Source organism: Ovis aries, chromosome 24 (assembly GCF_016772045.2).
Source record: "Ovis aries strain OAR_USU_Benz2616 breed Rambouillet chromosome 24, ARS-UI_Ramb_v3.0, whole genome shotgun sequence".
Lineage (NCBI taxonomy): Eukaryota > Metazoa > Chordata > Mammalia > Artiodactyla > Bovidae > Ovis > Ovis aries.
The window spans coordinates 26,725,954-26,856,686 of NC_056077.1; the positions used below are offsets into that span (position 1 = coordinate 26,725,954).

General features: G+C 49.0%; 9 protein-coding genes, 3 long non-coding RNA genes and 1 pseudogene across 34 annotated transcripts; 5 read left to right on the forward strand and 8 right to left on the reverse strand.

Moving 5' to 3' along the window:
* Nucleotides 1–1,207: 1,207 nt before the first annotated feature.
* Nucleotides 1,208–6,787, reverse strand: ALDOA (aldolase, fructose-bisphosphate A). 5 transcript variants are annotated; one of them, XM_012104361.3, is made up of 10 exons: nucleotides 6,740–6,787; nucleotides 5,298–5,359; nucleotides 4,167–4,293; nucleotides 3,868–4,079; nucleotides 2,965–3,019; nucleotides 2,674–2,834; nucleotides 2,256–2,339; nucleotides 1,964–2,138; nucleotides 1,600–1,799; nucleotides 1,208–1,510 (listed from the first exon to the last, which is right to left on the reverse strand). In XM_012104361.3, exons 3-10 carry the CDS (start codon nucleotides 4,276–4,278, stop codon nucleotides 1,415–1,417), a joined length of 1,095 nt encoding a protein of 364 aa, XP_011959751.1. In that variant the 5' UTR covers nucleotides 4,279–4,293; nucleotides 5,298–5,359; nucleotides 6,740–6,787; the 3' UTR covers nucleotides 1,208–1,414. The 5 variants fall into 5 exon arrangements, with proteins under 5 accessions (XP_011959751.1, XP_042095998.1, XP_027817850.1 ...); XM_042240064.1 differs by lacking the exons at nucleotides 5,298–5,359; nucleotides 6,740–6,787 and adding exons at nucleotides 4,491–4,646; nucleotides 5,648–5,753; XM_027962049.2 differs by lacking the exon at nucleotides 6,740–6,787 and adding an exon at nucleotides 5,648–5,753.
* Nucleotides 6,788–6,910: 123 nt separating this feature from the next.
* On the reverse strand, nucleotides 6,911–14,434 carry LOC105604728 (keratin-associated protein 10-2). Of its 4 annotated transcripts, none has more exons than XM_042240073.2 (6): nucleotides 14,319–14,434; nucleotides 14,053–14,088; nucleotides 12,955–13,098; nucleotides 12,548–12,703; nucleotides 7,359–7,768; nucleotides 6,911–7,106 (listed from the first exon to the last, which is right to left on the reverse strand). In XM_042240073.2, the coding sequence occupies exons 2-5, from the start codon at nucleotides 14,056–14,058 to the stop codon at nucleotides 7,655–7,657; spliced, it is 420 nt and encodes a 139-aa protein (XP_042096007.1). In that variant the 5' UTR covers nucleotides 14,059–14,088; nucleotides 14,319–14,434; the 3' UTR covers nucleotides 6,911–7,106; nucleotides 7,359–7,654. The 4 variants fall into 4 exon arrangements, with proteins under 4 accessions (XP_042096007.1, XP_027817860.1, XP_042096009.1 ...); XM_027962059.3 differs by having other exon boundaries at nucleotides 14,306–14,434; XM_042240075.2 differs by lacking the exon at nucleotides 12,955–13,098 and having other exon boundaries at nucleotides 14,306–14,434.
* A 4,464-nt stretch (nucleotides 14,435–18,898) lies between these two features.
* LOC121817834 (uncharacterized) lies at nucleotides 18,899–23,708 on the forward strand. Its single transcript, XR_006057891.2, has 2 exons — nucleotides 18,899–19,012; nucleotides 21,432–23,708. It is a non-coding gene; the product is annotated as an uncharacterized LOC121817834 (long non-coding RNA).
* A 3,768-nt stretch (nucleotides 23,709–27,476) lies between these two features.
* Nucleotides 27,477–35,214, forward strand: TLCD3B (TLC domain containing 3B). The gene is made up of 5 exons (XM_015103898.3): nucleotides 27,477–28,345; nucleotides 29,180–29,263; nucleotides 32,189–32,423; nucleotides 33,512–33,607; nucleotides 34,142–35,214. Exons 1-5 carry the CDS (start codon nucleotides 28,221–28,223, stop codon nucleotides 34,427–34,429), a joined length of 828 nt encoding a protein of 275 aa, XP_014959384.2. The 5' UTR covers nucleotides 27,477–28,220; the 3' UTR covers nucleotides 34,430–35,214.
* On the reverse strand, nucleotides 28,955–34,406 carry LOC132658603 (uncharacterized). Its single transcript, XR_009598462.1, has 4 exons — nucleotides 34,232–34,406; nucleotides 32,355–33,633; nucleotides 31,088–31,252; nucleotides 28,955–29,239 (listed from the first exon to the last, which is right to left on the reverse strand). It is a non-coding gene; the product is annotated as an uncharacterized LOC132658603 (long non-coding RNA).
* Nucleotides 35,215–35,558: 344 nt separating the features above from the next.
* On the reverse strand, nucleotides 35,559–39,788 carry C24H16orf92 (chromosome 24 C16orf92 homolog). Its single transcript, XM_042240683.1, has 3 exons — nucleotides 39,734–39,788; nucleotides 35,769–35,927; nucleotides 35,559–35,650 (listed from the first exon to the last, which is right to left on the reverse strand). The coding sequence occupies exons 1-3, from the start codon at nucleotides 39,786–39,788 to the stop codon at nucleotides 35,559–35,561; spliced, it is 306 nt and encodes a 101-aa protein (XP_042096617.1).
* A 2,962-nt stretch (nucleotides 39,789–42,750) lies between these two features.
* On the forward strand, nucleotides 42,751–48,268 carry DOC2A (double C2 domain alpha). 4 transcript variants are annotated; one of them, XM_027962061.3, is made up of 10 exons: nucleotides 42,751–43,862; nucleotides 44,221–44,300; nucleotides 44,596–44,670; nucleotides 44,786–44,895; nucleotides 46,394–46,520; nucleotides 46,602–46,661; nucleotides 46,734–46,897; nucleotides 47,041–47,122; nucleotides 47,209–47,305; nucleotides 47,396–48,268. In XM_027962061.3, exons 1-10 carry the CDS (start codon nucleotides 43,598–43,600, stop codon nucleotides 47,539–47,541), a joined length of 1,206 nt encoding a protein of 401 aa, XP_027817862.1. In that variant the 5' UTR covers nucleotides 42,751–43,597; the 3' UTR covers nucleotides 47,542–48,268. The 4 variants fall into 4 exon arrangements, with proteins under 4 accessions (XP_027817862.1, XP_042095997.1, XP_060262220.1 ...); XM_060406238.1 differs by having other exon boundaries at nucleotides 43,595–43,862; nucleotides 46,394–46,514; XM_042240063.2 differs by having other exon boundaries at nucleotides 47,209–48,268.
* INO80E (INO80 complex subunit E) lies at nucleotides 47,926–55,748 on the reverse strand. Of its 5 annotated transcripts, XM_015104157.4 has the most exons (8): nucleotides 55,572–55,748; nucleotides 55,345–55,415; nucleotides 55,113–55,165; nucleotides 52,604–52,682; nucleotides 52,398–52,509; nucleotides 51,903–52,019; nucleotides 49,111–49,203; nucleotides 48,456–48,545 (listed from the first exon to the last, which is right to left on the reverse strand). In XM_015104157.4, exons 1-7 carry the CDS (start codon nucleotides 55,650–55,652, stop codon nucleotides 49,132–49,134), a joined length of 585 nt encoding a protein of 194 aa, XP_014959643.1. In that variant the 5' UTR covers nucleotides 55,653–55,748; the 3' UTR covers nucleotides 48,456–48,545; nucleotides 49,111–49,131. The 5 variants fall into 5 exon arrangements, with proteins under 5 accessions (XP_004020934.1, XP_004020935.1, XP_014959643.1 ...); XM_004020885.5 differs by lacking the exon at nucleotides 49,111–49,203 and having other exon boundaries at nucleotides 47,926–48,545; XM_042240070.1 differs by lacking the exon at nucleotides 48,456–48,545 and having other exon boundaries at nucleotides 48,552–49,203.
* Nucleotides 55,749–56,359: 611 nt separating this feature from the next.
* HIRIP3 (HIRA interacting protein 3) lies at nucleotides 56,360–59,235 on the forward strand. The gene is made up of 7 exons (XM_012104364.5): nucleotides 56,360–56,436; nucleotides 56,514–56,634; nucleotides 56,757–56,871; nucleotides 57,324–58,294; nucleotides 58,396–58,564; nucleotides 58,648–58,746; nucleotides 58,833–59,235. Exons 1-7 carry the CDS (start codon nucleotides 56,372–56,374, stop codon nucleotides 58,994–58,996), a joined length of 1,704 nt encoding a protein of 567 aa, XP_011959754.3. The 5' UTR covers nucleotides 56,360–56,371; the 3' UTR covers nucleotides 58,997–59,235.
* A 725-nt stretch (nucleotides 59,236–59,960) lies between these two features.
* Nucleotides 59,961–77,885, reverse strand: TAOK2 (TAO kinase 2). Of its 5 annotated transcripts, none has more exons than XM_027962038.2 (19): nucleotides 77,115–77,885; nucleotides 73,977–74,143; nucleotides 73,723–73,794; nucleotides 73,524–73,625; nucleotides 72,980–73,025; nucleotides 72,753–72,849; nucleotides 72,494–72,607; nucleotides 72,296–72,387; nucleotides 70,200–70,293; nucleotides 70,018–70,099; nucleotides 69,077–69,244; nucleotides 68,641–68,901; nucleotides 68,346–68,507; nucleotides 66,544–66,909; nucleotides 66,255–66,458; nucleotides 65,693–65,932; nucleotides 62,403–62,615; nucleotides 61,283–61,465; nucleotides 59,961–61,199 (listed from the first exon to the last, which is right to left on the reverse strand). In XM_027962038.2, exons 2-19 carry the CDS (start codon nucleotides 74,106–74,108, stop codon nucleotides 60,678–60,680), a joined length of 3,150 nt encoding a protein of 1,049 aa, XP_027817839.1. In that variant the 5' UTR covers nucleotides 74,109–74,143; nucleotides 77,115–77,885; the 3' UTR covers nucleotides 59,961–60,677. The 5 variants fall into 5 exon arrangements, with proteins under 5 accessions (XP_027817839.1, XP_042095992.1, XP_027817840.1 ...); XM_042240058.2 differs by lacking the exon at nucleotides 59,961–61,199 and adding an exon at nucleotides 61,602–61,709 and having other exon boundaries at nucleotides 61,352–61,465; XM_027962039.3 differs by lacking the exons at nucleotides 59,961–61,199; nucleotides 61,283–61,465 and adding an exon at nucleotides 61,487–61,709.
* A 717-nt stretch (nucleotides 77,886–78,602) lies between these two features.
* Nucleotides 78,603–95,097, reverse strand: TMEM219 (transmembrane protein 219). 5 transcript variants are annotated; one of them, XM_004020888.6, is made up of 6 exons: nucleotides 95,046–95,097; nucleotides 93,810–94,008; nucleotides 93,527–93,716; nucleotides 81,603–81,832; nucleotides 79,718–79,884; nucleotides 78,603–78,704 (listed from the first exon to the last, which is right to left on the reverse strand). In XM_004020888.6, exons 2-5 carry the CDS (start codon nucleotides 93,972–93,974, stop codon nucleotides 79,750–79,752), a joined length of 720 nt encoding a protein of 239 aa, XP_004020937.1. In that variant the 5' UTR covers nucleotides 93,975–94,008; nucleotides 95,046–95,097; the 3' UTR covers nucleotides 78,603–78,704; nucleotides 79,718–79,749. The 5 variants fall into 5 exon arrangements, with proteins under 5 accessions (XP_004020937.1, XP_011959759.1, XP_011959763.1 ...); XM_012104369.5 differs by having other exon boundaries at nucleotides 93,810–94,011; XM_012104373.5 differs by having other exon boundaries at nucleotides 94,556–95,097.
* LOC114110649 (glutaredoxin-related protein 5, mitochondrial-like) lies at nucleotides 86,936–87,435 on the forward strand (annotated as a pseudogene).
* LOC121817835 (uncharacterized) lies at nucleotides 88,198–93,521 on the reverse strand. The gene is made up of 3 exons (XR_006057892.2): nucleotides 89,544–93,521; nucleotides 88,880–88,962; nucleotides 88,198–88,789 (listed from the first exon to the last, which is right to left on the reverse strand). It is a non-coding gene; the product is annotated as an uncharacterized LOC121817835 (long non-coding RNA).
* Nucleotides 95,098–130,733: the final 35,636 nt, after the last annotated feature.

A 130,733-nucleotide genomic window follows, 5' to 3' on the forward strand; every position in this document is an offset into this window, starting at 1 on the left:
GAGTTCACATCAGGAAATTTGGGCAGTGGCAGGACTAATGCAGTCCCTGGCTATGACTAGAATCTTTAATACCTGAAAAGATCTGGTGTCGTTAGTATACTCCACAGCCTGGGTGAATGGGGAAGGGTTCCAGGCATGACATAGGGTAAGTGCAGGACCCTCATTCTGGCTGCATTGAGTGCAGAAGCCACAGAGGTTCAATTCTTAACCTGGAACCTGAGCGCCACAGTTCTGTTGGTACATATTTGTCTGTCTGTTGTTGATGTGGGTGTTAGGATCCCAGGTTCTTCAAGGGGTTCCACAGCTCAGAAGTCAGCCCTTCTCCTTTTAAAGATGGGAAGACTGATGAGCTCAACCGTATTAAGGATATGCATTCATAATCTTGTTTCAATCAATACATTTCCCAGCAAGATGTCTTAAGGACGAATTGGTAATAGCATACTCCTATAGAATACTTTGGAGAAGGCAATGGCACCCCACTCCAGTACTCTTGTCTGGAAAATCCCATGGACCAAGGAGCCTGGTAGGCTGCAGTCCATGGGGTCGCTAAGAGTCGGATACAACTTAGCGACTTCCCTTCCACTTTTCACTTTCATGCATCGGAGAAGGAAATGGCAACCCACTCCAGTGTTCTTGCCTGGAGAATCCCAGGGACGGGGGAGCCTGGTGGGCTGCCATCTATGGGGTCGCACAGAGTCGGACACGACTGAAGCGACTTAGCAGCAACAGTAATCGCATTCATCTCTTCAAGAAACACTCATCTTTGGGTCCTTGACTGAAGTGACTTAGCATAGCATAGCATAGAATACTTATGTTGCCCAGTTTACAGATTCAGGACAGCTTACTTTTTGTCAGTGGCTATTTTTTGTATGTATGTCACAGGGGCCTTCTATACCTGTGAGTTCTGGGCCTAAAACTGAGGCTGAGGCTGCAGCCTCCTAAGGAGGCTGCACACACACTTCCTAACTGTAAAGGCCTTATCAGATGCTGCTGGTAGAAGGAGCAGAGCACTGGCTGGTTGGAAGAAAATCCACAAGCTTTTCTCATGAAGCCCCGGGTAAGCATCAAACAGAGTACTAAAGGAGTCCATCTCCTTCACCTACTTTTCTGCTTCAGAAAGAAATAAAGCAAGGGCTCTTTCTTCTCTGGGCTCTGCCACCTCCCCCAGGCCTCCCCTGCCCTAGAGATCACAGACATGCACACCAGATTCCCCCTTAAATAGCTGTTTATTGGCAGTAGGCTGGAAACAGTGGAGTTAGCGTACACAGACAACACCAGGCACCAATGTCACAAGGAGGCAAGAGTGACGGGAAAGAGCAGCCTGGAGCCCCAGATGAAGCCCCTCTCTTCAAGAGTGAGTGTGGGAGGGGACGGGGCCTGGAGTGTTGAGGGGGCAGCCTTAGAACACGTTGGCTTAGTAGGCGTGGTTAGAGATGAAGAGGGATTCGCTGGCTGCAGCCCCTGCCTTACCACTTGGGGTGTACTTTCCTTGGCAGGCAAGGCTGTTGGCCTAAGAAGGGAGAGGAGCCAGAGTGAGAAGGTCCCTTCTTAGAATCCGGTCCACCCCAGCACCCTGCCCGCCTCCTGCTCCATCCTTACCAAGGCTCGCTTGACGTATTCTTCCTGGGCAGCCTTCAGGTTCTCCTTCTTTCCACCCCAGGCCTTCAGGGCAGAGGCCTGCAGGGCTCGGCCATAAGAGAAGGTCAGGGCCCACGGCTTCAGCAGGGGGCACTTGTTGATGGCGTTGAGGTTGATGGATGCCTCCTCCTCACTCTGGCCTCCGGATAGGAAGGTGATACCTGTAGAATGAGGGGGTGACATGGGGGGAGGGGTTGTAGTCAAGCAACCCAGGGGACTGGAAGAAGGCCCTAGAAGCTGACCTGGAAATCAAGACCATATGGGCACAAGGATCACGGGTAAGTCCATCTACCTCCCAGAGGTCAAGATGAGGAATGGGTCTCACCAGGGACAGCGGGGGGCACTGTGCGGCGCAGTGCCGTGACAGTTGCCATGGCAATCTCCTCGTGAGAATATTTCTGGGTGCAGGCGTGGCCTGGGGTTACCATATTGGGCTTCAGCAAGGTGCCTTCCAGGTAGATGTGGTGGTCACTCAGAGCCTTGTAGACAGCAGCCAGCACCTACAGCAGGGTGGGACCGAAGTGGGGTGAGGTGGAGTTGGGGGGACGAGGGTCACCCCAGGGGCCCCGGCCCACCTCCCTAGCCCACCTCACTGCCCAGGCTGGCAGGCCACCTACCTTCTCGGTTACATACTGACAGCGTTTCAAGTCATGGTCCCCATCAGGGAGGATCTCGGGCTCCACAATGGGTACAATCCCATTCTGTGGGGTGAGGAACAGGGTAGCAGTGAGGCCTCCTAACCCAGAGCCCCACCTCCAGCCCTCCACAGCTATTCACCAAGATCTTATCTCCAGGACTCCTGGCTACACAGCCCTCCCCAATTCAAAACAGATTGGAGGAGATTAGCTGTCTCCTCAGATCCACCCACATAATCCCTATTCTGCCCTTCTGCCTGCAGAGCCCTTCATGGACCCAAGCCTGGAGCTTGGTGAGGATTCGGAGCCTTGGGATAAGCTGGCAGATGGGTGGCAGGCCAGCTGACACACTGGAATGGAATCAGGTGGGTCGTGGCCTGCTGGGGACCTACAGGCCCACCTGCTGGCAGATGCTGGCATAACGGGCCAGGACATTGGCGTTTTCCATGATGGCGAGGGAAGAAGGGGTGTGTTCCCCGATCTTCAGCACGCAACGCCACTTGGCAAAGTCAGCTCCGTCCTTCTTATACTGGGCACAGCGCTCCGAAAGCCCATCCAGCCCTGAAGAGGGGACAGAGGGGTCAGAGCTGGCCAGCGGAGGGGGCAGGTGGCTCCCACCTGGCCTGGGCACCCAGTGGGGTACCGACCAGGGTGGGCTGGTTGGTAGGGCCAGGAACTAAGCGGTTCTCACCTTGGGTGGTTGTCTCGCCATTTGTTCCTGCCAGGGGTACCACACCTTTGTCTACCTGTTGGGGTGGAGGGCAACAAGATAGGATGGGAAGTGGTCTCTGGTGCCCTTTTTTCAATCTTTGATCAGGGAACTAGATCTCACACACCGCAACTAAAGAACCCGTGTTCTGCAACGAGGATCAAAGATTCTGGGTGTTGCAACGAAGACCAAGCACAGCAGATAAATAGTATTTAAAAAACAACAACAAAAACTCTTGCTCTACAGCCTTTTTCTCCTCTGTAGCCCCACCCTGTCCCAGCTTTACTTCATCTCTCAAGTATCCTTCTGGTTTGCCAGTGTTTCACTTAGCCATGGTATCTGGTCCCAAGAGGCACACACAGAGAGCTTGAATTCTACCATTTACTAAGTGTGAGCAAAACACTTCATGGCCTTGAGCTTCTGGTTTTTCAATGATATAAACATAACCTGTGGCTTTTAAAATCACAAGGATTAAAATGCCAAGCAAGTCCCATAAGTTACTGGCTTCTTACACACAATTTGGAGGTGATCGGGGCAGACTCCACCCAAGTCTCCCCACCCAGTTCATCCCCACCCCAACCCCTGCCTGTTATCCTGGATTTCCTTGCCCCTCATCCATCTCACTGGGCTTCCCAGGTGGTGCTAGTGGTAAGAACCCGCCTGCCAATGCAGGAGACATAAGAGACAGCAGGTTCGATCCCTGGGTGGGAAAGATTACCTGGAGGACATGATAACCCACTCCAATATTCTCGCCTGGAGAATCCCATGGACAAAGGAAGCTGTGGGCTATGGTCCATAGGACTGCAAAGAGTCGGATATGACTGAAGCGACTTAGCACACGCGCATTCATCTCACATCTCCCACCCCAAGGCCTAGCCCCCTCACCTTGATGCCCACGACGCCGCCCTTGGCTTTGATAACTTGGGGGAAGGGACGCCCATCATCAGCCTTCTGGTAGAGCGTCTCGTGGAAGAGGATGACGCCCCCGATGCAGGGATTCACGCGGTCGTCGGCGGTCAGCAGCAGTTGGCGGTAGAAGCGCCGGTTCTCCTCAGTGTTCTCAGTGCCAATGGACTGCAGTCGCTTGGCAATGCTCCCTGGAGGAAAGCATCACATGGGAATTAAAGGGGTCAGCCGCTCAACCCCACCCCCTGGGCCCTCCTCCCCCTGTGCCCTGCCCGCACCGGTGGACTCATCTGCAGCCAGGATGCCCTTGCCCGGAGCCACAATCCGGTGAGCGATGTCACAGAGCTCCTTCTTCTGCTCCGGGGTGAGTGCTGGGTATTGGTGGGGCATGGTGCCTGTCAGTTCCTGGGCGAGGAGACACATGGGGGAGGGCTAGTTAGTGGAGTCTTCCCCTGGTCTCCCAACCAGCAGGGCCCCTTGCCTGGAGGTCAGGGGAAAGGTTTCCTACCTCCCCTGCCCCACTCCCGGCAGGTCTCGGGGCACTTCCTGCCCCAGGCTCTCCCTTACACCCAACTTCCCTATAGTAGGCCTGCCTCCTGTACCTTTCCTAACTCTGTTTGTTTCTGGGTGTTACCCAGCTGAGGGTGGGGCTGTATATTGGCATCTGGCCTAAAGGAATAGGCCAGAGCCATGGACAGGCAGGTCATGTGGAAGCCGGACCCTTCTGGCTTGCGCTGTGCCATGGGGGTCACCTTGCCCTGAAGCAAAACCAAACCGGAGTATTTTGGAATTAGAAGTTGTGCGGAAGGCAGCAGGCCCAACCTTCTCATCTGAAAGAAGCCAGAGAAGGGAAAAAAGCTGTGTATCAAGCCACACAGCAACCCAAGGGCCTGATCTGAGATTAGAACTCAGATCTCTGGCTGTGATACGAGTGTTCCTTCCAGTCCACCTGAGATCCCAGGGCTGGCCCAGGTTCCATTGCCTCAAGGACACCCCAAGGTCAGGCTGCTCCCCCAAGGCGGGGGGGAGGGTGTTAGGAAAAAGGTGGCGGTGTGGGGTGGTCCTCGGAAGCCCAGAAAAGGGCGGCGAAGGAAACCTAGCCCGGGGGGGCGGGGGGCGCGTAGGAAAGGAGTGAGGGTTGGCCTCACTGCTCATGCAGGGTAAGACAACGTGGAGGAGAGGCAAGCGCCCCACCCCTTCCCCTGAAAATGCTCCTGTCTGCTCCGCGGCTGCAGCTGTTCCAGGCTCAGAATCAAGGTCACCCGATAAGGAAAGATAGGGAAAGTGTTAATGGGGCTTCATGCGCTGCCAAGAGGTTTCCCCTCCTGGCCAGGAGCACCGGTCTCCCAGGATAGGGACCAACCACCCGCTTTTGGGAACCCTGAGGCAGTAAATGAGCTGGCTCCCACCTCTCGATGCCTCCTAGGATCCCTGCAGAGGCAAAGGGGCCGTCATTTTTGCACCCGGAGTCCTAACAAGAAAAGGGGAGCGGGGAACGGCCCTTCATCTCGCCTGGCTTCCTTCCTCCCCGCTGTGACTCAGCGCGCGGAGCGGTTGCTGCGTTGCGCAGCAAACCCAGGGAGCTCAGGCTGGAAGAGTCGGGGAGGCCGGGCTAGGAGCAAACGTGTGGGTGGTGGCGGAGGAGGAAGATGCTGGGGCCGGGTTGGGGGGCTCCGTGCGGACCCCCGACCGCGTCTGCCCCCGGGATCCTTCGCCACGACCCCCTCCCTGACCTTCGCACGTGGCGGGGAGCGCTCACCTGGCACAGGAGAGGGGCAGGCTGGCGGGGCGCAGCGGTGGAGGGCTGGCGGAGTGGACTGAGGGAGGGAACGCGGCACTCGTCACCAGGACTCCGGTTCGGCGGCGCGTTCCAAGAGGAACGCAGCCTATTCTACTCCTGAGGCGGGGCGCGGGGGCGGGCGGGCAGGAGGTGGTGCCGGGCCTTATAAAGGCACCGCTCCGCCCCGCGCCGGGTTTTTCCCTTTGCAGGGGGCCGGAGGCGCCCCGGCGTCCAATGGCAGGCGAGGAAATGTGCGAAAGGCCGCCCCCGAAGGGCGAAGCCGGGAGGCGGCGCTTGGGCGGGGACTGTCCGGCGAGAACCGGAGCCCTTCCCCCTCGTTACCCCTCGGACGTGACTCGGGCCACATCCCGCGGGTCGCCGGGGCCCTCCCCAACTCCTCTCCTCCCCCGACCCCCCTCCCCTCCGCCTGGCGTGCTTCGGGGCGCCGTGACTCAGCCGAATTTGGGGCCCCAGAGGAGATGGGAATGGGGTGGGTTCGGAGGAAAAGCGGGTGGCAGAGCCCGAAAACAGCGAGGCTCAGCTTCCCTCCCGCAGGCCCATCGGGCGGTCTGGGGCAGCCCCAGCTTCCGGAGGCACTGAGGCAGCGAGTGTCACATTGTAACCGAATCTAGGGGCCCGGGGACTGCCCGCCCGGGCGCAGGAGAGGGCAGCGCGGGCAGGCTCCCGGAGCGCGAGCCGGCAGCGGTTCCGGGTATCCCGCCCGGCGGGTATCCCCGCCGCGTCCGCGCTCCATCCCGGCAGGTCCGGCTCCCGGGACCGGGAGAGCCAACGTGGCCCGCGAGTGCGCACGCGCCCGCCGCGGGAAGCCGGACCCGGCGGGAACCCGCTCGGGCCGCCACTCGGCCCGAGCAAGTCTGGGGATATGGGGCCAGAGTGCTTGCAAAACTTCTCCCTGGCGCCGACTTCCCTCTCCAAAATCAAATCCGCCCCCTGGCTGTCTGGCTCCCACATTCTTTCCGAGCCTCCCCATCCTACCGGCCGGGTCTCCCCCTCCTAAATCTCGGAGCCTTCAGCCCAACCCCAACCCCGCTCCGTCCGACTGGCGCCCACCTGTGAGGAGGAAGCCAAAGGCGCTGGCGAGCCTGGTCAGCAGCGAGTGAGCCAGGCCCCGCCCGGACTGGGTTATAAGGCAGCTCCCGCCCTCCCCCCAACCGACCTTCTCCGGTGACCCCTGCCCTTTGCTCACCACAGATCCCCTGGCAGGGACCTATATTTAGGGAAACCTGAAGCCCCTGACATTCACGCCAGCGTGGGGCCTAAAGTGAAGGATGGGGAAGAAGCTTGTGGGCCTGCCTATTTTGGGGGTAGCGGGGAGGGCCCCCTGCCCACTCACCGGTACTTCAGAGATTTCTTCCTTGGACATCCAGACTGAGGCCCTCAACAGGCTGTCAAGAGAAGTAAATCTCTGGACAGCAATCTGTGAGGAAGGAAGGACGGGTAAGGGGATGCAGACCTGTGGCCTTCCCTGCCTCCTCCTCAGACCCCCCATCCCCTGACTCTGGGCCTCACAGGGCTGTCCTGATTCTTCAGAGGCAGAGCACACAGGCAGGCACTACAGTCACACCTCAAAATAACCAAGAGTCCATGGACAGGGTGTGCCTGGGGTAACCCTACAGATAGTCAAGTTTGTCCCATGCTCTGGACGGTGAGCAGTGTCCCCCAACCTCACCTTCAAATATGATCAGTTACTTGGGGAGGGGGAGTCAAGGGCAGGGGGACCTGCTGGAGCACCAGCCCCTCTCTCTTCTGGCCCTGCCAAGGGGCTGCCGTCCTGTTGGCCAAGGGCTCTGTGAGTCCCGCTCTTCAGGGAGCCAGGCTCTCCACTGCTGGTTCCCAGGTCGGTGAGCTGGGCAGGCCATTTGTGGTTCCAATGGCCTGGAGAAAGGTGTCCTGAGTCCCCTCAGGGAACAGGGCCTGTGGCCCCTGGGGGCTGGCCGCTCCCCAAAGAGCAGGGACCCTGGATCGTCATCGGAGCTTGATCTCAAAGCAGAGGCAGTTGAGGCTCTGGCAGTCAGGAAGTTGGCACGCACAGGCACAGTCGCAGAGCGGGCAGCAGCGAGGGCAGCGAGGGGCCCAGTCCTGCGGGAGAGGAGTTGGGGTGAGGGAGGTGGGCGAGGGAAGGGCACCAAAGCCTGGAGCTGTTTCCTTTTCAAGGGAGAAGGGAACAGAGAGGCCTGGAAAGTCCCACTTGCCCAGTGGATCAGAGGGTACCATCCACCACTCCTGGGAAGAAATCAGCTCCTTGTGATGTTGAGAAATCAGCCAGGAGGCAATGTTCCTAACAACTGGAAGGAGCTGGAAGAAGTCATTTGGGGGGGAGGTCATTTCTTTTAGGCTTCCCGGTTGGCACTAGTGGTAAAGAATCCGCCTCCCAGTGCAGGAGACTCCAGAGACTTGAGTTCGATCCCTGGGTTGAGAAGAGCCCCTAGAGGGGGGCATGGCAACCCACTCCAGTATTCTTGCCTGGAGAATCCCATGGACAGAGGAGCCTGGCAGGCTATAGTCCATGGGGAAGCAGAGAGTCAGACCCGACTAAAGCAACTTAGCATGCATGCACATCCCTTCTTTCTTCCCATTTTATAGATGAGGAGACTGAGGGCCAGAGATCAGTTAGCCCTGGCCCCACACTTACGCCCCAGTGTTCAGCTCAGAGATGGTTCCACTATACGCTTACGACCCCATACAATTGCAAGTCATTAAGACAGGGAAAGCACACACACTCTATGATGAAAACCACCTGCTGGTTTTGTGGATTTCTTTCTTGGCCTGAGACCAAGCTGGCTGTCATTCACCTTCCATTTCTGAGCACCTACTCTGTGCCAGGCACAGACTGTGTCCATGAATGATTTTAAAAAGTCTTTTTAGTTTTCCTTAAAAATGGTAATTTTCCTATTTAATTTTTTTTTTTTTTTTTACTATTTAAAAGGAGTCACATTTCTTTATCAGAACCTTGAGTAGAGGGCCTCCTTACAAAAGAGGAAATGAAGGTTCAGAGAGGGAGTGATCATGCAAAGGAATACAACTAGGGAAGGGGGCTGGGATGAGGCCAGGCCTGCCTGCTTCCAGCCCTGCGATCCTGCTTTGATCCCACTGCTTCCCAGGGCCGTGAATACTAACTTCTTTCAAGATTGCTAAGGCAGGGACAGTTCACCTCCTATCTCCACTGAGCTACCAGGGGACTCAGGCTCAGCAGGTGCCTGAGATACAAATGAACGTTGAATGGGTGATTCAATCAAAGCAAATAAATTTTCTCTCTAGGCAGAGAAGAAGAGGGGAGGCAGAAAGTCTGCCTCTCATGGGATAGGAACAGCATGTCCTTAGAGACAGGAAGGGAGAACCGGTCTGCTCCAATCCACTCTGCTCCTGCCGTGGGACACAGATGATCTGCCACTGCTCCAGGCATGGACTGGAGTCCAGCCAAATGGCTGGAGTGGGTCACACCCAGGATGGGTGACAGAAGATTGGCTCCTTGAGGCCTGAGGCAGAGCTAGTGACAGTCACAGTTGCACAGCTCAATCAGACTCCAGGCCAAGCCAGGAATAGGGGAATGACCTTTAGAAGAGCTGAGGTTTTGGGGTGCGGTGTCGGATGACTGGTGAGATCAGATATCACTAGGGGCTCCGGTGAGGGGAGGGTGCATTGGTCCCTGCCAAAAGAATTCTCTAGGAGGAAGCAAAAGTATATCATGGCGGAGGGGAGAGAGCAAAGCGGCTTCCTTGTGTGTGATGGGGGTGTGGTTTGGGGGCATCTCTGGGGAGTTCTGCTCTAGGCTGAAGTCAGCTCTATGGGTTTTTGGAGGACTGCACCATCATTCTGTGTGCAGAACTGGGGGCTGAGAGAGGCCACACTGCCCTCACCTCAGAAAAGAGGGTATTAAAAGCATTTCTTGGCTCTGCTCCCCTGGCAGGGTTTGGCTCTAGTCATTAAGAACTAGCTAATGGATATTTTGACTCTCGCTGGCAGCCCTGTGGCTTCTGTAAGGAACCTGCTTTTCAAGGCCTTTTTAAACAAGGGCTCTGCATGACCGTTAACCCTCGTATTTATCTCGTCTTTCACTCTGATTTCTTTCACTCTGAGGTTGTAAGGGCCAGTCATCATTACTGTTTGGAGCTCGGGGTTTGAATCTAATTCAGCCCCACGCTTGGCCGATTGGTGATTTGAGCCTCATTTTTCTCATCTCTTGGAGAAGGGAATGGCAACCCACTCCAGTATTCTTGTCTGGAGAATTCCATGGACAGAAGAACCTGGCAGGCTACAGTCCATGGGGTCACAAAGAGTCAGACACTCTGAGCAATTCTCACACACACACACACTTTTCTCATCTCTGAAATGGATTTAGGAAGTAGAACACCTCCTTCACAGGGTCACTTGGGGAATTAGTGGAAGGCCTGAAGCATGGTGCCTGGCACACAGTGAGTTCTCACCAAGGGGAGCTCTTCGGGTCACAGCTCTCACCCTTGAGCAGTATGATGAGTACATATGTTGCACTCTAACCCTGCACTTTAACCCTGGTGTATTTGTCTGCCATCTAAGAACTTGCTAAAGATTCGCAAATTCCAACTCATTCCAAATCTACTGGGCATGGGGCCCAGATGCCTGGCTTTCTGTTTAAGCCTCACCCCTGCTTCTGATCACACCCGGCGCTTAAGAACCAGAGCTGTCCCAGATTGCATCATTTCTCACACTCGAATGTTAACTGCCTACATATTTCTCCCTGTCCTTTGCAGGAACGTAAGCCCCATGACGTTTGGGGCACATCTACCTTGTTTCCACCACACCCCCAGGGCCCAGCACAGTTCCTCAACAGTAACTTCGAAGTCTTTGGTAGTGTGAAGTGTCAGTCTCTCAGTTATGTCCGACTCTTTGTGACCCGGTGGACTGTAGCCTGCCAGGCTCCTCTGCCTATGGAATTCTCCAGGCAAGAATACTGAAGTGGGTAGCCATTCCCTTTCTCCAGGGGATCTTCCCAACCCAGAGATTGAACCTGGGTCTCCTTCATTGCAGGTGGATTCTTTATTGTCTGAGCCACTAGGGAAGCCTCAACTCTGGTAAGTGGATAAATAAATGAATGAATGAATTAGGCCCTCATGACACACCTGTGAAAGATGTAGCACAGGTGAGTTTCTCCCAGAGAGAGAAAGAGAAACCTGGGTTTGTGTCTTGGCCCAGGCTTGAGGCCTGTGTGTGCCCCAATATCTACAGCTGTGGAAGAGGCAAGGGCTTTGGAATATTTGCAGTTGCTTTTGTTCCTATAAGGAAACTGAAGAATACAGAGGCCTTACTGTGCTTTGTGGAAAGACAGCCCAAGGATGGAATGACCCCACCCCACCATTCACCATTCTAGAGCCTGTCCTGGCTCTGGCAGAAGCTGGGTAGGATCAGGCCCTGCAGGTCTCCTGGCTTGGATGCCCTGCAGCCCTGGAGAGGGCAATGGGAGGAGTCAGTCCCTCCTGACAGCACACCTCATTCTCAGGGAGGAGGAGAAGCCCCTGACCACTCCCTTCCTACAGACAGAAGGTGAAGGGAGTGGGGTCCCCAGGGCAGAGAACAAGAAATCATTTTGAATTTCCTATAAAATAGGAGGTTGGAGGACCTAGGGTCTTCTCCTTTTTCCCCTTAATCCCTGGAGCCCAAGCCCTGGGCCTCATCTCTGCGCTGCTCCTGAGAAATCAGCAGATTATATCTGAAAGAGGAGAACTCCTTGCCCTGCAATTGATTTTGAAACTCAAAACTTCTTGCAGGGATTTGCAACTGCAGTCTGCCCAAGTTCTGCTTGGTCTTTTCCCCTCACTCTTACCTCCCTAGGGAAGGTCCCCATTTCAAGGGCAGGAGCTTTGCTGTCTAAATCTCTGAGCCCAAAATAAGCATGGCCTAGGAAGGTGGTCAATGACACTTAACATCTTTAAAGCCACAAATGCAAAAACAGCCTGTCCACTGTGACCCAGGCTTCTCCCTGAAGGTTCTGTTTCTACACACGATGGAGCAATTTGCTCTGCAAGACTGTACTGTGGAACACTGGAGAAGCAACTAAATGTCCTGCGCCAAGTTATGCCCCCTGCAAAAGGAGGATAAAAGCGTGGACGGGTAGCCAAGGTGTGATGTCAGGTTAAAAAGGGAAAGTGGCAGCTGGGAGGAAATAGTAGGTGTGGCATACATTTTGTAAAAAATATTTATTTGGTTGCACCAGGTCTTAGCTGTGGCATGTGAGATCTAGTTCTCTGACCAGGGATCGAACCCGGGCCCCCTGCATTGGGAGTGCAGTCTTAGCCACTGGACCACCAAGGAAGTCCCTGTGGCATACATTTTTACCAACAGTGAAATGCAACAGTGATAACACTGTATGTGTATTACTATATCAGGGACATACACCAAACATAGTAACCTTGGTTACAGGGCTGGCTTATAAAGTAACTTGTACTTTCTGTGTATTCCTACATGTATACTTTGTAGTCAAAAAACATATGTACATAGGGTTTTAAAAATACCCAGCTCTGGAGGTTGTTAATGAAGTCGCACAGTGTCTAGAACATTGTACTCACTCCAAGAACAGAAGGAGCTCTGTCTGCTTTAACTACCATTTTCAGAGGTCGAAGTATGCCCTGCATGGTATAGGTCACCTTTCTCCAGCTACTGCCCTCCTCTTCTTTCTCCAAGAAGCTTTCATTACCAGAAAATATCTGATATGTTGTTGATGTTGTTTTCGCCTGTCTCCACCTGACCCAGAACCTGGAACTAGGCCTGGCCTAGAATAGTTGCTCCGTAATAAATTTTGTTGAACCGAAAAAAAAAGTGAATGCATTGAGAATACCGGGATCAGGACTCAGGGGCCAGGGGCCAGGAGCCAGGACGAGAACTCACAGCTTCGGCGGGCTGGGGGCAGCAGGCATCCAAGTAGCGGGCTGGGCTGGGCAGGGGGAAGTCACAGGCTTCGGCGCAGGTCTGGCAACAGTCTTGGGGCCTGGAGGCGCCTTGCTTCCTACAGGGGGAGCTGCAGTCTGTGCAGCAGCCCTGGGCCTAGGAGAGGGCAGCGCTCAGGATCCGGGCCAGGTGGCAGGTTGGGAGGGACAGCTGAGTCTCGGTTTTGGAGAGAAGGGCCGGAGAAGTTTCAGCTGGGGACAGGAGAAGAGGGTCTCCTGGCCCAGGTGAGGGGCCGATATGGAGTATAAATGGCAAAGGTGTCTCAGGGTAAGGGCCTGCAAATAGGGGGACAAGCTGACCTCTTCCCCTGTCAGGGCCCAAACTCCAGCCCCCACCAGGCCCCTCACCAGCAGGCAGTGCCTGGTCAGCAGCACAAGACCCAACAGCAACAGATAGATGCCCACGGAGAGCACGACGATGGCCGGGATGGGGAGCAGCAGGGAGGGGCCGCTGACGGGAGCCGGGGTTGGATTCCACAGGCTAGAGGAGGCCTGGACAGCACAGGAAGAAAGGGTGACGTGGAGATGTGGAGGGGCTGCGGGGACACAGAAACACCAGGGGGGACACAGGAGGTAGCTGGGAAGCGGGAAGGAACAGCCACCATGTGGTGGGGAGAGAGTAATAGGGCTACACTGTCTGGGTCGGGAAGAGCCCCTGGAGAAGGACATAGCAACCCGCTCCAATATTCTTGCCTGGGAAATCCTATGGACAGAGGGGCCTGGCGGGCTACAATTCATGGGGTCGCAAAGAGTCAGACACGATAGCAACTAACATCTTCATCTTCGTCTTGTCCCCAATCCTGCCTTGTCTCTTGTCATCCCCATTTCAGCACTATCAGAGACCTGTTGGTCATTCTAGACTTTTCCAAGACTTATCGCTCTTCCTTTCAGAATGCCTCTCCAAACAGACCTCTTGTCTCTGTTTCCCTTGGACTACTCTACCACCCCTCAGCCCACAGTACTGGCCTCTGTCTTGCACTCTGAAGTTGTGCCCCTTTCCATATCAGCTGTCCTTGAGTATCCCTCCCTCCCTGACAGTCCATCAGTGGCTCCCACTGACTCGGTCCAAACTTCTTATCTCCGCGACAAAGGCTCTAGTCTAGCCTTGCCTGCCTCTCCCTCTGTCCCCCATTATACTCCAGCCATACTGCAGTCCTGACAATTCCCTGGCCTCTCTTTCACATCCACGTCTCTGCCCATGCTGTTCCTTCTTCCTGGGATGCTTTTCCTCCTTGATTTCCTAACTCATCTTGTCAGAGTGCGGCGTGCCCTGCCTTGGCAAGGCCACCCCTGCACTCTCTTTCTGTCTCACAGCTCTTGTCCTGAGCTGGAAGGGTCTATGTTGGGTAAAGAGCTCCAATCCTGGCGCCAAGGAAGGCAAAGTCAAGGTAAGTTAGGGGTGCCGAGGGGGCCGCGCCAGAGAGGGGTACGGGGCCTAAGACTCACGTCCATGGGGCAGGACACCGCCGGTCAGTCCAGCAGCTGCAGAGGAGAGAAAGTCTTGGGCCTCAGTGACTGAGAGGGGCCATTGGGCTCGGGTGCCCTTTCTCCTCCTCCCATTTCCCGTTTGGGGAAACTGAGGCCCAACGATGGTCTCTGGCCCAAACAGTGAGGATCGGGGGGTACGGGGCAGCGCCTTCTTCGAAGGCCCCAGCCCGACCCTCCGTTTTTCCCTAAACTCCGGGCTCCCTCCACCGACCTAACCCCATCACCTGCGCCCTTGGGGCCACAGGCAGTTCACGGATTCCGCGTTTTTCCCGCTCCAATCCGCCGCGGCAGCTGCACCGCCCAGAGGCCTCCCGCCGCTTCTCGCTGTTGCCATGGAGATGAGAGCACCGCTCCTACGGCGGCCGCCCAGACCCAACATTCCTTCTCCGCGCCTCGCTTCCCTCTTCCTGTCTGTGGGCACCAGTTCTTTTTAGTAGCGATCCGCTGGGCTTTCCCGCACTTACTGAGTAGAAGGGGCGAGTTCCCGCCGCTACCCGCCTGGCTCAGATCCACATCCTGTGCTGGGTCCTGCGGCGCCACAAAGGCCAGACTAAACCCCCGGGCTATGCCGCCAACTGGCTGTGTGACTTCGGCCAAGTCACCGCGCCTCGCTGAGTCCATTTTCTTCTCTGTATAACGAGGAAACGCCTGCCTCCCAGGGGTATTGTTAAAATCATAGCTACTTCTTAATGGCATAGAATTATCCTCAATATTTTTTCAACCCGACCCCCGATCTTTATTGACAGTGCCCAAATTTAAGATTCATCATCTGATCTCTTCACCCTTCATATCACCATCAGGGTGATTTCCTCCCATCCAGGTCAGATCTTGTGCCTTTTGAATTTTTAACCCCCCAAAGGGTTTCCCACTGACTCCAGGGTAAAGCCCAAACGCTTTAGCCCACTGTCCACACCATCCACTCTAGGTACCGCCTATCTTCGGTTTATTTACTTATTTATTTGGTTCCACGAGGTCTTAGTTGGACAGCTGCATGTGAGATCTAGTTCCCTGACCAGGGATGGAACCTGGGCCCCCTGTATTGGGAGTACGGGAGTCTTAGCCACCAGACCGCCAGAGAAGGCCCCTGTTGTTATTGTCTAGTCCCTAAGTTGTAGCCAACTCTTTTGCCACCCCATGGACTGTAGCTCACCAGGCTCCTCTCCATGGGATTTTCTAGACAAGAATACTGGAGTGCATCGCCATTTCCTTCTCTAGGGGATCTTCCTGACTCAGGGATCTAACCAGCCTCTCCTGCTTGGCAGGTGGATTCTTTACCACTGAGCCACCTTGGTTTATTCATTCATGATGTATCCAACAGGGTCCCAAGCACTGCTCTAGGCTTTGGGACCCTAGCAGAGACTAAGGCAGACAAATTTCCAGCCCTGGTGTTGCTTATTTCCACTGATCAGATCATTTGTAAACAAAATTGTTTTGTGCCCCATCAGCTCATTCATGTTTCCATCATAAGGCCTGCTCAAGGTTCCTGAACCGGTGTATAGGGTTTCACAGCCGCTATTCCCTCTGCATAGAACACCCTTCCCTTGTCTCCCCCACCCCATTCCCCTATCACCAACTACTAACACCCTCATCCTTTGAACCCCTGCTCAGTTTTGCCTCAGGGTGGGCTTCCTGCCTGCCTTAGGCAAAGGTGACTGCTTTGGGTACCATATACAGACACGGCTGTTCTAGCACTTATCACAAGGTATTGAAATTCATTTTACTGCCTGGATCCTCAGTTAAGACTGCAAGTGCCTGGGTCTGATTCACCTTCATATCCCAAGCCTAGCATTTAGTTTGGCTCTGGGGGGGGGGGCCCACTGAGTACTTACTGATTCTGTGAATGAATAGGATCCAACCAATCAGGTAATGTTTTCCAGATGCCCTGTTCCCTTGGCTCTTCAGGCACTTTGACCTCCCACTTTCTTGCTGACCTTTTTGATTCTCCACACATATGCTGTGCATATGCACACACACACGCACACTCATGTAAGCACACCTCCCTCAAAGAGGCCTCAGAGCTCACCTTTGGTTACTACATCCTGGCACGTTCCCCTGAAAGCAACACAGTACGCCTACTTCTGCACACAGTCTCTGCCCCGGTATACCTCATCGTGACTGCTGCCTGAGGAGCTCCCTGCACCAGGAGGCAGCCACAGAAATGGCCAGGGCCGGGACTTCCCTAGTGGTCCAATGGCTAAGACTCTGAGCTCCCAATGCAGGGAGTCTGGGTTTGATCCCTGGTCAGGGAACTAGATCCCACATGCAGCAAGGAAGAGTTCATATATCACAACTAAAGATCCTGAATGCTGCAACTAAGATTGAAGATCCCACATGCCACATCTGAGACCTGGTGCAGCCAAATAAATAAATATAGTTTTTAAAGGAACTTCCCTGGCAGTCCAGCGATTGGGACTTTGCCTTCCAATGCAGAGTACACAGGTTCAATGCTTAGTTAGGGCACTAAGATCCCACCTGCCTGTTGGTCAAAGTGCCAAAACATAAGACAGAAACAATATTGCAACATATTCAATAATGACTTTTTAAAAAATGACCCACATCCAAAAATTTTGAAAAAAAAAAAGAAAGAAAGAAAAGGAAATTGCCAGGGTAGAGACCTCCCTGGTGGCCTAGTGGCTAAGACTCCAAGCTCCCAATGCAGGGGGCTGGGTTTGATCCCAGCTCAGGGAACTAGATTCCACATGCTATAAACTAAAGATCTCTCATGCCACAACTAAGACCCAGCAGCCAAATAAATAAATATTTTAAAAAGAGAGAGGCTTCCCTGGCAGTCCAGCGGCTGGGACTTTGCCTTCCAATACAGGGTGTGTGTGAAATCACCAGGGTCTGCATCCCTGGTTTCCAGGCCTCCCCTTACCCCTCGACCACACTGAGAAGGTCCCACTGGCTCTGCCACCCCAGCCCACTCAGAGGGAGCTTCAAGCCCGGAAAACCCGAGTCTAGCTGTTCCCAGTGTCACTTCTGTTGAATCTAAGTCTGGGTCAGACTGCCTGCTTAGGGCTGTCTTCTCGTCTGCCCCTATCTTTGCAGAATCCTGAGACCCAAGATGAAACCAGGTCCCACCTCAGACCAGGAAAGGGCTTCAGGTGACACAGGGCCCTGCCCTCCCTTCACTCCTGCCAACAGAGAGACGTCAGCCTTGGCAAGACCTCTGGACGCATCCATGGACTGCAGTGGCCAAACTCGCCATGGATGGTATTCTGTTCCTACCACGGGCGCATACATGATGCAGGAGGGTGCACAGGGCACCAGATCTGCTCTTTGCAAGGCAAGCCAGGAGGAGGAGGATGAATGCACCCCTTTGCCAGGGCCCCACTTCTACCCACATCACACCATTCACTGGAGGCAGGGAGAAACTGACTTCACAATAGCCAAATAGCCATAAGGCCTCCCTTTACCTAAAGCTCAAAGCTGGCAATGTCAGATAGTCTCACCTGTAGTTTTACATGGGCCCTGGGAAAGAGTAAAAGATTGTGTCCTTCCATTCACCATAGGGTGGGTGGGGGACCCCGAGATGCAGAGAAAACCCAGACGAAGAAAGACACCTCTGCAGACCTGGGCTTGGATGTGGGAAGGGAACCTGGCAGTTCCGATTTTTATCTAATACTTTCAACTCCCTCCTCTGGACATCAGATAATATTGCTTCCCAGAGATGAATAAGGGGTTCATCAACCTTCTCATTACGAAAATGAAAGATCTATGCTTAATTACTTCTTATCACTGAGGGAATAAGAAGCTGAGCTGAATTAGAACATCAATAGAGGCCTCTTCACAGACTTGGTCTTCTTTCATCCTAACAGTAAAATGAAAGTGGAAGAAACTATCATTTCCAAAGTTTCTAATGTTACAGATAGAAACAAATTAGGACTCACTTGAAAAGAAATTTTAGAACCAGGCAAGATATAGGTTTGAATTCTAGTTATGCCTCCATGTGTCTGTGTGACCTTGGGAGAGTTAAAGTTGACTTCCCCAAACCTCAGTCTTCCCCTGGCAAATAGGGATTATGTAAGAAACTGACAGGGTTCATTGTGATGATTAGAAGACAAGTATGTAGAGCAACTGCTACAGAAGAGGGCTCAAAAAAAAAAACCAAAACAGAACAGGGGGACTTCCCCTGGCGATCCAGCAGCTAAGACTCCACACTTCCACTGCTAGAGGCACAAGTTCGATACCTGGTCAGGGAACTAAGATCCTGCATGCTGCAAGGTGTGTGCATAAATACATAAATAAGTGAACAACAGAACCATTAATGACTGCCACGGTGAATATTTACAGTGCCACACTGGACTGTGTTTACACACATCTCATTCAGTCATCCCAGAGCCCTGTGTAGAGGTCTGCTCTTGTCCTCATTTTACAGATAAGAAGCCTGAGGCTCAGAGGAGTTCAATCACTCACATAAGTTCTCCTGGTTAGTGAGTGACAGAACTAAGATTTGAGCCCAGGCAATGGGACTCTGGGTGTTCAACTGAAGCTCAGAGAGGTTCTGACACTTGAAGAAGGTCACACAGCCAACTTCATGAGAGGGAAAAAGGGTCTGGAGGCTTGATTTTCTCACTTCACCTCATCTGTTGTGCCCTTTTCTATTAGACAGATGAAGACTGGGACTGAACTTGCCTGAAACTAACTTGGGACAGATACCCAAAAAAGCACTAAATAATAAATGATCTGGCATGCTGGCCAGGACGCACCCCAGAGCACAGGAGGGGGAATTGAACCCTTTCCTGGGTATCATGTGGGAAACAAGCCACTTCTGGCCGCTTATCGTTTACTTATTCACAGGCTTTGATGATAATCACACCTGCACACCTCCGCAGGGCCGAGGCGGCACAGCACCCAGGCAAAGAAGATGTGCAAGTCAGCATCTGGACTTAAAGGAGGCTGAGAGAGCGGGCAAACGGTAAACTCCAGGTCCAGGGTGAATTGTGTGACAAGTGTGTGAGGTCCCCTTGGGGGGTGAGAGACTCACCTGAGGGGCCAGGCTGGGGCAGGAAAGCTGCGGCCAAAGTCGTCGGAGCCTTGATGGGCACGGTGGCAGTGCCACCCCTCGCTGCCCTTCTCCCTGCGGGCACTGCCAGCTTCCCTCCAGAGGCACTGGTAGCTTGGGACTGCACCCCCAGCCTGGACTGGCTGGTGTGTCGGCCTTCCTCCTGGGTATGTTCAGACACTCCTGAAACGCCCAGACAGGGGATCAGGGTGTGTGGAATGCATCCCATCTTGGGTTTATTTTAGATCAAGGGTCCCCAACCCCTGGGCCACCGACTAGGTACTTCCTGTCAAATCAATGATGGCATTAGATTAGAAATATTGTGCACAAACATATAATGAGCTTGAATCATCCTGAAACCACCCCGCACCCCTCTAACCCACCCTATCCACCCCCCGCAACCCACCCTCCCCACCCCACCCCCAACCCCCTTGTCATTGGAATAATTGTCTTTGGCCGAACCGGTCCCTGATGCCAAAAAGTTTGGGGACTGCTGTTTTAGATGGTACACCCGTCAGAAAGAAAGCGTGTGTGCACAGGCACACACACACACACACACACACACACTCACCTGAAAGCCATTCTCTTTCCAGTTCTCTTTCAACACATCTGATTATTCCAGGACAAAGTCTCCTTTTGCTGCCAGAAGCCCTTTAACACCTCTCTATCCTTGCTTGTCTTGTCTTGTCTTTAACAAAGAGAGAGAAGGCCTCCGGCTCACAATTCTGAGCGTGGGATGATATCTAGCAAGAATGTAAGAACAAGTTTTTTCATTTTATTTTGTTGACCTTATTTACAACAAGTGATATTGGTTTTCAGTTTTTTCAGTACTGATAAAATATTTCCTTTCAACAGACATGGTTAAAAGCAGGTATTCTGGAACCCAGACTTTTGGTTCAAATCCAGCATTGCCACTTCTGATCTGTGTGACCTTGAGCAGGACACACAACCTCTCTGTGCCTCGATTCCCTCATCTGGAAAAGGAAATTAATAATGACATCTCCCATGGGACTTCCCTGGTGGTCTAGTGGTTAAGACTTCACCTTCCAATGCAGGGGGTGAGGGTCAGATCCCTGGTCAGGGAGCTAAGATTCCATGTCTTGTGGCCAAAAAAAAAGCAAAACATAAGACAGAAACAACATTGTCACAAATTCAATAAACACTTAAAAATATTCCATATAAAAAATAAAAAAAAATAGTATCTCCTTCTTGGGTTATTGTAAGGATTATATTAGTTAAAATATGCGAAGGGCATAGATTAGTGCCTGACATCTGGTATATACTCTGTGTGTGTGTTAGTCACTCAGTCGTGTCCAACTCTTTGCAACCCCATGGACTATAGCCCACCAGGCTCCTCTGTCCATGTAATTCCCCAGGCAACAATACTGGAGTAGGTAGCCAGTATAAATGTTTGTTATTATTAGCTTATATGTGGGGGAGGACCTGAGGTTTAATGAACACTTCTTTGGAAATTCCACCATTTTCCACCTGAGGAAGTGAAGCCTTGGAGAAGATGATTAAGCAGCTGAGCAAGGATCTGGGTTGGTCTCTGGATTCCCAATCCATTTACCAGCCATCTCAATCTTCAATAATTAATATCATCTTGCAGCCTCAGCTTATTCATGGGCAGAGGGGGACTAGTACAATCTCACTGGATGTTGGGATGCTGTGTGTACAGTTGGTTCAGAAAATGAGTTGCTATGATTATCTCCTTGAGAGTCCCTTGGACCGCAAGGAGATCAAACTAGTCAACCTTAAAGGAAATCAGTCCTGAATATTCACCAGAAGGACCGATGCTGAAGCTGAAGCTCCAATACTTTGGTCACCTGATGAGAAGAACTGACTCATTGGAAAAGACCCTGATGCTGGGAAAGATTGAAGGCAGGACAACAAAGGATGACAAAGGGATGACAAAGGATGAGATGGCTGGATGGAACAACAACAAATAGAGTATATCCATGTTATCAGAAGTTCATGAAAAATGGTCATTATGAAACAGAATGTCTAAAAAAGGATAGGGGAGCAATAGTGAAAAGAAGTTGAGAAATATTGCCCTTAACCAGCAACTCGAGTTGCTACTCATAAGTGGGTTGTGAAATAGGCTTAATGGGTCATGATAAGTATTGGGGGAGATAAAAAATGATAAAAAGGGAAAATGATACAGTACAGTGTGCCCTGCACATAATCAGAATCTGAAAGTATTGTGAGAAAGTTTGGCATGTGTGTGTATGTGCTGAGTCACGAAATGTGTCTGTCTGTAAAAAAAATGGTGAAAGCCATTGTTCTAAACCACGGTTTTTCTTTTTCTCCCCTCCTTACTTATCTCTCTCAGGCAAGCCCATGCAGCCTTGGACTGTTTTACTCTGAACAGGAAGAACCTGATAAGGAAAGAAACGTGGAAGAGAATGCCCAGATTCCAGTGAAACTAGGGCCCGACCTTTACCAGCTCATGGACTCTCCCCTTCCTCAGTCTATTTCAGAGTAAGCCCATGGCTGCAGAGAGCAATGACTGGCCCTCCGCACCAGAGGGGAAAATGGCTTTCTCTTCACTGCCTCCCCTAATATTCCTCCCTCTGCCTCCCTTGCCTTCTTTCCTTTCTGCTCCCACCTTGGAGGGTAGCAGTCCTGTTGACCAGGGTCTGAGTCCCAGAGCTGCCATTTACTGTGCAATCCCAGAACAATCATCTAACTTCTCTGAGCCTCAGTCCTCTCAGCTATAAAATGGGGGAAATTATTCAAAAGACTGCAGTGATGCTTAAATGGGATAAAGCATATTAGTATTTTAGTGCCTTGTGTTCAGTGAGTGCCCATGTAGCTGACAGGCTCTGAACCCAGGTTATCCATGTTATCTCTATTTAATCCTTGAAATGAGCTTACACAGGAACAGAGAAGGTGACAGGGCAGACTTGCGTCAGGCTATCTGGTTTCAAACCTCAGTTCTGTATCTTTTCACATAGTTCTTTCTTTGTGACTGCAGTGTGTCCCTTTTTAAAAAGGTGCTTTCCTCATAACCCCACATAATGATTTCAGTTTACATTATTACATTGGCCAGCTGGGAAATATAGTCTTTTAAATAAGCACACTTCAGTCTCCAGCAAAATAAGATGTTAAAGATGGATACCGGTTATGCAACCAGAGTCTCATCTTAAATAGTTTTATCTCGCTCTTGATTTAACCTGTAATTTTCAAAGGCCCATCCAGAGGAGAAAATACGGAGTAAACAAGTAAGAACTGTTAGCAGAGATACGCTCTGAAAATGTGGATGACATGTCTAAATTGTATTCAGTGATATTTTGTTCCCTTTTTCTCTTAACCTTTCAGTTTCTTTAGGAAAATGAGTTTATGAGTTTTCTATATCCATTTAACATGAGAGAGATCAATACATTCAGAAAATATGGTTGGAAAAAACCATATTGCATAACCTTGGAAAAGGCACCAGTTCTCTCCATGCCTCTGTTTCCTCACCTGTAAAATGGGTACAATAATACTCCCCATCTGCAACGTTGTTTTGAAAAAATGACTTAATATTGCTAAACACTCAGATCAGTGTCTGTATAATTAGCATTTAATGAGCTGGCATTGTTATTATCCTAACTTCACAGATGAAAAAATTGAGGCCCACAGAGTTAGCCAACCATCACTCAGGGAATGGAAGAGCCTAAATTTGTTCAACGTTTTAAAAATTCTAGGAATTTCCCTGGCAGTCCAGTGGTTAAGACTCCGTTCTTCCATTGCAAGGGGTAAGGGTTCCATCCCTGGTAGGAAACTAAGATTCCACATGTCTCTGGGCACCATTAAAAAAAAAAAAATCCAGTTGGCCTTAAAATGCACATAGGAGGTTTATGTGTAAATGCCCACGATCTATATAAGGGCATTCCCAACCCCTCAGAAGGCTCCCTGAGGTCTCCTCTCAGTACCTCCCACCAAGTTAAACGCTGTTCAGATTTTTCACGGAAGTTATTTGCCCGTTTGCAACTTTGTCCAAATGGAGCCAAACAGTATGTTTCTTTTATTATCCATTATCCATGGACTCTGAATTTGAAATTCAGATAGTCCCACCCTAGGACCTGCCTTCTTAACTGTTATCCTATACCACCTGTTAAAGCAGTGACTGTTTGGGCTGCTCTCATTTCCCCCACCTCCTCTTCCCGTCTCCTCGTTCAGCTCTACCCCTGAATCCTAGCTGTCCTTCAAGCCATCAATGAATTCTAATTCATCTGTTCTCTGTTGGACGGCTTCCCCCCCTCTGCCCCGCCCCTAAGCAGGCCCCTCTGCCATGAAGCATACGATAGGGCACACGTGTCAAGAAGTGGGCCAATAGGAAGATGGCATTTTCCAAACCGTCCACCAGTCCACCAATAGGAAGGTGATGTTCCCTCCCCCTCCAACTGCCTCTGTAGAACTGCCTCCACCTCGTGCCCTTGCAGTTTGACGCCTTCCTTGTATCCTGAAAGGGTCCCCTCAAAGCTGCTTAAGGGGTGCAGGATGGCAGGCCCTTAACTCTCCTCATCCCTCCTGGGCCTTTCCCACCCCTCCCTTCCCTAGAGTGGATGGGAGGAGAGGCTTTTCCAGACAAAAATAACATATATGTGAATGTATTCAAAGGTTTTCCTATTGTTTGTTTTCTTTTTAAATGGGATAATACTTGGAGTTTTCCTTTTAAAAGAACTATTTTTTTTTTCTAATTTCAGTTATCTTTACAGTTTAAACACTCGCCTCCTCATTTTTTTTTTTTTTCTGATTTCTGAGTGCAGATGAGAGTCACTAGTCTCCCTCTCTAGCCTCCACCTTGCCCCTCCCAGGTGAGGACCTAGGAGAGGGGAGAGGAGACACAAAGAGGTTAGGGTGGGAGGATAGAGCTTGGATGGGGTGAATTAAGAAATCGTAGGCAGGCACTTAGAATTGAAAGGGAAAGAAGGAATTTTAAGGTGTGAAATGGACTGGGAGGTATAAACCAGCTTCTTTGATCACAAGGAACATAAATTAATGGAACTGGATTGATAAGACAAACTTAGGATGTCCAGTTGTTCAAGGATGAGGCATATTTAAAGTGCAATAAGGATCTCAGATCAGGAAAGAGCTATGCCTGATGGAGTTTGATGGTTACAGAAAAATGCATCCTATAAACCATTGAATTATAGGGATTGGTGGGAGCGTGGTCTGTGAGTCTAAGGGACAATGTGCTGAGGTGTTCTCCCAGTCATCTTACCTTCTCTACGCCCAGACAGGCATGCCTCTGCTCTTTGTACTGGGCTGTGTCTTCTTCCCGCTGAGCTTTGCTGTCCTCTGCTGGGGTCTGCAGAACCATTCCAACCTGCGGATGGAGAAACAAGAGGCTGTTTTGGTGGCATCCAAGTAAGAGGGCAGGGCAAGGACATCCTTCCTGGGGCCAGAGCTGAAGAAGCTGGTCTCCTACTTCCAGGAAGAGTTAGTGATGAGAGCATTAGCAGACTGTGTGTGTATGTGAGGGTGGCTGGGTGGGGGTATAGAATCAAAAGACACTCTCTATGGGATCTCTGGTTTCCCAGGTGGTTCAGTGGTAAAGAATCCGCCTGCCAATTCAGGAGATGCAGGAGACTAGGGTTCCAACCTTGGGTCAGCAAGTCTCCTGGAGAAGGGAATAGCATCCCACTCCAGTATTCTTGCCAGGATAATCCCATGGACAGAGGAGCCTGGTGGGCTACAGTCCATGGGGTCACCAAGGAGCCTGACACAACTTATCCACTAAATAGCAACAACAATGGGATCTCTTGCAAGCCACTTAACTTCTCTGAACTTCAGAGTCCCCATTAGTAAATGGATTTAACAAGAATACTCACCTGCCATTCCTCATGGAATGTTGTGTGAGGGTAAGGTGAATTCACATCTATAGAATAGGGCTAGGGAGTCCAGTGATTAGGCTTCAGTGCTCTCATTGCCAGGGGCCTGGGTTCCATCCCCAATCAGGGAACTGGGATCTCATAAGCTGAGCCACCTGGGAAGCCCTACATGGCCAAAATAAAATAAAAATAGTTGTTGCAAACTCCTTCAAGTGACACCAGAGATATAGGCTCTGTGCGGACTGCTTGAGTCAGAGGACTACGTTTATCCCAACGGGGGCAGCAACTGCTCAGCTCCAGCCAAGCATCATGCAATTAAAGGGTGGCCCCAGTGTTGTCTGATCTTCTCATTTTTTCTTAAAAGTTGAACTTTTATGTGAAATCTTATTTTTGTAATTTTATGATTATTCCTGGGTCAGGAAGATCCCCTGGAGGATGGCATAGCAACTTACTCCACTATTCTTCCCTGGAGAATCCCATGGACAGAGGTGCCTGGCAGGCTACAGTCCATAGGGTCCAAAGAGTTGGGCATGATTGAAGTGACCTAGCACGCATGCGCACTGCAAATTTATGGTCTATCTGACAAAGATTAGTAAAACACTGGCAAACTATCCCCAAACCTTAGGGAGGAGTTGGAGCTGACAGAAGGCATAACTTATAAATGCCTAGGTGTCTGAAAGATTAAAAAAAAAAAAAAAGAATCCCTACCTGTTTTAATCTCTGCTATCCAAAGTGAAGCCACAGCCCCTTCACCAGGTCTGTGCTCCTCGACCCAGTAGTCAGAGTGGCTTGCTGTCACCCGTCCTCGTCCCAACGCAGCACCATCTTGAAGCTTTGCCCATCCTTTGGCTCTGGCCCTATGCAAACATGGGTTTGAAAGCCAGCTTTGCCAATTCTCATAGCTGTATTATCTTGGGCAACTTTTTTGTCATCTTCCTTTTTTTTTCTTAAATGTCTAAACCTCAGTTTCTTGTTTATAATATAGACAAAGATGCTATAATCTGAGAAGGTTAAATAAGAATAAACATAAACCACTTCACCCCATGCCCAGTACATAGTAAACACTCAGGAAGTTGGGTCCCTTTTTCCTTTAAGTGAAGCGCTGAAGCCAGGAAGCTAGGTCCACTGTTGCCTCTGAACTCCTGCTGCGTAAGGCCAGAGACCTCCCAGAGTCTGTTTCCACAGCACGCCACTAGAGGGCAACACAAAATAGCAAATCTCAGTCCTTTGGGTAGGCTTTGGACAGTGAGAAGCAAATCGTACAGTTGCTATAGAAGCATATCTTAGGGCAGACTTGGAAACCAAAGTATGGTTTTGGTAGCAGGACCCCACATCATGCAGAAGTCTACGGGGAGGTTTAGTTCAGGATGAGAAGGCCGAATTCTAGGGAGGCGGCGTGAAAGTGTGAGAAGCTGCTCAGAGGCCGGTGTAGTTCTGGCTGAGTCTCTGACCTGCACTGAGATCCTGGCCAAGTCACTGGGCCTCGGTTTCCTTGCAGTGGACTGAGGGGCTCAAATCAGGGGCCTTTCCCCCATGGAGACTGGGCTGTGAAGTTGCAGAGGAAGGGGAGCTGGGACCATCATAAACCTGATGAAGAGAGTGACCAGGGCCTTGAGGAGGCCAGGCAACCTGAAGGACACAGGCAGGGGCATCCTCGGGCTTGAAGTGAGTTTTCAGAGACACTGTGCTTCCTCTTCAAAGCCTGCCACACAGTATGAGAGGGCTCCTGTCTTCTTAGCTACCTGGTCTTAGGGAGAGTCACTGAAAGCCTAGGGACTATTGCTTGACCTGTAAAAAGGGGATACATGCAGTTATCTCAGTGCTGTTACAATAGTTAGAGGTGGTCATGGGACAGTCTTGCAGTGGAGTTGGGACCCAGAGGCACCTTATGTAAAAGTATGTGTTGTTTTGTTTTTAGTCGCTAAGTCATGTCTAACTCTGAGACCCCATGGGCGGTAGCCCCACCAAGCTCCTCCATCCATGGGGATTCTCCAGGCAAGAATACCGGAGTGGGTTGTCACTTCCCCCTTCAGGGGATCTTCCCAACCCAGGGATCAAATCAGCGTCTCCTGCACTGGTAGGCGTGTTCTTTACCATCTGAGCCATCAGGGTCTTATACCTCAGAGTTTGGGAGGTCTCTGAATCTGATACTATGTTAAGGTGTATTTTTATTCCCATCCATTCCCTAAACTCAACCTTCTGAGACAGTGAGCTGCACTAACTTCTGGTCCCTACCCAGGGAATCCTCTTACTCTCTGTGGGAAAGGGTGCCTCTAAGCTGGGACCCCAAGGCAGCTGAGGAATAAGTATTGAGAGGCCTTGGCGGAGGAGGAGATGGCAGGCATTTGCAAACTGCTGGTGGGAAACGGGCTCAGGCCCATCTGGGGGCCCAGGGCCCCCACCCCAGCCGGCCAGGGAGCCCCAGAGGAGAGCAGTCCCGCCCTCGGCCCTTATCCTCAGCAGCCCCCTGAGCCTGCCGCATCGTCTGTCTCTTTAAGGGCCTCCCCCTCCCTCTTTCTCTGCTCCCCCCATCTCTGTCGCAGCCACTGCTGTTGCTCAGAGCTGCATGGGGAGACGCCGCTGCAGGTCCGGTTTCTGGGTGTCTGGTCGGTGCCATCAACTCCCTCCTCCTCCCCCCGCCCTCCCCAAGCCGGTGATTTCCCCTCCCCCCGCCCCCTCCCCGCCGAGGGGGCAGGGGGCTGGGCCCGAACTCTCCATAATGCCCTGGGGCTGCCTATGGGCCCGGCCGCGGGCACTCTGGTGGCAGCGAGAGGCGGGAGAGCGGTGCTGACCGCTGACCGCCTGCCCGGCCGCTCCTCGGTCTCCCTCCCCGCCCTCCCTCCCCTTCAGAGCTGGCACCACAGTCCCACCCCCACCCCCCACCCCGCCCCCTCGGGCCCTCCCAGCCTCTCCACGTAAGCCCCCCCACCTGCCTCGCTCCCTCCCCTCCCCCACCCGCAGCCTCCTCGTCCTGTCCCCTCTCGCTCTGTCCTCTCACCCAGTCTTGCTCCCAACCCTCTGGCTGGCTCTCTCCGGCTCCCTTGCTCGGATCCTCCCTTTCCCCCAGTCTCTCCCATCTCCCCAATCTCCATCTAACTCCCTTTCTCCGGTCCTGGGAGGGGGGGTCGGGCTCTCCAGTCCCATCCCCTCCCCACCCTGCCTGTCCCCTTTGTGCCCCTTTCTCTTCTTCTCTCTCCTTCCTCGGCCTGGCGTCTCTTCTCCACCCCCATAACTCCCTTCAGCTTGGCCTCCCAGCCCTTTCCCGGCTGCTCTCAGGCTCCCTGCCAGAGGCCTGAGCCACCATGCTGACCCCCATGGTGGCCGGGGGGGTGGTGTTCCCCGGACTCTTCCTCCTCTCCAAGAACACGCTCCAGCGGCTGCCCCAGCTGCGCTGGGAGGAGGCCGACGCGGTCATTGTCTCAGCCAGGTAAACTGCCTGCCTTCCCTCTGCCCCCTCCCCTTCCCAGGCTGCATGGGGATGGAAGGGACCCTTGGCCGGATAGGGACTAGGGGCTCCTGAAGTGGTCAGTGGGCTCTACCTCCAGCTTCCTTCTCTCCGCGCTGCCTTACTCACTGTCCCAGGAGACCTCATCCAAACCCAGCCATCTGGTCTACTAGGATTCAGTCTGCTCTGCTTCCCTTTCCCATTCAGCCTCCCACCCTCCAAAACAGGGCTGGCATGTGACCAAAACATTCCTATAGGATACTAGGGAACACGGCAAGGGGCCATGTATCATTAGGGGTGGGGGCTGTGTCTGGGGGAATGAGGGACAGATAAGTGAATGGTAGAACTCTGCACAGTCCTGGAATGCGGGCCAGAGTTGGGGAGGGGAGTGTGGTGGCTGGCAAGCAGAGAGCGGGAAAGTAGCTGGGAGGGGAATCAGGGGCAACCGAGGGGCCGGGGATGACCCACAATGACTAGGCAGCTGAGAGGTGTAAGAACAGGCCCAGGGCTTCCCCCTGCCATCCTGTGCTGCCACCCCCCCACCCCTGACCCCGTCCCTTCCCTGGAAGGGACCTCGTTATCTGCCACTGGTTCTCCGCATCAGCTCACCTCACTATGACCTCCCGGGTGTCCTCCTGAGAGGAAGGCGACTCCATAGCAGTCCTGGAGGCTGAAGTGGTGGGGCTGAGTCCCAGGCGAGGCAGCCTGGAGAAAAGATGGGCAGGAAGCACCCGAGAAGCACAGAAGCTGGACAGTAAAGAGGAGGAACCAAGAGGCGCATCTCCCTCCTTTACAGCTACTTCCTCTTCCTCCTAGGCTAGTGTCCTCTGTGCAAGCCGTAATGGCCTCCACTGCTGGCTACATCGTCTCCACCTCCTGCAAGCACATCATAGATGACCAGTAAGTTCCATGAGACCACCGCTTCCCCCCATTCCAGCAGCCTATGTGCATGTGACCCGTGAGTGGGGCACAGATCATCCGGGGGACTCCCTCAGTGAACCCCAAGCCCTTAACTTGGGCTTGAACAAGCTAACTACAATAGCTGCAACTCAACACCCCGAGACAAATTTATCCACATCCTGTCCTTAAAGGTCAACACCAGGAGGAGGAGAAGCGGGGAGCAAAAAGGATTCTCAAGGCAGCTCCTCGGTTTCCCAGCCTCTTGGATCATAGTAGGTTCTGAGTGTCGTTTCCTCCCCGCCCTCTGCCCACTCTTTCACCCCCTCAGACCCCATTTCCAACCAGTACCCAACTGGGGTGCTTCCCTACTCACTCGTGCCAGGCTCACCCTTCATCTCCTCCCAGAATCCAGGTGTCCAGTCCCAGCTCCATGTGTGAGAGGGACAGATGACACAAAACAAGGCCACCAATGGTTAGACAGTGGGGTGGGGAGTGAAGGGTGAAGAGGCCAAATTTTGGCAGTGGGAGCTGCTGCAGTGGCTGGTGCTGCCAAAAGAGCCCAGGCCGGAGACGTGGGGCAGGAGGAGGGAGGAAAGGGGCCCTGTCCGTGGTGCTGACACATCAGCTCAAGGGGACCCAGGCTGTCATTGCTGCTAGTTGCCTGGGAGGGTGCTGATGATGCCCCATGCTTAACTTCTGATCCTGTTCCTCCTCTCTGGTGGCTGCTGAGCCCTGGGGACATGGTCTGGATGACCCGACCTAGAGGTGTCTCCTCTTTCCCTTTAATTCCTTCATCTGCGGAGTGAGGTCCACCCCTATCTGGGAGGGCTGCTGCAAGGAGGAACTGACTTTGTGTCAGATGCCTACAGCAGTCCTGGCCATACAGAGTGGATGCTAAACTCCTTCTTCAGACCCCACCCCAGGGACTTGGCTTCCTCCTGCCCTTTCCCCCCATTTCCCCTCCTGAGTCCAAGAGGAGCCTGGATCCTCCCCCACCCCCACATTCCCTTCTCTCACCTTCTCACAGAGGTCACCTTCCAGCTCTTACATGTTCTCCTCCCCGTCCCCCCAGTCTGTTCTTGTCCCTCCCCCCTTAATCCTCAGGTAGGTGGGAGGATCAGGGTTAATCCAGGGGCAACAGCTGCTCCTACCTCTGAGCACCTAATTGCTGAAGAGGGTGGGGATGGGTTTAACCCTTCACACCAGAGCCCAGGGTCTGGACCCCCACAAGCCAGTGGTGTCACCATGTCTGCTGTGGCTGACTCCCTAGGCCACTCTCTGCTCTGACTTTTCTCAGGCCAGTTGGACCCCTTTCCACCTTCCTGCCCTTCGTCTCTAACCTCGGCTGCCACTTCCTCTCCTCTCTCTCCCGCTCCCTCCCGGTGACACACTCCAGCATGGCTCCCTGCTTCTTTTTCCCCAGAAATCATCCCTTCCAGGCCAGCCTTCCCCAGGGTTCACCTTCTCCTTCCATGTCACCCCTGGTCCTTAGCTGGCCCACCCCCAGGTCTCACTCCACTTCTCCCTTCAGCAGCCCCTCTTATTTGGTCCTCATATTTGTGTGCCTTCCAGCTGACTTTGTTTTCATCTCTACTAAGCCTGGGGAGTACTGCTGGGTTTGCCTCTTAGACCTCCCGCCCCCACCTCGAACCTGTCACAGGACTACGGACTTCTGAGAACGTACTCCATGTGCTGACTCAAGAAGAAAAATGCAATGTTGCATATTCATGCACTTTTCATTTTTGTTTACTCTCAAAGCACACGGAACTTTCTCTGCTCTTGGCTCCTTTTGCTCAGCGTTTTCTTCTTAATGCTTAGCTGTACCTGAAAAAACAAGAGGTGGGGCCACCTTCGGGCAGAACCAGCAGCACTGATGGCATCACCAATTCCCATCCCGAATCTTCTAAAGGACAGTAGGGCTGAGAGTGAGGGCTATGGAGCCAGACTTCTCATGTTCATCCCTTGGTCCGGTAACCTAGCCTCTCTCACCTGTAAAATGGGGTGATAGTCATACTTACTTTTCATGGCTTTTTGTGGGAAGTAAATAAATTTGTGCTTGTAAAAGATTTAGAGTAGTGGAATAGGGCCCTCATGTAATAAGTAGTCAATTAATGTCAGTCAAGGCTTCCCTGGTGACTCTGACAGTAAAGAATCCGCCTGCAATGTAGGAGACGCAGATTTGATCCCTGGGTCAGTAAGATCCCCTGGAGGAGGAAATGGCAACCCACTCCAGTAGAATTCCATGGACAGAGGAGCCTGGCAGACTATAGTCCATGGGGTTGCAAAGAGTCGGACACATGACTGAGCCACTAACGCTTTCGCTTTTAGTGTCAGCCAGTATGATCTCTCCCCACCACTCCTACCACGTCTTCTGTAATTTGTCCTGATCTCCGCTGTCTCTAAGAGCTGGTCTGGCCTGTTTCTCACTCTGTCTCAGCCCTCAGTGCTATGACTGTCTGTTGGTCTGTCTTCCTTTTTCCTCCTAGCACATTGCCGAGAGACAGAATATGAGTGAATTAATATGAAAAATGAGTGAGAGACTTCCCTGGCAGTCCAGTGGTTAAGACTGCTTGCTTCCACTGCAGGGGGCATGGGTTCAATCCCTGGTCAGGGAACTAAGGTCCCACTTGCCACATGGCGTGGCCAAAAAGAAAGAAAAATGTGTGCGTTCTGAGCTCAGTCTGGGTTTGAACCCCAGCCCTATTGCTTACCAGCTGAGTGATCCTGTGATCACTTGAGCAAGTTTCTTGCCCTCCACTTTGGGATTCCATCATGTAATTTGAGAGTCTACTTCTGTCTCATGGTTCTTACAAGCATCACTAGAGATTTGACTCCTGTGATGCATCCAACATAGCCCTCAGCACTTGGCAGCTGCCCTGTCCATCTCCTTCCCTCACTGACCCCACCCCTCTCTCTGCCCAACAGACACTGGCTCTCCTCCGCCTACACACAGTTTGCAGTGCCCTACTTCATCTATGACATCTATGCCATGTTCCTGTGTCACTGGCACAAGCACCAGGTCAAGGGGCACGGAGGGGACGAAGGCAGCACAAGAGCCCCGGGCAGCACCTGGGCGGTGGCACGTGGTTACCTGCACAAGGAGTTCCTCATGGTGCTCCACCACGCTGTCATGGTGCTCGTGTGCTTCCCGCTGTCGGTGGTGAGTGGGGTCTGTGGGAACTAGGGCCCTGTGTCCCGCTCATGCTGGTACTGAAGGAGCCTACGAAGCCCTGGGTCCAGGTCCCAGCAGGATGAAGTGCCCCAGGGAGGGTTTCCTGAGCTCCAGCCCAGCCCCAAATAGCAAGAGGTTGGATCACGCCCAGCTGTGATGTTTTGGAGCTGGTAGCTCAGTTGGTAAAGAATCTGCCTGCAATGCAGGAGACCCAGGTTCGATTCCTGGGTCAGGAAGATCTTCTGGAGAAGGAAATGGCAACCCATTCCAGTATTCTTGCCTAGAGAATCCCATGAACAGAGGAGCCTGGCAGGCTACAGTCCATGGGGTTGCGAGAGTTGGACACGACTTAGCAACTAAACCACCACCACCACCACACACCGCTGCAGGCTTCCCTGGTGGCTCAGATGGTAAAGAATCCGCCTGCAATGTGGGAGACATAGGTTCGATCCCTGGGTTGGGAAGATCCCCTGGAAGAAGGGAATGGCAACTCACTCCAGTATTCTTGCCTGGAGAATTGCATGGACAGAGAAATCTCTCAGGCTTCAGTCCATGGGGTCGAAAGTGTTGAACATGACTGAGTGACTTTCACACACATGTACACACACCACTGCCTCTGAGACTCAGGGCTTTCCAGGTGGTACAGTGATAAAGAATCTGCCTGCCAATGCAGGAGACACAAGAGATGTGGGTTTGATCCCTGGGTTGGGCAGAGCCTCTGGAGGAGAAAATGGCAACCCACTCCAGTATTCTTACCTGGAAAATTCCATAGACAGAGAAGACTGGTGGGCTACAGCCCACGGGGTCACAAAAAGTTGGACACAACTGAATAACTGAGCATATACACACACCTCTGAGACTCAGTATCCTCATCTGTAGTATCATGGATATCATCTCACCTGCAGGAAGTTTGGAGGGATACGGGGGGTTAGTGCTCCCAGATTTGCTACTGTTCACCTGTGCTCAGACTTTCAGAGTGAAGCATCTCCAAAAGGGACAGAGAAGAGACAGCTCGGGAGAACAGTGCTGCCAGGAATCCAGGCTCAGGCCAGGCTGTTTCCTTCTTCCCCTCTCAGGTGTGGCGTCAAGGCAAGGGAGACTTCTTTCTAGGCTGCTTGCTGATGGCAGAGGTCAGCACCCCCTTCGTCTGCCTTGGCAAGATTCTCATCCAGGTGAGCGGGCGCTGAGGGTTTGCGAGCTTGAAGGGAGGACAAGGGAAGGGTTGGGCACTTTTAGGAACCAATCCGGGATTATCCCCTGGTGGCTCAATGATAAAGAATCCACCTGTCGGGAAGATCCCCTGGAGGAGGAAAAGGCAACCCACTCCAGTATTCTTGCCTGGAGAATTCCATGGACAGAAGAGCCTGGTGGGCCACAGTCCATGAGGTCCCAAAAGAGTGGGACACGACTTAGCAACTAAAAAACAACTGGGATTTTTTAAAGGACAGGTGGAGTCAGGTCTGGGAGAGGCTATCAGGTAGGGTATAGGGGAGCTGTCAGGGCAGAGGGGGAGGGGGAGAGGGGGCGGGTCCTGGGGCCCCTAACCTGGCCCCTGTCCCAAGGAGGGAAGGCCGGGAGGTGGGCGGAGGGAGAGGTGGCCCAGGGGGCTGAGTCGGGGGCGTGGCCAGAGGATCCTGCCCCGCCCCTGACAGCCCGCCCCGCCCCCGTGTGCCTTCCCCGCCCCTGTCCGCCCGCCCCTCCCGCAGTACAAACAGCAGCACACCCTGCTGCACAAGGTGAACGGGGCCCTGATGCTGCTCAGCTTCCTTTGCTGCCGGGTGCTGCTCTTCCCCTACCTGTACTGGGCCTACGGGCGGCACGCGGGCCTGCCCTTGCTCGCCGTGCCCCTCGCCCTCCCGGTCCACGTCAACTTGGGCGCCGCGCTGCTCCTCGCCCCGCAGCTCTACTGGTTCTTCCTCATCTGCCGCGGGGCCTGCCGCCTCTTCCGGCCCCGGGGCTCCCGGCCGCCCTCTCCCTGTCAGACCCAGGACTGAGGGTGGGGCCGAGGGCGGGGGACCCTCCCCACCCCACCCCCATCCCCACCGCGTGGGAACAGGGCTCTGGGGCCGCTGGGCTAGGAGTGGGAGCCAGGGGCCTCTGGCCCTGACAGCCCCCTGGACACTGACCGATGGACTCCGACGGGGTGGGGTCACGTCCCTTCAGGGGCTGGGGGCCGGGACCAGGGGAGACAGAAGGCAGGAAGAGGGGACCTCTCCCCACAGTGCCTGAGCCGAGGGGTCGACCCCCTCCTGCATACCCCTTTCTCCATCATGTCCCCTGGGCCCTGGAGAAGCGAAGAGGAAGAAGGCGCACCCCTTCCCATCCGCTTAGGGCTTTTGAGGCTGTGGGGAGCCTGAGTGGACCAGGACTCAAAGAACTGTAGGGGAGGCCCTGCTGCCAACGCCATCCCAGCCCCCCTGCTGCAAACTCCTCTGGGAGGGAGGCGACACCCCCTCTAATGTCTCTGGTCTGGTTATCTCCACAGCTTCTCTCCAGGGGAGGCCAGCCTGAGGAATCTTATTTATTTTATTTATTTATTCAAATTTGTTGGGGTGGGGGGAGGGAGGTGGCTGCTACCCCCCAGCCTTCCCAGTGCTGAGCAACCCCGGGGGGCAAGTGGGGGAGCACCCAGCCCCTTCCCTGTTAGGCTGACATCTTGCCCCTGGGCCCTGGCATGTCCCTGGTGCTACAGACTTCTCGAGGCTTCCTCCAGTCTGGGGACGGGGGACCCTGGGAGGTGCTTTACAGACCGCTAATAAAGACATCAGCGTGAACGCCACCAAGGCCCTGTCACCCAGTTCTTTGGGGTTGGGGAGGGATCAAGCGTCTGGGGCAGACAGCGCCATAACAGGTTGACTGTGGGACAGGGCAGGCCCCCCAAGCTGAGCAGTCAGGGAGAAAGAAGCAAGGACTCTTATTCATCAGCAGGAGAGGAGAGCAGGCATGGGTGCCCAGGGCAGAATCCAGGGCTCTCCTCTGGCTTTTTAGGCCCCTTTCTCACAGCTCCTGTGGGGTGTGGAGATCAGAGGTTGGAGGTCACACTGCCTCCCTGGGCTTTGGGTCCCTCAGCCTCTTCCCTGCAAGGCTCCGGTGGGCGGGGGGTGAGGGGGTGAGGAACAGGCCTTACATGTGAGTGCAGAACTGGAAAAGCAGGAAGAAGAAGGCCACCAGCAGAGCACCCACCAGGATGTGATGGAAGAGCCTGGAGTCAGAATCTGCTCAACAGTGACGGGCAGACAGGGGACCCTGGGCTTGACTCCAACTAAAGGGCCAAGGGCAGACATCCTCCAGGCCCTGGCTAGGAGGACAGTCCCTTCTCAAGCTGGGTCATACCTGAGTTAGCAAAGATGACTGGTTTCTCTCCAATGAACTGGGCCACGGCCAGGAGCCTGGCTTGGTCTGAGTCTGGGTAATCAAAGAAGTCAGGTCTGTCTAGGAAGAGCGGAGATGCTGCTCCCCGGCCCGAGGCCTTGGCACTCTCCAGACTGGGTGCTGGGGACACAGAGCGAAGTCTATGAAAGAGCCAAGCAGAGCCCTGAACCCCACCCGAGTCTGAGACAGACCCAGGGCCCTGCCAGGCCACACAGCCTTCGTGTAGCTATGGAGGGCCTTGATTTTGTTCCCAGAACTTCTTAGGGGTTGGCTGAGCCCTCCAGGAGAAGGCCTACGCTGGGCCGGGAGGATGGGAGAGAAGTGTGGAGAACAAAGAGAAGAGCCCAGTTGTGGCCTCCCAGCCTCTGGGGGCGGGGGCGGGGGGGGGGGGGGGGGGGGCGGGATTGGTCGCGGCATTGACCCCAATCCCCAGCCTTCCTCCTCCCCACTCTTCCCAGCTTCTCACCTGATTCTAGGGGCCCCAGCCTGAGCAGCCACATCCACACCCACACCCACTGCCCTGGCCACATCACCCCTCCACTCCTGTGATGAGGTGAGAGTTCTGTGATGTCACAGCCCAGAGCCATTCTGATTACACACTCTAGGGTGAGGGGAGAGAGGAAGTGCTAGGATCCAGGACCCTCCCCCACAAGCCCTGGATTCAGAGGGGAGAGGTTGGGGCTCATAGAGCCTTTGGGTTGATGCTGTTGATAGAACAGTAAGAGTGGAAGCCCCAGGATTTACAAATGAGGAGCTTGGTGGGACAATTTGCTGAAAGCCAGAACTGAGGAAAGCAGCATTTGTATAGCAGGCACAGTGGATTGGTTGGGGGGATGGAGGACAAGGCTAAGCATCTGCAGTTACCCCCTTGGATCGACCGCAGATAGCATTTATTGAGCACTTGCCACGATGCCAAGTACTTTTCATGGACTGACTCATTTAACCATTATAACATCCTCTAAGGTAGGTACTATGTCCTCATCTTACAGAGGAGGGAGCCAAGACAGAGGTGAGGTAGGCAACACACACTTCCAAAGGGCACCTATATTTTTCCCTGGGCCCCCTCTTTGCCTTGTGTCCTCAAATGCAGGGGCCCAGGGATCTCCCCCATGACCCAAACTCCATCTCTTGGTGCTCCGCTGAGGACAGCGCTGGGGTGAGCCACCTAGAGAAACAACAAGCATCTCCACTAGGTGGCAGCAGTGTCTGCCTGTTTCTCTCTCCGTACCTAAGGAAGACACGGCTCCCTCATCCCATCAAGTGGCCTCGGGAACGGCAGGAATGGGGGTGGTCAGAGGAAGTCCCCTGACCCATCTCGGGGCAGGTGTCTGGTCATGCCTAGAGGCTTCACAGACTCCCCATCTCTGGGTAGGCTCCCCCATGGTCCATTCTGTTTTCCCTTTCTGGTTTCTTCTTTTCCCTTATTTGTCGCTTTCCAACAGTCACTTTCACTCTTGTGGGCTTCCCTCAGAGGACAATAGTTAGCTCCCCTTCGATTGGCAAGTAGGCCTGTCTGTCAAACATCTGTCCCGCCCCACCCGAGCCCAAGGAGACTTCAGGGTCTTCCTGGTTTTGCTACACAATTGCCTGTTCAACATTCTCTGACAAGTTCTGTGACATGCCCCACGTCAGACACGTGTCTGTGGTGCGTGAGGTCCTCTGTCCTGTGGAAGGAGGCTCCTTCCTCCACTGGGTCCCCACTGTCATCTTTCCGACCCTCAGGGACTACCCACCTATTCTCCTCACAGCAACCCTGGGAGGTACTTGTCAGGGTCAGCTTCTACTTCCTAAACAAGGAAAAGGCCCAGAGAGAAAAAAGAGGGGAAAGGAGGAGACAGACTAACATCTATGGGGCCTTCTGGGGGACTGGCTCTGTGTGTGTGCTCAGTCATGTCCCACTCTTTGTGACTGCATGGACTGCAGCCTACCAGGCTTCTCTGTCCATGCGATTTTCCAGGCAAAAGTACTGGGATTTGTGGCCATTTCCTTCTCAAGGCATCTTCCTGACCCAAGGATTGCACCCTACATGTATCTCTTATCAGAAAAAGGAAGTGATTTGCCCAGTGTCACGTGAGGGACAGCAGGGACTCAGCCTGATTCCTAGCTCTGGCCCAGGGCTCCCTCTGCAGGCCTGTAGGCAGTTGCCCTCCAGGGCTTAGCTGGGAGAAGGGGTCCTGGGAAAAGGGGTCCAGACTCTATTTAGTCTTTGGAGTGGATTTGACAGTTTCATGAGTTGCCTCAAAGGAACACAGCTGCCCTCTTTGCCAGAAAAGGCCCTTTGGACACAAGCAGTGAATTATCCATTCATTTATTCATCCAACCATTAAATAAATGTATCGAGCTCCTGTTATGTGCTGGACTCCATTTATGGCTTAGATAGAAATCACCAGGGCATGGTCTATGCCCTGGGGGACCACAGAGGAAAGAGAACTCAGGGATGCACATTGTTTGAGTGTAAACACACTAACCCTAAGAGGCTGTCTACACTTGCTGTCATTGCTCACTCAGCTTTAACGTATCTTTCAAACTCTTCACAACTGGCTTCGTCCCCACCACTCCACTGAAGTCACTTTCCGTGGGGTGCACCAAGGACCCCATAACTTGCCAAATCTAACCCTTACTTCTCTGTTGGTTCTGACTCTCAGCAGAGTGCGCATACTCCTGCCTCTAGGCACTCACCGATTTTCTTGACTCCTCCCCCTCTAAGCTGCTCAGGCTTGGACCTTCTCTTTTCTATCTATACCCTCTCTCTCTAGGTGATCTCATCCAGTCGCATGGCTTTAAATACTATCTATATGCTGGTGACTCACAGATGTATATTTCCAGCCCGGCCCTCCCCTCTGAGCTCCAGACTCCCCTACCCAACTTCCTGCTTCATGGCTCTGTCCAAAAACATCTCAAACTCAGTAGATCCCAAGTACAGCTCTCAATTCTCCTATCCCAAACCTTCTTCCCATTGCAGCAAACAAGCTCGCTGTTGCTCTAGATGTTTTGCTCAACATAAAAACTTAGGAATTGCCTCAAACCCCTCCCTGTTTCTCTCCTGATAAACCCATAATCAAGGCCTGTTGCTTCAGGACTTCCCTGGTGGTCTGGTGGCTAAGACTCTGCGTTGCCAGTGCAGGCAGCCTGGGTCTGATCCCTGGTCAGGGAACTACATCTTGTGTGCTAGAACTAAGAGTTCCCATGCAGCAACTAAAAAAAAAAAAAAAAATCAAGCATGCCTCAGCTAAGACCCAGCACAGCCAAATAAGTAAGTAAAATATATATATTTTAAAAAGAACTGTTGGCTCAATTTCCAATCTAAATCTCAAGTTCATCTACTTCCCTCTTCTCATTCAAGCCAACCCCATGTCTCATCCGGCTTATTGCAACGTTTTGTGGACTGCGTGATCTCTATTTGCCAACCCCATGTCTCATCTGGCTTATTGCAACGTTTTGTGGACTGCGTGATCTCTATTTGCTCTTCTCCTATTGAGAACAAACCAGAACATACAGATCCACTACTTAAAACCCTCCAGTGGCTTCCCTTGAACGGTTACCTTGATCTGTGAGTCTCTTGTCTACCTACCCACTTCAGTTCTTTCCCAGCTTCCCTTCCTTAGCATACCCCAGCCTTTGATACACCTCTGCCTCCCACTCTCTTGCCCCCTACTTGACCCAGAAATTCTTCCTCATCTCCTAAGTCTCAGCTGAGACAACACTTCCCCTGGGAAGTGAACTTGAATTTTCTGAATACCCCCCATCACCACGTCAGTCTCACTGCACTGGAGTTGTCTGTGCATTTGTCTATTTCCCCTACAAGCCTGTGAAGCTAGAGATCATTGATCTTGGTCATAGCTGTAGCACCACAATATAGAGTAGGTATTCAATAAATATTTATTGGCTTAATGGATGATGAAAAGCCTTTCCACCTCTAGACATACCAGGGCTCAGCACTGTCTGCATGCCCCCTGCAACCAGCCAGAACTCCAGCCTCATCCTCACCTTCCTGCAACAAGGCTTTCTGGATGCCCCATGATGGGTCTGCACTAAGCCCCATGAGAAGAAAGCAGCGGAGGAAGCAGGTGTGGGCTTCTCGCCCAGCTTGCCCCTCCTCTCACTGCAGACCTAGGTCTGCCTTTCCTCAAACTCACCAGCTCTGATCATGGATAGCATCTCCCTTAGTCCTGCCTCCTTTCTTATCCTGGAGAAACTCAAAGGAAGCCTTATGGCTGCTTTTATTTTAAAAAGACATTATTTCAGGGTTTCCCTGGTGGCTCAGTAGTAATTTTTCTGCCAATGCAGGAGACACAGGTTTGATCCCCAATCTGGGAAGATCCCATATGCCGTGGAGCCACTATGCCCGTGCACCACGACTACTGAGCCTGTGCTCTAGAGCCCAGGAACCACAACTACTGAGCCCACACCTCAACTACTAAAACCCAGGCGCCCTAGAGCCTGTGTTCCACAGCAAGAGAAGCCACCGCAAGGAGAAGCCTGAGCACCACAACTAGAGAGTAGCCGCTGCTCTTTGAAACTAGAGAAAAGTCCAGGCAGCTGTGAAGACCCAGCACAACCAAAATAAATAAATTAAATTATTTTTGAAAAGATGCTATTTTAGTGTATTCTTTTGAGTAGGTAACATATGCACATGGTACAAAATAAACATTTCCTATTCCTGCCCTCACCTGTCTCATGACAGCCTCCTCAGAGGTCACCATAGCTACCATTTTCCTGTGCAGCCTTCCATAAATGTATGCACAAATAAACAAACATATATAAGTTCTCTCTCTTTTTTCACTCAATGGCAGTATTCCATTCATGCTCCTCTGTAGCTTACTTTTTTCAGTTACCATGAGATTGTGAAGATGATTCTGTATAAGTACATAAAAAGCCTCCTTGTTGTGGCTGCATGCTACTTCATTGTGTGAAACTGTGACAGAACTGATTGAATCAGACGGACATTTAAGTTGCTTCCAATCTTTTGCCATGGCAGATATGGTGCAGTTAATAATCTTGAACTTCTATTATTTTGCTCATGGGCCAAATCCTAAAAGCGGAATTTCTGGATCAAAGAGTCAAACAGTGGTTACAGAGATGGTACCCATTTATCCACAGCCTCATCAACATTATGTGTTAACATTTGCTTTGATGTTTACCATGTGATTAGTGACAAGTGGTGTCTCAGTGTAGTTTGGTTTAACATTTCCTTACTTAAAAAAAAAAAAATGGGGTAGGGACTTCCCTGGAAGTCCAGTGGTAAGGCTCCATGGTCCCACTGCAGAGGGCACGAGTTTGGTTGGGCAACTAAGGTCCTGCATGCCACACAGTGCAGCAAAAAAAAAAAAAAAAAAAGGGAGGGTGGTAAAAATCCATATATGAATAGTTATGCTGGGTTGGCCAAAAAGTTCATTCAAGTTTTTCCTTAAAATGTTACAGAAAAAAGATGAACTTTATGGCCAATTCAAAATCTTAGCCATTTTCAAGCACCAGATTCAGCAATACTAAATATATTCACATTGCTACACAATCTAAAATCACAATAGTTAATGTTGACAACCTAGTGCCAGGCCCAGCTTGGGACAGCCTCTGTTTCTCAGTGGTGGTGGAGACAGAAATGTAAACAGGCATGACATGCCAGCATCACCACAGCTGAGGCTGTAAGAGCTCAGGAAGCTGGGGGCTGAGCTGGGGGTGTGGGGGATGTGTCTTAGGAAGAGGGGGTCCAAGATGCCCTCTGAAAAAAGGAAAGATCTTCCAGGCTGAGGAACTTGGGTGAACAAAGTTCTGCCTGACTGAGAGACCCAGGTATGTTCTAGGAACTGCAAGTAATGTTCCTGAAAGCCAGCAAGATGAGTAAGGGGGATGAGATGGGAGAAGTCACAGTCTTAGGCTGAAGAGCCTTGAAGGTCACTGTGGGGACTTTGTCATTGGGGGCTGGCAAGTTTGGGAAAGAAGAGAGCCAAGATCAAAGACTGGAGTTAGACTGACAGGTGGGTGCTGGGCTCAGGCGAGAGGAGAGGAGAAGGAAGGCCTCCAGGGCTCTGGGGCATTTAGAACGAAGCCCTGTGCTCCGTTGCACCTGAGGGTCCGACTGCAAGTGGGAAGGTGAGAGGAAGTGGATTCCCAAAGGAGACGCCAGCCCTAAGAAGCGGACATGGATCCTCGGGAGCTGGGTTGGGTCCAAGGAAAGAAGCCTGACCAGTCAAAGGATGGAAGCGTGAGGAGCCACAGCCTCGGGCCTCAAACTCTGAGGTTTCTCAGCCGGGGGCCGGGACGCGAGATCGCAAACCAGTGACCGCAGGCAGATCAGATCCCCTTCCCCAGCCCGCTCCTGGGTCATTGCGGTTCTCTAAGCCCCGCCCCACAGGCCCCGCCCCTACGGATATTGATAGGGGAGGCTAGACACCCTCCCCCCTCCTCCGCAGGGGAGGGGCGTGAGGACTGGAGAGGTGCGGTGGTGGGGGGGTGGGTAGGATGATCCGGCGTCGCCATGGCAACTAGGCCGGTGGTCTGCCCTGGAGACCCAGGACAGAAGCCAGCAGTGAGCGGCGGAGCGAGGCTCCGCGGGCTGGGCGCGGGGGCTCGAGTCTCCAGGGAGGAGTTGGGGAACACCGGGCTATTCTCGCTGAGGGTTCCTGGTGGCGCAGGTTGTCCGTGTGTTTGCAAGCGTGTGTCTGCTAAGTTCTCCGGGATAATTGTGCCAGCGCGTGTCTGGGTTTATGCACGACTGTGAGCGTGCGCACGTGGGCACAGACGTGTGCGCGGGAGTGTCCGTGCAAGATGCGTGTGCCAGCCTGCCCGTGAATGTGTGTGCACCCGGGTGCGTTCCTTAAGTGTGCCGGGGCGGGCGCCGGCGGGAGAGTCCCGCCCCCTCCCCAGCCTCCGGCCGCCCCTCCCCGCCGCCCGCCGCCCGCGCCGGCTGCCTCCTAGCCTCCACCTCGCTCACCCCCTCCTCCCCGCACTTTCTCCGGCTCTCCCTCCCGCTCGGCTCAGGCTGCCGGACTCGGCGCTCTTCTCGCCGGCCGCCCTGGGAATCGCCGGCCGCCACCGCCCAGCCCGCACCCGCTGGCCCCCCAGTGCTTGGGCACCTGTTGGAGGCGCACAGATAGGTGCTGGGGGCTGGTTTCCCGGGGACGAGAGGGTGAGGGTGAGCGTGTGTGTGTCAGCCTGTGTGTGCCTCCGAGGGGTGTTCGGCTCTCCGGAGGCTGCAATTCCTGGCTCCGCTGGAGATCCGATCTCAGGAGGAAGCATCTGAGGTGGGGGTCCCCACCTTGGGCCGCAGGGGGTGGAGGACCAGCCAGCAGGCAGACCCTGAGGTTGAATGAAGGGACTGTGGGAAGTGGGAACCTAAGGGGCGGGTGACACCCAGACCAGACCAGCGCCTGGTGCAGAAGGATGGCCAGAGCCTCAGAGAGGGAGAGGAGGGGCCCTACGAGGGCCGCTTGAGGGGTCGGCAGGGCCCAGAGCAGACAGAAGCCCAGAATGAGGGGCAGGAGCTGGGACGAGAAAGGGGACAGTCTAGAGGTAGGTGGGCAAGGCTGTGCTGGAGCCAGGACCTCTCTTCAGGGAGTGGCTGCCAGACTGGCCCCGGGGCGAGCACAGCTCACGGTCTGGAGGGCCCAGGCCTCCTGCCTGTCCCTGGGCTGGCACAGGCTGCCTTCTCCCTCAGTGCCCAGGAAGGGAGGCCAGTGAGGGCCCTCAGACCCCGGTGGTTGCCGCCTGGCCCTCAGCCAGCAGACGGGAGGTTTGAGGACTCATCCAGCCCAGGGCTGACGCTCTCTCCCTCCCCAAGCTAGGGGTGCTTCATGAGGGGCCGCAGGGGCGACCGCATGGCCATCAACATCCAGGAGCACATGGCCATCAACGTGTGCCCCGGGCCCATCCGGCCCATCCGCCAGATCTCCGACTACTTCCCCCGCCGGGGACCTGGCCTCGAAGTGGGTGGCGGGGGCTTCGGAGAGGCCCCTGCTCATCTGGCCCCCCTGGCCCTGGCCCCCCCGGCGGCCCTCCTTGGGGCCACCACGCCTGAGGAGGGAGCCGAGGTGGACAGCTACGACTCGGATGATACCAGTGAGTCTGGGGGCTTGAAGGGTCCAGGGCACTCCTGGGGGCCTCCAGGCTGGTGGGAAGGGCCTGGGCTCTGCTGGGGGTGGGGAGGCGGCGGGCACTGCTGCCACAGCTGCAGTCGGAGTGGAGATTACAGCTTCAGCGAGGCTCAATATTCAATATTTCTGCTGAGACACTCAACCACCCACACAGCCCCAGTTGCAGCCCAGCCAGGGACCCAGACGTGCACAGGCTCGCGGGCTGACAGCCGCAGATACGTACACACCTTCACAGCTGGCACACAGCGGGGCCGCCCGCCCGCCTCACACACACCTTGTCTTTGTGCGCTCACTCAGGTGAGCTCTTCCTTCTCTTCCTCCAGCTGCCCTGGGCTCCCTGGAGTTTGACCTTCTCTACGACCAGGCTTCCTGCACTCTGCACTGTAGTATCCTCAGGGCTAAGGTGGGTGCTCCCTGCCTCCCCCTGCTGGCCTTCTATCCTGAGAGGGGTGGGTTTCCATTCTCCCTTCTCTCCACTGGACTCTTTGCACCCCATGGACTCTAAAGTCTATGGAATTCTCCAGGTCAGAATACTGGAGTAGCCTTTCCCTTCTCCACTCCCTCCCCTTCCCCAGGCCTAGTTTCTTCTCCTTCTCTCCAGCCCCTAAGTGTCCACACTGTAGACAGACAGACAGGGAGAGGTTAGGTGGGTTGGCAGGCCTGGAGCTCACAGCTGTCTTCCCTCTGGTCCTCCCCAGGGCCTCAAGCCCATGGATTTCAATGGCCTGGCCGACCCCTATGTCAAGCTGCACCTGCTGCCTGGAGCCTGCAAGGTACTGGCTGGTCTCTCCCCTCCCCTAGTCCCCCCAGCTTGTGGATTCCCAACCTTCTGCAGCCTCTGTGGGTCTGGAGGACACATAATGTGAATCCTTCATCCCCTCACCTAAGGCCAATAAACTAAAAACTAAGACTCAGAGGAACACGCTGAATCCTGTGTGGAACGAGGACCTGACGTATAGCGGGATCACGGTTGATGACATCACGCACAAGGTGCTCAGGTGAGGAGTCCATCCTCCCCCGTCCCAAGCATTCCAGCTCAGCACCTCCTTGGGGACAGCTGTCATTGGAACCTTTGGTTGGTTGACCCACCTCCCCTTAAGCCCTCAGATATTCCAGAACCATCACTGGCTCCCCACCCTCTTCAGGAGCAGGCCAAAATGTTCCCCTGACTTTCCTGCCACCCCCTCTCCCCCAAATAGCTCCTACTGCTCCTCCAAGGACTGCCCTCTTATAAGGGTTCTTCACTCCTGACCTTTGTCTGCTGTGCCTCTTCCTGACTCCTCTCTCTGCCGGCCTGAACCCCACTCGTCATCCGAGGCTCTGCCTCCTCTTGTAGTCTTTCCCTGGACACTGGGATGCCTTCTCAGAGTCCCTGACTCAAGTCAGACCTACGCAGCCCGTTGTTGCCCATGTCTCCCTGACATCTCTAAGGAATGAGGTCTCAAGGGACAGGAATGGGAATGAGGTTCAGGGAGGTTAAGTGACTTGCTCAAGGTCATGCCGTAGCTATGTGGCAGAGCTGGGAACTGAACATCCCTACAGGACAGAGCTGCTCAAAAGCATCACAGCTGAAGACAGGGCGGGGGTGCGGAGGGGGATGGATGGAAGTAAAAGCAGTATTTTCTTAAGTTATTTGGTTCTGTCAGGTCTCAGGTGACCTTAGTTGCAGCATGTGGAATCCAGTTCCCTGACCAGGGATGGAACCCAGGCCCCCTGCATTGGGAGCATGGAGTCTTAGCCACCGGACTACCAGAGAAGCCCCAAAGCAGTATCTTTTAATTCCTGGGCTCATGAGTATCTCCTAGGCTGGCTCCTGCTCCACAGAGTAAAGGACAAGGGCTCTGGCGGGGGAGGGGTGGGCTCCTGGTCAACTGCGCGAGACTCCTTCAGGCCTTTCTGGCTCTGACGTCCTGGTCTCGTGACCCATATTCACCAGTGTACACCCTGTGCGCGTTCAGTTGGTCTCCAGGCCCTGAATGGAGGCAGTTACGTGTGTGTAGAGGGGAGGGGGCAATGTTCCCAAGATTTGTGAGGGATTTCTCAGCAAGCTGAGCAGGTCCTGATGGGCAGGGACAGGCTGAGCAGCTGGAAAGGGAAGGGCTGAGGTACAGGCAAATCAAAGCATCCTCCTCAAGCTCCAGGCCTGGTGCTGGAGACAGCTGTTTTACAAGTGAGGGGTTTGGTGACTCAGACAATAAAGGATCTGCCTGTAATGCAGGAGACCCGGGTTCAACCCTTGGGTTGGCAAGATCCCCCAGAGGAAATGGCAACCCACTCCAGTATCCTTGCCTGGGAAATCCCATGGACAGAGAAGCCTGGAGGGCTACAGTCCATGGGGTCGCGAAGAGTAGGACACAACTGAGCAACTAACAACAGAGTATTGAGGCAGAGCTGGGACCAGTCTTGGGTGCTCAGAATTCAGTTGGGGACCTTTCTCCCACCTTGGAGTGGGGCTCAGGTACTCCAGGGGGCCTTGACCCTGCAGTTCCCCACCAGGATCTCTGTCTGTGATGAAGACAAGCTGAGCCACAACGAGTTCATCGGGGAGATCCGAGTACCCCTCCGCCGCCTCAAGCCTTCACAGAAGAAGCATTTTAACATCTGCCTGGAGCGCCAGGTTCCGGTCTGTGTGGGGCGGTGGGGTACTACAGCAAGGGGGCTCAGGGGAGACCAGGTTTCCAGAACTTTCTCTCCGCCCCCTCAGCTGGCCTCACCCTCTTCCATGTCTGCGGCGCTGAGGGGCATCTCCTGTTACCTGAAGGAGGTGAGCCACCCGTGGGGACTGCTTCTGGTGGGAGGTGGTGGGGGTGCCGCTGACCCCCGTGTCTGCCCGCAGCTGGAGCAGGTGGAGCAGGGGCCGGGGCTGCTGGAAGAGCGTGGGCGCATCCTGCTGAGCCTCAGCTACAGCTCTCGGCGCCACGGGCTGCTGGTGGGCATCGTGCGCTGCGCCCACCTGGCTGCCATGGACGTCAATGGCTACTCCGACCCCTATGTCAAGACGTGAGCTCCTGCCCTGTTCTGAGTCCTGTCCTCCCCTCCCCAGGGAACTGCCCCCAGCCCCATCTTCCTCTGGGGTCTGGCCTGTCCCTGACCTACCTGCCCCCCATCCCCCAACTCCCATTCCCCTCTCCGCTCCTTGGCAGGTACCTGAGGCCGGATGTGGATAAGAAATCCAAGCATAAAACATGCGTGAAGAAGAAGACTCTCAACCCAGAATTTAATGAGGTGAATGGGACCGAGACCGGAAATTGAGGTGGGGGGCTGGGGCTGGGGGCAGTGCCTCATGGAAGGTGTGACCTGCCCTGTCCCAGGAGTTCTTCTACGATATGGAGCTCTCCACTCTGGCCACCAAGACTCTGGAAGTCACAGTCTGGGACTATGACATCGGCAAATCCAACGACTTCATCGGTGAGGGAGGAGCCTGCCGGGTGGTGCCCGATGGAGGGCAGCCTGGCAGCCAGCCAGGCCCTGATCTTGCCTGCCTCTGCTGCTCCCCAGGTGGCGTGTCCCTGGGGCCAGGCGCCCGGGGAGAGGCCCGGAAGCACTGGAGCGACTGTCTGCAGCAGCCGGACACAGCCCTGGAGCGCTGGCACACTTTGACCAGCCAGCTGCCCCCCGCGGCTGGGGCTCTGCCCTCAGCCTGAGCGGCTCCATTGGGGCCAGGTCTAGTACCCAACCTTCGCACGAGTGTGTTGCACGTTTACACAGGGTGGATGCCTCACCCTGCACTACCTGTCTTATTTCGTGAGAGTCTCCGTGACTGTGGGTCTGTCTTCTTGTGAGGGACTGTGGAGATCTATATTCACATATGCAAACTTCCTTCTGCCTGACTCGCTACAACCTGCAAATATGCAAGCCACCCATCCTAAGCACACCTGCGGGGGGGTCCAACAGCGCCCCGGGCCCCGGCTGCTGCTGCTTCTCTCTCCTGCCTCTCCAGGCTGCCCGTTCCCCTCCCCTATAGGAGGAGGTCGGATTAGGCGGGGTTTGGAGGAGAACGTTTCCAAAAAAAGAAAAGGACAAAAAACAAAGAGCCACTTCTTTAATACACAATCTTCATTTAAAAAACAACACACATACATATACACACACACACACACACACACACACAATACCTAGCCCTGTACAGCTGCCCTTTTAAGCGGGGGGCCACCGCAGGGTCTCTGCCTCTCTGAGAGGTGACAGATGGCCCTGGCCACTCCTTTAAATAACTGTCCTCTGGATCGGGCTGGGATGTGAGGGCAGGACCCCTGCCCTCCCTGGAGAGGGCCCACCTTCTGGGGGACGTTCGTGCATGTTTACGCCTTTTCTGATTGTGTCCGTGGCCGCAGCATGGCAACTGGGCGTCAATAAACTTCTCTGAGGAAGCTGGGGGCTCGTGTGTGCTGGCTCCGAGGGGGCTAGGCAGGGGTTTGGGCAGAGGGGCTCACTCCGGGATGTCGATCACCAGGTCATCGTCCCCATCCAGGGCGTCGTCCCCGCTGCCCGCGTCGCTGAACATCTGCCGAGGGACGGCGCTCAGGATCGTGGGGGGGGGCATCTTGGGTGGGGGTAGGGGGGCCAAGGCTGCCCCCACCCCAGCCCCAGAGCCCCGGCCTGGGAAGGTCAGCGCCCCTCCCACAGGGCAGTCGGGGGGTCCCACCGCCATCTGCAGCAGGGGGAGAAACACAGGGAGGGCTTATCAGGGAGGCACTGGGAGCTCCAGGGGGCTGGCACTGCCTCTTAAGACAGTTCTAAGGGCCAGGGAAGAGGGCAAAAGTCCATTCAAGGGGCAATGGACAAACCAGGCCAACCAAGGCTGGAGTCAGGGAACCTGCCCCACCTCAGCCCCTTCAGAGCCTCAAATCAGCAAGTGCCTGGGGGTGAGGGGTGGTGATGGAGGTGGTGATGAGGGTGGTGGTGGAGGGGGTCTCACAGGAAACCAGGAAGGAAAGCCTGGGCCTGGCCCTGGCCAGTAAGGCACTGTGGCTGCCCCTGTAGTAGCAGTCAGAGCCAGACAAGAGCCTGCCTGCCCGCCTCTGGGCACCTGAGTTATTGCTGGCCTCCACTGCCTCCTCTCCCTCCTCCTCTTGAGGGGCTCTCTGGTGCGGTGCAGGGTGTCCAAGGTCTTCACCCCCCCGCCACATGAGGCTTCTACCTCTTATGTCTGGGACGGGCCCCTCTTTGGGATCCCCGCAGCCACTGGCCTGGGCCAGGCCCTCCTCTCAGCTCACCTGGGCTATGGGACCAGCCTCCTAACTGGAATCCCTGCCTTCAGCCTCTCCCAGCTCCAGCTCCTCCTCCGCACTGCAGCCAGAGTGAGCTCTCTAAAACACAGACCTGAGCGTGTCACTCCTCCACTTGAGGGCCATGGCGGACAGGCAGCGCCTGAGAACAGGCTGGTCCCTCCACCTGGAGTGTCCTTTTCTATGGGTCAGAAGTCCAGCTTTGTGCTGAGGCTGGGAAGTAGCCTCTGTCCAGTTCAACCCTCCAGCTGCCCCCCTGCCCCAGGACCTTCTGAATCCTCCCCAGAGCTCTGGGGACCTCATGCTCTGCCCGTGGGCACAAACTGAACACCTACTATGTGACAGGTGACTTCCACTAATGACCTCTGACCATTCCGACCACCCTGGAAGGGAGGAGAGGTCATTGGCCACAGGAGATGGAGGCTTGGAGTGGAGGTCTGAAGGCACGGGCCTCCCAGGTTCCCACCGGGCAGTGTCCAGTCTGGCCCCAGGGTGGGGGCGGGGCAGTGGTCTTCATGGTGGCCCTTCTGATTGCTTTAACTCATTCGGGCCCCAGGGGCCTACTCTCTGCTTCTCAAGGCATCTCCCCCCTACTCACTGCTGTTCCTGGGGTGGCATGGAGGGCCAGAGAGGGTTTGTACCTCAGGGGACAGGAGTCTGCCAGGACCGATGACAGGCAGGAGGCCAGCTCTGCACAGTGCCCTCGCACACAGTACCAGGCACCCATGTGCACACACGGGACCGAGAAAGCCAGCAGCATGGCTGGCCCCTCCTCTAGCCACAGCCTCTCGAGTCCCTACCTAAGTCCCCTCTGCTTGGATTCACTCCATGGCCTCCTCAGCGTGGCCCACAGCAGCAAATGTTTATCAGTGGCCTGCCAGGCACTGGGCTAAGTGTCTTCTCTCTGTTGACTCATTTTATCCTCACAGGGGCCCCACTGGACAGAGAAGCAAGCAGAGGTTCCCAGAGTCAAACAATCTACCCAAGTCACACAGCGCATGTGTGGATGAGGCCCAGGCTCCTGACTGACCTGCTTCAGTCTTCACAGCATTCCCTCTCCTCCTCAGACCTGCCCCTCCTGTCTCCTCACACCACCCACCCAGAAACTTCAGTGACCCTTCACTCTCCTTGCAGAATATCCGGCTGTCTATGACCCACCCCTCCATCTTCTTTCCGATGTTCTTCCCTCTCACCACTCATGCTTCAGCCCAAACAACACTTTCACCAGGCCCCTGCCGCCTTTTCACCATTGCCTCAGCCTGAATACCCAAATCTCACTCACCCTGGACTCAGATGTTACCTGTTCTTTGAGGCCTTCCCTGATACACTCTCTCCCCCATGCACAGTGATCCATCTGGGCCCCTCTGCCCTGCATGTCTAGAATGTAACTTCCTGACACACGTCTGCTTCAGGACCCAGAACCTCAGAGCCTCAACCTGCCAAGTCTACACCACGCCTCCACCCTCTGCTCCAGGTTTCGGTGGCTTGAGCCCTCTCCACCAGCACGCCCCACATGCCAGAAGCAAAAACCCTGCTGAGGAGAGTGAAACAGAAGCTGGGCAGTCACTCATTTTCCAGGCTCAAAGGCCAAGGTCATACAGAAGTGAGTGGCAGGGCTGGGGTTCAAACTCCAGAACCCACACTCCTGACTACCACAGGCATGGCTCTCATTTCACTTCCGGCTCCAGAGCCTCGAGTCTACAGTCTACCCAATGGAGAGTCATCAGACCAGTCCCTATATCACTTTGGCTCAGAGCTGGAAGGGCCCTGTGCCTTCCGTGTCCTCATTTCTCCTGGCACTCAGGGTGCCAGCCTCTTCTCTCCATCTACCTCCCTGCCCATGACTTCCAAATATGTGCCCCATGTGGCCCAGGCTCACACTACCCAGTTGTCCTGTCCACATTTCCAGACAGCATCTCAACATGTCCAAAGTCAAACTCACCTTCCCTCCCAAACCTGCTCCTCCCACAGTCCTCCCTGACTCAGAAGGGCCACTCCACTTCTTCAGCTGCTCAGGCCAAACCGCCTGGAGTCACGTCCTTGCCCCTCAGATACTGCTCTGACTGGCACTCTGGTCACTCTTTCTCACTTTCCTCTGACCACACTGGCTTCCTTCCTAAATGAAACACTTCCCAGACAGCCAAAGGGCTGCTGCTCATTCCCTTTTAAATTTCTGACCACCCAACTGTAAGATGGATTCTTCAGCTGAATCCAGTTTTCTACACTGTGACCTAAGTATCTTGCTTATTTTCCACCTATCCCTTCAAGAACGTGGGCTCTGAGAAGGTAGGGATTTTTGTTGTGTTCACTACTGTATCTGCAGCACCTAGGATAGTGCTTGGTACACAGGAGGCCCTCCACAGTTCTTGCTGATTACATGTGGTCTGATCACTCCCTTCATACACACACATTCTGACACCTAGAGGGTCAAGGTCACGTGGTTTTTAAGTGGTGCAGCCTTGACTTCATTCTAGATTCCACAACTCCATCCCTCCTCGGTGGCTCCCTGGGATAACAGAACACCTGTGAAAAGGAGCTTGGCCCCAGCAGTCTTTACTCTGCATCCCCCGAGGCTGGGCTTGACTGGACTGGTGTTGCAGGAGCCAGGACTTTTGGGACCCAACCCTCAGCACCCAGCCCTGGGCTGGGCCCTTGGGAGCAGTCCCACATAAGTCCTTCATAGTTCTAGGCCAGGCCCCCAGCCTAGAGCCATCTTGAGCCTCCCTCAGATGGCTGTCCTGCCGTTCTGGCCCCTCCCTAATGTCCCCCAAACAGGGTACCTTGAGTTTCCGGGGCAGGCGGGGCCGTTTCTCCCGCTTGGGCCTCAGGGGGCTGGGCTCGGGCAGCTGCAGGGCCAGGTAGTCAGAAGGGAATGGGGGGTAGGTGGGGGAAGCCAGCTGCAGGCAGGAGTGAGGGGATGGAGATGGGAAATGGAGTGGATGGGGTGGGGGTGGAGGGAAGAAATGCAAACAGGAGGAAGAATGGAAAAACAAGAGATGGTGATGAGTGTGGCTCCTGAGAACAGACGGGAGGGGACAGCAGCAGGACTATGTCCTGGAGTCTGCTCTCCTCAGTCACGCCTGTCCCCCATTCCTACACCACAGAGGAGCGGGCAGCCCCGACTCACACCCCTCCGAGGGACGCCTGCTGGCCACCCCCAGACTGATGTCCTTGGTGCTGGGCTGGCTTCACCCTGAGGACCAGCCCCTCTGCCCAAATGATGCCCACCTTTTCCCAGGCATCGGACCATTTCCCACCCTTGACCCCCAACTCACCGAGCTCAGGTATGGGGAGGGGGCCCTCGAGGCCTGAAGGGGAAACCCTGTTGAAGGAGGCAGGGAGAGGCTGGAAGGGGAGGGAGCGCCCCCCAGCGGAGGGCTTCTCTTCCTGGAGAAAGGACAGGGGAGGGGGTCAGAGGCAGAGAGGTGGCCTGTACCCTCCCCACCTCCCACCTCCTCGAGAGAATGACGACTTGTCTCACCTCTTAGGGGCAGGTGTGTCTGACAACTTGGGTGTCCCCTCTGTCTCGCTGTTGTCTGAAGATGCAGTGGCATCAGAGTCTGTTGAGGGGAAGGGCTGGTCAGTAGGGAGGTTGGAGGGTTCCCTATCTACCCCAGAGGGGTGTAATCTCAACTCTACAGAAGGGCTCTGGTGAACCTGAAGGGCACACAGGTGCAATTGTGGAGGGGCCCACAGCTTCCCCAGCTTCTTAAAATGCCCTTTACACCCTAATTCCTGGCTGGGCACCTCCATGCTAAAACATGTGTCAAGCATTTCCCATGTGCCAGGTTCTGGACAGGTGCTTGACATCTGCTACCTCTCATTGTCTTCAGAAGTATTCCAGGAGGAAGAAGGGAGCGGCACCTCTGCTTTCCAGATGCAGTCCCTGAGGCTTGGAAATGAAGGTGTGGGTCTGGAGCTTGTACCCAGGCCTCCAGCTCCTAATCATTTTATGCTCTTAGTTGCCTCTGAGCTGTCTAGCACTTACCTCTACTCCACTCCCCACACCCAGGCTCCTGGGAACGTGCACCTTAAATCTTACCTTCACCTACTGCTCCCCATTCCGACTGGCACCAGGCCAGGCCGCTACTATGTCAAGGCCGCCTGCTCAGGACTCTCACCACTCCTGCCAGTCTGTCCTCCCCAACCCCAGCGTGACCCCAAATGTAAAACTGATCACATCCTTACTGAGCTCTGCCAGCATCTGAAATGCTTCTTATGGCTTCAACCTACCTTTCTGGTCTCCCAACCACACTGTATTCACATCACACCAACTTGTTTTCTCAAAGCCAAAAGTCATTCCCCAGGTTGGGTCTCTATCAAGAAGGCCCATGGTTCACTTAACAAGTAACTACTTACAGGTGAAATATACTGTTCCCACTTGCTCTGTTCAGATATCCTTTAAGCAGCAGATTAAATGCTACCTCTCTGAGAAGTCTCCCAGAATCCCTCACGCCCAGCTGATGGCTGATTCTTCCATAACTCTCTATTCTCAACAGTCAGGCTTCTCCTTGCTGTACCAGGCAGTGTCATGTGAGGGTGCCTCCCTCACCACACTGTGGGCTTCTCTGAGGTATAAAGGTGGCTTACATCTCTGGCTCTTGCTTCTCAGATATATCCCACTCTGACCACGAACATGCTGGGTTCCCTCATGCTACCTATCCTGAAGTCTCCCTCGACAGGATGTTAACTCAAAGACCTCCAGGAAGGAACAGGAAGGCAATGAGAAACTAGAATAAAAGCTAAATGTTTTGCCATGAGGTACATGGGCTGGCCTGAGTCTACGTCTCTGACCTCATCTACTGTTCTCCTAAATTATGTAAATGAATGAGTGCTGCATGTTTTAGCAAGATGTTATTTACAAAAACAAGTAACCTGGCTGTTTGCTGATCCCTGCTCTAGACACCATGGAAAGGTGACCGCATGTGACTTGGCTAATGACAAAAACAGGGCCACAAAGGCCAACCTTAGGGCTTTTTCAAACTGCGGGTATCATACCTAATACTGGATCACAAACAACATTTTTGAGGGAAAAAAAAAAAAATCAGTCTAAAAAGTATCAGAACTGCATATGGTAATCTTACTGTTGTTTTATTCTGTCTTTTAAGTAAGGAAGTATGTGAGGGTCCGTCATGATGTAAAACATATTACTAACTGCCAACAGTGCTCAAAAAGTTTAAGAACACAGCTTTTTAAGACTTCAGCTCTTCAAACCATCTGGTACAGTCTTACCTCAGAGAATTTGCATTTGTGACTCTCTCTGCTAGGAAATCTCTCACTCATCTTCACAAGATAGGTTTCTTCCTATCTAGGTCCCAGGGCAAACATGACTTCCTGAAAAGACCCTCTCTTGAAATGTTTCCTGCCATCTGCTTTTGTATGCTCTATAAACTAAGCATGGCTTTTACATTTTTAACTTGTTGGTTAGGGAAAAAGACAAATCCAAAGAAAGATATCTCATGATGTGAAAATTTTACGAAATTCAAATTTCAGTGCTTATAAATAAAGTTTTATTGAAACATAGCCATGTTCACTTATTTATACAACATCTACAGCTGTTTCGGAACTACCACCGCAAAGCTGAGTAGGTGCAATAAAAATGGTATGTTCTGCAAAGCCTAAATACTTATTACTTGGCCCTTCACAGAAAAAGCTTATCAACCCCCACTCTATTCCAATGACCACCGCTTAATCCTGATTTTATTTCCTCCCAATCTAAAATTCTAATTTATTTCTCTGCTTATTTATTCCTGGCAACTACAATACAAACTCCAAGAGGTTTCATCTATCTTGGTTATCACTGCATCCCATGCGCAAAGCTCAGTGTCTGAAACACAGTAGATACTCAGTAATACTTCAGCGAAAGAAGAGCAAAGGAGGAGGGCCAGCAACTAGGCTGCCCTGGCCTCCAAGGCCTAAAGGGAGGGCCCAGGAAACTTGCTCGAGTGCCAGGAGCATGTCCTCCACCAATTTTTCATGACCTTGCTCACCAGAAGAGTCTTCATCCACGTTCTCGTACTGCAGAAGTCGGTCTAGGAGGAAACTGAGGGAAGAGACCAGGAGAACAAGAGTGGTTATTCCCATCTCTGCAGTGTCCTCTGGGCCCTCGCCTCATCTAGCCGGCCTCATGCATTTGTGGCCCATTCCAGGATGGGGTCCGAATGCAGAGCAACAGGAGCCACATCACCCTCTGGCTTCCCTCCTTCCCTCAACGTGTCTCACCTCTTGTCCCGGGACACCTTCAGCAATTTCCTCTGCGCCTTCCTCAGTTCCTCCTGGAAGCACTCGTGTTCCTGTACCACGGGCAAGATGCTCGCTGAGCCAACGGCCGTCGTAAATTGGGGCTGGAAGCCGACCACAACTCACCCTGCTCCCTTTACACACAGGTAAACTGACGACCTACCGGCGCCAGGCCTCATTCCCCACCACCTTCCCATCCCCGCACTCACGTAGATGAGGAATTTGAGTTTTCGCTTCAGATTCCGGTATTTCTTCTTGTAGTCCACTTCACCGTCCGCCGGTCCGTTCATGACCCGCTCCGGGAGAAGCGCCTCAGCTGTAGTCCTAAGTCCCGCTACGCCGAGCCGGTTCAGCCCGGCCTCTCCCGCCTCAACTTCCGGGGCCTCGGCAGGGCTGGCTCCGCTGGCACTACAACTCCCGGCGTGCCCCGCGCTCAGGGATCTTAACCACACGACCTGCTCTCCGTAGCAATACCGGGAAAGGAACGTTGCTTCCAGGGGATACGCGAAAAATGGCGCCGAAGAGAAGCGTGATGTCACAAAGATGGAGGACGCTGGAGGGCGCCCTTAACTGATTCGAAATGTGCTTAGCGATTTGAAGTGACAAGAAGACATTCCCCCCTGAGATTCCTAGTCTTCAGGCGAGGACGCCCTTTTCCGTCTGCCTTTCAAAGTCACAGAGGCCTAGTTGTTGCCCGCGACCACGAACGGAGGCAGCGTCGCGATTTGATTGCGTTACACTCAAAGGTGTAGCCGGCTCCGAATAGGTTTCTAACGAGAACTTTAAAAAGCGATTCCTCCTAAGAAAAGGGAGGAGCCACGAGACCCTACAACTGCCCGGCAAAATCAAGTTTTGTCTGGCAAATTCGGCCCAAGCGGCGCGCCACCAACCCGCGACTGTCTCCTGCCTCTCGGCGTCACGGCACTGCGCGTGCGCAACCTCCTGTCAAACGCACGGACGGATGCCGGGAAGAAAAAAGGCGGGAGCCGCCAATATCAGGTGGAGCAAAATGGCGCGGGAGAATGAGATGCAGGAGTTCACCCGTAGCTTCTTCCAAGGCCACCCGGACCTCAGGTGCACCGGAGGTTGGAGTTGGGGTTGGAAAGGGCAGGGGCGGGACAAGGACTCCGTCTTGACACGTGTTTCCGCAGCACGCTTACGCACTCCATCGTGCGGCGGCGATTCTTGGCTCACGCGGGCCGCGACCACCTGGAACCTGAGGAGAAGCAGGCACTGAAGCGGCTGGTGGAGGAGGAGCTGCTGAAGATGCAGGTGTGGGAGTGACCCTGGGCCACCGCGGGCGGGGGTGGTGGCCAAGGAGGAGGGGCCTAAGAGGGGTGCGGCAGAACCCTTCCTTGGTATAGATAGGTTTGGCTCTCTTGACACACACACAGGTGGATGAAGCGAGTGCGAAAGAAGAGAGGCTTCGCGTTGGCAAAAAGGCGAAGAGGTCTTCCGCCCCTTGCCGTGACCCAGAGAGAAAAAGGTTCCGTTTCAATTCAGAGTCAGGTTAGTGCCTTTTGCATAGTTGGTTCATTCAAAAAAGTATTTACTGGACATGTTATGTTTCCCGCGTAGCTCAGTCGGTAAAAAATCCGCCTGCAATGCTGGAGACCTGGGTTCAGTTCCTGGGTCGGGAAGAACCCTTGGAGAAGGAAATGGCAACCCACTCCAGTATTCTTGCTTGGAAAATCCCATGGACAGAGGAGCGTAGCAGGCTACAGTCCATAGGTCCCAAGAGTGGGACACGACTTGGCGCCTTTTTTTTTTTTTTTCGTCCCAAGAACTTAGATGAGGGCGCGTGGCCCAGGAGTCAAGAACCAGAAACACGGTAAACCGAGAGCCTTTTCCTACTGGCCTTTCGTCCATCCGTCAAAGCAGGATTCGAGGCAACTTGTCCCAAGTGGAGAGGGAAGGGACAGGAGGAACCGTCCCAACCTTCTCTTTTCTCCACTTTTCAGAGCCCAGCTCTGCAGCCCCCAGTCCAGACCGCCTCAGCCCCTCAGCAAAGAATGGGATGGCAGCAGATGTCACTCCAACCAAGGATGAGAGTCCAAATCAGGCCTCAAAGAAAGCAACTGAGAGCAGTGATGAGGAACAGCAGAGGGACCTGAATGCAAAGATCAGATTAGAGAAGGAGGTGGTGAAGGAGAGCAGTGAGGAGGAGGAAGAGGGCTCTGCCAGAAAGAGAAAGGTCTGGAAAGAAGAGAGCAGTGAGGAGGAGGAAAAGGAGTCCAAGGGCAGGACTAGGAAGAAGCCTGGGACAAAGACCAAGCAGGCACCAGGCAAGGCCTCAGGCAGTAGGAAGCAGGCTAGGGAGGAGAGTGAGGACAGCGAGGAGGAACCTGCCCAGGGGCCGGGAAAGAAAGGCGCTAAGAGCCACCAGGAAAGTGCAAAGGAGAGTGAGGAGGAGACCCTAACCAAGAAGAAAGAGAACAGAGAAGAAGAAGAGGACTGGAAACCCACAGCCCAGAGCAGTGGAGGGAAAAGATCAGTTCGGGAGGAGAGGAGCTGTAAGCAGAAAAGCAGGGCAGCAGGACTGCTGGGAGACCAGGGGGAGAGAGAGGAACAGAAGGAAAAAGCCGCAGCAAGCAGTGGTGATAGCAGTGAGGAAGATGAAGAGCCCCTAGTACAGAGGAAGCGCAAAGACAGGACCCAGGGAAAGGGTGGGAAAAGGCAGAGTGGAAGCAGCAAGGAGGATGGAGAAGACAGCCCGAGGAAGGTGAAACGAACTACTGGCAAGACAGCCAAAGAGGGCAGCATCAGTGGTGAGGCAAGCGACTCGGAGAAGGAAGTGAGTAATAGCGAGGCAGAGGGGAGCCCCAAGAAGGAGAGGAAGAACCGCTCTTCCAAGAAGAGCTCCAAGAAAGGCAGGACACGAAGTTCCTCCTCCTCTTCCATAGATGGCAGTCCAGAACGTAAAGGCAGGAAGGTGAGGGTTGAAGATGGAGTGGGAGGCCACCCTCAGGGAAGAGGGAGATCCTGACTCCAGCCCAGAAGGCTTGGCCTTCAGCTGCTGTCTTCCATTGCCAGGCTGGCTCTGGTCGCTCTGATGAGGACCACCCCGCTGTGAGGAGGCTCAAGCGCTACATCCGGGCCTGTGGCGCCCATCGAAACTACAAGAAGCTGCTGGGTTCCTGCCGCTCACACAAGGAACGCCTGAGTGTTCTCCGGGCGGAGCTGGAAGCCCTGGGCATGAAGGGTGAGGCTGGCTGTGCCCTGGAGGCTGCAGAGAGAGGGACTTGGCTGCTGGGGAGGGAGGATCATGAGCTGCTTCTGCTCCAGGTAACCCTTCCTTAGAGAAGTGTCGGGCTCTGAAGGAGCAGCGGGAAGAGGCAGCCGAGGTGGCCTCTTTGGACATTAACAACATTATCAGCAATTCAGGTAAGGGGCTTCCTTCCACTCCCCAGCAGCGGGTGGGACGCAGACTTTGACCAACAACTCCTCTGCTGCTTTCTCCTGCCCTGTAGACAGGCCACGCAGACGCACAGCCTGGAACCCTTCAGGAGAAGCAGCCCCACCAGGGGAGCTATACTGCAGGACCCTGGACTCAGACGAAGAGCGGCCCCGCCCCCCGCCCCCAGACTGGTCACGTCTGCGGGGCATCATCAGCAGTGATGGCGAGAGCAACTGAGCTCCCCCAACCCCAGGAGGGACTTTCCTCTGGTAGAAAGTGTATACAGCATTCTTCTCACCACAGCCCCCACCTCTGCCTACAGAGCAGAAGCATCTTTCTTTAGAGGACCCACAGCCCCCACGGACACAACCTGTTGGGATTCTACTTCTCAGCTGCACATTCTCAATTTAAGGTGTTTACAGGGATTTATTTTTAAAAAGACTCAATAAAGGAGTGTTTGAATCACCTTGTCAAAACTGGTCCCCACTCTTAACCCCTGTCCAGGGAGCTGAGAAGCAGCCATTGTCCCCTTGGTCTGATTCCCTTTTTCTGATTTTCCGAAAGAAGTCCCAGCCTCCAGACCCTGCCATCAAGTCTTGACTCGAGGAGAGTGTGACTCCTTCCTCCAGCCTGATCAGTGGGCCCCTCTGACCACCCTGCTTTTTAGCTGTCTTGATAACCTAATGCCTTGCCGGGAGAAGGATCTGAATAACTGGCCTTAAGAAGAATGTGAAACAAGAATGAAAGGACTGGGGAACAGCTGTTGTTTATGTCTTTCTTCTCCCTCCTGGAAACAGCCACTTAGTTCATGGGCTGACTCTTCCAGTCTTTAAAGGGGTGGGTACAAGATCTAAACCTGACCAATTGGAGCACTCGAGGCCTCTGGCTACAGATCAAACCAATGGAGTCACTTCAGGACTGCTGGAATTCTTACTGTTGAGGTTGTTAGTAAGCTGTAAGCCTGGAGCTGCCAGGGGCTTGTGGGTGAGGTGAACTTTCTGAAAATCTGAAGCCAAAGCAAAGGGAAGTAGAGGTCCAGGGACTGATGGCTTCCTCTGAAGATCTAGATTCAGTCATGTCCAAAGTCAATGAAGTCACTGAAATTTTTAGTTACACAGCCCAGTGAGTTCAAGTAACACTATCACCTGCCACTGAACACTCCTTCACACACATTAAGACAGAAAAGGTGAGAGTCCTGGGATCTGTCAGAATAACCAACAGTTTATTAAAAGCTTGCTGTAGGGCTCTGTGCCAGCCCCATAGCTGGGAGGGGCTCTCATGACTGCCCCCAGGCCTGGGAGCAGCCCCTTCCAAGGTTTTTATCTTGTTCACTTGCCCCAGCTCTGATCTCAATAAAAAAAAAAAAGATAAAAGGACAAGACGGCACAGGACGTCAGACAGCAACGGGGGAATGGAGAGACCCAGGCATCCTGACCCCAAGACCCCATCCTGATCTCCTTTCAGGAAGGCCTTTTCCTCCCGTTCTTCCCTCCCAGGCCCCAGACCTGCTCTGCCACATCCCAAGTCTGGGGGCCTGGCGTCCCCAGTCCATGGCCCCATTCCAGGGGGTAGTATAGTTCTCTTTATATAATATATCTAGACCCACCCTTCCCCCTCCCCCAGGGGACTAGATAAATATTTGACACGCATATCTCCCTCCTTTCCCGAGGCCGTGATGGAGAGAAACCCTGGCACCATGGTGGGGAGGCAAGGGCTCCCGGCCAGCCTTGAGGCACCTATGCCCAAGCTGGCCTTGGGCCGCTGGCCAGCCCAAGAAGCTCATGAGATGAGGTCTGAGGGGAGGAGCTGGAGCCAACATCCTATCCCCTACCCTTGGGTGGACCTCAGGCTTACAGCCCTCCAGGACCAGGCTCCACCCACCCCTGCCTCATTCATCTGCTCATATCCACCTTGTACTTCAGGAATAGAAGTGGGAGGAACCATTGAGGATGTGGGAAGCGACACTGGTGCTGCGGCTCAGAGGCCCAGGCACTGCAGCAGCAGGTGGGCCCACACTGTCACTGCCACTGCCCCCTGAGGCTGCTCGCCGCAGGGGCTGGGGGCTGTTTCTTAGCAGCAGCAGGGCTCCACCACGGGGTGTGCCACTCTGTGCCGGGGGCCCCAGCCAGTTTGGGGGACCCGGGGGAGCCAAGAGAGCAGGCTGACGCCAGGCCGGGGGTGGCATGCCTGGTGGAGGAGGGCCATGGCTCCAGTGTGCCCCTGAACGAGGAACCGGCCGGGAGGGCCAGGCGGGGGCAGGGGGTGGAGCAGGATAGCCCTGGGCAGCAGCCTCAGCTGGGATGCCCCCGAGAGCCATACTGGAGAAGCCCAGCCTCATGCTCTCTGCATCGAAAGCCTCAATCTCACGGGCCTGCCGCTCAAGCAAACTCCGGATTCGCTCAGAGCGCCCTGTCTGCAGGGCCAGCAGCTCCTCTTCCACCTGGGGTACCCAGAAGAGAGGTTAAGAGGATCCAGGATGGGGGCTGCCCTCCCCAGCCCATCCTGGAAGCCCAGCCCTCTCACCCGCTGCTCCAGCAGGGCCCGCCTCAGGGCTACTCTCTGCTCCAGCTCCCGCAACTCCCGTTCATGCTGACTCTCCGTGCGGATCTTGATCTTGCTCTGGTAAGCATTGAGCAGCTCCAGCTCTTGTTGCAGCTGCTGCCGAAGGGCCTGGAACTCTGCTTCCTGGGTTTCATCAAGCCGCAGCTAGAGATCAGGAAGAACAAATTTTAAGGGCCTCCTCCCCGACCCCCACAATCCTCCCCTGCCCCAGTAGGCCTGGGCCCTAAGGTTTCAAGAAGCACCAAGTCTCAATATCTATCAGAATGAAAGGTCATCATACCCTGTGACACAGCAATTACACTTCCAGGAATTTATCCCCCACGTATACTTGCACATGTGCTCGAAGATGTTCACTGAAGCGTTGTAATAGCAAAATACTGGAAACAACCTAAACGTCCACCAATAAGGGATGGGTTAAATAAATCATGGTACATCCATACCATGGGAAATTCTATGCTCTTAAAAAAATGAGACATGTACTGACATGGAAAGATGTCCAGGAAATATTCGGTGGAAAAAGAAGTTAAAAGGACAGTTTGCAAAGTGATTCCATTTTGGTTTAAGTCTTTAATATAATTTCCAAATATGCATAGGAAAAAAAATCTAATACAATTCATTTTTAACAATTACCTCTGAGAGGTGGGATTAGGTGAGGGAATGGCAAATGAATAAGGACACTTTCACTTTTTATACTGTTTTACTTTAAGTGGCCCATTCCTGTGTCATGTGATCACTAACATCAACCTTCAAAACCCTCCAACTGGCCTGAAGGCCACACTCATTTTGATTTGCTCCCTATTCACACATTAAACTAACTCAGGCCCAGGAAAAAAGTACAGCCATTCTTTCCTTGGTGGTTCTCGGTGGAGTAGGCAGGCTGGCTTTGTCAAGACCTTAAGAAAATATTTAAAGGGAAATAAGAAAACTGTTGCAGAGAATCCCAACAGTGGGAAGAGTATCTGAGTTTCCCAAGAACAAAAAGCCCGCTCTCTCTACACTTCCCACTTCCAGTGTTCACAGCTAAGCTGGAAATATCAAGGCCAACCTCCACCACGCTCCCTCCCTGGACCCCAGGCCTCACCGCCTGTGAGCTGAGCATCTCTGAGATGGACTGGTCGTACTGCTCAGCTAGGATTGCCAGCTTGCGGGTCTGTTCTTCCTTGAGCCGCTTAAGGAGGCTCTTGTGCTGAGCTTTGGGCGTGGTCTCCAGCAAATGGGCCCGCAGAGCCTTGTACTGCCGAGTCTGGATCTTACACGTCTCCTGGAACTGCTTCTTGATCTGCAGCTCCTTAGACTGTGCAGTGGACGGACCAAAGGGAGATGGGAGCAGGGGGAAGGAGGAGGAACAACCGGGGAGAGGGGGAGAAGAAAGAGAGGAGGAGAGGAGACAGCAGCAGAGACAGGGAGAGGGAGAGAAACAGAAAACATGTTAGACAGAGGGGGCGGGGGAGCTGTATACAGACAGGCACGGAGAGATGGGGTTGTGTGGAGAGATCAAGAAGATGCTCAGTGGGCAAGAGGCGCAAAGAGAACAAGACAGCTTCCAAGAGCATGCTCAGAGTTGGGTGGACAACTCACAAGAAACAGCAGGAGAGTTCATGAAAGGGAACTGAGAATCTTTCAAGTACTGAGTACACACAAGGAAGTTTTGACCATGCAGAGGAGGAAGAAAATATGACCTAGGACAGATGCCTGTGAGCAGATACAGAATATACACGAGTGAGAAAACCAAGTCACTCAACAGACCCATGGAAGACAGCAACAAAGCTGAGGAGACAGAGGAAGTTCCAGGTTCATCAGCTCAGGGTGGGAGGGAGGGAAGAATGATAAGCACCAAGCCAAGAAATGGGTAAGAAAGGGTGGCCCCATTTCGGGTCACACAAGGGAAAGGGGCAAAGGCGGTGGCCAGAAAGGGCCTGACAAGTTCAACAGGCCAGCAGCTGCCACCCTGACCAGACCTCCACACTCCAGCCCACACTTTGTGCACTCAGCTCCCACTCCAAGCCCACAACCAATCCCATTTCCATGGCCCCCACACTTTTGGGCCCCCAAACTCACCACCCCCTACTGGGGATGGTTTGCAGTCCCATCCCCCAGCCCTGATGCCAGGAGAGAAACTCAGCTCCCAGACAGAAGGGAACCACACAGGGAGTGGGTTGGGAGAAAAGGCAGTGAACGAGGACGAAAAGGACCCAGGACCTGAGCACTCTCTGGGAGGAATCCACATACAGGGGAACCGTGGGACCAAGCAGCTCAACAGGGGCCCAGCCCTGCCGAGCTGGTAGTGGTCATGGTGCAATGAAGCTATGAAGGTAGAAAAGATGAGGCTGAGGAGTGAAAGGGGTTGAGATAACGTAGATGGGGTGAAAAGGTCATGGAACTGGGGGCCAAGGGTCCAGACTGGGGGCATACCGGGGAGGCTAGGCGGCAGGACAAAGCAGACAGAGGCAGCCTGGGCCAAAAGTACAGTTCCGCTCAGATATTTTATTTGTGTTTGTCTTTTTCTTCTTTTTTTTTTTGGTGGGGGAAAGGGGACAGGTTGGAAGGGAGACAGAAAAACAAAATCAAAGAGAGAGAAAAAAAAAAAACATGACTCTTCCCACCCATTGCCACCCCTGGCCCCAGGCCTGAGTCGATGAGGGTGAGGATGAGCACACACACAGCGGGAGAACAGCAATAATTTAGGGTGGGGAGGAGCATCAGGAGAACACAAAGCATCGTCTCCAGACTCCATGGCAGAGGAGGCTGCCTGTCTCGAGGCTGAAGGGCTGGGGGGTGAGGGGTGAGGTGTGGGGTGAATGGGAGGAGAGGGCAGGGAATGGAGAAACTTCACTGAGTAGTGGGAGATAAAGTGCTCAATGCTCTGGATTTGGGCTGGGGAGGAGCTGGAGTTGGTCACCTCCAGGGAGGTGGGGCCCGGGACTGGCGGGCTCGGGATCTCCGCCCAGCGAGCATCCCTGGCGGTGGCTGGTGGGAGGCAGGAGGGCCCAGCCGGCGCTGGCTGCGTGGAAGCAGCCGGGGGATACGGCTGGGCCGCTCACCCCGAAGCAGGCCCCAACTGGCCAGTGTGTGGACAGCCCAGGGGGGCAGGTGGGTGGCTAAACTTTGGCTGGCCCGGGCCAGGCGCCAGTTCCAGCCTTTGCACAGGGCCCAAAACCTGGCCAAAAGGGCTAGTGGGTGTCGGGCAGTGCGAGGATTACTCCGTCGGGGCCCAGGGACAGGAATACGGCTGCGGAAGCCATCCTTGTTGGTCTTGGGGTACAGTGCAAATAGGCCCCGGTCCCCCACGGCCCCGCAGCCCTGAAGGGCCCGGAAGACCATGGGTGACAGGCGCAGCAGAGCCCGCAACCAGAGTCGAGAAATGCCCCGGCGCATCCGGGGGCCCTGCTGTTGCACCCATTTGCCCCCTGCCGCCAGAGCTGCCAGAGGTAGAGCCAGGCCTGGCCAGGCGAGGAGCCAGGCAGCCCCAAGGCCCAGAGGGACGCCCAGGAGGCCTCGGCGCCAGCTCAGACTGAGGACGGCCCCCAGTGCAGTACCCTGAGCCAGGAGTAGGAACAGACTGGGGGGCAGGTGCAGAGCTGTACAAAGAAGTAGGTAGGAGGCCCCCAGGCCCACCAGCCCCACTTCAAGAGCCAGCAGGGCTGCCTGCAGGCCACCCCCACCCTGGGCCGCCAGCAATGGGAGCAGCAGTAGAAGTAGTAGGGGCAAGAGGCCTGAGGAGGACCCCACTGCAAAGGAGAGTCCAGCCAGGAGGCCATGGGACAGGAGTCCAGGGAGCTGGCTAGTAGTGCCTGGCCTCAAATGTGTTGGAGGGGGTTCCGGGGGGATGTCTGGTGAGGGGCAGCCATCTCCAGGATCTCTTGGGGTCCTAAATGGAGCCCCCTCCTCCTCTTCCTCCTCCTCCTCAGGGACTGGGGTCAGTGCAGGACCCTGGACCCAGTCAAGCTCAAACTCCTCACCCAAGAGGCTGCCATCCTCCTTCCCCCACAACCTCCATTCCACCGATGCCTCCTGGCCCACAATGCTCCTCTCCTGCAGTGCTGGGGATGGCACTCTGAGCTCCTCTGTCTCCTCCTCAGGTAGCCCCCAAACCTCATCAACTAAACTCTCATGGTTTTGTGGACTGGGGCTAGCGGTCCCTGACTCTTCCCCCAGTATCCTCTGCTCCTCTGGCTCCACGGCAGCCCCCCTCTTCCCCAGAACCCTCCTCTCGGGAACTGCTTCCTCCTCCTCTCCCAGCATCCTTTGGTCCGGGACTGCCTCCTGGCCAGGTGAGCGGGGCTGCTCCTCTCTAGGGGCGCCTGTGTTAGGTGGTCCCACAGCCCCAGGAACGGGGAGCGGGAGGCCCGGGGGACGCTGGCCTGCACGTACTTTGAGGCTCTTGGGCTGCTGGCGAACCTGGGCCGCGTGCTTCTGCCGCAACTCCTGCTCACGCCGCTTATTGTACTCCAGCTGGTTGCCCAGCTCCGTCTGGTGCTGCAGGCGGGTGAGCTCAGCCCGAGTGCGCTGCACAGCCTGTAGCTGCCGGAGCTCCAGCTCCCGCGTGGCCTCATGCTGCCGCAGCAGCAACGCACACTCCAAGTCCTTCTGTGTCTGTTTCTTGTTCAAGTCCTGAGGCAAAAGGGAGGCAGGGGCCAGAAAGCGGTTAGGACGCCTTGTGAGTGTCAAGGAAATAAGAGCCCCAGGACTTCTTGGCAAGGGAACTGACGGTGGGGAGATGAGGGGTATGGGTGAAAGGGAAAAGGGTGCCAAACTCCTGGCAGGCTGGGAACTCAAGTGTGGTCTGGTGGGCACAAGAAGTCAGAGAGATGCTAAAGAGAAGACAGCCCACAACATGAATGAGGGCAGAGAGGAAAGATGGTCCCAAGTGAGGCAGATTAAACAGGGCAGGAGCCTAGGACCTGGGAGGCGACAGGGGGAGGGGGAGGCCTACCTCTCGCAGCAGGTCCTGGTCTAAGCTGTGGCGCGCCAGCAGCATCTTGCGCTTGTACTGGCGACACTGCAGCTCAAAGTACTGGCGCTGCCGCCGCAGCAGCCCAGCCTCCTCCTCTGCCTGGCACTGCTGTAGCTGCTCCTTCTGCCGCAAAAGCCACTCAGCCTTCTCCCGCTTGGGGGTGCTGGGGTTCTCCTGGAGTTCCTAGGAAAGGGCAGTAGGAGAGCCAGGGGGTCAAGGCCTGCCTCACCCCCCACCAAGCCCACCCACAGCTCCGGTCCAAACTCACCTCCTTCAGCTGCTCCTTCCGCAGTTTGTAGGTTCGCTTCTGCGCCTCCAGCAGGGCGGCCAGCTCCTTCTTCTGCTGCCCAAGGATGTGCTGCTGGAACTTCCGCTCCTCAGCCTGAGCGGCTCGCGCCTCCTTCTCCCCGATGGCCTGGTGCCTCCGGGACAGCTTTTCGGCCTCAGCCCCAAAGCCAGCCCGCTGTGCCTCGAGCTCCCGCTGCAGCCGCGCACTGTGCTCCTCGCGCTCACCCCTCAGCCGTGACTCCAACGCCAGCAGCTGTTTCTGGTGCTGTCGTCGCATCCGCTTATAGCCACTCAGCTGCTCCCGCAGGGCTGAGTCCTGCTCATGCTCCTGAATCTGGCGGCTGACCTGGGGAGGGAGAAAGGATGAGGAGTGGGGCGCACCTCTGGCCCCGTGTCATTAACACATACACCGTCTTTGTGCTGTATGGGCAAGAACGTGAGGTTTCAATGCATGGGTTTAATTCTCATTTGGTACCTTCCTCACTTAACCTTTCTGAGCCTGCCACCTCCACTGGAGAATGGAGACATCATCTCCCTCATGGGTTGGTGTGACTGCATCAGACAAGAAAAGGGATTGAACATGGGACAATTCAGATTGATCCAAAAGAGTAAAAGAATCAAGACAGACCTGGGCCCAGATCCCCAGCTCTGCCACTTCCTAACCATGTGACTTCAAGAAAGTTAATGCTGCTAAGCCTCAGTTCTGTCACAAGAGACAATAACACCTCCTCATAGTGGGCTGTGGAGATTAAGTTCGCTACCTATGTAATAGTGTCTAGAATACTCTGAACTAGAAAGTGATTGTTCCTTCCCCTTCAACAAACACTGAAGACCCTTTACAGCCCAGGTATGGAGGCAGAATACAGACCATAGGATGCTGGATGACAAGAACACTGGATCTGGATGCCCTCATCTGAAGTTTGAACTCAGATCCCATTGTTCAAAGGCTATGTCAATGGCCCCAAACGAGTTCAGGTGGCCAAATCCCTAGAAGTCCCAGACCTCTCTCACAGTATCACAAAGCACCAAGCATCAGAGGGTCTTTAGAGTTATCCTAGCAGAACAACCAGTCATAAGGAGAGGCTAAAAGAACACAACAGACCAACCAATGGCCTCCAAGAGGACTGTCAACACAGCTAAACAAGAACGTAATCTAAAAGTCTACTAAAATTATAGACAAAAAATTCTATCTTAGGGAAACAGTTTTCCTATCAACTGAGGGGAAAAAACCCCCAAACGCCATGCCTTTATTTTAGGTGAGGACCAAGGTACTGGTTACAGAATTTGAGAACTACTAAACGGAGCCCTTCTGAGTCACAACTGTGTCATCTCTTAAATGGAATCATATCCTCACCCTCCCAGAAAAGCTGGAAGGATTAAATACAGGCAGGTGTGGGGGCCGGCAAGGCAATTACTGGTACAGGCAGATACCTATATACCATCTCTGCTCTCCAGGGGCACAGAATCCAGCAGACCTGTCACAATGCTGTTCAGGAGCACCAAAGCACAGAACGCAAAGCACCTGGCTGGCCAGGAGCCTGGGAAGACACACTAGGAGATGCTATTTAAGTCAAGTCACAAAGACAGGGTGAGAGTTGGGCAACATGACCAAAACAGTCTACTGAGAGAAGGGAGGTGAGGGGGGAGCATTTAGGTGAGACAGTCGAGGTAAGAAGGAAGTGACAGCAACAGAGTCTGGAATCTGGACTTAATCACACCCCACAGGGAGAAAGCCATTTCTGAACTTAAATAGTCTGGGGGACCTAGGATGGCTGTGCTTACCAGGGAGGCAGTACGGATGGTGGCAAAGTGGTCCCTGTTGCGGCAGTAGGCCCGTCGGCGGGCCGAAGAGGTGGTAGAGGAGGGAGCTGGGGCCGCAGGTGGCTGGAGAGGCCCTGGGGTGATCTCTGGCTGATAGGGGTCATCATAGAGGTTATCAGAGCCCTAGAGGAAGAGAAGGTGGAAGGAATGCCCGAGTCTCAGAGGTCAGAGGGTCCAGAGAGAATTCCCTGAAGACCCAGTCAGACCTGGAGTAGGGCCCTGTGGCTGTCAAGCCTACTCAGGCACAGTTGCATACCGGCAGCCGGTGGATGATGGAGCTGTGGGAGGTGACTGTGTGCTCTCCCTCCTGCATCATGGCCATCTCCCGGGCTTCAGGACCTTCTTCCTCCTCCTCCTCCTCTTCCTCCTCTTCTTCTTCCTCCTCATTATCAGAGGCATCTGCCAGGCTGTTGACTGAGCTGCTCTGGCTGGAGGCGCTGATGGACATGCTGGGCACTGAATGGCTACTCTCTAGACTGGTCAGTGTCCCGGCCCGGTGCATGTAGGGCTCTGCCTCCTGTGGACAGGACATGGGCTTGTTGGGCAGCGAAGGTGAAGGGCAAGGCAAGTGCACGTGGAGGTAGCACACGGAGACAGAGGGTATGAAGAGGGGTCGGGGAGCGGGACCAAGCAGCTGCTCAGAGGCAAGTACAACATGGTGGTGAAGATGGCAGCAGGGCACCCTGGGTCACCTCCTCCTCCTCTGGGGCCTCCGCGCCAGGGCCATTGGGCGCCTCCTGGAACAGGATCTTCTTCATCTTGCGGTACTGCAGGTTGTCCAGCTCCCGAACAGCATCCTTGGTCCTCTGGATAAGGTCCATGATGACTGTGGGTGGCCGCTCACGGAGCACAAAGCGGTGCTGGGGAAGAGAACACTGAGGCCTGCTGCCCGGCACCCCCACACCCCACCATCCCACGGATCCCGGCATTCCCTCCGGCCTGAGGCACTCCCCTGGGGCCCGTGCCCACCACAGCCTGATGCTGGCCTTGTCCCAAGCCCTCCTCCCACATTAATTTTTACCACCCAATCTCTACTCCCCAGACACTCTTGTTCCTCCAGGCATGGCTGACAGGCAAGAATAGCCAGAGACCTGGATTCTAGTCCAGGTTTTCAAAGTGTTCTGTGCCCCTGAACATGTCATGAGGCTTCTTTGGGCCTCACAAGGCATCCCACAGTTATAAAATAAGTGGATCAAACTAGACAGTTCCCAACTAGGGGTCCTAGGGCCCCCATGGATCTCTGAAGGAATGTGGGCCCCTCTACTTTTGATAACTTGAAAAACACCTAGGGAAATCCTACATTCACCCACAACAAGGTTACATAGGCTTTTGGCTTGAATTACATTAGATCAGTGTGGTAACCCTGGTTATCATATGCTGACCAGAAGCTCTGACTTGCAATTATATGTCTTGGATTAATGAAAGATGTGAAAACAAATTATTACTTAATAAAGGCAGTCTCCTAGACAAGCTCTTGCAAAACAGAGTCCACTGGGCACTGGGGATATGTGTGGGAATTCATAAATGAAGTTCTTGGTAGAGGAAGAATCAGGAATCACTACTTTCACTGAGGGGTTTCTGTGATTCCAACAAACTTCAGTTCTAGGAGAATGCTAGGTCAGTGAGCCCTCACCTTCAGAAGAACCTCTGAGGTTGGTCTGTCTTGAGGGATTTTCTGAAGGCAGGAGTCGACAAAATTCCGGAAGTACTCAGACCTAGAAGTCACAGGAGGGTAAGAATGGGGTGGAGAGGACATGAGTCAGGCAGCCTGACCCCTATGGCCTAAGCCCTGGGCCCAGAAACCCCAGTCCTCACCAGTGTCCTGACTGGAGCACGGGGGACTCGTTCTGTGCAATGTGGTATAAGGCACTCATCGCATTCATGTTAAACAGCGGTGGTTTCCGTTCCGCTACAGAGAAAGGTCAAGGGGGAGAAGGTGAGAGCTGGCAGGTGGGCAGAGGAGACTGAAATTAAAATCAGAAGACTCTGGTCCACACCCCCGCTCCCCGACCCTAAGCAATTCCCATAACCTCCATCAATTCCTTCCTCTCTTAAGATACAATATTCAGTCTTTCTGCTGCACATGGGTAGAACAGGTATCAGAGAAAACAACACATGCAAAAGCACCAACAAAGGCAGAGGGAAGCACATTCACTTGCCAGCCCAGCTAATATTTACCAGGTGCCCAATGAGAGCAAAAAACTTGCTTAGGTACTGGAAAAGATAAACAGACAGGCCTTGTCTTCAAGGAATCTCCAGTCTAACAGAGAAGGTTAAATGAGACTCAACAAATAACATCAAGTTCAAAGTGCTAGTAACTGGCCTAAGAACAAAACAGTAAATGGCTGGGAAGCCAGGCCTTTAAGTTGGCCCATTTGCAGTAGTTTCAGGGAAGCTTGTTTGGAAAAAGGAATAATGGAGGGAGGCCTTAGTTCAGAAGTTGCAAGCCAGAAGCCCCTTGCGGCCCAGACAAATGTTTTGTGTTGTTTTGGTTTGGGCCTTGACAATGATCTTTAAATTCTGACACTAGCAACGAAATAACCTAAATTTCCAGTTTCTTTTTTAAAAAATTAGATCTGGTGAAATGAAGCCTACATTCCTGCATAACAATGGGCTGGAGCTAAACAATAGCTGCCTGTTCTCCTGGGAACAGCAACCTCCAGTTTGCATTAGTCTCCTCCATACTGCTTCTCTGACACCAACTGAGTATCAGTTGCCACTTACAATCAAGATTGATGGTTTTTTTCTATAATAGAGAAACAGTTTTCTGTGCACATTTCTGTACCAAAAACTAGCAATAAAATGGATAGCTCTGGATTTTTCTTATACTGGCTTGCTTCACATACTTCCATCGCCTATCTGTTCACAGCCTTAAATGGTAAGTGTGTAGACAGAGGGAAAGGCAAGCCCAAATCTCCAACCTCAGGCCAAGGACAGGGTACAAAGGTAATTAACAGGAAATATTCACAGCACACTTAGGGGTGGAGCTTATAAAGGGGAAACCCAGCCTTTAGGGAGCAAGAGCCTTAAGCTTGGTGTAAGTAAGAACGGGGATGGCTTCAGTCTTGGAAGGCAACAGGGAGGCTCTGAGGAGAGAAAACAACAGCACATCTCTGATGTAAAAGAGAATGGAAGGAAGAAGAGACTGGCAGTGGGAAAGATCACGACAGGAAGTTCTTGGTAAGAGTAACTAAAAGCATCTCTTTCTTGGGCACCTATTTTGTGCCTGGTACAGTTGTTCCAACAGCACTGGCTGGCAGAAAAGAGAACCTCAACATGGCTTCAAGACCTCATGAACTCACTGAACCGAACTCTTTGGCCTTATCACTCACTGCTCTTTGCTACCAACTAAAGCTAGTCTCAGCTCCACAGGCCTGCTCCTCATTCTCTGTCTATAATGCTTTTCTCTACAAGCCTTCCAACAGTTACCTATTATTTGTTGTATGGTTCTGTTTAGACATCTCTGCTACAAGAAGACCTTCCTCAGCCTCTAACTAGGTCAAGTCCCTTGTTTTCTGGTTGTACTGTTCCTATATCATTTCCATTCAGCTTTTTTCACATAGAGAAAAAATGCCTACTTACCCCACTTGAATGTAAGTTCCAAGAAAGCAGGAACCTCATTCACTGCTATACCCTCAGAACCTACTAGCACAGTGCATGGTACTTAGTGAGCACTCAAAAAAAAAAGATTTAGAACTAGAGTAGTGGACAGGAAAAGATGAATGCTATGAAATCTTTTGGCCTAAGAAATGGCAGGGTTTGACAGCTGCTTGTACTGGGAATCAAGGGTCCTCAAAATGGACAGGTGCCTGAAAGCCTCAGAGGATGGGACAGTATAGGGATAAAGTAAGAAAAAGAGAAAGGAGTGGAGAGAAAAGAGGATAAAGGAGCAGAGAGACGAATGTCCTTACCCAGCTCGATGCAGGTTATGCCTAAGGACCAGACATCCACCTTGCCATCGTATTGTCCCTCATCCATCGCCAGGATCACTTCTGGAGCCATCCTGGGAGAATGGTCAGGAGAGAGAGGCTAATCACCCGCCCAGACCCTGCCAACTCTTGCTCCCAACATCCCGGGGGCTCTCTCCATTCACCACCACTCCCACTCACCAGTACGGGGTGCCCACGAAGGAGTTGGCAGGTGCCATGATGGATGCAGAGCCGAAGTCCCCCAGTTTCACCAAGCCTGGCTCTGACAGCAGGATGTTTCCAGCCTTCACATCCCTGCCGAAGGGAAAGCAAAGGGGTAAGACATGCATCTCAGGAAGGCTGGGCAGGGGCTTTGGCCAAGAAGACTACAGCCCAGCACAAGGAGGGGTGGTACGCAGAACACTAGCTCCCTCCCAGCCATCACCAGTGCTGCTTGTACCTATGAATCATGTTGTGGGAGTGCAGATAAGCCAGGCCCTGAAGGGCCCCGTGGGTCACAGCTGCAATCTCCACCTCCTGAAGGGGCTTCTTGTGCACTGGGGAGTAAGGGAAAACCATCAAAGGAGGGAGTCCAGGGTGGGGCTGAAACTACTTCCCCTTTACCCATCCCCTACAGCTTCTCTGCTCTTCTCCCTTTTCCCACTTGTTGGCCAAAGAATCACTTACCTTCCAGAAGGTCAGAAGCTGAACCCAGGCAATACTCCATCACCAGCTATGGAAGGGTCAAGGGTCAGAAATCAGCAGACCTGGCCACCCCTGGCCTAGCTCGCTCGGGGAGAGATCCAAAACAGAGGGGTTCCTTGCCTAGCCACTACTCAAGCAATGCCCCCCCGGGGTAATAACAGGGAGAAAGGACAACTGAGAAAACAAAAAGGTGGGGGAAGTCCCTGGAGTTAGGACCTCCTTTAGAAAGAGCCCAAGAGGTCACTACCAGCAGCAGCTGAATCCCAGCATTCAGTCTCCTGCTCCTCCAGCCCGTGTGCCCCACTTCAACTGCTAACAGGCTACGTCACTCTTCAGCCTCTCCTTCTGGATGCACAATATGATTTATGAGTTTGTTTGAGGACTAAAAAGGTTGGGAGAAATTTCCTCCCTCCCAAGATCTGCATGACAACACCCTGAACAGGGTCCACCTCGGAGACTAGACCAGAATAAGGACAGGCCTGAGTACTGGCAAAGATGATGAGGGCAGAGTCGGGGGCTAGCTCACCCAAGCTGTGTGCTCCCTCAGGTAACAGCCCCGGTACTGAATGGTATTGGGATGCCGAAGCTTCTGTAGGAACCGCACCTCCTTGATGATGTCCTGCCATTTCTGAGAGAAGGTAAGAAAGGGGAGGAGAGGTTTACTTAGTCTGTATCTTAAGACTGGGGTCCTCGGCATCCTACCCAGTCTGTCAAGCTCAACCTACCTCATTTGACTGCTTTCCACTGTAGGACATCTTCTTGATGGCCACCACCTCACTATTCCGGACATCCCGGGCCTGAGGACCAGACCAGAAGGTAGTGAAGGTCCCCAGAAAGCACTGGGCAGCAAGAAGACTTGCTGGCCCAGTAGGAGAGGGCAGGAAAGGCTGGTGTGGTGGAGGAGAGGAGCATACAGGGCTGTCTGGAGGTCCACAGTGGGGAGACAGTCCCTACCCCACCCTCCCAAGCTTTAACTCACAAAGTACACAGCTCCAAAACTGCCATGGCCAATCTCGCGGAGGTCAGAAAAGAGCTTTTCTGGGTCATCCTTGAAGAAAAGCTCAGCCACATCGGGGTCCTTCAGGCTTCCGGCCCGGCCCCCAGCTGGCATGGTGGCCCCTGGGGGCCCTGAGAGTGGGGCTTGACCTGGTGAAGAGAAGGGACCCTTAGAACAAAGACCGGGCCCTCAGAGAGAGAAAGGAGCCAGCCCCTCAAGTTTCTGTTTTCTCCCCTAGTTCCGACAAGGGGGAGGCACCACTAAGGAAGGGAGGGGGAGATTAGGAACAACATCAAAGCTCCAAAAAAAAAAATAATAATAATGAAGTTGCCCTGGCAACCAGAGTACGGGGGGCTGGGTCCCTGGAGTCCCTAAAACTGAAGGAAGACTGGGAGTTCAGCATCCTCACCAACACCCTCAGCCCTCAACAAGTTTCATTTCCCCATAACTCCTAAATCTCCCCTCAAGAATAAAGATTCTGCCTCCCAGCTAGAGCCCCATGTCCCCAAAGTGTCCTGTCCCACAAGTCCCATGCCCCAAATATTTCCAGGCACCTTCCCATTCCCCTTGGCGTGGAGGCCCCCTCCTCCCTCAACCTCTCACACTCTGGAAGAGAGCAGGAAACAGCCAGGCCGGAGGCAGTGGAAATCCGGCCATTGTTACAAGTGGGTACTGGCCCAGAGGGGCCAGGAGGCTTGCTCTCAAAAAGGGCCAGGGATGCTGTGGCAGGCAGGAGATCCAGAATGGGAGGACAGAGAGAAATGGCATCTGGCTCTGTGGGCTTGCAATCTAGATTACCTTACTTGTCCAGTCCAATGGCATACCCATCACACATGTACAGGACACTGGTGGCACAAAGAACATGTACTGAGCGTGTGTAGTAAGCACCTTCTGTGCATTATGTCATTCAATCCTCACCACAACCTTATGAGGTGTTACTATTACCCCTATCTACTTTAACAGCCCTATACAACAAGAAGGGAAGGATCGTTATCACCATTTCACAGATGAGATTGCTGAGGCACAGAAAGGAAGGACTTCTCCAAGGCCAGCGAACAGGCTCTTCTCCTCTCCAGTCAAAAACTCACCCCAAGCTCAGCTCCCTCCTGCAGGAAGCCTCCCCTGACTACCTCAGCTCTTGGGGAGAGCTTCTAGAGCCCACAGTCAGAAAAATATTGAAAACTCCAGCAATACACATCAGTCAAGACCCCCCACCCCCCAGGGGATTCCAGGCCAGGTGCCTGGATAAGCACTTGTTGGAATTTAGGGACAAAGGAGTTTTCAGTGGCACTGGGCTCCCAGGGCAGAGTCCTAGCTCCTTGAAAGCTCCTAACAATCGAACATGCAATTATATCCTGTTGAGCATTGTTTCCTGTTGTGTTGTTCATTTTGTCTCCTCAGCCCAACTGGAAGCTGGAGGGCAAGAAGTAAGTGCGCCTCTCTGGTGGGCCCCCAGGGTGCAGAGGGCTCAGAATAGCCTGGGAGATTGATTGACTGCCCTCAGCCCAGCCCCAAGCAGCTCCCAGGCCCTGTTCTCCATTCTCCTGCCAGCAACCCTGCCAAGCACCCCTCACCCCCACCACACACCCACACACAAAGGCAGGTGCTCACAACTTGCCAAAGGAATGTTCTTGACCTCTTTACCAGCACCCAGCCAAGAATGCCAACCAAGGACCCCAGGTCACATATAAGAAATGCCAACAAACACCACAAGGGGCCTCTTCCTCAAATTACAAACATCTGAGTGATTACCAAGGTCTGTGCTAAATCATAACTACCTTCTAAAATGGACAATGTTACCTCCACGCTATAGACAAGGAAACCCAAGCCTGCCCACCCTAAGCTACACTACCAATGCATTTCATCCACAGTGGACAGCAACAGGGCTTTGAGTAAGTTCCTTAACACTTGGTCTTCTCTTCAGTAAAATGGATTAGTGTAGAGCTGTTGTGAAATTTTAAATGAGATCTCATACTTAGGAACATTATGCAGACACTCAGCATATGGATTTTTCCTTCCCTGCCTCCAGAGTCATCACCACAAGGCTTAAATACTTTGGGGATCATTCTGCCCCCTGGCAGCTTGGCTTTAACTGTTAAGAGACATCACTATCATTTGTCAGAAGACACAGCCCTCTTAGGAACCCAGGCCAAAGACGGGGATCAGGGTAAAGATGAAGGTCACAGTAGAGACAGAAATCCATGAGGCAGAAGGCAGGAGCCAGAGCCTCCCATCAGGAAAGGTTCTGAGAACATCCCTCCTAAAAAGGAAGCTCTCCTCCCTCCCATTCTTCAATCTCACCCCAACCCATTCTACTCTGGACCCCTGGCTAAACCTAGGAATAGAAGAAAAGAGATGACAAGAGACAGGTATGGAACAGGGGCAAGACTTGATCAAGGACCTGAGTTCAAATTCTGATTCTGCCACTGTGTGACCTTGGGCAACCTCTCTGGGCCTCAGTATGCTCAACTGTAAAATGGGAAGACAGCAATAAAACAGCCCCCCACCACATGAATGGGAGGAGAGATCACATGACAGCATGGACCTAAAGCACTTTGTAAACGATAAACCTTCTGACAAATGAGATTACTTACACCATCATAGCAAGAGGTTGGAAGGTAACAATAGGTGAGGGGAAATACTGCCAAGAACCCCCAAACACAAATGTACACATACACTTCCTCGAAAGGACAAGAAACCCAACCAGACCAAGCCTGAAGAACAGATAAGCAGGCCGACCACGGGGAGCGGAGGTCTGGGAATTAACACCTCAAAGGAAAGAGAGTTACAATCACGAAGGAGTAACTGTGAGGGGCAAAGTGAACGGGGAGATGACCAGAAGGGTGCAAATCCTTCTGATTAGCTCAAGGACTGTAGGGCGTGACCCCAGGTGACATGACAGACCCCGTCATCTGAGGTCCTCCATCAACTAGATATAAGGAGGGGAAGAGGAAGGGGAAGAAGGTGGCAGCAGAAGGCAAGACTAGCCAGAGGCTGACCACTGGCTCAGCTGGCTTCCCCATCCTGAGCAGAAAGTCTATCCAGGCCCAGCTTTCCAGAAAGCAACCTTTCTTCTCAAGCTAGACACAGGGACCCGCGCCCCTGCACCCCGTGTCTCACCTGGTAGGGGTCACTGTGATGCCCCAGCGCTTCCGCTTCCTCCTGGGGTCCTCCAGCGGCTCTGCCAAGCAGGGAGAGGGGCAAGGAGACCTTTCCCCTCGCCACCTCTTCCTCGGCTTTCGCTCTTCCTGAGGGGCGGGCCCGGGAAGCCTCCCCTGGAGGGGAGGGGGTGACAACCTGGTCTGACCTCGCGGTCCAGTCCTCCTCCTCCTCGAGGGCGACAGTTGCTGAATCCCGGATTTCTGATTGTGGGGTCTGAACCCCAGATATGTGAACGGGGGGAGGCTGAATCTGATATTTGAATTCTTGGGGAATGAACCCCGGACACTGGTGTGCACGGGGTGCTGAACCCCAGATTTTTGAAATCCTATGAAACAGAGCCCCAGGTTTAGAGAGGTTGGGACCCGAGTCCCAGATATCTGGAATCTCAGGGGCTGATACCCGGATATCTGAGAAGCGTGGGGTCAAGCCCGGAAATTCGGGACCAGGGGACTGAGCCCCAGGTCTTCGGCCACCGACAGGGGGCCTACCCGAGGACGTCCGACCGCACGGCCCCTCTCACGCCGGGGTCCGAGGGTGACAGCCCCCACTCCCGCCCCAGCCCCCTCCCTTTCCCCTTCTCTCTCCCGAGGATAGCTGAAAGATTGTAGCGAAGGGCGGTCCTCGTGCCCTCTCTCCCTCTCTTCTCAGTCTCAGCCTCTCTCCGCACCACAGCCCTGGTCTCGTCCCGGTCTCCCTCTCCCTCTTCCTCCCAATTCCAAGATGGAGACCGGGCGGGAGCGCGCAAGCGCGGTAAGGACGCCGGGCCAAGGGGGCGGGGCCCCAAAGGAAACAGCCCCGCCCCTCTCCCCTCACTGCTGCTGCCAGAGAGCTGGGCAGCAGCCCAGCCAGAGTGCGCGCGCGCCCCGCCACGCGGACCCTGGGTGGGAGGAGGCGGGGAGAAGGGTTAGTCTTAGAGGGAGGAGCCCAACGCGCTGTCCGACAACTGGTGGTGGAAAGGGATGCGGCGCATGCGTTCGCCCCGCCTTTGCGCGGAACCCGAGCTTGTTGCTAGGGGAAGCTTTGAGGGGGCACGGGTGGAAGGAAATGAGAAGCCGTGATCTGCGCCTGCGTGCAGGGTAGAGGTTGGGAGGGGTAAGGGAAGACTGCCGCTGGGCGCGGGAAAGGCGGGAAAACGGACTGTCCTGGTTAGTAACTGTCCAGCCTGGGCGTGGGCTCCCAAGTTCGAGGAATCTTCGCTCGGAAAACTCAAGTCTGTCAAATCCCATCAGAAGACTGAGGCCCTTCACAGCACCATGACCTGCACAAGGTCACACTGCATTTATGTCAATCCATTTCCACGACCACAACTCAAGAACTGCAGTCATCTATGCCTTAAACCTGTTCCCTAACCTAAAGAGTCAACAAGGAAAAATCCCCCAAACCTCCCTAGCTTTCTTACCCTAAAATTCCCACCTCAATCCAACCCCCAGTCAACACCCCGGAAAACACTGAGCAAAAAAGCCTTTTATTTCCTCCCACATTCCAGCTCTCCACTTTTTGTAACATCTCTTCCAACTCAGAATCAAGGCCCAAGAAGTTGATCCACACCTGGAAAGAAAGAAAAAACACAGGGCAGGTCAGAGGGCCCTTGGAGGAAGCTCTGGGATGGTTGCAGAAATTGAGGAAGGAGCAGAGGAAGTGACAACTAGGGATAAGCACAGGCACTTATTCCAAGTGAGGTGGCCTCAGGACCCCAGAACCTGCCAGGAGCCAGAAAGCCTTCCTTTTCCAGTCTTCTCAGATCTAAGAAAGGCTGAGAGGGTTTCACCTTTTCCCAACCCAAGTAGGTGGTTGCAGTAGTCAGGCCTAGCCCTAAGCAAGATAAGCAAAGTTGATCATAAAGGTCCAGATCCTCTGGTTAGTGCTCTTCCCTGGGCCTAGGCTGTTTCCTCTTCTCCCATGGGGATTTCCTAGGGCACAGCAGCCAGCCAAAGCTGAAAATAGTTTAAGAGCTGAGTACACAATAAAATGACTCTCAAATTATATACGAGACTCACCTGAAAAGATGAGTTTTTACAGAATTTTTTACCTTAATGAGCGAGCACACTAACTAGCCAGCTAATATGTCCCACCCTCACTTTGGAGGCTGTGTCCCTCCAAAGATCCTGTTAGCAGAACTTTTTCTAAATGCAATGATGGCTAATGTAAAAGAGAAGGTGCATGTGAAGAACACTGGCACACAGTATGTGTCTAGTAAACGGGCATCATCAATCCTTTTGAGCAGCTCAAGATGAATTTCACAAAATTTACATCATAAAACAGGCATCAGAATTTCACAAAAAAAGCAAGACAAATAGGATTTATATCCAGGGCATATCATCAAATTTCACCACTTAATTCACCACTGTTGCCATAAAGCTTGGACATGAACTACAGCTATGAATCGTAAAGTCAGAGTATTAACTGAAAGAAGTCAGTCACCGAAGGACGTGCATCATTCCATCTGTATAGAGTACAGAAATAAGTAAAACCAAACCGTATTGTTCAGGAATGGCTCTGTCTCAGAACTGCCACCCCCACCTCATCCCCTATTCCTACAGGACTAAGTCAAAGAACCTTACCTGAGAACAAGACGGGAACTAGGCCAGGGCCCTCAGAGCCGGGTTCTAGACCAGTGGGACTCCCGGCGCGGATGGAAGCACGCAGCAGTGAGACAGCAGAGGCCACAGAACAGAATCAGGAAGAAGCCCAAAACCAGCAGCCGAGAGCCACACAGAGTCAGCTCCTCCTAGGGGTGGGGATGGGGAGGGGAGGAGGAATGATGGAGAGGGTCTGTGGAGGATCTTCCCTGGGGAAGAAGACATCTTAGACACCCCCAGCCCAAGGGCTACAGAGAGAGCCTTCATGGGGGAAAAGGCTCTCCATATCCAGGGAACAACTAAAGGGAAAATGTTATTTTTATTTACTTTTGGCTGTGCTAGGTCTTTGTGACTGCATGGGCTTTTCTCTAGTTGCATAGAGTGGGGGCTACTCTAGTTGCAGTGTGAGGGCTTTTCATTGAGGTGGCTTCTCCTGCTGTAGAGCATGGGCTCTTGGGCTTGAGGGCTTCAACAGTTGCAGCACGTGGGCTCAGTAGTTGTGGCACAGGCGGTGAGCTGCTCCATGGCATGTGCAGTCCTCCCGGACCAGGGATCAAACCCGTGTCTCCTGCATTGGCAGGTGGATTCTTCACCAATGAGCCACCAGGAAAGCCCTCTATTTTTGTACAATTTAACACTTGTCTACTTTCTTGCTCAAACGTTAAATTGAACACTGTAATGATGCCAAGAGACAGGGAAGTTTACTACTGTCTATGTTTTGAAATGTGCAAGCAGGGCCAGGTCTGGAAACCACGATCTCTGGATTCCAAGCTCCCAGGTTATGTTCCTCACCAGGGTCTTTACAAATCTGAGGGAAGTGTATGCAGCAGCCTCCTAACTGTCTCTCTCCTCCACTTAGCCAGTCTTGTCCACCCAGCACCAAGGAACCCTGTGACCTGCAGTTATCAAATCATAGCATCTTAGCCAGGCATCACGGTGCGTCATGACCTGGCCCCTCCATCTCTTTGCCTCTTCCTCTAAGTCATTCCTAAGCCCTCATCATGGAGTGCCCCCGAACACTGAACACTGAACACCTTTCAATCCCTAGGCCTCTGCTCACGCTAATCCCTTTGCCTGGAATGTGTCTCCCCTCTCCCGAGCCCCCTCTATGGCATTCCTGGCCCAAGTCTTCCTCATTCTTCAAGGATCACCCTGACAGGGCAGAAGACTTGGAAGTCAGACACTGCAGGTTGCAATCCTGGCTCTGCCAACTTAACCAGTTGTATGGCCTGGGGCAATTCACTCCCTCTCTGTTTCCTCATCTGTAAAATGGGATAATAACAGCTACCTCAAAAAGCTATTTTAAGATCAAATAAGATAATGAACCTGAAAACACTCTGTACATTATAAACTACTGTAAACAATCCCCTTTTTTAAATGCCAGCTTCTTGGTGAAGCACTCCCCATAAATGTGCAAGTTAAGAGTTAATTGGTCCTCATCCTGTTTGAATAACACTTTGCTCACATCTCTCCCATAGCAGTTAGTCCATTCTGCCTTTTATTATAGCTTCTGAACTCCTTTGAGGTGAAGATCATGTTTTATTGTATCTAAAGACAATTGTTAATAGTAATAGCTAACATTTATCCAATCTATTATGTACCAGACATTGTACTAGGCACTTTACATTCATTCTCATTTATCCTTATTTGTTAGTACTAGGAGATAGTATCATGCTTTCTATTTTATAGATGAAGAAGCTGAGGTTCTCAAAGGTCCACATGCTTGTTCAAGGTCACACAGCCTCTGTGGCAAGATTATAAAGCCTGTGCTTTTCCTCCTTGGTAAAGCTACCTCCAGGGGCCTTCACGACACAGCAGTCAGCATGACAGTTTATGAAAGCCCAACAAAGTTTACTGAGGCTCTTACCGAGGTGAGTAACTTGGTGAGCACAAGACCTTCGTGGCTCCAGACACTGACACACTCCTCAGCCATTCTAGGGCTCAGGGTAGCATTTCCTGCTCCCTCCTCTGAGCAGGGTATCGGTGGCTGGCTGGAGGGCAGGATTTCTGGAGTAGCACTAAAATACAGGCAGGTTCCTGGGGTCCTTTCTGTGGTCACCCTGGCCGTTATGAGGACCAGCTCTCCTGCAGAAGATCCTATGAGAGGCACAGGGGAGGAGATGTTAAGAAAATTCTGGGAGGTAACCATCTTTAGACATCTATTCATTTCTGTAGGCTTCCTACAGTACCAGGTATTTTGGTATTGATTGTATTCAAGTAAGTCCTTTAATACCATCATTTATGTCACTGAGAAATGAAAATAACTGCATACCAATATAAACAAAATTTAAGTTAGCTCACAGTCAATAAAACGGTCATACCAGTTCTCAGAAGGCTGCAGTAAAACTGAGATAGATACACACTGCTGCTATCAATGTGTCTAAACTAGTCCATTTTTCTGAAGAAAACTGTCTTCTACTAGGTACTCAAATCCATGAAAAAGTTCACATCTCATTTCAAATTAGTGGAAAAAGAATGGCCTACTCAGTCAATGGCCCTGGGACAATTTCCATTTGGAAAAAAAGTTAGACTGTTACCTGACACTATAAAATCCAGATGTATTAAAGAGCTTTTGTAAATAAAACCAAACACAAACCTAAGTATTAAAAGAAAACAGAAAAGAACATTTTCTCATTTTAAAGTGGGAAACAAAGGCATTCCAAAAAATGACACAAAACTTAAAAGCCTGAGGACAAGAGCAATAAAAAATTTCATAAGAATTAAAGGCTTCCGTACAATGAAAGGTAAGTTTTAGAAAAAGAAGTAACAGAATCACTGAAAATACCTATGGCATATTTAATTGGCAAAGTGTTTACTATCCAGAATGTATAAAGAACTTAAAAAAATCATAAGATAAATATCTTGAAAGAAAAATAACTAAAGGATATGAATAGGAAATTCAGAGAATACATGAAAATGGCCAATAAACCTGTACGAAAATTGCTCAACTTCACTAGCAGTCAGGAGAAAGCAAATTAAAACAATCAGGTAATTCCAGGAACTTCCCTTCTGGTTCAGTGGTTAAGAACCTGCCTTTCCAATGCAAGGGATGTGGGTTCAGTCCCCAGTCAGGGAATTAAGAGCCCACATGCTGCAGAGCAACTAAGTCCTCACACCACTATTAGAGTCCTCATGCTGAAACCAAGACTGGAGGTGGCCAAAGAAATTAACTTTTAAAAAATCAGGTAGGCGTGGGAGGGAGCTTCAAAAGGGAGGGGATTTATGTATACCTATGGCTGATTCATGTTGAGGTTTGACAGAAAACAGCAAAATTCTGTGAGCAATTTCAGTTCAGTTCAGTTCAGTCGCTCAGTTGTGTCCAACCCTTTGTGACCCCATGAATCGCAGCACACTAGGCCTCCCTGTCCATCACCAACTCCCGGAGTTCACTCAAACTCATGTCCATTGAGTCAGTGATGCCATCCAGCCATCTCATCCTCTGTCGTCCCCTTTTCCTCCTGCCCTAATCCCTCCCAGCATCAAGGTCTTTCCCAACGAGTCAGCTCTTCGCATCAGGTGGCCAAAGTATTGGAGTTTCAGCTTTAGCATCAGTCCTTCCAATGAACACCCAGAACTGATCTCCTTTAAAATCTTCTCCAACACCACAGTTCAAAAGCATCAATTCTTCGGTGCTCAGCTTTCTTCACAGTCCAACTCTCACATCCATATATGACCACTGGAAAACCATAGCCTTGACTAGATGGACCTTTGTTGGCAAAGTAATGTCTCTGCTTTTGAATATGATATCTAGGTTGGTCATAACTTTTCTTCCAAGGAGTAAGCCTCTTTTAATTTCATGGCTGCAGTTACCATCTGCAGTGATTTTGGAGCCCCAAAAAATAAAGTCTGACACTGTTACAACTGTTTCCCCATCTATTTCCCATGAAGTGATGGGACCAGATGCCATGATCTTAGTTTTCTGAATGTTGAGCTTTAAGCCAACTTTTTCACTCTCCTCTTTCACTTTGATCAAGAGGCTTTTAGTTCCTCTTCACTTTCTGCCATAAGGGTGGTGTCATATGCATATCTGAGGTGATTGATATTTCTCCCAGCAATCTTGATTCCAGCTTGTGCTTCTTCCAGCCCAGTGTTTCTCATGATTTACTCTACATAGAAGTAAAGTAAGCAGGGTGACAATATACAGCCTTGACGCACTCCTTTTCCTATTTGGAACCAGTCTGTTCCATGTCCAGTTCTAATTGTTGCTTCCTGACCTGCATATAGGTTTCTCAACAGGCAGGTCGGGTGGTCTGGTATTCCCATCTCTCTCAGAATTTTCCACAGTTTACTGTGTTCCACACAGTCAAAGGCTTTGGCATAGTCAATAAAGCAGAAATAGATGCTTTTCTGGAACTCTCTTGCTTTTTCCATGATCCAGTGGATGTTGGCAATTTGATCTCTGGTTCCTCTGCCTTTTCTAAAACCAGCTTGAACATCTGGAAGTTCACGGTTCATGTACTGCTGAAGCCTGGCTTGGAGAATTTTGAGCATTACTTTACTAGTGTGGGAGATGAGTGCAATTGTGCGGTAGTTTGAGCATTCTTTGGCATTGAATTCTTTGGGGCTGGAAAGAAAACTGACCTTTTCCAGTCCTGCGGCCACTGCTGAGTTTTCCAAATTTGCTGGCATATTGAGTGCAGCACTTTCACAGCATCATCTTCCAGGAGTTGAAACAGCTCAACTGGAATGCCATCACCTCCACTAGCTTTGTTCATAGTGATGCTTTCTAAGGCCCACTTGACTTCGCATTCCAGGATGCCTGGCTCTAGGCGAATGATCACACCATCGTGATTATCTTGGTCATGAAGATCTTTTTTGTACAGTTCTGTATATTCTTGCCACCTCTTCTTAACATCTTCTGCTTCTGTTAGGTCCATACCATTTCTGTCCTTTGTCGAGCCCATCTTTGCATGTAATGTTCCCTTGGTATCTCTAATTTTCTTGAAGAGATCTCTAGTCTTTCCCATTCTGTTCTTTTCCTCTATTTCTTTGCACTGATCACTGAGGAAGGCTTTCTTACCTCTCCTTGCTATTCTTTGCCTCTGCGTTCAGACGCTTATATCTTTCCTTTTCTCCTTTGCTTTTCGCTTCTCTTCTTTTCACAGGTATTTGTAAGGCCTCCTCAGACAGCCATTTTGCTTTTTTCTATTTCTTTTCCATGGGGATGGTCTTGATCCCCGTCTCCTGTACAATATCACGAACCTCCATCCATAGTTCATCAGGCACTCTCTCTATCAGATCTAGTCCCTTAAATCTATTTCTCACTTCCACTGTATAATCATAAGGGATTTGACTTGGGTCAAATGGTCGACCTGAATGGTCTAGTGGTTTTCCCTACTTTCTTCAATTTCAGTCTGAATTTGGCAATAAGGAGTTCATGATCTGAGCCACAGTCAGCTCCCGGTCTTGTTTTTGCTGACTGTATAGAGCTTCTCCATCTTTGGCTGCAAAGAATATAATCAATCTGATTTCGGTGTTGACCATCTGGTGATGTCCATGTGTAGAGTCCTCTCTTGTGTTGTTGGAAGAGGGTGTTTGCTGTAACTAGTGTGTTCTCTTGGCAAAACTCTATTAGCCTTTGCCATGCTTCATTCCGTACTCCAAGGCCAAATTTGCCTGTTACTCCAGGTGTTTCTTGACTTCTACTTTTGCATTCTAGTCCCCTATAATGAAAAGGACATCTTTTTGGGTGTTAGTTCTAAAAGGTCTTGTAGGTCTTCATAGAACCATTCAACTTCAGCTTCTTCAGAGTTACTGGTTGGGGCATAGGCTTGGATTACTGTGATATTGAATGGTTTGCCTTGGAAACGAACATAGACCATTCTGTCGATTTTGAGATTGCATCCAAGTACTACATTTCAGACTCTTTTGTTGACCATGATGGCTACTCCATTTCTTCTAAGGGATTCCTGCCCACAATAGTAGATATAATGGGTCATCTGAGTTAAGTTCACCCATTCCAGTCCATTTTAGTTCGCTGATTCCTAGAATGCTGACATTCACCCTTGCCATCTCCTGTTTGACCACTTCCAATTTGCCTTGATTCATGCACCTGACATTCCAGGTTCCTGTGCAATATTGCTCTTTACAGCATCGGACCTTGCTTCTATCACCAGTCACACCCACAACTGGGTATTGTTTTTGCTTTGGCTCCATCCCTTCATTCTTTCTGGAGTTATTTCTCCATTGATCTCCAGTAGCATATTGGGCACCTACCAACCCCGGGGAGTTCCTCTTTCAGTATCCTATCAGTGTAAGCAATTATCCTTCAATAAAAATTAATTAATTAATTAAGAAAATCATGCCAAAGGAAATGGCAACCCACTTCAGTATTCTTGCCTGGAAAATTCCACGGAGAGAGGAGCCTAGTGGGCTACAGTCCATGGGGGTCACAAAAACAAAAGAGTCACTAACACAACTTAGTGACTAAACAACAACAAAAGTCAAAGTTAAGCTCTTTCCTCTGTCTGCTACTGAGTCCAGGCAGCGAGTTTCTAATTTTGGTTGTTGTGATTTTCAATTCTAAAACTTGCATTTACATCTTTATGTTCCCTCTTTACAGACTATTTTTAGCATTTAAGAGTGTTCTTGATTGAGCATTTTTATAATGGCTGACTTAAAACCTCTGTCGAATAATTCTGTCATGTGCATTCTATTTTGACATCTATTGATCATTCTTTCCTGTGCAAGTTGAAATTTTGTGTTCCTTATATGCTGAATAATTTTGGTTGTATCATGACATTTTAAGGATTATTTTACAAGATTCTGAACATAATCTTGTTTAAATTCTATGGAGAATGTTGCTATTTTTGTTTTAGCAGGCAATGGGACTGTTGGGGTTCAGAGTAAAAAAATTTCAACCTTGGGCTCTGTTTTCAATGTCAGATTGAGGCAGGTGATAGATGTGCCCATCCCCACTGGGAGAACAATTGGGAGTTCATTCCCTGTGGTCAGAAACTCCAAAATATTAATAGTAGGACAATCAAGAGAGGCTAGGCCCTACCCAGATAAGAGACCACATATTCCTCATTCTCTAAGTCAAGGAGACCCTCCTGTCTAGAAAACTCCTTGGAGGTCAAGAAGGGAGTGATGCTAACCTACCCACAGGCATTTTCACTGGAATCCACCTTGGCTTACAGATGCGTGAGCATACAGGGGAGGATCCTGTGATATACCAAATACAGACTCAGGCAAATCAAAATGACTGGCCAGTTGCTAGCCCAGGTCGCCAGGGGCCGAGGGCTCCGGCCAGCACGCGGGGATGAGCAGGTCCCTGGGCCTGCGGCAGCAGCTCTGCTCCACTGTGGGCATGGTGCAGGCAGCGGCCTGCGGATCCTGGGCGTGCGGGGCAGAATGCTTGGGCAGCAACGGCTCTTGGGAACACCTGGACGCATTGGTGAAGAAGGACAAGGTGGTGCCCTTCCTCAAGAGGACGCTGGAGCAGCCCGGTGCAGCTTCAGCCACGTCATGGTGCAGTTTCTGCAGCTCCACGGTGTCCGAGACTACCTGGCCTACAACATGCTAGACGACCACCAGCTCCGGCAAGGCATTAAAGACTCCTCCACTATCCTGCAAGTGCACCTCAATGGCGAGCCCGTGGCGGGCTGCGACAATGCAGCAAATAGGGACCTGATAGAACTGAGAAGCTGGGGATCTGCTCCTCCCTCTCAGACGAAACAAAACACCAGGAACTCAAGTGAGGGAGGGCAGCCCGGGTGAGGAGCCGCTGGTGTCAAGAGTCTCATCACCAGAGAAGCCTTGCCCATTCGGGTTCCCACTCTTCAGATGACTGCTTGCACTGCTTCTTCCTGTCAGTCTGCAAAGATAATATAACCCCCCTCCCCGGTTTTTTGTAACTTGTTCTGCTAAGAAAAATGATGGACAAGGAAGAAAATAAGACAACCGGGTTTTTAGTTTTTTAAAAAATAAACTGCCAACCCAGGAAACAAAAGACTGGCCAGAGGAAACCCAAAAGAAATGCCCCACACAAGTGATTTAAACTACCACAAGGGTATGACTCTCTCTCTGAGTTTGCCCATGTGCCTATCCACACATACTGTACTCTTTTTTCCTAATAAACACTTTACTTGTTTCACTAAAAAAATAAAATAAAAATCAGGTCGTTCCTTGGACCATTAAATTGGTAAAAATTAAAAGGAGTGATAATAACAAGAGTTGTTGAAATGTGGAGAAATGGGCACTCTTCACTGGTGACACTTGTAGAGGACAATTTGGATGTTTCTGTTGCAATTTTAAATGGAGACAGAGAAGGACTGAGAGGATGCCCAGCAAACTGTGGACTCTGCAGGGGAGGTAAGGAAGAGTTTTACATTTACTCTGTACCTTTCTATGTAATCTGATTCCACAACAAAATGAATTTGTGTATTTAAAAAAATGTCCATACTTTGACTCAGTAATACCACTTGTATAAACTAATCCTACGAAAAAGATTCAAAGAAAAATGCAAAGTATACAAAGTGTTTATTGTAATTTCATGAAAAATATAAAAAATAGAAAACAAAAATGTTTATCAATAGAGAAAGCATTAATAAAGGTTGGTTTAACCAATTAACAGATCAATTTATATCCATTAAAATAATAGTGTTCTGGCCATTCAGTAATATAGAAAACATGATGTCATAAAGTGAAAAAAAAATACAAACCAGTATATACATCATAATTGCAACTGAGAAACATATTTGTGAAATTTATAAGAAAATTCCCCTTTCTTCTACATTCCCCAAATCAAATCTCTCACCAAATCCTATCCATCTCACACTTCTATCAACTCTCTCAAATCAGTCCCCCTCTTTCACACCACCATCTTAGCTCAATTTTTCTTATCATCTTTTTTTGGGGGGCTGTGCTACGCTACAAGTGGGATCTCAATTTCCTGACCAGGGAAGGAACCCATGCCCCTGCATTAGAAGAGCACAGTCTTAACCACTGGTTTACCAGGGAAGTCCTTATCATCTTTTTATCACAATCACTTTCTAACTGGTCTTCATGCACTTTGACCCATTCCTTCCAGGCAGTCAGCCAACAGAGTGTGATCTTTTAAAAAGAACAAAAGAACAAAATTATACTATCTTTTTGATTAAACTCATTGAGTAAGCCAAATATACTAGTTAAAAGTCCAACTACCTTGGCTCGGCACAAGGGACTCTTCATGGAATTCTGCCTGCTGCTTCAGATCCATTTCCTGCCACTCATCAATACTCCTTTCCCTGCAACAAACCGAACCCATGGAAGTTCCTAAATGTGCCATCGTAACCCCGTCTGCCTGCTTTTGCATATGCTCTTCCCTCTGGCTGGAATGGGGCTTCCCAGGTGGCTCAGCAGTAAAGAATCTGCCTGCCAATGCAGGAGATGCAAGAGACACGGGTTCGATCCCTAAGTCGGGAAGATCCCCTGGAGGAGGAAATGGCAAGCCACTTCAATATTCTTGCCTGGAGAATCCCATGGACAGAGGAGCCTGGTGGACTACAGTCTACAGTGTCACAAAGAACTGGACACAAGAGCAACCATGCCCATGCACTGGCCAAAAGGGCACATTCTGAAGCCTCCCTCGAGCCTCAGTTCAGTCCCTGCCTATATCCTTGGAAAGGCCTGTCTTCACCATCCCTGCTTGACAGACTTATGATACTCTCGCTGTACCCTGTGTTCCACTGCACATGCTGAAAGGTATTTACTTCTGTTCACAATCTGTATCCTTGCTAGACTGTGACTGATTTGAGGTGAGGATCCATATCTCACAGACAGTGCTCTATTCCCCATGCTTGGTACATAGTAGGTATTAAATAATTACCTTAGATGATGCAATCATATGTGATTACTTTTTACTTGGTCCAAAACAATCTTGAATGTTACAACTTTGTTTCTAACCATGCAGAAGCAGAAACTGACAAGCTGATCCTAAAAATAATATGAAAATCCAAGGGATCTGCAATAGCCAAAACAATCTTTAAAAAAAAAAAAAAGAACAAAGCTGGAGAGTTCGCATTTTCTCCCATCCAAGTATTAACCAGGCTCAACCCTGCTTAGCTTCTGAGTCAGGGTGGTACAGCTGTAGATGAGAATTCACATTTTCTGATTTCAGAACTTACTACAAAGCTACAGTGATCAAAACAGTGTGGTACTAGCATAAGTAGAGACATAGATCAATGGAACAGAACTGAGAATCCAGAAATAAACCCATATGTCTGCGGTCAATTGCTTTCAGTAAGAGTGCCAAGCTTTTTCAATGAGGAAAGAATAGCCTTCTCAACAAAATATGCCAGGTCAACTGAATAGTACCTGCAAATGAATAAAGTTGGACCCTATCCTCACACCATACACAAAAAAATTAACTCAAAATTGATCACAGATCTAAATGTAAGAGCTAAAAATACAAAATTCTTACAAGAAAACAATAGTAGTAACCAGCCATGAAATTAAAAGACGCTTACTCCTTGGAAGAAAAGTTATGACCAACCTAGATAGCATATTCAAAAGCAGAGACACTACTTTGCCAACAAAGGTCCATCTAGTCAAGGCTATGGTTTTTCCAGTAGTCATGTATGGATGTGAGAGTTGGACTGTGAAGAAAGCTGAGCACCGAAGAATTGATGCTTTTGAACTGTGGTGTTGGAGAAGACTCTTGAGAGTCCCTTAGACTGCAAGGAGATCCAACCAGTCCATTCTGAAGGAGATCAGCCCTGGGATTTCTTTGGAAGGAATGATGCTAAAGCTGAAACTCCAATACTTTGGCCACCTCATGCCAAGAGTTGACTCATTGGAAAAGACTCTGATGCTGGGAGGGATTGGGGGCAGCAGGAGAAGGGGACGACAGAGGATGAGATGGCTGGATGGCATCACCGACTTGATGGATTTAAGTTTGTGCGAACTCCGGGAGTTGGTGATGGACAGGGACGCCTGGCGTGCTGTGATTCATGGGGTTGCAAGGAGTCGGACACGACTGAGCGACTGAACTGAACCGAACCAAACCTATATTTAGTGACCATGGGTTAGGCAAAGTCTTGTTAGATATAATGCTAAAATCACAAGCAGTAACAACAACAAAAATAGAAAATGGACCTCATCTAAATGAAAACTTTCATGCTTCCAAGCATACCATTAACAAGGTGAAAGACAACCCAGATGGGAGGGAAAATTTGCAAATCATACATCAGATAAGAATCCTGTATTTAGAAAACAAAAGAGACTCCTACAACTCAATAATTAAAAGAAAAGTTATCCAATTTTTAAAATGAACAAAGACTCTGAATATACATTTCTCTGAAGATACGAAAATGGCCAATAAGCATATGAAAAAAATATTCAATATCATCAGTCATCAAGAAAATGTAAACCAAATGATGCAACTGATAAGGGCTTAATTTCCAAAACATACAAACAGCTCATACAACTCAAACAAAGAAAAAAACCCAACACAATAAAAAAATGGGCAGAAGAACTAAACAGCCATTTCTCCAATGAAGACATAGATATGGCCAATAGGCACACGAAAAGATGTTCATCATCGCTAATTATTAGAAAAATGCAAATCAAAACTACGACAAGGTACTTCACACTGGTCAGAATGACCATCATCAAAAAGTCTAAAAATAACAAATCCTGGCAGAGGTGTGGAGAAGCGGGAACCCTCTTATGCTGCTGGTAGGATTGTAAACTAGTGCAGCCTCTACAGAAAACAGTATGAAAAATTAAAAATAGAGTTGCCATATGATCCAGCAATCCCACTCCTGGGCATATATCCAGACAAAACTACAATTCAAGAAGACACATGTACCCCACAACAGCCAAGACCTGGAAACAACCTAAATACTTACTACTCAGCCATAAAAAGAATGAAATAATGCCATTTGCAGCAACATGGATGGACCTAGAGATGATCACACCAAGTGAAGTCAAGTCAGAGAGAGAAAGACAAATGCCATACAATATCATTTAGATGCAGAATCTAAAATACAACACAAATGAACATATCGACGAAACAGACTCACAAACACAGAGAACAGACTTGTGTTTCCCAAGGGAAAGTGGGGGCGGGGGTGGGTTGAGAGTCTGGGGTTGGCCAATGCAAACTGTTATATATGGGATATATAAACAACAAGGTCCTACTGTATAGCACAGGACACTATACTCAATATTCTGTGATAAACCATAATGGAAAAGAATATGAAAAAGAATATATATATGTATAACTGAATCACTTTGATGTACAGCATACATTAACACAACACTGTAAATCAACTGTACCTCAATAAAAAAAGAAAATGCAAAACAGAAACGTAATTAAATATCACTTCACACTGACTAGGATGGATATAGTCAAAAAACAGGCAATAACCAGTGCTGGTGAGAATGTGAAGAAATTAGAACTCTTATACACTGCTGGAAGGAATATAAAATGGTACAGTCATTTCGGAAAACAGTCTAGCAGTTCCTTAAACATAGACTTACTATATGACCCAGAAACTCCATTTCTAGGTATATACTCAAAAGAAATGAAAACACAGAATAATGCAATAACTTGTACATTAGTGTTTACAGCAGCATCATTCATAATAGGTAAGAAATGGAAACAATTCAAATGTCAATCAACTGATGAATGGATAAATAAAATGTGGAATATGCATATACTGAATGCCTTCCAGCAGTAAAAAGAAATGAACTACTAACGTATCATACAGTATGGATGAACCTTGAAAACATTATGCTAAGTAAAAGAAGCCAATCACAAAAGACAACATATTATATAAAATGTCCAGAAAAGGTATATCTTCAGAAATAAAAAGTATTACTGGTTGCCTAGGGCTGGAAGGTTACGAGAAAAAGGGAAGTAGATGCTAATGGGGACAGGATTTCTTCATCAGGCAATGAAAATGTTCTAGAATGGACAGTGGTGACAGTTGCACATTTTTTTAATATAAAAAAAGCCATTTACTTGTACATTTTAAATAGGTGTACTTTATGGTTTTGTGAATCTTTTATATTTATATATATATTTTACATAAAAAGAACAGGAAAAAATGTTCCAAGTCTGTATATATCATATACATTCCTTTACTCTTGCTCTCTGATCACACACAGGTACACCTGACAATATAAAGACCTACTCTCACCTGGCAATATATGTATATGTGTGCCTCCCTACACATATACATATTGACTCCATGCAGAATTTTAGAACGATAGTGTTGGAAAGGACCACAGAAGTCTAAGAATTCCACTTTTCTCTCCTCCTCCTTCATTTCCACAGTCTTTAGATAAGGAACTTGAGGCCAAATCTCCCCCAGGAATTAATGGCACCCCCAACTCACTCTCACTCATCATTTTCCCAGAAGACTTATGCAATTTGGGAATGGAAGATGTCTAATTTTTCTGTATACTTCATAGCACACAGAGCTGCATCCGGCACTAAAGACACTAGGTTAAATAAATAAAACATGCTTCTCTGATATCCCCGAGGAAAAAAGAAGGTGCCTCTAACAGAAGCCCCAAGGGGTGAAGAGGATTGAGAAAGAACTTTAGGTCAAATCTTGCCAATTTCACCACACCTCCAAGGATAGAATCAAAGAACCCTCAAAGCTGGAAGGGGACAGAGAAAACATTTATCGAGAATCTACACAGTGGGCATTGTGTTCACTGAAAATATCTAGTCCTATTATAGCAGAAGTGATTAAGGCCCAGAGATGTGGCCAAGGTCACCAGGATGGTGAGGTCAGAGGCAGGGCCCCACCCCTGAGTGTTCTGATATCCAACCCCACAATTCCTCCTTGGTCTCACCTTTCAATCCCATCCGACTACCCTGGACCTGGGCTTGGAACGTCTGGGTCTTGTTCCTGTCTGAACCATCTCCGAAGTTCAAGGTGGTCAGTAAGCCCACGATATGAGACCCACGCCCCTTCCCTGTGACTGTCCCATTCACGGGGCACAGGGTCAGCTGGCCAAAAGATCTCAAGAAGGAGACCCAGTCCTGAGGGCAAAAAGAAGGTGAGGAGAAGTGAGAGGAGATTAGCAGCAAGAAGTGGCCTGCAGGGGATGGATGAGCAGGAGAGTAAGTACTCACCTGGGGGATGTCAGGGCTGCGCAGGTCTGTTCTGTGGGTGAGGAGGAAGCCACCAAGACCCAGGCCAGAAAGGCCAAGAAGCAGCAGGATCAAAGTGGCACAGACCAGAGGTGGGTGGTGGGCCAGGCAGAAATGCAGGTAGTGCCCTGCCTGGCAGCTGCCCATGGGGAGCAGAGGGGTCTGAGCCTCCGGGAAGAGCCTGCTGGAGGAGAGGAAGGGAGAACTGCACAAGAGCTTGCCAGTAAGAAGGCACTTACCCATTTCATTCAAAGGGAAGTTAAAGCATCAGGAGACAAGGGACTTGTCCAAGGCCACACAGCCAGTCAGTGTGGCAGAGCCAGGACAGGAATCCGAGGCTCTTAACTCTGAGTGTTTATCTCCATGCACCAATCAATAAATGTTTGCTGCGTTCCATTTCTGAAGTAATCAAGGCGGAAGCAGAGCAGAGTACGCTGTGCTGGAAAAAGGAACTCAAAAAGGAGAATTCTCCAGGGGAGAAATTCAGGAAGCAGCTGTTCTGGGGCTACGGTTTGGCCAGGGTTCCAGCTGAGAGTCCAGACAAGTAAGTGCTGGACGAAAAAAACTCCACTTTGGAGCTAAACTCAACTGAAATCCTCCTCTGCCACTCACTGGCTCAAGGAGACAAATCAGCGAACCTGTGTGAGTTTAAGAAATCTGTGAAATGGGAGTTCTAGGAACATCAAATAGTGAGGACTAAATGGGGCAGATAAAAGTTGCCCTAGTACCTGGCCTTGCAAGAATTGAACAAATGTTCACTTCCTTTCTGTTTCTCTGGGTCATATGGATCTTCAAAACCAGGTGGGACAAGGCAAAAATAACTACGGGGAAAATTGAGGTTCGGGCACTTTAACAAAGGAGTGGAAGGGCCAAAGTCTGAAACCCAGCTCCCCTTCCAAGTGGAGTGCTCTTTCCCTGGCGAGAAGCGACACCCTGATGAAAAGGAACATCGGGAAGGTGAGATAAACAGATGGGCTGGGGGAGAAGGAGGGCTCCAGGGAAATGCAGGTGTCACCAAGGCTCAGCCCCGGCCCTGTTTCCCGTCCTGGCACATCTGGAAGGACGGAAAAGGCAGAAAGGGGGAGGGCAGAGCCAGAGGTCGGCAGCTGGTGGTGCCCCTAGGCCTCCCCTCCCCCGCCAAGCCCCTTCTGCAGAAACTCAACACCCGCATCCCTTCCCGCTCTAGCAGCGTCAGATCTGCCCGCCGCTCGCTCTCACCGCTCGCAGCCGGGCGGAGGCCGGCGCCCCCCGCGACGTCACGCGTGGAGTCGCGAAGGGGCGGGGTCCGTGCTCCCACCCAGCCGCCCCACCCGGCCTCGGCGGGATGCGCATGCGCAGTGCTCCTGCGAGCGCGCCTCGCCCCTCCCGGTCGGGGTGGGGGCGTACCAAGAGAACATCCACTGCAGGGGCAAAGGGAAAGAAAGAACGCCACGTGAGGTGAGTAAAAGGGAGAGAGGCATCGGAGGTAATCCTAGAGGCATTCTTAAATAGTAATCTCTCCATCCGGGTGGATCATGGGGGTATTTCAACGAGAATCTCGTCGCAGGCAATTTTCTTTTGCTCGTCTCCCACCCTTGCCAATAGCACAGCCCAGCCGCGCCCTAGTTCCGGGTAAAGACTTGGGGTCCGCCCGGGGGCGGGGCTCCGGTCCCGGGACTCTGGTCTTCCGGGCCGGCGTTGGAGCATACTTTTTTCTGCAATTTAGTAGTGTCTAGTGGCACCCCACTCCAGTACTCTTGCCTGGAGAATCCCATGGACGGAGGAGCCTGGTGGGCTGCAGTCCATGGGGTCGCGAAGAGTCGGACGCAACTGAGCGACTTCACTTTCACTTTCATGCATTGGAGAAGGAAATGGCAAACCACTCCAGTGTTCTTGCCTGGAGAATCCCAGGGACGGGGAAGCCTGGTGGGCTGCCGTCTATGGGGTCGCACAGAGTCGGACACGACTGAAGCGACTTAGCAGCAGCAGTGTCTACACCTCAGGCTTGGTCCATGGCTTTTAGTGACCGCTTGATGCATTGGATCCTACAGCTGCAAGGCTGCTCAATAGAGACCATCTGCTTTCACTTCTGCTCGCATTTTAGAGATGAGAACAGGAGGTCCATCTTAACCCGACAGGACACATGGAACCAATAACTTTGGGTTCAAATCTTGACTCTGTCCCTGCCCCTACATAAAAACATAACCGTGCTCTTCTGAGGACTGAGTTTACTTCTCTGTTAAAGGGGATCATCTTATCTGTCTCACCGTTTAAATGGGAAGATTAAGAGAGAAAGTGTGGGAAAACGTGCGCCCATTGAGCACACAACAAGCACTGGACAAATACTGTATGAAACAGAATCTGACTATTCAACTCTGCTGTAGTGAAGTGAAGTCGCTCAGTCGTGTCCGACTCTTTGCGACCCCATGGACTGTAGCCCACCAGGCTCCTCCGTCCATGGGATTCTCCAGGCAAGAATACTGGAGTGGGTTGCCATTTCCTTCTCCAGGGGATCTTCCCGACTCAGGGATCGAACCCAGGTCTCCCACATTGCAGGCAGACGCTTTAACCTCTGAGCCACCAGCGAAGCCTCTTCCTTAAAGTAGAGACTATGTCCTTTCCGTACCACCACCCCCAAAAGTTTATAGCTCAAAATCCTCTCGTATATGTTGTTTAGTCCTTAAGCCATGTCCAACTCTTTTGCAACCCCATGGACTGTAGCCTGCTAGGTTCTTTTTGTCCATGGGATTTCCTAGGCAACCAGTACTGGGGTGGGTTGCCATTTCCTTCTCCACAGGATCCCCCTCCCCCCACTCGCATCCAACCCTCATCTCCTGCATTGGCAGGTGGATTCTTTACAATGAGCCACCCGGGAAGCCCCTCATATATCTAGTCAAGTGATGTTCAACAAGGTGCCAAGACCATTCATTGGAGAAAAGCCTGTCTTTCCAACAAATGGTTTTAGGAAAACTGGATATCCACATGCAAAAGAAGGAAATTAAACTCATACTTCATACCCTATGTAAAAGTTAATTCAAAATGCATGAAAGAACTAAATGTAAAAGATGAAACTATACAAATGTTGAAGAAAACATAAGGGGAAAACTTCGTGATACTAGGTTTGGCAATGATTTCTTCAATATGACACTAAAAGCACAGACAGCAAGAGAAAAGGACAGGAAAATGAAACTAGATTCAAGTTTAAAACTTCTGTGCATCAAAAGGCACAATCAATAGAGTGAAAAGGCAGTCCATGGAATGGGAGGAAATATTTGCAAATCATGAATCTGCCAAGGAGTTAATATCTAAAGTATATAAAGAACTCCTACAACTCAACAATAGCAAAACCAGCTTGATTTAAAAAGTGACTTAAATTCCTCCAAAGAAGATATGTAAAATGACAACACATGAAAAGATGCTTAATATCACTAGGCACTAGGGAAATGCAAATCAAAATCACAATTAGATACCACTTCATAGCTATCAGGATGGCCACTCAAAAAAAAAAAAAAAAAGAATATAACAAAGGTTGACAAGGCTGAAGAAAGTGGAACCCTTATGCATTGTGGGTGAGGATGTAACATGGTACAGCTACTATGGAAAACAGACCAGTGTATCTTTCAAAATTTTTAAATAGAATTACCATATTATCAAGCAATTTCACTTTCAGGCATATATACCCCAAAACTGAAAGGTCTCAAAAAGATATATAAGTACCATGTTCATAGCAGCATTACTCGAAAGAGATAAGAGGTGGAAACAACTCAGTGTGTCCATCAACAGATGAATGGATAAAAAAACAAATGGTATACCATACAATAAAATATTATTCAGCCTTTAAAAAGGGCATTCTGACACATGCTACAACATGGATGAATTTTGAGGACATTATGCTAAGTGAAATAAGTGAGTCGCAAAAAGACAAATATTGTATGATTCCTCTTATATAAGATATTCAATACAATAAGTAGTCAAATTCATAGAGATAGAAAATAAAGAGACAGGAGAGAGGAGAATGGGGAGTTACTGTTTAATGGGTTCAGAGTTTGAGTTTTCCAAGATAAAAAGTGTTCTGGAGACAGATGGTGGTAATAGTTACACAACAAGGTAAATGTACTTAACACTACTGAACTATATAATTAAAAATGATTAAGATAGTAAATGATGTGAATGATTAAGTAAATGATTAAGAAACCTGGGGAGGATTTATGGCCCAGTCTCCTAGGGTATTAGTGGGTGTTTTTTAAATGCCATTGACTGTTGCAATTCCAAGTATAGGAAGTATTTTCTTCTCAAAGGAAAAAAATGTGTGGCTGTCAGAATTTTAGATTCTAGGAATTGGAAGGCACTTAATAACTGAACAATGGGCTTCCCTGGTGGCTCAGATGGTAAAGAATCTTCATGCAATAAGGGAGACCTGGGTTCAATCCCTGGGTCAGGAAGATCATTTGCAGAAAGGAATGGCTACCTACTCCAGTATTGCCTGGAAAATTCCATGGACAGAGAAGCCTGGCAGGCTACATCCACGGGGTCACAAAAGAGTTGGACATGACTGAACGACTAACACTTTAATAACTGAACAGTTCAACAATACCACCACGCTCCTTTATTTTCTAAAGGGGCTAAAATTGATGTCTGGAGAAATTAAGGGACTTACTTGTCCCAAGTCTTCCAGCCAGTTGAGCCTCAGCCAGAAACTAGAGCCCACATGTCCCAACACTGAATCCAGTCCTTTCCCACTAAATCCTTTCTCAGTTCTGCCAACAGCTCGCTCCTGAAAACCTACAGAAGTCTCTGCGCATTCACTCATAGTCACGTCCAGCCCAGTGTGGGCCAACTAGGTAAACTTTCCCTAGTCTTGATCTAGTCTCCCTACCTGCACCTCAGCTCCTAGAGTACCATGTTCTCACAAGCCCCAGGTCTTTTCATAGTTTGAGCACATTATTTGCTCAGTAAATATTTATTGATGAATTTACTAAAAACAGCTCCATACAGTCCAGTTTCCCCAAGAACTCACTGATTTTCAGTCTCATTTTATGGTTGGGAGCATGTCTACCCATGTTTGTGAAATTTAGGTTAAAACGTAAAAGAAAGTTTATTCTGTCAACAATCTTTTTTTTAAATGCCTGCCATAGTTCAGGTCCAAAATTAATATCCACATAGCAAAAATTTTGTTACTGCTTTGACTTAATGACAAGTCTAATTTGTAGGGTAAGATGACATGAAAGCACCCAGTAGTGCTGGTATACAATGGAAAGTCAACAAGCAATTTTCCCCCATTATTCTTGTGCTTCAGAATAATTAAGCATATTTGGACAGAAGTTTCTGTCCATGATCATAATTGATACTTACTTGCCAAACCAAGCAAATCCTATGGACCAATAGATGCAAACTGGTTAGAGCAAGAAAATTCCTTGAGGTCTGCGAATGAGGGTAAATGGATGTGAACAAATGTCTTAAAAGTTGGAGGGGAGCAAATGAAGACACAAAATTGGTTGTGAACTGTAATGCTTCAGCATTACACCAGTATTCTGACTTAATCCACTCATCAGGCCCTCAAAGGATGTTACTGTGGAAACCTGGCCCTAGACATGTTTAATTAATTAATTAGTGTATTTATCTTTGGCCATATCATATGGCAAGTGGAATCTTAGTTCCCTGACCAAGGATCGAACCCTGCCCCTTGCACTGGAAGTGCGAAGTCTTGATCCCTGGACCACCAGACAGTAGGTGACGGAAGCTGGCTTATGATTCAGGCTTGTCTACAGCCTATCATATGAGGATCAGAAAGCTGATGGAAAAGGGAATCAACCAGTCCCTTGAAAGGAATTTAAAGAGAGATTCTTCAATCACTCCACAGTGATAAATTCTTCTCAGAGCTCTGACTCAGATAAAGCCTCTCTCAGAGAGCTGTTTTATTTTTTTCCTTCCAAATTATTGAGTCTTACAACTTGGGGAGACTAAAGACCCATTTGAAAATTTGATGAAAGCTTTTCATTCAGTCAGCCAGATATTCATTCAATAAATATGAGCAGAAGGCTCTATTCTGTGAGCTAAGAGTACAATGGTGAACAAAGGATTCAAGATCTCTGGCCTCCTGGACTACAGCCTGCTTCTGGACCCTCTCCTTGGAAAAATGCACATTCATCTAAACATCCGCATGCAGTTTAAATCAGTGGAACTTCAGTCCTCTTGGAGTTCATCCTTAGAAAGAACCCCAGATATTAGTACTTAATAATGTTCCTTCTATACCTAGTTAAACCTCACTTTTGTGTTTAGTTTTATATCAGAACTGCTTGATAAGATTATTGCTTTCCCACCTTATGATGTGGTTTTATCCATTCCATCAACCAATTCATTCATTCAACAAACATCTGAATATTGCTAACTGCCAGGCACTTGGGTAGAAGCAATACTTTTGGCTGTGCTCTGAGGCATGTGGGATGTCTCCCCAACCTGGGCATCCCCAGTGAAAATGCCAAATCCTAACCACTAGGCCACCAAGGAACTCGCCACAATGAGGGAAACCATATTTCCTATCAATGAAAAGCCTTAGTGAAAGAGGCAGATACACACAAAAATTATGATAAGATGTTAAATACCGAGATAATCACATAATAACAATAGCTACACTACTGAATAACTTCTAAATGGGTCAAGCATTTGATGGCCTTTATATGTTCCCTTGTTCAACCATGTCAATATCAAAATAAAATTGGTAATATCCCTACTTTACAAATGAGAACGCTAAAAGTTAGCAATGTTAGGAAACTTGCCAATGGTATCCAGATATTGGTAGCTACATGTAATACATACACATGTGATAAAAATATTGGGGAAAAAAGGAAAATATGTTTATAAGCCTGCCTGGGATAAGACATACTTTCTAAAGAAAGACACATATATGTATAGAAACCATAAATGAAAAAATTGATGCACTTTTTAAAAGTTTCTAAATGATTAAAAAATACATACAAGTGAAAAGTAGGAGAAAATAACTGCAATATATATTAATAGTCAAGAGATTGTCAGTTCCTCCTTTTATGTCTGTTAGTGTTTGTCTTATGTATTGAGGTGCTCCTATGTTGGGTGCATAGATATTTATAATTGTTAGGTCTTCCTCTTGGATTGATCCCTTGATCATTATGTAGTATCTTTCCTTATCTCTCATAATAGTCTTTATTTTAAGGTCTACTTTGTCTGATATGAGGATTGCTACTCCAGCTTTCTTTTGCTTCCCATTTGCATGAAATGTATTTTTCCATCCTCTCACTTTCAGTCTCTATATGTCTTTAAATCTGAAGTGGGTCTCTTGTAGACAGCATGTATATGCATCTTGTTTTGTATCCATTCAGCCAGTCTGTGTCTTTTGGTTGAAGCATTTAATCCATTTACATTTAAAGTAATTATTGATATATATGTTCCTATTGCCATCTTCTTAATTGTTTGGGGTTTGTTTTTGTAGATCTTTTTCTTCTCTGTATTTCCTGACTATATAAGTCCCTTAAACATTTGTTGTAAAGCTGGTTTGGTGGTACTGAATTCTCTTTACTTTTGCTTGTCTGAAAAGCTTTTGATTTCTCCATCAATTTTGGCAGTAACACAATATAGTAGGAGACTTTAACACCTGACTTACACCAATGGACAGATTATCAAAACAGAAAATTAATAAGGAAACACAAGTCTTAGATGATACATTAGATGAGGTGGATCTCATTGATATCTTCAGGACATTCCATCCAAATGCAGAAGAATAAACCTTCTCAAGTGCATATGTAACATTCTCCAGGATAGACCACATCATGGGTCACAAATCAAACCTCAGTAAATTTAAGAAAATTGAAATCATATCAAGCATCTTTTCTGACCACAGTGCTATGAGACTAGATATCAATTACAATAAAAAACACAAACACATGGAGATTAAACAATACATTTCTAAATAACAAACAGGTTAGCGAAGAAATCAAAAGGGAAATCAAAAAATTCCTAAAAACAAATGACAATGAAAACACAACACCTCAAAACCTAAGGGATGCAGCAAAAGCATTTCTACGAGGAAAGTTTATAGCAATACAATCCTACCTCAAGAAACAAGAAAAACATCGAATAGACAACCTAACTTTACGCCTAAAACAACTGGGAAAAGAAGAACAAAAAACCCCAAACTTAGCAGAAGGAAAGAAATCATAAGGATCAGAGCAGAAATAAATGAAAAAGGAATGAAAGAAACAATAGTAAAGATTAATATAACTAAAAGCTGGTTCTTTGAGAAGATAAACAAAATTGACAAACCTTTAGCCAGACTCATCAAGAAAAACAGAGAGAAGAATCAAATCAACAAAATTAGAAATGAAAGAGGAGAGGTTACAACAGACAATGCAGAAATATAAAGGATTATAAGAGACTATTATGAACAACTCTATGGCAATAAAATGGATACCCTGGAAGAAATGGACAGATTCTTAGAAAAGTTCAATCTTCCAAGACTGAACCAGAGAGAAATAGAAATTATGAACAACCCAATTAGAAGCACTGAAATCAAAGCTGTGATTTTAAAAAATCTCCCAAAAAAAAGAGCCCAGGACCGGATGGCTTCACAGATGAACTCTATCAAACATTTAGAGAAGAGCTAATGCCTATCCTTCTAAAACTCTTTCAAAAAATTGCAGAGGAAGGAACACTTCCAAACTCATTCTACAAGGCAACTATCACCCTGATACCAAAACCAGACAAAGACAACACACACAAAAAGAAAACTACAGGCCAATATCACTAATGAACATAGATGCAAAAACCCTCAACAAAATTTTAGCAAACAGAATTCAACAACACATTAAAAAGCTCATACACCATGATCAAGTCAGGTTTATTCTAGGGATGCAAGGATTCTTCAATATAACAAATCAATCAATGTGATACACCATACTAACAAATTAAAAGATGAAAACCATACAATAATCTCAATAGATGCAGAAAAAGCCTTTGACAAAATTCAGTTCAGTTCAGTTGCTCAGTCATGTCCGACTCTTTGCGACCCCATGAATTGCAGCATGCCAGGTCTCCCTATCCATCACCAACTCCCGGAGTTCACTCAAACTCATGTCCATCAAGTCAGTGAAGGCATCCAGCCATCTCATCCTCTGTCGTCCCCTTCTTCTCCTGCCCCCAATCCCTCCTAGCATCAGAGTCTTTTCCAATAAGTCAATTCTTCGCATCAGGAGGCCAAAGTATTGGAGTTTCAGCTTTAGCATCAGTCCTTCCAAAGAACACCCAGGACTGATATCCTTTAAAATGGACTGGTTGGATCTCCTTGCAGCCCAAGGGACTCTCAAGAGTCTTCCAACACCACAGTTCAAAAACATCAATTCTTCAGTGCTCAGCCTTCTTCACAGTCCAACTCTCACATCCATACATGACCACAGGAAAAACCATAGCCTTGACTGGACGGACCTTTGTTGGCAAAGTACTGTCTCTGCTTTTGAATATGCTATCTAGGTTGGTCATAACTTTTCTTCCAAGGAGTAAGCTTCTTTTAATTTCATGGCTGCAATCACCATCTGCAGTGATTTTGGAGCCCCAAAAAATAAAGTCTGCCACTGTTTCCCCATCTATTTCCCATGAAGTGATGGGACCAGATGCCATGATCTTCGTTTTCTGAATGTTGAGCTTTAAGCCAACTTTTTCACTCTCCTCTTTCACTTTCATCAAGAGGCTTTTTAGTTCCTCTTCACTTTCTGCCATAAGGGTGGTGTCATTTGCATGTCTGAGGATATTGATATTTCTCCCGGCAATCTTGATTCCAGCTTGAGCTTCTTCCAGCCCAGTGTTTCTCATGATGTACTCTGCATATAAGTTAAATAAGCAGGGTGACAATATACAGCCTTGACGTACTCCTTTTCCTATTTGGAACCAGTCTGTTGTTCCATGTCCAGTTCTAACTGTTGCTTCCTGACCTGCATACAGGTTTCCCAAAAGGCAGGTCAAGTGGTCTGATATTCCCATCTGTTTCAGAATTTTCCAGTTTATTGTGATTCACACAGTCAAACCTTTGGCATAGTCAATAAAGCAGAAATAGATGTTTTCCTGGAACTCTCTTGCTTTTTCCATGATCCAGCGGATGTTGGCAATTTGATCTCTGGTTCCTCTGCCTTTGCTAAAACCAGCTTGAACATCTGGAAGTTCACGGTTCATGTACTGCTGAAGCCTGGCTTGGAGAATTTTGAGCATTACTTTGCTAGCATGTGAGATGAGTGCAATTGTGAGGTAGTTTGAGCATTCTTTGACATTGCCTTTCTTTGGGATTGGAATGAAAACTGACCTTTTCCAGTCCTGTGGCCACTGCTGAGTTTTCCAAATTTGCTGGCATATTGAGTGCAGCACTTTCACAGCATCATCTTCCAGGATTTGAAACAGCTCAACTGGAATGCCATCACCTCCACTAGCTTTGTTCATGGTGATGCTTTCTAAGGCCCACTTGACTTCACATTCCAGGATGTCTGGCTCTAGGTGAGTGATCACACCATCGTGATTATCTTGGTCGTGACTATCTTTTTTGTACAGTTCTTCTGTGTATTATTGCCACCTCTTCTTAATATCTTCTGCTTCTGTTAGGTCCATACTATTTCTGTCCTTTATTGTGCCCATCTTTGCATGAAATGTTCCCTTGGTATCTCTAATTTCCTTGAAGAGATCTCTAGTCTTTCCCATTCTGTTGTTTTCCTCTATTTCTTTGCATTGATCGCTGAGGAAGGCTTTCTTATCTCTCCTTGCTATTCTTTGGAACTCTGCATTCAGATGCTTATATCTTTCCTTTTCTCCTTTGCTTTTCACTTCTCTTTTTTTCACAGCTATTTGTAAGGCCTCCCCAGATACTTATGATTAAAATTCTTCAAAAAATGGGCATAGAAGGAAACTACCTCAACATAGTATAGGCCATATATGATAAGCCCACAGCAAACATTATTCTCAATGGTGAAAAACTGAAAGCATTCTCTCTAAGATTAGGAATAAGACAATGGTGTCCTCTTTCACCACTATTATTCAACATAGTTTTGAAGTCCTAGCTATAGCAATCAGAGAAGAAAAAGAAATAAAAAGAATCCAGATCAGAAAAGAAGTAAAGCTCTCACTGTTTGCAGATGACATGATACTATATATAGAAAACCCTAAAGATACTATCAGAAAATTACTAGAGCTAATGAGTGAATTTAGCAAAGTTGCAGAATATAAAATCAATACACAGAAATTACTTGCATTCCTATATTCTAACAATGGAAAATCATAAAGAGAAACTGAGGAATGAATCCTATTTACCATTGCAACAAAAAGAATAAAATATCTAGGAATAAACTTAAGGGGACAAAAGAATTGTATACAGAAAATTATAAGACACTGATGAAAGAAATCAAAGACAACATAAACATATGGGGACATATTCCATGTTCCTTGGTAGGAAGAATCAATATTGTGAAAATGATTATACTACCAATGCAATCTACAGGTTCAATGTGATCCCTATCAAATCAACAATGGCATTTTTCACAGAACTAGAACAGAAAAATTTCACAATTCATATGGAAACACGATCAGTCAGTCAGTTCAGTCACTCAGTCATGTCTGACTTTTTGTAACTCCACGGAATGCAGCATGCCAGGCTTCCCTGTCCTATCTTTTTGCCTTTTCATACTATTTATGGGGTTCTCAAGGCAAGAATACTGAAGTGGTTTGCCATTCCCTTCTCCAGTGGACCACGTTTTGTCTGAACCTTTCACCATGACCCGACCATCTTGGGAGGCCCTAAATGGCATGGCTCATAGTTTCATTGCATTAGACAAGGCTGTGGTCCATGTGGAAACACAAAAGACCCCAAATAGTCAAAGCAGTCTTGAGAAAGAAGAATAGAGCTGGAGGAATCAACCGTCCTGACTTCAGATTATACTACAAAGCTACAGTCATCAAGACAGTATGGTACTTCCACAAACACAGAAATCTAGACCAATGGAACAAGATAGAAAGCCCAGAAATAAACCCATGCACCTATGGGTACCTTATTTTTGACAAAGGGGGCAAGACTATACAATGGGGCAAAGACAGCCTCTTCAATAAGCAGTGCTGGGAAAACTGGTCAGCTACATGTAAAGAAATGAAATTTTTTAAAAAATGAAATTAGAACACTTCCTAATACCACACACAAAGATAAACTCAAAATGGATTAAAGACCTAAATGTAATACCAGAAACTATAAACTCTTAGAGGAAAACATAGGCAGAACACTTGATGACATAAGGCAAGATCGTCTATGACCCATCTCCTAGAGTAATGGAAATAAAAACAAAAGTTAAAAGTGGGACCTGATTAAACTTAAAAGCTTTTGCACTGCAAAGGAAACTAAAAGCAAGGTGAAAAGACAACCCTCAGGATGGGAGAAAATAATAGCAAGTGAAACAACTGACAAAGGATTATTTTCCAAAATATACAAGCAGCTCATACAACTCAATACCAGAAAAACAAACAACCCCATCAAAAAGTGGGAAAAATACCTAAAAATACCAGGCATTTCTCCAAAGAAGACATACAGGTGGCTAACATGAAAAGATGGTCAACATTGTTCGTTATCAGCAAAATGCAAATCAAAACTACAATGAGATATCACCTCATACTGGTCAGAAAGGCCATCATCAAAAAGTCTACAAACAATAAATGCTGGAAAGGGTGTAGAGAAAAGGGAACCCTCTTGCACTGTTGGTGGGAATGTAAATTGATGCAGCCACTATGGAAGATGGTATGGAGATTCCTTTAAAAACTGGGAATAAAACCACCACATGACCCAGCAATCCCACTCCTAGGCATATACCCTGAGGAAACCAAAATTGAAAAAGACACATGTATCTCATTGTTTATTGCAGCACTCTTTACAATAGTTAGAACATGGAAGTAACCTAGATGTCCATTGACAAATGAATGGATAAAGAATTTGTGGTACATATACACAATGGAATATTACTCAACCATAAAAAGGAACACATTTCAGTCAGTTCTAATGAAGTGGATGAACCTATAGCCTATTATACATAGTGAAGTAGTCAGAAAGAGAAAGAGAAATATCACATACTAATGGATATATACAATCTAGAAAGAGGGTACCAAGGAATTTATTTGCAGGGCAGCAATGGACAAACAGACATAGAGAACAGACTTACGGACATGGGGAGAGGGGAGAAGAGGGTGAGGTGTATGGAGAGAGAGTAACATGGAAACTTATATTACCATATGTAAAATAGATAGCCAATCGGAATTTGCGGTATGTCTCAGGAAACTCAGAGAGGGGCTCTGTATCAACTTAGAGGGGTGGGATGGGAGGGAAATGGGAAGCAGGTTCAAGAGGGGGTGGATGGAATATATATATATAGAGAGAGAGAGAGAAAGAGAGAGAGAGAGAGAGACCTATGGCTGACTCATGTTGAGGTTTGACAGAAAACAACAAAATTCTTTAAACTAATTATCCTTCAATTTAAAAATTAATTAATTAAAAAAAGAGATTAGTAGCAGGTGATATGTTTCCCCTTGAGGCAAAATTTATATATTGTGAAATGCAGACCTTAAGTATAAATTTCATACATTGTAATTTATGAAAGGGAATGCCCATTAAAAATACCTCAATCTAGATATGAAATGCTTCCAGTACTCTGGGAACTTCCCTCATTCCCCTTCCAGTTACTCCCTGCCTTCTCTGTCCAAAGGCCATCACTATTCTGATTCTATCACGGAAATCTTTCTTTTTTTCCTTAAAATTTCCAAATTCTCTCACTAGATTGTAAGTTTTCTTAAAAAAGAATCTTCCTGATTCTTTTTCTCCCTTAGGGTGTGTATGTGTGTGTGTGATAAAATATATACAACATAAAATTTGCCATTTTAACAGTTTTGAAGTGTGCAATTCAGTGGAATTAGTTATATTCAGTGTTGTGCAACCATCACAATTTACTTCCAAAATTTTTTTTATCACCCCAAACAGAAATTCTGTAACCATTAAGCAATCATATCTCCCTTGACCCAGACACTAATAACCTCTTGTCTACTCCCTATCTTTATGCATTTGCCTATTCTAAGATATTTCATATAAGTGTAATCAAAATATTTGCCTTTTTGTGTCTGGCTTATTTCACTTAGCATCACGTCTTCAAGGTTCATCCATTCATAGCATGTGTCAGAATTTCTTTCCTTTTTAAGGCTGAATAATATTCCATTGCATAAACACACCACATTTTGTTTATTCATTCATATGTTGATGGACAGTTTTTTCCCACATTTTGGCTGTTATGAATAATTCTGTTATGAACATTTTCGTGTACAAGTGTCTGAGTCCTTGTTTTTTAATCTTTCTATGACTGGGAGAGGAATTGGCTTGGTCATATGGTAATCCTGTTTAACTCTTGGAGAAACTGCCAAACTGTTTCCCACAGCAGCTGCACCATTTTACATTCCCACCAGCAATGCACAAAGGTTCCAATTTCTCCACATTCTTACCAACACGTTATTATCTTTTTGATAACAGCCATCCTAGTACATTTCACTGTGGTTTTTATTTGCATTTCCCTAATATTAAAAAGCAGAGACATTACTTTGTCAACAAAGATCCATCTAGTCAAGGCTATGGTTTTTCCAGTGGTCACGTATGGATGTGAGAGTTGGACTATAAAGAAAGCTGAGCACCAAAGAATTGATGCTTTTGAACTGTGGTGCTGGAGAAGACTCTTGAGAGTCCCTTGGACTGCAAGGCAATCCAACCAGTCCATCCTAAAGGAGACCAGTCCTGGGTGTTCATTGGAAGGACTGATGTTGAAGCTGAAACTCCAATACTTTGGCCACCTGATGTGAAGAGCTAACTCATTTGAAAAGACTCTGATGCTGGGAAAGAGTGAAGGCAGGAGGAGAAGGGGACAACAGAGGATGAGATGGTTGGATGGCATCACCGACTCAATGGACATGGGTTTGGGTGGACTCTCAGAGTTGGTGATGGACAGGGAGGCCTGGCGTACTGTGGTTCATGGGGTTGCAAAGAGTCGGACACGACTGAGCGACTGAACAGAAACTGGAACCGAATGACTAATGGTGTTGAACAGTTTTCATGTGCTTGTTTCTTATTTGGTGAGAAAAAGAGAAAGACAGTAAATTGTCTAGGCAGGGACACAGGGCCAGTATAACTACTTTAGGGAGGTAGGTGGCAATAGTAATTTTGCTTTGTCCTAAAAAGGAATTTGTTACTAATCTAATTTGAAAACAACTTCTTTTTCACCTGTGGCTTCAGTTATTATCTATACACTGATGATTCGAACATCCCTACCTCTAAGCCATATGCTGAAGTTAAGTTTAATGTTCCTATTTTCATATTTTTACTATGAAGCTCCAGTCATTCAACATACATTTGTTGGGTGCTCACTGTGTGCTATGGACTGTTCTAAGTGCTGGGGATCCAATAGTGAATATACCAAACAGATCTTTAGCCTAAAGGATTTATATACTGGTTTACACTTGGTGTGGTACAGAGACTTAACCTAATATGTTCAAAAACAGAACTCATGGAGTGACATCAGTGAAAAGGATGGAGTTAGTACCTCCAGTAGCCTGTACCTCCCCAGAATTACAAAAAAAAAAAAAAAAACCCAACAAAAACTGTCAGAATGAACATGACGGAGTTCCAGGAGATATTCTGGACAGGTATTTCATGTTCAGTGATGCTGAGCAGAGCCTTTGTTCCATCTAAATAAATATATGAGTTTAAAGTTAGGTTCTCCAGACAGAGGACAAATATTGTATGATATTGCTTCTATGTGGAATCTAAGAAAATGGTACAAATGTAGAAAACATGCCTATGGTTACCAGGGGGGAGAGGGGGAGGGATAAATTGGGAGATTGGGATTGACATATACACATAACTATATAAAAAATAGATAAATAAGGATTAATAGATAATTAATAAGGACCAATACTATACTCCAATAATTTTTTAAACCGCTTACTACCTTTCCCTAATATATACTCCTTTTACTGCATCTTCATCTCAGGTGACAGGATCACCATCCACCCAATCTCCCAAGTAAGAAACCTCTGAGTCAGCCTTGACTCCACCCTTTTCCCTTATCCCACACACTCCATCCATCATCAGAATTATCTCTGGTACCCTTCCCCTCCTCTCCATGCCTACTACCTTTGATTGTTTCTGATTCTGATTCTCATTCTCTCTCATCAGGACCAGTGCAGCTATCTCCTAACCCTTTTCACTGCCTCCAGTTTCTCCTCCCGTTAATCCGTCATGCATGTCATCTACTCAGTCAGCTTTCTAAAATAGCAATCACAAGCTTCTGCTGCCCTCCTTAAGACCTCTGCTGGACTTCCCTGGTGGTTCAGTGGTTAGGACTCCACCCTTCCAATGCAGGGGGCATGGGTTTGATCCGTGGTTGGGGAACTAAGATCCCACACACCTATACAGCTTGGCCAAAAAATAAACAACATTTAAGAAAACGAAATAAAAATAAAAATGACCTCTACTGGCTCCAGGAGAGAGTTCCAGCTCCTGGGACATCCTTCACAACTTAGTCTCAACCACGCAGCATCATCTTTCCATTTTTCACTCCAGCCACATAAATATCTTGCAAATCTAGGTATTCCACACCACCATATTTTGGGCTAGCATTATACTCATGGAACTCACTTACTTCTACCTTATACATACTTTGTCTTCAAGACTAACCTCAAAGGTCACAGCCTCTGTGATGTTTCTCCTCCACGCTCAGAACTGAGCCTCCACCCACATCATGCTTCTGCAACACTCCTTACATTACAGTACAGAGCACCCTGCATTTTACCTTTTTGTGAAGAAAATCTATCTCCTTTGGAATGTGACTTCCTGAAAGGCAGAGAATGTGTCACACTCTCCTCATCTCAATAACCTCAACACTCAGCACAGTACCTGGCACATGGGAGTCTTAAAATGTTGGTGAGTTCCTTCTTCCCTTCCCCTCAGCAACTGTTCTAAATCTCTGCCACTCTCCTCAAATCCTTTTCCCAACTTCTCAGTTCAGTCTATCTGAACTGTCAGCAGAGGACCTCACCAGAAAGAGGCCATCACTTTGTTGCTCTTCAGTTGCCAAGTCGTGTCCAACTCTTTGTGACCCCATAGACTGCCACATGCCATGCTTCCCTGTCCTTCACTGTCTCCTGGAGCTTGCTCAAACTCATGTCCATTGAGTTGGTGATGCCATCCAACCATCTCATCCTCTGTCATCCCCTTCTTCTCCTGCCTGCTATCTTTCCTAGCATCAGGGTCTTTTCTAATGAGTCAGCTCTTTGCATCAGGTGGCCAAAGTATTGGAGCATCAGCTTCAGCATCAGTCCTTCCAATGAATATTCAGGACTGATTTCCTTTAGGATTGACTGATTTGATCTCCTTGCAGTCCAAGGGACTCTCAAGAGTCTTCCCCAACATCACAGTTCAAAGGCATCAATTCTTCAATGCTCAGCCTTCTTTATGGTCCAACTCTCACATCCATACATAACTACTGACAAAACTATAGCTTTGACTATACAGACCTTTGTTGGGAAAGTAATGTCTCTGCTTTTTAATATGCTGTCTAGGTTTATGATAGCTTTTCTTCCAAGGAGCAAGTGTATTTTAATTTCATGGCTGCACTCACCATCTGCAGTGATTTTGAAGCCCAAGAAAATAAAGGCTGTCACTGCTTCCAGTGATTCCCCATCTATTTGCCATGAAGTGATGGGACTGGATGCTTTGATCTTCATTTTTTGAATGTTGAGTTTTAAGTCAGCTTTTTCACTCTCTTCTTTCACTTTCATCAAGAGGCTCCTTAGTTCCTCTTTGCTTTATGCCATAAGGGTGGTGTCATCTCCATATCCGAGGTTATTGATATTTCTCCCGGCAATTGTGATTCCAACTTGTGCTTCATCCAGCTCAGCATTTCACATATTATACTCTGCATATAAGTTAAATAAGCAAAGTGACAATATACAGCCTTGATGTGTACTCCTTCGCCAATTTTAAACCAGTTGGTTGTTTTCTAACTGTTGTTTCTTGACCTGCATACAGGTTTCTCAGGAGGCAGGTAAGGTGGTCTGGTATTCCCATCTCTTTCAGAATTTTCCACAGTTTGTTGCGATCCACACAGTCAAAGGCTTTAGCGTAGTCAATGAAGCAGATGTTTTTCTTGAATTCTCTTGCTTTTTCTATGATCCAACAGATGTTGGCAATTTGATCTCTGGTTCCTCTGCCTTTTCTAAGTCCAGCTTGAACATCTGGAAGTTCTCAGCTCACATACTGTTGAAGCCTAGCTTGGAGAATTTTGAGCATTACTTTGCTAGCATGTGAGATGAGTGCAATTGTGCCATAGTTTGAACATTCTTTGGCATTGCCTTTCTTTGGGATTGGAGTGAAAACTGACCTTTTCCAGTCTTGGGGCCACTGCTGAGTTTTCCAAATTTGCTGGCATATTGAGTGCAGCACTTTTACAGCATCATCTTTTAGGATTTGAAATAGCTCAACCAGAATTCCATCACCTCCACTAGCTTTGTTCGAGGTGATGCTTCCTAAGGCCGATTTGACTTCACACTCCAGGATGTCTGGCTCTAGGTGAGTGATCACACCATCATGGTTATCTGCGTCATTACAATCTTTTTTTTTGTATAACTCTTCTGTGTATTCATGCCACCTCTTCTTAATCTTCTGCTTTTGTTAGGTCCATACTGTTTCTGTCCTTTATTGTGCCCATCTTTGCATGAAATATTCCCTTGGTATTCCTAATTTTCTTGAGGAGATCCATACATGACTACTGGAAAAACTATAGCTTTGACTATATGGACCTTTGTTGGCAAAGTGATGTCCCTGTTTTTTAAAACACTGTCTAGGTTTGTCATAGCTTTTCTTCCAAGGAGCAAGTGTGTTTTAATTTCATGGCTGCAGTCACCGTCTGCAGTGACTTTGGAACCCAAGAAAATCAAGTCTGTCCTTGTTTCCACTTTTTCCCCATCTATGTGGCATGAAGTGTTGGGACTGGATGCCATGATCTTAGTTTTTTGAATGTTGAGTTTTAAGCCAGTTTTTTTACTCTCCTCTTTCATCCTCATCAAGAGGCTCTTTAGTTGCTCTTCACTTTGTGCCATTAGAGTGGCCATCACTTATGAAATGTTTTACCATCTACCCTTGCCACATACCCTACATACCCTGCATACCAATCTATGCTTTCCTCCTTGCCTCAGCTCACAGAGGAAGATGTGTCCCTTGTCCACCCAAGACCAGTGCTGGCACTGTGCTCCAAATCTCCTCTCATCTCCTCAGGGCTTCCTCAATCGTCCTTCCCTCCTTTTCCACCCATATTCATTCAACAAATATTTATAGAGCAACACTGTATCTGGATGCTAGGGTTATAATGGCAAATGAGTTAGATAATGCTCCAGACCTCATAAAGCTTCCACTGTAGTGAGAAAGATAGACCAAAAAAATTGAAATGGATGTAAAGGAAATGAATAGGAAGATAAGGGAATAAGAGACAGGTCACTTTATTTTTTGTTTTGTTTTTTGGTATTTTTCCTAGGAAACATGATTTGTTGTTGTTGTTTAGTTGCTAAGTTGTGTCCATCTCTTTTGCGACCCCATGAACTGTAGCCCACCAAGCTTCTCTGTCTACGGGACTTCCCAGGCAAGAATACTGGAGTGGGTTGTCATTTCCTTCTCCAAGGGATCTTTCCAACCCAGGGATTGAACCCGTGTCTCTTGCTGGATTCTTTACCATTGAGTCACCAGGTCACTTTAAATAAGGAAGTCAAGGATTTCCCTGGTGGCCCAGTGGCTAAGACTCTGTGCTCCCAATGCAGGGGACTAGGGTTCGATCCCTGGTCAGGGAACTAAATCCTACATGCCCAATGAAGAGTCAGCATGCCACAACAAAGATCAAAGATCCCGTGTACCACAACTAAGACCTTGTGTAGCCAAATAGATAAATATTAAATAAATATATAAGGAGGACAGAGGGGAAAAAAACTTTTTTTGTGGAGGTGACATTTGAGCTGATGCCTTAAGGATGTGGATGTGAATAAATTTTCTGTGTGAAGTTCTGGGGGATGAGGAGTCCAAGTAGAAGGAACAGTGGTATCCAGAGAGAAAGAGGAAAGCCAAGGTTGTCTCAGTGGCCTATAAGGCCCCCAAGCTCCAGGCCCCCCATCATCTCTCTGACCTCATTTCCTACTGCCCTTCCCCTCCCTCAGTCCACCGACCTCCTTGCTGCTTTTCAATTATGTCATGTGTATGCTCACCCTAGAGCCTTTGTGCTGGTTGTTCTCACTGCCTGCAAAGTTTTCCTTAGATATCTTCTTGGCTAACTTGCTCACTTCCTTCAAGTCTTTGCTCAAAAGTCACCTTCTCCACAAGGCCTACCCAATTACCCTACTTAAAATTAGTATTCACATCCCCTCTGCCATGAATACTCCTGATCCCCTTATCCTACTTTGCTTTTCTTTTTCTTTTGGCTGCACTGGGTCTTCAACCCAGCACACAGACTGTAGTTGTGGCACACAGGCTTAGTTATTTCATGGCATGTGGGCTCTTAGTTCCCCCACCAGGGATCAAACACACATCCCCTGCATTGGCAGGTGGATTCTTAACCTCTGGACCACCGGGAAAGTTCCGCTTTTTATTTTTCTATAGTGCCTATAACCTTGTAACATACTACATAATTTACTTATTCATTAAGTCTACTGTTTATTGATTACCCCCTCACTAGAACATAAACGTCATGAGGGTAGGAATCTTTTGGTCACTAGTGTGTTCTAGGAAGAAGGCAATGGCACCCCACTCCAATACTCTTGCCTGGAAACTCCCATGGACGGAGGAGCCCAGTGGGCTGCGGTCCAGGGGGTCCCGAGGAGTCAGACATGACTGAGCGACTTCACTTTCACTTTTCACTTTCATGCACTGGAGAAGGAAATGGCAACCCACTCCAGGGACGGGGAAGCCTGGTGGGCTGCTGTCTCTGGGCTTGCACAGAGTTGGACACAACTGAAGCAGCTTAGCAGCAGCAGCAGCAGCAGCAGCAGCAGCAGCAGTGTGTTCTAAGGACTCCAAAGAGTGTCTGGCACAATGTGGGTGCTTCACACAAATTTATTAATTAAAATGAATTCTTCAAAACTCATCTCAGATATCAGGTCCTTCACAAAGTATTTCCCAGCTGTGAACAAGCCCCACTTTCCCCAAAATTAATTCCCCCTTCTTTGGGCTACCTTTGTATCTTGTACCATTGTTGGATTTTCCAGATAATATTGTCATTTGTATGTCTAGATTATGAGGGCAAAGTTTGGGACCCATCTGATATATTTCTACATTCTTATAGAATTATTATTCTTGCCATCTCAGGGCCAGACAATAGTATACATGTATTATTTTGATAAATAAAATAGTAAAGCCACACCAAGATCAAAAGTCTGGAAATATTCTGTTGGTGACCGTGTGGGAAACAGGCCTGCCCAGTGTTGATAGGAGTGTAAACTGACTGACTTACGCTCCCTGCAGGACAAAGTGAAAATATCGATCAAGTTAAACATTTACTTTCAGAAATTCTGCTTTTAAAAATGTATCTATCAGGGCTTCTCCTCTGGTGGTCTAGTGGTTAAGAATCCACCTGCCAATGCAGGGGACACGTGTTCGATCCCTGGTCTGGAAAGATCCCACATGCCAAGGGGTGACTGAGGCCCTGTGCCACAACTACTAAAACACACACAGTGAGAAGCCTGCTCACCACAACGAAGAGCAATCAGAGAAAGCTCGTGCACAGCAGCGAAGACCCAGTGCAGCCATAAATAAATAAGCAAAATTTAAAAAAAGAATGCATCTATCATATTTACTCATTCAAGTATTCTAATATACAGAGATATTCACTAAGACATAGTTTATGATAAATATATGCATATATAAAAAACTTGACTGTCCCACCAGTAGGTCCTTATACAAATTATAGCATATCCACAATAGAATACTCTGTGGCTGCTATGTAGGATGAGACTACCTGTATGTACAAACACGGAACAAGCTCTGAGATGTATCAGATAGAAAGAACATAATGCAGGTAAACATGGAGTATGCCAATATGTGTATTTCACAAAAAGGAGAACACTAGATACACATGCTTATATGTTCACAGAGTATTTTGGAAAGATAAACAAGAAACTCTGAACAGCGGCTGCCTCTAGAGAGGAAGACTGGAGTATCAGAAGCCAAGGTGAGGGGAACACTTACTTTACACTGTATACTCTTAGTTTGAATTTTTTATCATGTATATTACATTTCCAATAATAATTTTAAAAAGTTTAATGATAAAGTAAGACTCAAGATTGCATATTAGGAAAGGATGGCGAAGGATTCAACCCTCCACTGTGCCTTAGGTGATTGACAGAAAAGTGTCACATCTTTTTTAGGAGTTTCTGTCTTCAGTTTCTCTCTCGATGAGAAAGGGGAAAGGAGTGGAACTGGAGGCTTGGATTAGGAACTTGATCTTGCCACTGAGCCACTCCTGGAAAGATGGTGGCCATCGCCCACTGGACAGTGTCCAAAACATCTTGATTACGGGTTAAGATCCATATATTATGTGAGAGTTTCCCTGGGGTGGCTATATTCAGAATGGGGATACTAAGTAGTCAGTTTCTACTACAACAAGGCCCAGCCTGATATTCTGAGCACAGGAAGACTGTCTTGACCTCAAGAATCAGCACTGGTCAGGGAAGTCTGGGCTGCCAAGGGGTTGGGGCTGACTCCCTTCCTAGGGAAACTGTCCTGTCATTCAGGGAAACTGAGACAGAAACCTTGGCCCATGAAGCAGAGGAAAAGGAAGAGGCAGGGGTTTGGTGGGCTTAGGGTTCCCCAGAGCTCACCTCAGGCAATGAAAGGTGGGAAAGGTCCCTGGGCTTTTGGAGAACAGAGTGAAGGACATATGATGTGGGAAATGGCAGGCATACAGAAAGGGAAGTGAGTTAGCCAGGTTAAAAAAAAATTACTCAGCTGTTCTGTTCTTTTCCATCTTCACAAGCCAAAGCAGATATCATAGAATTGAGTCCTTTGTTCCTATGATTCCAGGGCTGGAAGAGTCCTTAAAGATATTTTAGCCAACATCCTCAGTGATGCTAGAATCCTTCTATGCTCTAGACTCCATTCATACAACTAGCAATGCCTCAGACACCACAGGACCTGGTATACAAGGCTCTTCTCCTGCTTTCTCCTCAGGAGAAGCAGGCCTGGAAGGATCTTTCCCCACAGCCTTTCTCTGCCTGGCCCACGTTCCAGCTCCCAGTAAGAAGCCCATACCTGACAGAGCTCCACTTTCTTCCTCTCCAAGGCCAGCTTAAAGTCAGGAGAAGCCTGACAATGCTGAGAAGCCCAGAAAGTTCACCAGATCCCTCTGTGATCAGGTCAACTTCATTAAAGTGAACTATGTTCCCCGAGGATTTGATTGCAGAGGTGGTTTTGATTGCTGTATCACAGTTCCTATGGCTACAGGCTCACAGTGAAAAGGGAACAGGTATATATCAGCATCTTCCTATAAAACTGGGATCTGACCTCCTTTATAGTCAAACATGCAGCAGGCCACCGTGCAAATGGCACAGCATGAATAGAATCAAGAGAATCCTGAAAGACTTAAGTGGAAAAGAACACTAAATGAAATGATGCATGTGAAAGGATGTGTTCTATCCTTGGTTCAGCTTGCATCCTGCATAACTGTTCACCATTCATCTTTCATACCCAGAAGGGAGATCATCCAACTGAAAGGGCTGCAAACTGGCAGCCCCCAGGCCAAATAAAACCCACAAATCTATCTGGTATGAGTTCAGAATGTTTAAAACATGTTTTGAATCAACTTTTAAAAAAATCCATTATCTTTTCAGTAAAAAAAAAAAATCCACTTTCCAGTGTCAATGCCCTCCTGTCAAAGGCTCTCAAGAACAAACCTATAATTGAACAAAGCTGGATTTATTGACTCACTGCAGAGGGAAACCACACAATATGTGAAACTGTGAGACATCTCAGTAAGAGATGCTGTAAACGACTTATTGTAGGACTTGAACTTGTGTTAGGTTTCTGGGGAGGATCAAGGAAATGGGCTGACTCTGATTTAGATGCTATGAAGAAGTGAGGAATAGTTCTATGATTGGTATCTTAACACTTTTAATCTAAATGATAGGAAGACTAAAGCCATCACTGGTAAAGAAGGAAAAGTAATTCATATTAGGCAGGATATGGGTATTGGGTCATTTCTGTTGTTTGGATAATGTTCTTGATTTTTGTTCGTTTGCTCTTTATTTATTTGACTGTGCTGTCTTAGTTGCGGCATGCAGGATCTTTTAAGTTTCAGCATGTGAACTCTTACTTGTGGCATGTGGGATCTAGTTCCCTGACCGGGGACTGAACCCAGGCCCCTGGCATTGGAATCTCAGAGTCTTAGTGACTGGACCACCGGTGAAGTCCCTATTATTTTTGACTGTGTTCAGATATAATGACATAGTGGTCTTGTTTTTGTTTTGATCCATCACAGTTGACAGAGTGGCCCTGAATCTACGATACTGGTGTTCTGTAAAATCATTTACATTTTATCAAGAGAAAACAACATCTAGCTGTGAGTTCATACTGGCTCCTATCAAACCAAGTCTGACATGATAGTGCCAGCCAGCTTCAGGCTGTCAGAGGATGCTTTCTCTTTCTGTCTCCCTCTTGGCCAAAGGCAGATGGAGTCATGCTTCAGGATGTTAGCTTACCACCCAGCTTTTCACCATTGCCAAGATTTTGTTCATCAGGAAACTGTCAAGAGAAGATCTATAGTTAGACTAAGGTTAGTCTTTCCTTCTCCTTTTGTTGCCGAATGAATTCTCAAAACCTCTGATACAACGATGGTTACACAGCAGCATTTAAAACTGTGACCAGGACTTCCCATGTGGTAGAGTGGATAAGAATCAGCCTGCCAATGCAGGAAACATGGGTTCGATCCCTAGTCCGGGAAGATTCCACATGTTGAGTAACTAAGCCTGTGCACCACAACTACTGAGCCCAAGTTCCAGGGCCCATGAGCTGCAAATACTGAGCCACTGTGCTGTGATATCTGAAGTCCACGTGCTTGTGGACTAGAGCTTGTGCCCCACAACAGGAGAACCCACTGCAATGAGAAGCCTGCACCCCACAATGAAGAACAGCCCCCGCTATTAGTGGTTCCAAAGTCCAGCTTGTCTTTTTTAGCAATTCAAGTTATTTATTTTTTTAGCATAGTCACAGGCTGCTCAACTTGACCTGTATTTATATAGGTGCTGCAAGCCGTGTTTGCCAAACATGAATTTCCCTTTGGTTAATGAACTTAAATGTAAATTGGTTGTTGGGCTTCTAAGTAGCAGTTGCCATTTACGATGTCTGCTGAGGTTAGAGACAAGATCTGGATCACCTTTTCCAGTAGTATGACCCTCTCTGGCAAGTATAGCTCATACAGCATGCATGATAATGGAGTAGGTTATCCCTCCTGGGAGTTTTCTTGAATAGCCTATTCTTAAACAGTCTGCCTCATTTTGGAGATTTCTGGAGAAGTGATAGTTTAAAATACTTTAAAGGCTCTTAACAATTACCCTGAATACACAGGATAAGTTAGTGTGCAGCAGGCAGGTAAAAGCCTGTTGTCTGCATGAGAAGTTAAACCCAGGACTTCCCTGGTGGTCCAGTGGCTAAGACTCCGCCCTCCCAATGCAGGGGTCCCATGTTCAATCCCTAGTCAGGGAACTAGATCCTACATGCTGCAACTAAGAGTTTCCATGCTGCAACTAAGACCTGACATATCAAAAAAGAAAAAACGGACCCTACTGAGGCATCGATTGTGGTTAGGAGTACCCAATTTGGGGACCCTTGAGGTAGACAGACTCCTTGAGTGGATTACATGGTGCTTTCAAGTTAAGTTGGAGTGTCTTATAAGAGAATAGCAAGGATAGCTCTAATCTTAGTTCCTATTCCTGATGACCTAGATTTTATAAGGGAGAATCCCTTTGACAGAGAAGCCTGGTGGGCTACAGTCCATAGGGTCGAAAAGAGTCAGACACGACTGAAGTGACTGAGCACCAGCATGAGCATAAAGACCTTAGCAAAAGCATTTCATTCAAGTCCAAGTTTTGTTAAGACCAAACTTTGGAATTAATTATGTGGGAAAAACTTAAGACCAGAAGGGACTTGTTTTGAGTATCTACATTGTGTGTTAGAAGTTACTACATTTTTGGTCAATAGGATTAGATGGGGAGGCAATAGTTCCAGGAATAAGGTCAATTCAGAGCAATACCTACGGTCTGAAAAATACGCACCAGACTATTTTTTCTCCTTAAGCAGCAGGAGGAGACCACAAGAGTCGAAAGTAACAAGATGAGAACAGGGAAGACATATTAAGAAAACTTTTAGGGGGCCTCCCGAGTGATCCAGTGGTTAAGAATCTGCCTTGCAAAGCAGGGGACATGGGTTTGATCCCTGCTTGGGGAACTAAGATCCCACATGCCAAGGAATAACTAACCCCTTGAGCCACAACTAGAGAGTCCATGTGCCAAAATGAAAGATCTTGCATGATAAAACTAAGACCTGATGCAGCAAATAAATTAAAATGTTTAAATTAAAAAAGAAAACAGTTAGTCAAAGAGGATGTTAAAGACAATAGGCAAGATTACTAGGAGAACAAAAGGTAAGGGAAGGGGTACTGAAGAATCAAAAAATTAGTCTTGTTCTGCACAATCTGTTCATACGTGCAGTTATCATCTTCCCCTTTCATCTTGGACAGAAGCTGCCCACAGTCTTCTGTAAAAGACTGTGAAAGTAGCTTCTATAAAATGTCTAAGAATGCTCAGTTTGAGGTCTCCCAGCGGACTAGAGGCTCGGTACCCTGGAGAAAGCAATGTATGTCATTTTACTCAGGAAATATGAGCTGAAAGATCAACAACATGGAGTTTTACTGTTGTGTCAGTTATCTGTTAAAGGTCCTTTGTGTAGAGACTCAAGGGCAGTTTTTTTCTGATTCTTTTCCAGAAGACCAAATCTTCAGTTTTCAGATCGTGCAGAGCTACTTAGGTGGGTGTTTTGGAGATGCAGTTTATATCTGTTGGTGATAAATCTGGAAGTAATATATGAAACATAAATTTATAATGGGGTCAGTCAAAGATTGGAAGTGATTCTCAAATGCATGAGGCAGTTAACTCAGAAGGAGATAACCTGTGGGTCCTGAGGAGAGAGAATTGATCTTATTGTCAAGGGCAATGGCAAAATTTTTGGTTTCTGCAAGTTTTTTTTAAGACCTATTTGTCATTTATTTTATATTTTTTGGGCTGCACTGGGTCTTCACTGTGGCATGTGGGCTCTTCGTGATGGCATATGGGCTTTCTATAGTTATGGCATGCAGGCTTCTCTTGTTATGGCACACTGGTTTGGTTGCCCCGTGGCACATGGGATCTTAGTTCCCTGATTAGGGATCAGACCCACATCCCTGCACTGGAAGGTGGATTCTTAACCACTGGACTACCAGGGAAGTCCTTTCCTGCAAGTCTTAAATTTTTTTATTTATTTGTTTTTGACTGCCCGGGCTCTTCGTTGTTGCGTGCCAGCTTTCTCTAGTTGGAGAGAGTAGAGGGTACTGTCTAATTGCAGTGCACAGGCTTCTCACTGCAGTGGCTTCTCTTGTGGCAGAGCCAGGCTCGAGAGCATGCGGGCTCAGTAGTTGTGGTGCCCAGGCTTAGTTGCTCCACAACATATGGAATCTTCCTGGACCAGGGATCAAACCTGTGTCCCCAACATTAACAGGTGGATTCTTAACCACTGGACAACCAGGGAAGTCCCTTTCTACGAGTATTTTTTTTCATTCTTTTAGTTCTATTTTTGCTGAAGATAGTAGATGATATGAACAGTGTGCTTTCCAAGTAGAAGGTAAAGCTATACAGAATTTTTTTAATGATGGTATGGAAAAAATAAATTGAAACGTCTTTGTAACTGGAGAGATAAATTGAGACTTCTTTCCTCAGTGCTGGGAATTTAAAAATCAAGCGATTTTCCTGCCCCCAATATATCCATAACTCTCCAGTAGGAAAAAGTCTCAATCTACCCTAAGAATAAAATCTAAAATGTACTTATAGTTCATATGGAGGTATTCAAAAGGCCTCAAGGTCTTGGTTCTTGTCCACATTCCACCTTTGTAGACTTGCCAGGAATATGTCACTGGCTGGTAAGACATACATTGAAAAACTCTCAGCAATACCCTTAAAATTACATCCACCTATATTGGTTCAATGTTGTCAACATGTCTCTGCTATTTGGGCAATATCAAGATGCATTCTTGGGACTTCCCTGATAGTCCAGTGGTTAAGAATCTGCCTTACAATGCAGGAGATGTAGATTTGATCCCTGGTCGGTAAACTAAGATCCCACATGCCATTGAACAACTACGCCGGTGTGCTGCAACTGAAGATCCCACATGTCACAACTAAGACTCAACACAGCCAAACAAATTTAAAAAAAAGAGAGAGAGAGAGAGAAAGGAGCATTCTTGCTATACTCCATTTTTACTATGTCTTGTTGTTCAGTCACTAAGTCATATTTGACTCTGAGACCCCATGGACTGCAGCACACCAGGCTTCCCTGTCCTTCACTATCTCCCAGGGTTTGGTCAAATTCAGGTCCATTGAGACTGCAGCCATGAAATTAAAAGACGCTTACTGCTTGGAAGAAAAGTTATGACCAACCTAGATAGCATATTCAAAAGCAGAGATATTACTTTGCCGACTAAGGTCCATCTAGTCGAGGCTATGGTTTTTCCTGTGGTCATGTATGGATGTGAGAGTTGGACTGTGAAGAAGGCTGAGTGCCAAAGAATTGATGCTTTTGAACTGTGGTGTTGGAGAAGACTCTTGAGAGTCCCTTGGACTGCAAGGAGATCCAACCAGTTCATTCTGAAGGAGATCAGCCCTGGGATTTCTTTGGAAGGAATGATGCTAAAGCTGAAACTTCAGTACTTTGGCCACCTCATGTGAACAGCTGACTCATTGGAAAAGACTCTGATGCTGGGAGGGATTGGGGGCAGGAGAAGAAGGGGACTACAGAGGATGAGATGGCTGGATGGCATCACTGACTCGATGGACGTGAGTCTGAGTGAACTCAGGGAGTTGGTGATGGACAGGGAGGCCTGGTGTGCTGCGATTCATGGGGTCACAAAGCATCGGACATGACTGAGCGACTGAACTGAACTGAACTGAACTGAGTCAGTGATGGCATCCAACCATCTCACTCCCAGTGAAAATTAAATTCACAAATAAATGGAAAGATATTTGTGCTCCTGGATTGGAAGAATTAATATTATTAAAATGTCCATGCTATCCAAAGCAATCTAAAGATTCAATGAACCCTAATCAAAAATCCCACTGTCATTTTTCACAGCGATAGAACAATCCTAAAATTTGTATGGGAGAATTCTCTGGTGGTCTAGTGATTAGGACTCCATGCTTCCAACGCAGGGGACATGGGTTCAACCCCTGGTAGGGGAACTAAGATCACACATGCCAAAACAGAGCCCAAAATAAATAAATAAATTTTGTATGATACCACAAAAGATCCCAAATAGCAAAAGCAATCTTGAGAAAGAAGAACAAAACTTGAGGCATCACACTTCCTGATTCCAAACTACATTGCAAAGCTATAGTAATCAAAACAGTATGGTACTGAGGAAAAAAGAGAGAGTATATTAAAAAAAAAAGAGTGTATCTTAAAAGTCTTATCAAGAAAATGTTTTGTAATTATGTGTGGTTACAGATATTAACTAGACTTATTATGATGAACATTTCACAACATATACAATATTGAATCACATTTTACAACATAATGAAACTAATATAATGTTATGTGTCAGTTAAACTTCAATTTAAAAATTAGAGGCAGACTTCTTTAGTGGTACAGTGGATAGGAATCTACCTGCCAATGCAGGGGACATGGGTTCAGTCCCTGGTCTGAGAGGATTCCACATGTCACAGAGCAACTAAGTCCTGCACACCACAAGTACTGAGCCTGCACTCTAGACCCTGAAAGTAGCAACTACTAAGCCCGTGTGCCACAGCTGCTGAGGCATGCACGTCTAGAGCCTGTGCTCCACAGCAAGATAAGCCACCACAATGAGAAGACCACACACCACAAAGAAGAGTAGCCCCTATTTGCCACAAGTAGAGAAAGCCTGAACACAGCAACGAAGACCCCGTGCAGCCAAAAATAAATTTCTAAATATTAATAAAATAAAAATAAAGAGTAAAACTTCCATTTGCTTTTTAAAAAAATTAGGGACAAAGGAAAAACAGACACACAGATCAACAGACAAAAAAGAGAGCTCAGAAATAAACCCATGCATATATGGTCAATTAATTTACAACAAAGGAGCCAAGAATATACAACAGGAAGAGGATAGTCTCTTCAATAAATGGTGTTGGAAAAATTAGAGACCCACATGCAAAAGAATGAAACTGAACTGCTGTCTTACACCACAACAAAAATGAACTCAAAATGAATTAAAGTCTTGAATGTAAGCCCTAAAACAATTAAAGTTCCAGAAGAAAACATAGAGGCAAGGTAAGTTCTTTGATATTAGTCTTGCCAATGATATTTTGGGTTTGATACCAGAGACAAAGGCAACAAAAGCAAAAATAAACCAGTAGAACTACATCAAACTAAAAAGCTTCTACACAGCAAAGGAAACCAACAAAAAGAAAAGGCAACCTATGAAGTAGGAGAAAATATTTGCAAATCATACATTTGATAAAGGATTAACATCCAAAATATATAAAGAACTCATACAACTCAATAGCAACAACAACAAAAAAAAAGATCCAATTTAAAAATGGACTGAGAATCTGACTAGATAATTTTCCAGAGAAGACATACAAATGGCCAACAGGTACATAAAAAGGCATGCAATATTACTAATCATCAGGGAAATACAAATCAAAACCACAATGATATATCACCTTCCAACAGAACGGCTGTCATCAAAAAGACAAGAGGTAAGTGTTGGAGAGGATGTGGAGAAAAGGGAAGGCTGTGCACTACTGGTGGGAATGTAACCAGGTATAGCCACTTTGGAAAACAGAATGGAGGGTCTTTAAAAAATTAAAAATAGAACTATCCTATGATCCAGTAATTCCACTTCTAAGGTATACAGACAAAGGAAATGAAACCACAATGTTTAGAACAGATATTTGCACCCTTACGTTCACTGCAGTATTAGTTAAAATAGTCATGATATGGAAACATCCTAAGGATCCACTGACAGATGAATGAATAAAGAAAATGTAATATTTGTTTATTTCAGCCACAAAGAAGAAAAAAATCCTGTCATTCGTGACAACTTGAATGGACCTTGAGACTATTATGCTAACAGACATAGAAGTGAAAGTCGCTCAGTCGTGTCCTACTCTTTGCGACCCCATAGACTGAATTCTCCAGGCCAGAATACTGGAGTGGGTAGCCGTTCCCTTCTCCAGGGGATCTTTCCAATCCAGGGATCAAACACAGGTCTCCCACATTGCAGGCAGTTTCTTTACCAGCTGAGCCACCAGGGTAGACAGAGCAAGACAGATATTATATCACTTATAGGTAGAATCTAAAAAATTCCAACAGAGAAACAGAGAACAGATTGGTGGCTGCCAGAGGCTGGAGGTAGGAGTTGGGGAAGTGGATGAAGGTGATCAAAAGGTACAACTTCCAATTATAAGATAAATAAGTTCTGGTGATATAATGGACAGCATGGTGAGTATTTTTTAAAATTTCAAAAGAAATCATATATGAAAACTTAAGATAATTTACTTATAAAATATAAAATCATGAGAAAACTAACCCTTGTATAAACCAAAATATTGTGCTGGCATTATTTTTACATAGCAAATTAAAATGTTAAAAACACTGGATCATGCTAAAAGCTCCTTTTATTTTGGAATTCAGCCCATTTGTGTCTTATCTGTAACTATACAAAACCTATTATATAAGTATTACTTTTCAGTGCTCACAAAGGAAACATATATAGTTTAGCAGTCCTTTCAGACATTTTTGATTACTGTTGACCCTTGAACAATGTGGGAGTTAGGGAACTTAAGAAAATAACACTCCTCAAAACCCCACCCTCTAGGGCAAACTGACTCCCTCCTCAAACTTAGCTACTAAAAGCCTTACTGATTATATAAATAGTTGATTAAAACATACTTTTTATATGTATTATATACTTACAATAAAGTAAGCTAGAGAAAATGCTATTAAGAAAGAGAAAATACACTTAATATTTGTCGATAATGATACCATATGTTAACATGATGAATCATCTGTCAGTATCTACGTCAATACTGTTTTATGTTTCACAAAGCATTGTAGTTAGTAAATGTACTACTAATATAACATTGTGTGTATCAGTCACTCAGTCCTGTCAGGCTCTTTGGAACCCCACAGAGTGTAGCCCACCAGGCTCCTCTGGCCCTGGGATTTCCCATGCAAGAATACAGGAGTGGATAGCCATTTCCTTCTCCAGGGGATCTTCCTGACCCACCCAGGGATCAAACCTGGGTCTCACACATTGGCAGGCAAGTTCTTTACCACTAGCACCACCTGGGAAGCCTGAATACTACCAACACTGAACATCAAGAATGAAAAGATAGGGAATTCTCTAGCCGTCTAGAGGTTAGGGCTCCACGCTTCCACCACAGGGGGCATAGTTTCCTGGTCAGGAAACTTAAGATCCTTCATGCCATGCTATGCATGGAAAAAAAATAGTGTGAAAAAGAAATTCATGTTTATTTACAGATAAAGTGATTCATATATTGATAATGAAGAAGCAGCAATATGATCACCTTCTGGTAACCTTGTGTAATCGATAGTGTCATGAAGAGTCTATAAATGTTTGTGTATACAAGTTTTGATAAATTTTCACTTTTTATAATAGATCTGTGTATATTTTATGGTTAACAAATGACAAAACACACTAGCATCTATTTATATTTTATGCATTCATAATATACCTTTTTCTTAATTTTTTGATATTTTTAGGCTACATATTTTTTCAAATTTTTACAAATTTCCCCTCCAATTTTTCCAATATATTTGGAGTTCAAACCCATATTGTTTGAAGGCCAACTGTACTTAACTGAATTGTGCACACTCAACAAAATGTTGTTTTGATTAAGCTTTAAACTTTTCCAAGAAAGAAAAATGGACAGGAAAAAATGAGAGAAAGCTACTTCAGACAAACATGAAACTATTACTATGGTAATAGTAAATGAAACTATTACCAAAAAAAAAAAAAAAAGCTAATCTGTATTCCCTCTGCAGGAAAAGATAAAATAGTTTAAGTCCAAAACAGAAGCTTTAAATGCAAATCCCCTCCCCTACCCCCCAGATTTTGATATATATTAATACATACACACAAAAGGAGTCACATTCCTCCTAACTTTAAAACGTATCTTAGGCACTTGACAATAGAGCTATATAATTTAAAAATCAGTATTCATTAATCTCCAAAGTACAGAAATGAAATATCACCTATGTTAAACAAAACAATCTCTTTCTGACTAACAGAACAATCCCCTCATGAGGGTCCTTCTCTTTTCCTTCTACCTTTCTTTTTGTACCTTTCAAATAAAGAATCTTGTCCCAAGTTCCCCAAAATGGCCACTGCAATTCTAAATGGTCCCTAATGAAATTATGTCAGAAAGATAAGGATACAAGCTAATGTAACTGTAAGAAAACATGAAGGAATCAGGAATTTGGCCTAGTTTTACTTGAGACAAGAGTTCATAAAACAGTGCTGTGCAAACTTGTATCTCCAGAACTTGGCCAAAAACCAATCGTCATTGATCAGAAGCCAGAGCAAATGACCTGATTCTGGGCAGAAGAAGTGAAACAAAGTGGTTCTCACGGACACACACAGAACTGAGGCAGAACTCCTTACAAAGGTTTGGAATGGAGACCTGAGGCAAAGTTTATTCAAAGCACCCTTGTTTGAGGGTCTAAAAGCCACAGTCCCCTGGGCTGGCTGTAGGACCAACTTATTGGGCCTCAGTTGATGAAGTGATTTGTCTGGTTAATTTGGATAACAAATGACACTCCAGCATGCTAACTGACCCCCAAGTGGTTGGCATGCCCAACTTCTTAGAGGGACAAATGGTGTTCAGCCACCAGATACTGTGCAAGAAAGTCTTTGTAATATTCTTAGACACCCAGGGCTGCATACCCATCTTGTTCCTATATACTTTTCCTCTGACAAACAATATCCAATGAAGGGACCTTTGGAGCAGACAGATGCAGAAAGTCAGAAAATAAATTCCCCAAGGAAAAATAAAATTGGATAACCCCAAAACTGAAGAGGATCTCTTTTCTTGGCGGCACCAGGTCTTAGTTGTGGCATGTGGAATCATAGTTCCCTGGCCATGGATAGAACCTGTACCGCCTGCATTGGCAGTGCAGAATCCTAACCACTTGGACCACCAGGGAAGTCCCTGAAGAGGATCTTATTCCAAGGAAAACAAACAAAATAATTCCCAGGCTCAAGGGTCTCAACAAAACATCAGAGCTCAGTATACCAAGAACTTACCTCCCAGCCATGGGCAAGATGGCACCTCAAACAGTTAGAGACACCCGGTCTCAGATGTGCACATTATTACTATAGTCAAGGACGGAATCACCATGGAACCTCCATTTCTGACAATGCCCTCCAGGCAAAGACCACCAGGAACACCCCTGTAGTTGAACAAGGAAGCCTGCATATCATGGGGAACCCATGCTGGGCATCTCAGCAAGTGCATAATAAAAATGGTTTATTACAGGATTGGGCTTCCCTGGTAGCTCAGACCATATAGAATCTGCCTGCAATGTGGGAGACCTGGGTTCGATTCCTGGGTCAGGAAGATCCCCTGGAGAAGGGAATGGCTACCCACTCCAGTATTCTTGCCTGGAGAATTCCATGGACAGAGGAGCCTGGCAGGCTACAGTCCATGGGGTCACAAAGAGTTGGACACAACTGAGCAACTTTCACTCACATGGTATTTCGGGATAGGAACTTATGTTAGATGATTTTCTTGGAGGGATTGAGAAAAGGGAAGGTTTACAAACGGCAACCCACTCCAGTACTCTTGCCTAGAAACTAGAAAATCCCATGGACGGAGGAGCCTGGTGTCCATGGGGTCGCAAAGAGATGGACATGACTGAGTGACTTCACTTCATTCTAGGTTTGGGGCTTCCCTGGTGGCTTAGAGGGTAAAGCATCCGCCTGCAATGCAGGAGACCTGGGTTCAATCCCTGAGTTGGGAAGATCCTCTGGAGAAGGAAATGGCAACCCACTGCAGTACTCTTGCCTGGAAAATCCCATAGACAGAGGAGCCTGGGAGGCTGCAGTCCACGGGGTCGCAAAGAGTCGGACACGACTGAGTAACTTTACTTTGACAGTGCAAACTTAATTCCTATATATTCTAGGCTGGATGGTGTCAGGAAGTGGGGATAGTTCTTTTTGGTTGTCTTAATTGTTTTTTTCATTTTTAAAAATATTTATTTGGCCACACCAGGTCTTAGCTGCAGCATGCAGAATCTTTAGTTGTCGCATACAAACTCTTTGTTGTAGCATGTGGGATCTAGCTCCCTGACTAGGGATTGCACCCAGGCCTCCTGCATTTGGAGCATGGAATCTTAGCCACTGGGAAGTCTCATCTTAGTCATTCTTATCTAGAAATTAGGAGAAATGGATCAGGGCTAAAACTGTACTCAATGAAGGAATAGCAGTCACTCAAGCTGTGCAGGAGAGGGTTATGTTTGATCATTTTTGTGGTCTGAGCAATGTTTTGGGTTCAGATATGATCATGGAATGGTTTTTCAACTCATAAGAGACTGGCTTTGTCTGACGTTGGTGTTCTATAAAATTGTTTATGCTCAACAGGGCAACACCATAGCCTAGTTAATGGGGCCAAGCCCCTTCCTAGCAATATTGAGGTTTCTGAAGGAAGAGTGTAAACTAGCTCCCAGACATACCTTTTTCTCTTTTTCATCAGCTACATTTGAAAAATCAGAATTGGCAGTCCTTTCATAAAGCATGGACTTTGCAGGTCACCACCAGCCCCAGGACTCCCTAGTACCTTGTAACTGGTCCACTCCACTCCTTTACATTCCTACCTGTTCCCTGGCATTTAAATTTGCACCCCTCATTAAGCAGAAAAGGAACCAAATAAGCCTAGAGAAAAGTGACTTGCCTAGGATCACCCAGTGAACTGGTGGAAGGGCAGGAACTATTCAACTTTCTCAATTTCCCTCCAGCGGGCCCCCAGCTAGACATTCAGGTAGGCTGCTAAATCTCTGAGGTGTCAGCCCATCAGCTGAACACAGATGGGGTCCCACAAAAACACTTCTCACCACGCTTTATCAACATGTTTCCAGCTTACTTTTTTCCCTCAGGGGTTGGGAGTCTTATGACATCGGCTGGGATTCTAAGACCTTTGCTCCAGCCACCCCTGACCTTTTCTGCTTCTCCACTATGTCCAGGGAGTTCACTCCTGAGGGTCTCTGTATTTGCCTGTGGCTCTTTCTGGAACTGTCCCCCCTCACACCTGCTCATGGCCGCTTCTTCTGAGTTTCATTCAGCTCAGTATCACCTCCTCAGAGAAGCCCTCCATGACGACTTACCTCCTCACACCCTGCCTGCTCTAGCAGTACTGCCACCTCCTCTGTGAGGCCACCCCCTCTATCTCCTTTAAGAGCTTCTATGGCGCTTTGCTCGAAGCTCTTCTCTTGTCAAATGCGCGGGGCTGGGAGGCGGCGAACTGTTTCCAATCCCCTGCCTCTCTGGGCCAGTGTTCCCTTTATGCCCACGAAGCGCT

What these genes read in the sequence shown, in the direction of transcription:
- ALDOA (XM_042240064.1), bottom strand. Translation starts at nt 4,631, where the DNA reads ATGGCACAGCGCAAGCCAGAAGGGTCCGGCTTCCACATGACCTGCCTG. An exon ending in AACAAACAGAGTTAGGAAAG is followed by an intron (nt 4,294 to 4,490) that starts GTACAGGAGGCA and finishes CTCCTCGCCCAG; the next exon opens with GAACTGACAGGCACCATGCC. An exon ending in AATACGTCAAGCGAGCCTTG is followed by an intron (nt 1,511 to 1,599) that starts GTAAGGATGGAG and finishes CTCCCTTCTTAG; the next exon opens with GCCAACAGCCTTGCCTGCCA.
- LOC105604728 (XM_042240073.2), bottom strand. An exon ending in TGACCAGGCACTGCCTGCTG is followed by an intron (nt 12,704 to 12,954) that starts GTGAGGGGCCTG and finishes GCCCTCTCCTAG; the next exon opens with GCCCAGGGCTGCTGCACAGA. An exon ending in GCCCCCAGCCCGCCGAAGCT is followed by an intron (nt 7,769 to 12,547) that starts GTGAGTTCTCGT and finishes CCTCTCCCGCAG; the next exon opens with GACTGGGCCCCTCGCTGCCC.
- TLCD3B (XM_015103898.3), top strand. Translation starts at nt 28,221, where the DNA reads ATGCTGACCCCCATGGTGGCCGGGGGGGTGGTGTTCCCCGGACTCTTC. An exon ending in AAGCACATCATAGATGACCA is followed by an intron (nt 29,264 to 32,188) that starts GTAAGTTCCATG and finishes TCTGCCCAACAG; the next exon opens with ACACTGGCTCTCCTCCGCCT. An exon ending in TGTGCTTCCCGCTGTCGGTG is followed by an intron (nt 32,424 to 33,511) that starts GTGAGTGGGGTC and finishes TTCCCCTCTCAG; the next exon opens with GTGTGGCGTCAAGGCAAGGG.
- C24H16orf92 (XM_042240683.1), bottom strand. Translation starts at nt 39,788, where the DNA reads ATGAGGCTGGAGTTCTGGCTGGTTGCAGGGGGCATGCAGACAGTGCTG. An exon ending in GCAGACAGTGCTGAGCCCTG is followed by an intron (nt 35,928 to 39,733) that starts GTATGTCTAGAG and finishes CTGTGTCCCCAG; the next exon opens with CACCCAGTCTGGAGAGTGCC. An exon ending in AGTCATCTTTGCTAACTCAG is followed by an intron (nt 35,651 to 35,768) that starts GTATGACCCAGC and finishes ACTGTTGAGCAG; the next exon opens with ATTCTGACTCCAGGCTCTTC.
- DOC2A (XM_042240063.2), top strand. Translation starts at nt 43,598, where the DNA reads ATGAGGGGCCGCAGGGGCGACCGCATGGCCATCAACATCCAGGAGCAC. An exon ending in TGCTGCCTGGAGCCTGCAAG is followed by an intron (nt 44,671 to 44,785) that starts GTACTGGCTGGT and finishes CCCTCACCTAAG; the next exon opens with GCCAATAAACTAAAAACTAA. An exon ending in TCAACCCAGAATTTAATGAG is followed by an intron (nt 47,123 to 47,208) that starts GTGAATGGGACC and finishes GCCCTGTCCCAG; the next exon opens with GAGTTCTTCTACGATATGGA.
- INO80E (XM_012104365.5), bottom strand. Translation starts at nt 55,652, where the DNA reads ATGAACGGACCGGCGGACGGTGAAGTGGACTACAAGAAGAAATACCGG. An exon ending in CGTGGATGAAGACTCTTCTG is followed by an intron (nt 52,683 to 55,112) that starts GTGAGCAAGGTC and finishes TCCCCTCAACAG; the next exon opens with ACTCTGATGCCACTGCATCT. An exon ending in CCTCCCCATACCTGAGCTCG is followed by an intron (nt 52,020 to 52,397) that starts GTGAGTTGGGGG and finishes TCCTGCCTGCAG; the next exon opens with CTGGCTTCCCCCACCTACCC.
- HIRIP3 (XM_012104364.5), top strand. Translation starts at nt 56,372, where the DNA reads ATGGCGCGGGAGAATGAGATGCAGGAGTTCACCCGTAGCTTCTTCCAA. An exon ending in CCGTTTCAATTCAGAGTCAG is followed by an intron (nt 56,872 to 57,323) that starts GTTAGTGCCTTT and finishes TCCACTTTTCAG; the next exon opens with AGCCCAGCTCTGCAGCCCCC. An exon ending in CAGAACGTAAAGGCAGGAAG is followed by an intron (nt 58,295 to 58,395) that starts GTGAGGGTTGAA and finishes TTCCATTGCCAG; the next exon opens with GCTGGCTCTGGTCGCTCTGA.
- TAOK2 (XM_027962037.2), bottom strand. Translation starts at nt 74,108, where the DNA reads ATGCCAGCTGGGGGCCGGGCCGGAAGCCTGAAGGACCCCGATGTGGCT. An exon ending in AGCTTCTGACCTTCTGGAAG is followed by an intron (nt 72,850 to 72,979) that starts GTAAGTGATTCT and finishes CTTACTCCCCAG; the next exon opens with TGCACAAGAAGCCCCTTCAG. An exon ending in GTGCTCCAGTCAGGACACTG is followed by an intron (nt 70,100 to 70,199) that starts GTGAGGACTGGG and finishes TGTGACTTCTAG; the next exon opens with GTCTGAGTACTTCCGGAATT.
- TMEM219 (XM_012104368.5), bottom strand. Translation starts at nt 94,070, where the DNA reads ATGGGTAAGTGCCTTCTTACTGGCAAGCTCTTGTGCAGTTCTCCCTTC. An exon ending in GCAGCCCTGACATCCCCCAG is followed by an intron (nt 93,717 to 93,809) that starts GTGAGTACTTAC and finishes TTTTGCCCTCAG; the next exon opens with GACTGGGTCTCCTTCTTGAG. An exon ending in TCACCAAGTTACTCACCTCG is followed by an intron (nt 79,885 to 81,602) that starts GTAAGAGCCTCA and finishes CCCCACCCCTAG; the next exon opens with GAGGAGCTGACTCTGTGTGG.